This window comes from Onychomys torridus, chromosome 18 (genome assembly GCF_903995425.1).
Source record: "Onychomys torridus chromosome 18, mOncTor1.1, whole genome shotgun sequence".
NCBI lineage: Eukaryota > Metazoa > Chordata > Mammalia > Rodentia > Cricetidae > Onychomys > Onychomys torridus.
In genome coordinates, this window is record NC_050460.1 from 8615905 (window position 1) to 8752862 (window position 136958).

The 136958-nt window shown below is 51.5% G+C and overlaps 9 protein-coding genes across 17 annotated transcripts in view; 5 read left to right on the forward strand and 4 right to left on the reverse strand.

Moving 5' to 3' along the window:
* Nucleotides 1-6619, forward strand: part of Capn11 (calpain 11) — a 16124-nt gene extending 9505 nt beyond the window's left edge. Inside the window, exons 11-21 of the mRNA XM_036168182.1 lie at nt 3294-3305; nt 3612-3823; nt 4106-4145; nt 4234-4299; nt 4385-4442; nt 4550-4614; nt 4828-4896; nt 5239-5317; nt 5413-5529; nt 6403-6461; nt 6574-6619. Of these exons, the coding sequence (XP_036024075.1) occupies nt 3294-3305; nt 3612-3823; nt 4106-4145; nt 4234-4299; nt 4385-4442; nt 4550-4614; nt 4828-4896; nt 5239-5317; nt 5413-5529; nt 6403-6461; nt 6574-6600 (804 nt within the window). The 3' untranslated portion in view covers nt 6601-6619. The remainder of the gene's footprint in view (nt 1-3293; nt 3306-3611; nt 3824-4105; nt 4146-4233; nt 4300-4384; nt 4443-4549; nt 4615-4827; nt 4897-5238; nt 5318-5412; nt 5530-6402; nt 6462-6573) is intronic.
* Nucleotides 6620-33903: 27284 nt separating this feature from the next.
* Nucleotides 33904-34206, forward strand: Mymx (myomixer, myoblast fusion factor). Its single transcript, XM_036167236.1, has one exon. It carries the CDS (start codon nt 33904-33906, stop codon nt 34156-34158), a length of 255 nt encoding a protein of 84 aa, XP_036023129.1. The 3' UTR covers nt 34159-34206.
* Nucleotides 34207-39670: 5464 nt separating this feature from the next.
* Nucleotides 39671-49572, forward strand: Slc29a1 (solute carrier family 29 member 1 (Augustine blood group)). 7 transcript variants are annotated; one of them, XM_036168263.1, is made up of 14 exons: nt 39671-39807; nt 41793-41893; nt 42869-42951; nt 44656-44737; nt 44865-45067; nt 45154-45293; nt 45438-45572; nt 45670-45767; nt 45912-45990; nt 46581-46678; nt 47052-47160; nt 47371-47456; nt 48470-48669; nt 49003-49572. In XM_036168263.1, the coding sequence occupies exons 3-14, from the start codon at nt 42923-42925 to the stop codon at nt 49112-49114; spliced, it is 1371 nt and encodes a 456-aa protein (XP_036024156.1). In that variant the 5' UTR covers nt 39671-39807; nt 41793-41893; nt 42869-42922; the 3' UTR covers nt 49115-49572. The 7 variants fall into 7 exon arrangements, with proteins under 7 accessions (XP_036024156.1, XP_036024159.1, XP_036024157.1 ...); XM_036168264.1 differs by lacking the exon at nt 39671-39807 and adding an exon at nt 40297-40349; XM_036168265.1 differs by lacking the exon at nt 39671-39807 and adding an exon at nt 41343-41408.
* Nucleotides 49573-66743: 17171 nt separating this feature from the next.
* Hsp90ab1 (heat shock protein 90 alpha family class B member 1) lies at nt 66744-72373 on the forward strand. Of its 2 annotated transcripts, none has more exons than XM_036167612.1 (12): nt 66744-66834; nt 67964-68110; nt 68262-68468; nt 68721-68880; nt 69038-69171; nt 69280-69588; nt 69910-70075; nt 70274-70464; nt 70564-70711; nt 70824-71092; nt 71606-71939; nt 72029-72373. In XM_036167612.1, exons 2-12 carry the CDS (start codon nt 67964-67966, stop codon nt 72136-72138), a joined length of 2175 nt encoding a protein of 724 aa, XP_036023505.1. In that variant the 5' UTR covers nt 66744-66834; the 3' UTR covers nt 72139-72373. The 2 variants fall into 2 exon arrangements, with proteins under 2 accessions (XP_036023505.1, XP_036023506.1); XM_036167613.1 differs by lacking the exon at nt 66744-66834 and adding an exon at nt 67632-67701.
* On the reverse strand, nt 72303-76293 carry Slc35b2 (solute carrier family 35 member B2). 2 transcript variants are annotated; one of them, XM_036167615.1, is made up of 4 exons: nt 76133-76293; nt 75441-75634; nt 75119-75273; nt 72303-73858 (listed from the first exon to the last, which is right to left on the reverse strand). In XM_036167615.1, exons 1-4 carry the CDS (start codon nt 76141-76143, stop codon nt 72923-72925), a joined length of 1296 nt encoding a protein of 431 aa, XP_036023508.1. In that variant the 5' UTR covers nt 76144-76293; the 3' UTR covers nt 72303-72922. The 2 variants fall into 2 exon arrangements, with proteins under 2 accessions (XP_036023508.1, XP_036023509.1); XM_036167616.1 differs by lacking the exon at nt 76133-76293 and having other exon boundaries at nt 75119-75269; nt 75441-75958.
* Nucleotides 76294-76978: 685 nt separating this feature from the next.
* Nfkbie (NFKB inhibitor epsilon) lies at nt 76979-84467 on the reverse strand. The gene is made up of 6 exons (XM_036167757.1): nt 83858-84467; nt 81633-81735; nt 80763-80985; nt 79734-79822; nt 79373-79612; nt 76979-78139 (listed from the first exon to the last, which is right to left on the reverse strand). The coding sequence occupies exons 1-6, from the start codon at nt 84223-84225 to the stop codon at nt 78074-78076; spliced, it is 1089 nt and encodes a 362-aa protein (XP_036023650.1). The 5' UTR covers nt 84226-84467; the 3' UTR covers nt 76979-78073.
* A 6010-nt stretch (nt 84468-90477) lies between these two features.
* Tmem151b (transmembrane protein 151B) lies at nt 90478-97914 on the forward strand. Its single transcript, XM_036167777.1, has 3 exons — nt 90478-90766; nt 92844-93284; nt 93977-97914. The coding sequence occupies exons 1-3, from the start codon at nt 90650-90652 to the stop codon at nt 95105-95107; spliced, it is 1689 nt and encodes a 562-aa protein (XP_036023670.1). The 5' UTR covers nt 90478-90649; the 3' UTR covers nt 95108-97914.
* Nucleotides 97915-98106: 192 nt separating this feature from the next.
* Nucleotides 98107-112666, reverse strand: Tcte1 (t-complex-associated-testis-expressed 1). Its single transcript, XM_036167780.1, has 5 exons — nt 112611-112666; nt 106575-106951; nt 104638-105206; nt 99325-99774; nt 98107-98715 (listed from the first exon to the last, which is right to left on the reverse strand). The coding sequence occupies exons 2-5, from the start codon at nt 106840-106842 to the stop codon at nt 98506-98508; spliced, it is 1497 nt and encodes a 498-aa protein (XP_036023673.1). The 5' UTR covers nt 106843-106951; nt 112611-112666; the 3' UTR covers nt 98107-98505.
* A 6264-nt stretch (nt 112667-118930) lies between these two features.
* Nucleotides 118931-132745, reverse strand: Aars2 (alanyl-tRNA synthetase 2, mitochondrial). Its single transcript, XM_036168300.1, has 22 exons — nt 132490-132745; nt 131694-131885; nt 130777-130922; nt 130395-130562; nt 129820-129964; nt 125043-125188; nt 124768-124876; nt 124430-124468; nt 124220-124331; nt 123643-123776; nt 122977-123121; nt 122579-122751; nt 122349-122462; nt 122107-122247; nt 121744-121881; nt 121553-121662; nt 121314-121422; nt 120904-121026; nt 120602-120712; nt 119990-120073; nt 119757-119867; nt 118931-119356 (listed from the first exon to the last, which is right to left on the reverse strand). Exons 1-22 carry the CDS (start codon nt 132715-132717, stop codon nt 119192-119194), a joined length of 2943 nt encoding a protein of 980 aa, XP_036024193.1. The 5' UTR covers nt 132718-132745; the 3' UTR covers nt 118931-119191.
* Nucleotides 132746-136958: the final 4213 nt, after the last annotated feature.

Here is a 136958-nt window from a genome sequence, read left to right on the forward strand (position 1 = left end):
CCAAATGTGGCCCCAGCCACTCCCAAACTGCTCACTGCAGAGGCCAAAAGGCATCCCCAGTCTGTGTTTCTCAAGACTAGTCATGATTTGCAAGATCCCAGACATGCCCATTTAGTCATTCACTTACGTATTCAACAAGTATGGAATACTGTGCAATATCCTACTGTACACCAAGTCCCTGGCTAGTCTCTGGGCACTCGGCAGTGAACAGAAGTAATGCTCACTCACCAGCATGTGTGACAGCCGAGGCTCCGTCCCAAGGGGAGGCTAGGAAGGAGCTGGAGCCAGGGTTGCTTTTCCTCTGTGGTTAATGCACCCTTCCCAAGACAGGAAGCCCAAGGTTGGGGCCAGTAAGAAGGCTCAGCGAGGAAAGGCATTGGCCTCTAAGCCTGACATCCTGACCTTAGTCCCCCAGCCCCAGGGTGGAAGGAGAAATCCTGCTCCCTCAGGCTGTCACAGCAAGCACACAATCACAAAGTAAATAAAATGTTAAAAAAAAAAAAAAGTTGAGGTTGGGTGCTGAACACTTGTTGCTCTTCCGGAGGACCCAAATTCAGTTCCCAGCACCCGCAGGGTGGTTCACAACCTCAGGAACGTACATACAAACATGCAGGCAACACATATACAAAATAAATCTAAAAAATTTTTTTTTTCAAGACAGAATTTCTCAGTGAAACAGCCCAGGTTGTCCTGGATCTTGCTCTGCAGACCAGGCAGGCCTCAAACTCACAGAGATCCACCTGGCTCTAAAAAGAATTTTAAAAATCCAAGGTCAATGCTCACTTCAGCGGCACATAATGATACTAAGAAGCTTAGCATGGCCCCTGCACAAGGACAATGAGAAACCTCCTAAGCCGTCCTTATTTTCCCATATTGAGGAGCAGAAAGTTGTGAAATATTGAAGGCACCAGCACAGAGTCAGAAAGATAAATACATATGGACCTTTTTAAGTAATAAAAATCAAGCCTCGTTAAAAAAAAAAAAAAGTCCACCGTTAAGTAAGGTCAAGGGAGACTGTCCCCAGCCTGAGTGCCCTAGCACATCTGTTAGGATAAATGTGCTATTCGCCCATAAATTGTGTGCTGGCCTGTCTGTAATCTCAGCACTCAAGAGGCAGAGGCTAGAGGATGGTCAGGAGTTGCAGGCCAGCCTGCTCTATACAGCGAGACCCTGTCTCAAAATAAGATAAACAAAGGTGCTCACAAGCCCTGCAGTGGGGCCACATCCCTAATCTGTTTCTGTTGGTATAACTGCATACCACAGGCAAGCTAATTTATAAAGAAAAGAGATTGCTTAGCCAACTATCCCGTCAGTCTGAGAACACGGTGATGGCGTCTGCTTGGCGTCTGATGGGGGCTCTCCTCTGGGTTGTGACACACTAAAAAGCATCTTGAGAAAAGCCAGTGCTCTGTTTTGGCTTTTGGTTTGGGGGTTTTGTTTGTTTGTTTTTGAGACAGGGCCTCATGTAGCCTAGGCTGCCCCCGGTCCTCCTGCTTCTGCCAAGTGTTGGGATTATAAGCATGCACACCACATCTAGCCCCTCTCCCCTCCCTCCACCCTCTTCTGTCCCCTTCACCTAGGCATGTACGCAAGAGTCAGTTCTTACTTGCTACCTTCTTGGGTCAGGGTCTCTCTTTATTCCCGCTGCTACACAGGCTACTCCAGGCTGGCAGGTCTGTGTCAGTGTTCCTGTTGTCCCCACCTCCCATCTCACCACCCGAGTCCTAGGACTGCAAATGTGCACTAGACCATCTGACTCCCCAACGCGCGCATGCACACACAGGGTTTTCTCCTTGTAGCCCTTGCTGTCCTGGAACTCCCTCCGTAGACCAGGCTGTCCTGGAACTCCCTCCGTAGACCAGGCTGTCCTGGAACTCCCTCCATAGACCAGGCTGTCCTGGAACTCCCTCCGTAGACCAGGCTGTCCTGGAACTCCCTCCGTAGACCAGGCTGTCCTGGAACTCCCTCCATAGACCAGGCTGTCCTGGAACTCCCTCCGTAGACCAGGCTATCCTGGAACTCCCTCTGTTTAAAAGTGGGTTCCAGGAGTGCTTGCTTCAGCAGCACATATACTAAAATTGGGGGAACGTGGGTTCCAGGGATTGAACTCGGGTCGTTAGCCCTGAGTGGCAAGTGCTTTTGCCCACTAAGCCACCTTCCTGGTCCTTTCCTCCTCTTCTTACAGAGCCACTAATGCCATCACAGGCCCAGGCCATTACTCTCATGACCTCATCTAATCCAAAATCATCTCCAAATACCATTAACAGGAGATCTTGGTATTAAGTTTCCATGTAAGTTTTAGAATGACAGACACCCAAACCTTGGCAATCACCTGTTTTATTTGATCTGATTTAATTCATCTTGTGTGAACTTTTTTGAAAATACTTTTTTTTTTAATATAATTTTGTTGAGACAGAGTCTCTTTATGTAGCCCTAGATGGCCTGTAACTGTCTATGCAGACCTGGATGGCCTCAAACTCACAGAGATATGCCTGCCTCCACCTCTCATGTGAGGGGATCAAAGGTGTGCACCACCACACATGTAAGATCTTTAACTTTTAATTATGTGTATGTGTCTCTGTGTGGGTATGTGCACACAAATGAAGGTGCCTACAGAAGCCAGAAGAATCCAGAGTTCAAGGCCAGCTTAGGCTACATAGTTAGAGACCGGCCTGGGCTACACGATACCCTGTCTCCAAAAAAATCAGAACAAAACAAAAACTAGTGATGTAACTCAAATCCTGGGTCCTGTCCCCAGCAATGCATGACACTGGGCACTGTGGCACATGTCTGTCATCCCAGCACTTGGGGATGGAAGCAGGAGGACTGAAAGTTCAAAGTCATCGTCTGCTACATGGCAAATTCAAGGCCTGGGCTAGGGGAGGGGGGTGGCAAACATTCAAATGTATTTGCTCCTCAGTTTCAGTAGCCACCTACTCCATTCCTGTAGGTGACACTCCGTGAAGTAACATCCTAGGATTCCAACTCTGTTTGCCTTTTAGCAAATCATCCCTGCCTCTTCTAGGACTCTATCCCCTGTCCTTAACCCAGAGTGATAAAAATCTGCCTTTGTAAACTTTGTGCAAACTGTACTTTGAAATCCCAAATGGACCAATTCTTAATGCCAACAGCCTATGCCCTACCCACCACCATTGCTCCAGTGCCCTGACAACCCCAACCCAGGCTCACACTTGTGCTCACATGCTCATGCACACACACAGTGCACACTCACCTAGTTGAAGGCTACAGCCCCTTCACTGTCCTGAAGATATGACCCTCTCTTTTCTTTTCAGGTCCCAAAGGAGGTACAAAAGGCTTACTCCTGGGCAGGCGTCCCGCCCACCCCTGGCTGCATGTGGGTTGGCAAGGGGGTGATCTGAAGAATAGTTCTGGGGAACTCTGAATTAGGAGTCCAACCCCTATGACCCAACGGTGGGAGACAGGGAAGAGTGAGACCATGCTGGAGTTTTTGACCACATGGGAGAAGTCCAGGCCACAGCCGTGGTACTTATACCCACCACCAATCCTGCCCCCAAAATGGATCACCTTGGGAGATACACTCTCCTGGCTCTCCTGTGCTAGTCCTGTACCCACCTCCAAGGTACATACAGTTTCAGAACATCAAGGACATCCATCTGAAGAAAGAGTTCTTCCTGAAATATCAGGATCATGGCTTTTCAGAGGTCTTTACCAACTCACGAGAGGTGAACAGTCATCTCCGGCTGCCTCCAGGGGAATACATCATTATCCCTTCCACCTTTGAGCCCCATAAAGATGCTGATTTCCTGCTTCGGGTCTTTACAGAGAAACACAGTGAAACCTGGTGAGGACTGACCTCACTTTGGCGAGGTTCCCTGCCCAAGGGATGTAGGATGTCAGGTTCTGGCCCTCCTCCACATCAACCCTATTTTATACTCAGTTAAACCGAGGCATGAGGATGTGAAGTCTAAATTGGTAATAGAAACAGTAAAACTAGAGCCCAGATTTGATGGATTATTCAGTACTGCTCCATATACAATGACAGGACCTTCCCCAGATCAGTTCATTGAGAACCTCATCTCTCTGGCCCCCAGCTACACCTAACCCTTCACTCTCTTATGCCCAGGATGCTGGATGAAGTCAACTGGGCCGAGCATTTCCAAGAGGTAATATAAAGCTTTGGGACTGAGGGGTTAAGGGTATGAAGGATGTTTTTAAGACTGTCTCCCTCCCTCCCTGACTTCTTTTCCCCAGGAAACCATCTCTGAGAAGGATTTGGACCAGGACTCCATCCAGTTGTTTGAGATGGTGGCAGACAAGGTGAGAAGGGCCAGGGGCAGAGGCTGAAAGGAGGTGGCCACTGGGTAGAAGGGGCAGAAGAGATGATTGCAGTCTCTCCTCCTAGGACAAGGAAGTGGATATGTATGAGCTTCACAAGCTTCTCAACAAGCTGGTGAATAAATGTAAGCGGTCCACCCCACCCTCAGAGTCCATCCCTCTAAAGGCCACCCCATCTTGTCCCACACAGCATTCCTCCTTCTCTTCTTCCTCCACCTTGCCTCCCTCACAGTCAAGAACTTCAAGACCAGAGGCTTTAGCTTAGATGTCTGTCGCCGTATGATCAACCTCATGGATGTATCCTTCTGCCCTGTGGCGATCTTAACCAACATTTCCCATCTTCTCCGCTGCCCTCCAAGGCTGACTCAGAAGTGATAAGGGTTAGATCTGGGGGGTAGCTAAAGGTTCCATTTCTAGCTGTTAGTGCTCAGGAACCCCATGCCTGTGTCCAGGTCTGCTGCTTTACCCTTCGGAAGCCTCTTCACTCTTATCCTTGACTAGTCCTCCTAGAAAGATGGTACTGGCAAGCTAGGTCTTCTGGAGTTCCAGATCCTGTGGAAAAAGCTCAAGAAATGGACGGTAAAGAGCCCTAAAGAGACAGTCAAGAAGGGTGGGAACTACCAACGAAGCTGAAAACACACAGAGACACAACACAAACACACACACAAACTGGATAGTAGCCGTATAGCCTGGCATAGTCATGAAGGGCACCTGCAGAAAGCACTGGGCAGAGTACCAACATCCCCTTGCCAAGGGTTAACCCCTCAACCATGAGAAGACAGGAACATTAGAGATTCAAGTGGTTGCTCAGGGTGGTGGGGCCCCAGGGTCTTGGGCAGCTGTTGTAAGTCAGTCATACTGCAATGTTCTGTTATTTCAACCACCATGCTACACACATGGCCCGATGACATCTGTCTTCAGGACATCTTCAAAGACTGTGATGAAGACCGCTCCGGGACCTTGAACTCCTACGAGATGCGCTTGGCAATAGAGAAAGCAGGTGGCCAGGGAACATGAGGCTGTCCAGAGCCAGGGAGCTGGGAAATCAAGTCTGGGGGCCTGACTTACACCTCCCCCACCCCACCTGTCTCCTAGGCATTAAGATGACCAATAAGGTAACTGAGGTGGTGGTGGCTAGGTATGCGGATGATCACATGATCGTGGACTTTGACAGCTTCATCAACTGCTTCCTGAGGCTGAAGGCCATGTTTGGTGAGTGCGGCACCTGCCCCTCTCCAGCTTAGGCCAGGCAACCTGGCTTGCTCCCACACCCATTCACCCTGAGGTCTTTCTGTAGAACCACTCCCACAGAAAACACAGCAGACCCAAGCTCAAACCCACAACTTGCTGAGGCTGGGCCTATTGTCTGTGCCCCCATTCCTTTCTCTAGAAGACATGATAAGCAATGGTAACAGTTCTGCTCCAGGGGCAGGAAAATCAGGAGTTCAAGGTCATCCTCAGCTACAGAGTGGGCACAAGGTCAGCCTAGGTCAGCCAAAAGACCCTGACTCAAAAAATAAATAAATCAAAATAAATCTATTGTCCCAAGGATGGATCGGGTGGCCCATATTTATACTACTTGAAATTGGGAAGTTGAGACTGGAGGATCACAGGTTTGAGGCAACCCCAGTGGCTTAGTGAGATTTGATTTAAAACAAACAATATGGAGAGCAAGCTGGCTAAGTCTATAAAAGTGCTTGCTACCAAGACTGAAGACCTGAGTTCAATTCCCAGGGCCCACTCGGGGGAAGGAAAGAACCAATGACCACAAGTAGTCCTTTGACCTCCACAGGTGCAGGCTGTGACATGTGGTCCCCTGCATACCCCTCCCACACCCAATATATAAATAAGTGTAAAGCCAATAATGACAGGTCAGTACTGGCCCCATTTCCCTAATAGCATAAAGTAAATGAGTCTGGGGCAAGCACTCATAAATGGGCCTGACTCTTAACCAGTTGTGACATTTCATTCCTGATGGGCAAGGAATAACTTCCTACCTTCCCAAGTTTCTCCTTTTGAGGAGAGTGGATCATTTAGACCATCATCTCAGCGCAAACCCTTTACCCCGCCTTCTCCTTAAAACAGCATTCTTCCTATCCATGGACCCCCAAAGAACTGGTTCTATCTGCTTGAATATGGAGCAGGTACGAGGAAGGGGTGGGGAGGTTGGTCGGGGCCACAAACGGTCCCTTCCCTCTAGTCCTGTCCAGTCTCCATCCTCTGCAGAATGTCTTCTGTCCTCTGCTCTCTTTGCAGTGGCTGCAGATAACCATGTGGGGGTAGAGAGATTCAGAGCCTGGCCCCTCCTTCTGCCGGTGGTGCTCCAGCCAGGATGGTGGGTGCTCCTTGTCACCCTCACTCTCCAGTGCCCCAGACAGTGTTTACTTTGTGCCCAGGCTCCAGGCTCACTGGAGCTCTAACCCCCAACCTCACCCCACCCTCCCCTGAGCCCTCTCATGCTCTGAGTGTTTTGACTGAAAATTAGGTGGACTCCTCCCCAGTTTTCCCTGGGGAAGGCAGCCTTGCAGCCAGCTTAGTGTTCCCATATGCTATCAACTCATGCCTGTCTTCTTGCCCGGATTTCCATTGCTCCTCTCCCCCACCTCCACTCCCGCCACGGACATTATTCTAATAAACAGGACATGGTTTGCCACTTGAACACCAAAAAGGGGATCCACTGTATCTCTGGGAAGCATCTACAAATGTGTCTGTCACAATTACTAAGGGCGCTCCACCGTCCCAGGATGCTAAACGCACCCCAGTCCCACATCTATGAGAAAGTTAGGAACTATTAGGTGGGTTGAGCAATGTGGGGTGAGGAACACCACTGGACCAGCTGCCAGAGAGGCCTGAGCTTGGACTGGCAAAGACAGAGGCTACAAGGCTCTGAGCCAACTCTGGCCTCCTCTCCCTCAAACTGGAGCCCTTCCAAATACGACACTGCTGGGCAAGAGCCAGCCACCAACAAGCCACACAAGGAGGGGTCCCTTCTTGTGTGAGACTAGAGGTCTCTCTTGCTGCCGCTGCACAGGCTGCTGGCCTGGGAGCAGCTGCTGTTCCTGTTGTCTCCCGCCCCCCACCTCCCCACAAAAAGAGTACTTGGCTTGCAGATGTGCACCACCTTATCCGGCCTTTTGTTTGTTTGGTTGGTTGGTTTTTTGGTTTTTTTGTTTGAGACGGGGTTTCTCTGTAGTTTTGGTGCCTGTCCTGGATCGCTCTCTAGACCAGGCTGGCCTTGAACTCACAGAGATCCGACTGGCTCTGCCTTCCGGGTGTTGGGATTAAAGGCCTGTGCCACCTCCCAGCCTTATCAGGCTTTTGGAAGTGAGTTCCTGGGGTCAAACTCAGGTCATCACAGAGTGGCGAGATCTTTCACCCACTAAGCCATCTTCCTGGTCCTCTCTTCCTCTTTCAGAGCCAGAAAAGATGCCATGATAGAACTTTCCTCTCATGACCTCAGCCTCCTAGACAAGACTGCCCCACTTCCCTTAGATTAAATCTGTGTTCCACAGAACCACTGGAATCGGAATCCTCTCTGGTCCAAAGGAAACTCCATTTCCCCAAATTTTGGTGGATATACAAAAGCCAGCGTTCCTCAGGAACTTGTGAACCAAACGAGCCAGTTCCCTTTGTCACGGGCAGAAGGGACAAACATCTCTCTCTCCTCATCAGGCCCTGCTATTTTGGCTGTCTCTCTCTTGTCTTCCTCTTTTGCTCACCCTCTCTCCGTCCTCCTCTCAGAGCCTCCCTCTGTCCCTCTCTCCCATCTCCCTCCTCTGCCTCTCTCTGCTGGCCATGCTCAATCTACTGCTTTCTCTCTCTGCTCCGCACTGCTCAGATGCCTCTGGCTGCTCTCTCCCTTCTATCTACAATAAAAAAACGTCCCCTCAACCATACCATGGAGCAGCCATGTTGTCCATTTATAGTTTCCAGTTTCTGCCCACAGCAGGGCTGGGTACTTCCTACTGGTGTTGACCAGGCCCACCCTGGTAGGCTGTGGGGACAAGAGAAATTCCATCCTTTTAGAGCCCTCCTGGTTCTCCAGCCCCTCCCTTGCTCCCCTAGCAGCCTGCACAGGGCTTCCTCCATCTAGGTCACACCCAGTTGTCTCCTGAGGAACTGTTTCCTGTCCTGCCATTCCCTCGCCTTCCTCTCTGTCCCTTCCCAAGTGCTAGGTCACACTCTCGAGGGAGCCTCTGAAAGTGCTGTGCCTGCCTTCCCTTTAAGTGAGGCAGCCGCCTGTCCTCTGCAAAGCTCTCTTCCTAAAGAGCTTGTCTCCCTGGGGATGGCAGGACAGCAGGCAGCTCAGTGACATTCTAAAACTAGCAGGTCATTTGAACTGTCAAGAGGTCCCCACCAGAGCAGGGCATGGTGGCACACCATTTAATACCAGCACTTGGGAGGCAGAGACCAGCCTGGTCTACAAAGTGAGTTCCAGGACAGCCAGGGCTGTTACATAGAGAAACCCTGTCTCAAAAAAACAAACAAACAAACAAACAAAAAACAAAAACAAAAAAAACAAAACAAAACAAAACAAAAAACAAAAAAACAAACCAAAAAAAAAAAAAAAAAAAAAAAAACCCAGCCGGGTGGTGGTGGCACACACCTGTAACACTTGTAATCCCAGCACTCAACAGGCAGAGGCAGGTGGATCTCTGTGAGTTCAAGGCCAGCGTCTACAGAGCTAGTCCAGGACAGGCTCCAAAGCTACAGAGAAACACTGTCTCGAAAAAACAAACAAACAAACAAACAAAAAACAAAAACAAAACAAAAGCAAACATCACAACTGTCTCAGAACCCGGAAGAGCTGGCTCCCACCACCAGCTCTCTCCCTGGGGTGAAAAACTGTTTTAGGTTACAATGGAAGAGAAAGCAGAGAACCCCAGAAGTAGGACTCCACTAATGTGATGTTTTTGTTTTGTTTTTTATTTGTTTTTCAAGACTGGGCTTCCCTGTGTAGCCCTGGCTGTCCTTAAACTCACAAAGATCAATTGACTGCCTCCCAAAGTTCAAAGGCATGAGCCACCACTGCCCAGCACTTGTTTTTGTTTTTAAATTTGAAGGGTCTAGAAATGTAGCACATCTGGGAGAGTACTTGCCTAGCATGCACAAAACCTCGGGTTCCATCCCCAGCACCACATAAGCCAGGCATGGTGGGATACTACCACAAACCCGGCACTTGGGAGGCAGAATTAAAGGGCATCCCTGAACATAGCTGGTTGGAGGCCAGTCTGGGCTACTTGAGACCCTGTCTCAAAATAAATAAATAAAAACAACAACTTGTAGTGTGTGTGTGGGGGTGTGGGAGTGTGAACATGTTCTGGTATACACACTTGCGTGGGTGTGCTTATGCAGTGGTGCAAGTGTGCAGGACAGAGGCTAATCTGTGGAGGTAGTTCTTTCCTGCCCCCTGTTCTAGCCCCAGAACCGAGGTCATCAGGCTTGGCAACAACACCCACTGAGCCATTTTGATGGTCCTAATTATATTTTTTATTAACACAGTAATTGTACTGTTTCTGGATTACAGTGTGCATGTCAATATATGTGTACAACATTAAATTAGGATAACTGGTGTATTACTGTTTCCAACATTTACCACCTCTTTGTGCTGGAAACATTTCAAGTCTTTGCTACTAGCTGTTTTAAAAGATTCTATTAAATGTTGTCAACCAGGACTATCATGTCTGGCTTGTAACAAAACTGGATTGACTCAGAAGCATGCTGCAAATAAAGGCGCCCAGACGGTTAATCATGAATATCAGCTTGATGGGAGCCAGGGTCTCCATGGAAACAGACTTTTGAGTGTCTGTGAATTTCTAGATTAGGTTAGCTGAGGTGGGAAGACACACCCTAAATGTGAGCGGCACCATCCCCATGGGTCAAGATCCTGGATGGAATCAGAAGAGTTGAGCCCCAGCATGTGATGCTCCCTGACTGTGACTGCTCAGCTGCCTCTGCTCTCACTGTTAGGCCTTATCCATTCACCCTCCAACCCTGAGCCAAGGGAAACCTGTCCTAAAGCTGCTTCTGTCCCGTATGTCCTCCCAGACAGGCCACAGGGCAGCATCACTGCTGCTCTCAGGGTAGCCTTGGGCTTGAACTTCACAACGCTCACTGTCTCCCTTCAATTAGGAGTTGCAGTGTCTACCCTAAAAGAATGTTATAACAGCTGAAGCTATGAAAATGAAGCTCCTGGGCAGGTATGGAGCTGCACACCTATAAGCCCAGTACTAGGGAGGTAGAGGCAGGAGGATCAAGGCCAGTCTAGGCCATATGGTAGTTGGAGGCCAACTTGGGCTACATGAGACCCTGTTTTTTTGTTGTTGTTTTGTTTTTGGGTTTTGTTTTTTTTTGAGCTGGGGATTGAACCCTGGGCCTTGCCTAAGTCCCCACCCCCCTACCCTGTTTTTAAAAAACAAAAATCCCTTGTGTACATGACTTTTTCCTCACTTAAATATTATCTGTATATCTGTAACAGTAGGAAAATAAAAAACAGGAGGGAGGTGGCTCGAGAGATGAGTCTGTATTTAAGAGCCACATTGCTCTGGCAGAGGACCCAAATTCAGTTTCCAGTACCCACTTTCCACTTGTAACCCCAGCTCCAACACCAACACCCTTTTCTGACTTCTAGGGGCTTTACTGTCACACACACACACACACACACACACACACACACACACACACACACAATTGAAAATAAAATCTTTTACAAAGAAGAAAAACTGGGGCTTGAGAGATGGCTCAGCAGTTAGAAAGTGTACCACTCTCAAAAAGACCTGAGTTTGACTCCCAGCACCCATCCTGGTCAGCTCGCACAACCACCTGTAACTAGTTCCAGGGATTCTGTACAAAACTACACATAAACTGGGTGTAGCTCAGGAGACAGAGGCAGGCAGGTCCCTGTGAGTTTGAGGCCAGCTTGGTCTATATAGTGAATTCCAGGAAAACTAGAGCTACATAGTAGGACCCTGTCTCAAAAATATAAAGACACACACACACACACACACACACACACACACACACACACACACACAGACATATACAAGTAATTTTTGTTTGTTTTTGTTTTTTCAAGACAGGGTTTCTCTGTGTAGCTTTGGAGCCTATCCTGGATCTCACTCTGTAGACCAAAGACCAGGCTGTCCTCAAACTCACAGAGAGCCGCCTGGCTCTGCCTCACAGAGTACTGGGATTAAAGGCACGTGCCACCACCGCCTGGCCTGCTAAAATAAATCTTTTTAAAAAATGAAAACAAAACATTAGATTATAAATATAATATATATTACACATGAAAAAATACTAAGCCCTTGGACTCAACATCATAGACTGCATGAGGTCTATAATATAAGTTAAATAAGATGCTTATAAACTTAGAATACCCCTGACATCAGCAAGTGTTTGAGCAACAGCTCTATTCGATATATGTTAAAATATAGAAAATAACACACTGTTCTTCCAGCCCCTTTGACTCCATTCCCGTGGATTTCACACACCCCCATTAAGCACCTCACAGCCCACAGTGCCCTCCCAAGGATGTGTCCCCACAAATAGGTAGCCTAAATTTCTGCTCTTCCCCCTTAGTCCTGGGCACAGAAATGTCTGCTCACAGACTTGTAAGCTGGCTTCGACTGGGTCCCTGGTAATCTAGATTTCATCTCTTGATAAGCAACCGGTTTTCCACAGATGCTGACCCTCCCCACACCCTTTCTCTGCCGGCCAAGCCTTTGATGTCAGAGACAGTCCCCTATCTCTCATCTCAGGCAAAGGCTCTCCATTGATCTTTTGATCTCTGAGAAAGTAAGGTCTGGAATGTTCTGGAAAACCACATAACACTATGCAATAGTTAGAAGCAATGAACTAAAATGCCATCCAATGTAGAAACTACTCAGTATAAAGAAGCAAAGAGAACGGGCTCACTAAATTGAAATGTTATTTACTATTATTTTTTGTAATGTGGTAAAATACATAGAAGATAAAGTTTATTGTTTTATAGGCCATCAAGATGGGCTCAGCAGCAGGTTGAAGGCACTTCCTGCCAAGCCTGACAACCGAACTCTTATGGTGGAAGAAGACGATTGAGTCCCAAAAGTTGTCCTCTGATGTCCACCCCCGACTGCCTGATCCCAAATAACTGACTCAGAGGCTGAATATGAATTATAAAAGCTCAGTTGATAGCTCAGGCTTGTTACTAGCTAACTCTTACATTTAAATTGCTACATGGCTCATGGCTTTACCTGTCCTCTAGCATGTCTTGCTTCCTGGACAGCTGGCTGGCGCCTCTCTTAACTCGGCCCTCCTTCTTCCCAGCATTCTGAGTTTGGCTTTCCCGACTAACTTCTAGCCTGTCAGCTTTTTATTAACCAATGAGAGTAATACATGTTCATAGTGTAGAAAAGGATTGCTCCACAGCAGTGCACACACAAAAATACACAAATAAAGAAATGCAACCTAGGGGCTGGAGAGGTGGCTCAGTGGTTAAGAGCATTGGCTGCTGCATATCCACATGACAGCTCACAACTGTCTGTAACTCCAATTCACATGACACACTCCCACAGACACACATGCAGGCAAAACACCAACGTACATAAAAGAAAACAAACAAACAGAACTGCAATGCAAAAGTTTTGGTTGCCATCTTATGAAAAGAAAATTGGCACTTTAGCTTTAAACCTTTATTTATTTATTATAATTAAAATTATTATCTTAAGATTTTATTATGTGTACAGTGTTCTGTCTACATGCATGCCTGCAGGCCAGAAGAGGGCGCCAAATCTCATTACAGATGGTTGTGAGCTACCATGTGGTTCCTGGGAATTGAACTCAGGACCTCTGAAAGAGTAGTCAGTGCTCTTAAACACCAAGCCATCTCCAGTCCTAAACCTTTCTTTGTGTGTATATGTGTGTATACATGAGAGTCAAGAGTCAGTCTTGTATATGAGGTCCAGAGATTGAACTCAGGTCATCAGGCTTGGCAGCAAACCCTTTACCCCCTGAACCATCTCCTCAGCTGACCATTTCATATTTTAATACTTAAGTGTTGAATCAACCAACCAACCCACAGAATCCTAAGGCTCTAACTTCCCCCAAAGAGGCAAGCATGACACTCCCATGGCCATCTAGATGGTAGCAGAGAGTTCCCTCACAATTCTGTCTGATGTTTCCCTTTCCTTAAACCACTGGGCGCTGCAGCGTGGGCGCAGTCTCAGAATCCCCCCTTCTTCTGCAGCCGCATGCTACCCTGGCCTGGGGATGCTGCAGTGCTGCAAGGGCTGCTCACAAAGACCTGGAGGAGGGAAGTTGGTGAGATCGACTCCAAAGCTGTTTCAGCTTGGGAGGCAGGAGCAGAAGGAGCCAGCCTGGGCTACGGAACGAGACTGGCTCCAAGAGCTTCTTCAGTCCATCGTGGATCAGGGAGCACTTTTCCTTTTTTCTTGAACACTCTGCTGTCCTCAAATCAAAGCACTGGTGGGCCTCAAACTCACAATCACCAAGTTCTTTACTTCATGTCTTTCTTTCTCCCCCCCATGTCTGTCTGTCTGTCTGTCTGTCTCTCTCTGTGTGTGTGTGTGTGTGTGTGTGTGTGTGTGTGTGTGTTATAAGCAAGGGGAGGAGACCAGAAGGAACTACGTACGTTAGTAGGTTAGACTGGCGGTGTCTACATGAGCCCTTATTTAGCTTAGCACAGACACAAGTGATGTCAGAATTAGTTAGAGACCTGTGCATATCCACAGTAATGGTCACACCTACTTCCGTACTCTCTGGTGACTTGGAGCAACATTACACCAACAGAGACCAGCTTACCTTGTGACCAGTAATTGATTTTTTCTGTTTTGTTTTGTTTTTCCAGACAGGCTTTCTCTGTAGCCCTGGCTGTCCTGGATCTCGCTCTGTAGCCCAGGCTGGCCTCAAACTCACAGACATCCGCCTGCCTCTGCCTCCCAAGTGCTGGGGTTAATGGCATGTGCTACTACCACCTGGAAAAATAGCTTTTTTTTTAAAGTCTTTAAAATACATGCTTGTAGGTCCAAGATATGGCTCGGTGGGTAAAGGTGCTGGCCACCACACCTGACATTGTAGCCCCTGAAACCCAAATGATGGAAGGAGAAAACTGACTCTTGAAATTTGCCCTCTGACCTCCACGTGAGTTCCATGCCATGGGCATGCACACCCAATGCTTTTAAAAACTAAAACATTAGAACAGAGAAAATCCAGGACACAGAAGAAACTCAGACTCACTTTTGAGTCTGCCTCTCCAGGGAGCTACTTCCTGTCACGTGCTTTGTTGGTGTTTCTGCGAACCTCTCTATTATTTCCTTATATTTCTAAAGACTTTTATTTATGTGTGTGTACACTGTGTGAGTATGCCAAGTGTGTTGCAGGTACCCTCAGAGTCCAGAAGACAGTGTCGGGTCCCCTGGACTTAGAGTTACAGGCAGTTGTAAACTACCTGATGTGGGTGCTGGGATTGACCTCTGGTTGTCAGCTGGAGCAGGAAAGCAGGACTCGACCTTAACCTCTGCACCAGCTCTCCAGCTGCCAGTATTGGCTCATTGGCTTCCAACTCCTGGCAATCCTTGTGCCTGGGTGCTGGTATTACAGGCATGAGCAGCCATGCCCAGCCACTTAGGAGTTCTTTATTATAGGTGTTTCCAATCTCTTGACATTCTAAACAATGACGCAGCACACACAACACTGTACCCGTGTTATTTTATTCCAGTGCAAATATTTAGCTTTTCCTGTCTCTCTCCCTTTTTTCTTTTAAAGATTTCATCCAGCTGGAGCAGCCGTTGAGTTTACACAACAGTTCAGCATCGCAAGCCCTGGCAGAGTACCAAAAGAAGCCATAACAAAGGATGTTAGCATCCCTGAGTAGGTTCTCAGGAGTACCCGCCAATATGTGGTTGCTTTGGCTTCTCCTCAGGGTCCTTCCTCTGGTCTCCAAGGCTGGACTCAAGGGATGAACCTAGGACCCACTTCCAGCCACCGTAACAGCTACTGGAGTGACTGGACTCACTGTGTAAGGTCCTTCCCAGGTGGCTTCTAAGGTCCTGAAGTTCAATCACCCATTTTGCCCCTGAAGCAACTTCTTTAGGATCCCTCTGTGGCCATCACATGTCACCAGGAACTTTGGGGAGTCTCATCTGGGACTCCATTTGCTATCAGTGAAATTTGGGTCAGCTCTTGGGGGCTCTTAGTCTCAACAGTAAACAAATTTAAGAACCAAAGGAGAAGGAAACCCCAGGACAACTGTATTGACATGTAAAGGAAAGCCTGAGGGGGCAGTGGGGGGGGGGCGCTTAGAGAGGGAAGATGAAGAGGAGAAAGAGAGAAACCCACACCTTCGGAAGGAAGCAAGGGTTAGGGTGGGGGAAACTTCAGAGAATGGGTAAGGAAATCCAAAGTGCCTGGACCAGTATTCCAAAGAGAAGAAAAGCACACATGAGGCTTTGGGGGTCAGGACTCAGACAAGCTGGAGGGCCTAGGGAAGATGGTGGATCTGAAAAGGACTGCCCAGTGCCAAGGGTTCTATAGGTGAACTTCTAAGCATGAGACTGACGTGCTGGAGAGAAGACACAGCTGTGAGTATATGAGCATTACATTCCCTTCCTAGGGTAGTACCAACCGGTGCTCCACCAGCTATGATATGAGAGGCGGGCTGTTTCCCCAGAGCGTCATATGCAGAACCTGTGGTGAACTCTGCATGTCTTCAGCCTGCGAAGGGGATGATGGTAACTGAGACACATTTGGCTGTGGCTGGCGTTTCATTTTCTATGAGCTGTATCTATTTTTAGCCCATCTTTGTCCTTGACATTTTTTGTTTTCCTTGACGAAATTCTAGAAACACTTTCTTTGCTCTTCTTTTTTTCTTTTTTTTTTTTTTTTTTTTTTTGTTGTCTTTTGTTGTTATTGTTTTAGACAGGCTTTCTCTGTGTAACAGCTCTGGCTGTCCTAGAACTTGCTTTGTAGACCAGGCTGGCCTCGAACTCACAGAAATCTGGGATTAAAGGCGTGCACTGCCAGCCACCACCACCCAGCTCATCCATTTCTTTCTTACTTGCAAAATATTGTTGTGGGAATTTGTTCCACCAATGGCTTTGGGGTACAGGCCTTAGGGCGTGGCTTCTTGTCTGTGTACCTGACTGTTTACTGGGAGGGAGAAGGGGGTCACTCTCTCTTGGGAGGTCAGAGACCTGATGGCTGGTTCCCCTCACTCCTGGGCAGAATGGAGGACAATGATGGCTGTTTACTTGTTCTATATCCGTGAGTGTATTATCCCCTTTTTATATCTTAATCAATTCTTGATACCCTTTAACAGACTCCCGTGGGTTCTCATATATATACCTCTGAGGGCTCACATATCAAAATACAAATACTGTTTAATTAGTTTTAAATTTTATGTGTGAGTGTTTTATCTGTGTGCATGTGTGTATACCATATGCAAGTCTCTGTCTCTGGAGGTCAGAAGAGACATGTCAGATCTCCTGGGACTGAAGTTACCGACGGTTGCGAGCCCTGTGGTGACTATGAGCTGAACCTGGGTCCTCTGGAGGAGCTGCCAATGCTCTCAACCAATGAGCTGTGTGTTTTTTTTGAAATCCTGTTTTATTTAATGTGTAGGTGTGGGCATACCATGTTCATGAGAGTGGAGGCCAGAAACGGGCATTGGATCCTCTGGAGCTCAAGTTAGAAGTGGCTTGGAACTGCCTGACATGGAACCTTTGCAAGAGCAACAAGGGCTCTTCACCTCTGAGCCATCTCTCCATCCTCGTTTGTTTGCTTTTTAAACATTTTTTTTTTTAAGGTTTATTTATTTATTATGTATACAGTGTTATGCCTGCATGTGTCCTTGCAGGCCAGAAGAGGGCGCCAGATCTAATTGCAAGTGGTGTGAGCCACCATGTGGTTGCCAGAAATCGAACTCAGGACCTCTGGAAGAGCAGTCGGTGCTTTTAATCACTGAGCCATCTCTCCAGCCCCCTGTTTGCTTTTTTAAAAAGATGGAGGAGGAAAACATATTTTTAGAGGCTGGGAAGATGGCTCAGCATTTAAAAGGACCTGTTCCTCTTCCAGAGGTCCTGAGTTCAATTCCCAGCATCCACATGGCAGCTCACAACTGTCTGTAACTCCAATTCCAGGGGATCTGGCATCTTCACAGACATACATGCAGGCAAAACACCAAATGCACATAAAAATAAAACTCTTAATATATAGATCTTTAAAGTATATGTATATATAAAATCTTTACATTTTCTCAAAATGCAACTGGGCAGTGGTGACACACCCCCTTGATCCCAGCACTCAGGAGGCAGAGATGTGGATCTCAGTGAGTTCAAGGCCAACCTGGGCTACAGAGTGAGTTCCAGGAAAGGCTCTAAAGCTACACAGAGAAACCCTGTCTCAAAAAAACAAACAAAAAACAACAACAAAAACCCAAAAGAACAGTAACAACGAAATTTCTTAAAATGATTACATTTGCACACACATCCCTGAAAACAGAGGTAAGTTGTTTTCTTAACCCTTGAAACAAAGAGTTTAGGATCTCAGAAGAGGACCATGATCTGATAGGACAAAAATTGTGCCTGGAGCAGGAGTAACCGGCTCTCAAAGTTAATCCACACCCTCCAGCAGCAGGAACCATGTCATAGAGCCAGAATCGAGTCAAGGATCAAGAAGACAATATCTTGGCCAGAGCTGTAAAATTTTATAAATAGCTCACCTTTTTAGTAAAAAAATAAAAGATTTCCTTTAAAGTATAAATTTAGAAACTTGGGTTAATCCCCAACCATCTAAACCATCTAGATATCGCCACCTCTGTTTTACCAAAGGTGTCCTGTTAATTAAATACTCTTTTGTGTCCTCTGCCATTATTTTGTCCCTTTGACTGGCATAAGGCCAACCTTAGCCTGTAGAGGCCACAGAAGTTAGGAATTTTTCTCTTAAAATTTTAGTTTTACTGTGTACCAAAGAGAAGGTGGACCAGGTAACAACTTGAGTTTACAGGAGCGCTTACAAGTATATCTGGCCCGGAGTAAATGAGAAAAACATAAGCACATTCTACATGGTATACATACATGCTCACACACAAAGAGGGCTTTTTGGTTTTGTTTTGCTTTTTAAACCAAGATTGTCAATGTTACTGCTTGTTGAGATTATATCTTCTAGCTAGGAGAGGTGGCGCACGCCTTTAATCCCAGCACTCTGGAGGCAGAGGCAGGTGGATCTCTGTGTGTTCGAGGCCAGCCTGGTCTACAGAGCGAGATCCAGGACAACCAGGGCTACACAGAGAAACCCTGTTTTGAAGAAACAAAAAGGCTCAGGGTTAGAAAGTGCAGAGTTGGAGGTCCTAAAGTGGTGCTCTGGGGAAGCAGTTCTCCATTGTGCCTTGGGCCACTCACTGCAGGCAAGAGACTGGCTTTGGATTAGCTGTAGGACCATGCCTCCTCTCCTGAAAAAGCCATGTGTTATTCCATCTAACCCAGGAACCCAGTATAAATGAGTCTAGGAGATATGTAACAAACACAAAGTGGGTCCTGTGTTCACCTCCCCAGCACTGAGATTTCAGGCAAACACCGCCTGGCTTTTTGCGCTTTACCACCTGGCTGGATGAGCCACTCCTCAGCCCCTATGAACCATTTCCGTTTTAGGAAACTCAGACGTTTGTCAGCTACAACGGTCGAGTGTCTTTCCTCTTGACACTGTCTTTCCACTAGGCTGTTTATGTCCGCAGCATAGACTTCACTCTGGTCTGTTCTCTCCCACGCACCTGCCACAAAGTTCCGTCCTCTTCCTCGTGACGTTTGGCCTGTTGGTGTCTGGTGCCCTGGTGATTTCAGGAACTGCATATTATCATTAGAGGAGGGAGTGCTTTGTCTAATTAACACGGGGTTCCGATTCCCCAATCCTACACAAAGCAAAACACAGCTAGCATATTTCCAGTAGTAACCCAGAAAACTACCTTTAATACTGCCTCCCACGGAATCCACTTCCTGTTCCGATCTTCCGGGTGCTTCCTTGTGTCTGTGCACATATTTACGACTCGGGCCTCTGGAGGACCTGCAGCTCACTGGCCTCTCTTGGTGTGCTGGCTCTGCCTCCCAGGGCAGACCACAAGGCGGGAGTTTCCCGCCTGGCTCATGCCCACAACGGCTTCATTGTCTCCCATTGACACCTCTCCTGGAGCCTCAGAGTCACTTTCCGGTATCCGAGTCCATCTGCCACCTCCCTAGAGGGATGTCCGAGGCTCCCTCCGGCTTTGCTTCTGGCCCAGGCCTTGAGTCCATTAGGCACTTCTTGAACTCACTCTGTTCACTGCTTGGCTTCCCGTCTTTGTTCTGATTCTTTGTCCCTGAACTCCCTCTTAGAGCACGGGAGGGAGGCTTTTGTTTACATCCTAGCCACCCACCTCCGTTCCCAGGGCATTGCCCCACCTACTTCCTCCTGGAGACCCTCTCTGAGGCCGGCCTCCTCCTCTGGTCACGCCTCTTTTCCGCCCCAGCTTCCGCGCTCCGCCCTTCCTTCTCCGACCTTCTGCGTTTACCACCTACGTCTGTTCCCCTGTACAGTAACTTCCTGGGTCCCCTGGTGTCCCCCATCGTGGGTGTGTACTGAGAGCATGCTTTTCGTGGACGTTTGCACTTCTCTGGCATTTAGAGCCTGTGCCCAGGGAATCCTGAATGAATGAGTGGCCTAGAGGAATGAATGGCTTCGTAGTTTCGCATGACCTCACTCTCCAGCTGCCCCCCAACCCCCAGGATCCATCCAGGTTGCACAAACCTCTGTACCACATCTGCCTTGCTCCCAACCGCTTCTGTCGCCAAGGCTCTCTCTGAACCTCAGTTTCTTAATCCGTCAAAGAAGGAAGCCCAACACTGAGGGGAAGTTAAAAAGGCCAAGAGCACCCCGCACCTGCAGACAGTAATGTGGTAGACAGTCTGGAGGCACTTTTTTTCAATGCTTGCGCTTGCTTTTTTTGTTTTGTTTTGTTTGTTTGTTTGTTTTGTTTTTTTGTTGGTGGTGGTGATTTTGTTTTGTTTTTCAAGACAGGGTTTCTTTTCTTTTTTTTCTTTTTTTTTTTTTTTTTTTTTTGGTTTTTCGAGACAGGGTTTCTCTGTGTAGCTTTGGAGCCTGTCCTGGATCTCGCTCTGTAGACCAGGCTGGCCTCGAACTCACAGAGACCCACCTGCCTCTGCCTCCCGAGTGCTGGGATTAAAGGTGTGAACCACCACTGTCCGGCCAAGTGCATATTCTTGATTGATGATTGATTTGGAGGGTCCAGCACAGGGCAGGTGTGGTTAGTACCATCCTTGGTCAGGTGGTCTTCAGTGGTATAAGAAAGTGGGCTGAACAAGACATGGGGAATAAGCCAGTGAGCCACACTGAGTTTCACCTAGCCTTAATTCAGCTTTCATTTCTCAGTTACCTCTGCTTCTCTTGTTGCCCTCTACATGAATCTGGTCTGAGAGTTTCCCAAGGGTACAAAGCCTATGCAAAGCTTGTTTGGGAAAAATCTAGCCCACTCCGATAGTCCTTCATCGATTTGCATTAGGCAATGTCCCTTTGGAGACCCAGTCTGGTTGTTTTGAGGATATGGAAATCAACTGGCTTAAGTGTAAATTTGGAAAATAAAAATGCCCTAGGCTAAAGGAAGGTGTCTCAGTCCACGAAGATGCCTAGTCCCCTGCAGTTGAAAGGCTAGAGACATCCTTACGGTGCTCAGTGTCTTCTTCCCACAGACCTGCATGAACACACACCTGTACAACAACACAGCACTTTTCCATGGCCTCTGTTTCAGCTCCTGCCTCCAGGTTCTGTCCTTGAGTTCTTGCCCCGATTTCCTTCAGTGATGGACTGTGATGTAGAACTGTAAGCTGTAATAAACCCTCTCCTCCCCAAGTTGCTTTTGGTGATGGTGTTTATCACAACAGAAACCTAGGTAAGACTGGAGGGCAGCGGACAACTTGTGGGCTTGGTTCTCCTCCTACTCAGATCTTCAGGCTTGGTGGCAAGTGCCTTTGCCTGCTCTGCTATGTAGCCAAGGACATTTTCTGCATTCCGGAAATGGGGTCTCCTGTAACTGAGATGTGTAAGTGAGGATGACCTTGAACTCCTGCCTCTGCCTCCCAAATTCTGGCAGGGTAAGCATTACACCATCATAACTAGATCTCCATAACACATTTTTTATGGCCACCTTACTCAGATCCAGACAGAAAAGAAAACACAAGACATTCTTTGGTACTTGGCTAGAATTGCATCAACTTTTTTTTTTTTTTTTTTTTTAATGTGGCAGTGTTTTGTTTTGTTTTTTTTTCTTTTTTGTTTTTTGTTTTGCCTCTTGTGATTTTCATTTGAAAAAATGCCTTGAATGTCTAGATGAATCTGGAGGAGAGCAAACATCTTTGTAACATTTGTAAACTGGTACTTTTCTGGCCATTCCTGGGCACAGGCCCAGATATTTAAGCTCCTCTTTTGGTCTCTGTAGTAATGTATTTGCATTCCCCATTACCATTTTGCCCAATCATTCCTAATCCCCCCCCACAAGGCCTTGTGGTTTATGCTGTTTTCTCCCCCTTCATCAAATGTGTTCAGCACGTCTTTCCTTGTCTCTTCTTACAGACTGACCTCCCACCTTCTCCCTCCCACTGTGCTAGAAGCAGCTGTCTAGACTCAGCAGCTGATGTAGGGAGCAGGACTCCCACCTCATCCTTAGGCTGTCAGCTGAGTATGTGAGGATAACAGCCCGCTCTGTGGGCACAATGGCAGCATTCTCTACAGGACTCACTGGAGCCTCATCCTTCTGACCAGAGCAACTGTTCCTAGGGACAGTCCGGCCCCACCTGTCTGCTCTAGTCATCCCTTCCACAACCTCTGCCTCCTTTGGTCTCCTTTACTCATGGCTTACAGCACTTCTAGCCTGTTCTGCCAACTGCCTGTTGTTGGCTTGTTACTGTCTGAAATTAACTGGTGGGAGCCATCTCTCACCTCAGAGGAACCACAGTTTACTGAGCATCCACTCAGTTGTCATATTCAGACACAGGCTTCACTTAGGCAGATGGTTGCAGATCTATCAGTCTAAGCAGAAAACTGCTGTTTTAAGGGACAGAGCTTGTACTGTCTTGTGTCTGCCCACACTTCCTAGACTTGGCATAAAAGTCTCCATCCCTTCTCCTTATAAGGGTCTCCTTATCAAGGACAGCCCTTGATAAGGCTTCCCGGACTGTTTTTCAGAGCTTTTACTGTGAAGGTTGGAGATACTGCTCAGTGGGTAGATTGCTTGCCTACCATACAAGGAAACCCTGTGTTTGAGTCCCAGTATCACATAAACCAAGTGGTGGCACACGAGTATCATCTAGCACTCAGGAGGTAGAGGCAGGAGGATTGGAAGTTCAAGGTCATCATTCATCTGTATACTGAGTTTGAGGCTACAAGAGACCCTGTCTCAAAAATGAAAACAAAGCTGGACATGGGCCCTCCATTCAAGTGAAGTCCCATCCTTCGGCACGGCAGGAAGGATGCTCAGGATAAATCGGCGTGAAGCAAAGCACACGAGTTTGTTTATTCATTATTTTTGGTTTTTGAGATAGGGCCTCTCTACATAGCCCTGGCTGTTCTGGAACTCACAGAAATCTTCCTGCCTCTGCCTCCCAACTACTGGACTAATGGTGTGCAACAGCAGCATATGAGTTTATTATGTAGAGATTTAAGTACAGTCATCTAGAGAAAAAGACACAATATCCAAAATTTGGGTGCAGGCATCTCAAGAGAATCGTACTTGGATGTCTTTGCAGGGTCTACTGTTGTAAAATATCGTTTTAAGGTGTGTTACTTTTATGTTGCATTTGTTTAACTCTGTGAAGCTGTGTTACTGTGCCTGTCTAAAACACCTGATGGTCTAATAAAGACCTGAATGGCCATTTGTCCCTGTGTTTTTTCCAATCATGGTCTCTTACAGTCCCTCCTCTTTCTTGACAATTGGACTCCTGGAGCTCCACCTGGGGCCTGGCTGAGGATCTCTGCATCCACTTCCATCAGTCATTGGATGAGAGTTCTAGCACGACAGTTAGGGTGTTTGGCCATCTGATCACCAGACTAGGTCAGCTCAGGCATTCTCTCGACCATTGCCAGTAGTCTACAGTGGAGGTATCTTTGTGGATTCCTGGGGACCTCTCTAGCACTCTGCTTCTTCCTATTCCCATGGGGTCTTCATTTTTCATGGTATATCTTTCCTTGTTCTCCCACTCTGTTCCTGATCCAACTGGGATCTCCCACTCCCCTGAGCTCTCTTCCCCCACCACCCTTGCCCTCCATTACCCCCCTCTCCCCCAGTTTGCCCATGTAGATCTCATCCATTTCTCTGTCATTGAGTGATCCCTGTGTCTTTCTTAGGGTCCTCTTTACTAGGTAGCCTCCCTGGAGTTGTGAGTTGCAGTCTGGTTATCCTTTGCTTTATATCTAGTATCCACAGGGACAAATAGCCAAACTAGTGGAAACACATGAACTGTGAACCAATAGCTGAGGAGCCCCCATAGAACTGAACCAGGCCCTCTGATTAGTTTGAACTGTTTGGGAGGCCCCCAGGCAGTGGGACCCGGATCTGTCCTTGGTGCATTAGCTGTCTTTTTGGAGCCTGGGGCCTATGCTGAAACACTTTGCTCAGCCTTGGTGTAGGAAGGAGGGGACTGGATCTGCTTCAGCTGAATCTACCAGGCTGAGCTGAATCCCCAGGGGAGAGCTTGCCTTGGAGGAAGTGGGAGTGGGGGGTGGATTGGGGGGAAAGGCTGAGGGGGTGGGAGGAGGGAGGACTGGGGAATCTGTGGCTGATATGTAAAATTTAATTATAAAATAAAAATATTTATAAAAAACTGAACAGCCAATAGCAAGGCAGGAGAGAGAATAAATAGAAAGAGAAATCTGGGAGGAGTAGAAGGAGGAGCCAGAGGAGGAGGAGGACTCCAGGGGCCAGCCACCCAGCTACACAGCCAGCCGGAGAGTAAGAATAAGATTTACAGAAGATAACAGGAAAAGCCCAGAGGCAAAAGGTAAACAGAATAAGTTAAGGAAAACTGGCAAGAAAGAAGCCAAGCTAAGGCTTGGCATTCTTAATTAAGAATAAGCCTCCATGTGTGATTTATTTGGGAGCTGGGTAGTGGGCCCCCAAAAGAGCCAAAGAGCAACAACATCCAACAACAGTCTACATCTGTGATTCTCAACATTCTGTGTGACATTGCTCAATGAACATCATTTACAGCAGGTGTGAAGACTGACTGTTTTGTTTTGAGGCAGGGTTTCTTTGTGTAGCCTGAACTCACTCTGTAGACCAGACTGGCATCGAACTCACAGAGATCTGCCTGTCTCTGCCTCCCGAGTGTGGGAACTAAAAGTGTGTGTCACCACTGCCAGCAAGATTAAGTAACGTTTAAAGATTAAGTTTAACATATCTTCTCCCCTCTTTCTTTAGACAAGTTCCATGTAGCCTAGGCTGGCCTCCAATTTGATCGTCCTGCTTCTACCTCATGACAGTGGATATTATAGGAGTGTACCACACTGGGTTTACGAAGTGCTAGGGAATAAACCCAGAGCTTCACACATGGTCAATAAGCATTCTGCTAGCTAGGTCCCAGCACCAGCCCCTGATTATTTTTCTTCTCTTAAAGAATTTCTTTCTCTGCACATAAAACTGTAAGGTGCTTTTTCTGGAGTATCTTGTTTAAGGGCAAGAGAAGAGTGCTTAGGCAGTAACATTCAAGGTCAGAAGCATCACAGGTAAGCATCATTCATTTGCAGCCTTTATTTTTATTTACTTACTTTGGTTTTTTCAAGACAGGGTTTCTGTGTAGCTCTGCCTGTCCTGGAAATCACTCTGTAGACCAGGCTGGCCTCAAACTCACAGAGATCCACCTGCCTCTGCCTCCCAAGTGCTGGGATTAAAGGGTGAGTTGTGACCCCTTTGGGGGTTGTAAGGCCCTTTCACAAGGGGTCACATATCAGATATTTACATTCATAAAAGTAGCAAAATTACAGCTATAAAGCAGCAAGGAAATAATTTCATGGTTGAGGGTCACTACAACATGAGGAACTGTATTAAAAGGTCACAGCATTAGGAAGGTTGAGGACCACTGAGCTACAACCCAGCCCCTAGATCGATTTTTTTTTTTTTTTCCGAGACAGGGTTTCTCTGTGTAGCTTTGCACCTTTCCTGGAACTCACTTTGGAGAACAGGCTGGCCTCAAACTCAGAGATCCGACTGCCTCTGCCTCCTGAGTGCTGGGATTAAAGGCATGCGCCACCACTGCCCGGCGTCCTAGATCGATTTTTAATTGCAGGTCCTAGTAGATGTAGTGGTCATGCTCTGGAGTGCTCTGGAGGCCCTGGGTGGAGAGAGACAAACGTAATGAGGAGACTTGGTGCTCCCACATCTGGCCAGAACCCATTAGCTCTATTAAACTCTCCCCAAGGCGTCCTCACCTGGCCTGTACAATGCCCATGACCCTGCCGGACCCTCAGTGCATCCAGCCTCTTCACCATCTCTTGCAGCACCTTGCATGTAACTGGCATGCAATAAACACACAAATGCTTGTTTGCAACACAATGGCCTGATTAACTTGATGTTTTGTGTATGGAAGGCTTTGAGGGTTTCCAAAATGCTGAGACACAGACTTTTTTAAGATTGACTAACAGATTTTCTGTACTCCAATAATAGGTTTTTCCACCACCACAGTAAGCCAGGTCAAGCTGAATTTAAAAAATAAAAGGCCAGGTTTATTCTGACCAAAGCAGCTCATGGATGACTTCTCCAGCCCCCAGAGATTGAGGCAGGGAAAGGAGCTAGAAAAAAAAATCACTTGGCCAATCTAAAGGTGGGAACTTAAATACCTTATAGGCGCAGGGTGATAAGTATCTTCCACAAGCTGGGTTTGTGCCCAATTGTGGTGCTTTAGGCTGCTGGCAACTCCAGGGAAGAACGGCCACTATTGAGCACTTTTTCTGAGAGGGTGGGATTTGGAGAGGCAGGAGTGGAGCTTTTTTCAGCAGAAAGTTCCAGAGGACCTTGAGGAAACAAAAGGTCAGATTAGTCTCCTCAAGGTAGCCTGCTCTCCTTGTCCCCTCCACCCCATTGAAATTATGGGAAACACAGGTCAGGAAGTACAGGCTAGATCGACTGTTAATGTTGTTAGGGTGAAAGACTGTGCCCTGGGAGCCCCAACAAGCTAGCCTCAGCCACCAGTAAAGACATGATTGATTAACAAGGAAAGGCTGGGTAAAGAAGAGATGTAGTCACTGTGGCCGCATACTGAAGGACAGGGGAGTGGGGGGGTGAGTGGGGGGGTGGGTGGGTGGGACGACGGTGGGGGGGGGGGGGACGGACGACACACAGAGGTCCATGGTTATGTTATAGTCTTGGCGTGAATTTAGGTTTAAATAGAAAGTATGTTAGTTCGGTTTCTACAGCTGTGATAAACACCATGACCAAAAGTCACCTATGGAGGAGTTAATTTCTCTTACAGCTTCTAGTCCACTGAGAAGGGAAGTCAGGTCAGGACCCGGAGGCAGAAATCGAAGGCCGTGGAGGAACGCTGCTTACTGGCTCCTTCTTCAAGTTCAACAGCAGCCATGTTGCCCAGGAGTGGTACCACCCACAGTGAGCTGGGCCCTCCCATCAATCAAGAAAATGCCCCATAGACTTGCCTACAGGTTAATGTGATGGAGGCAGTTTCTTAATCGAGGTTCCCTCTTCCCAGCTATGTCTACATCTGTTTCGTTATCAAAAACCAGTCAGCACAGAAGAGCAGAGATATGCACAAGGAAGCGGCCCTGGATAAGGTGTACCATCAACCTACCATTGTCTCAGCTCCTTTCTTTTGTTCTGGGTGGTCTGAGGAATTATCAGAACTGGGTGAAACTTCTTGTGAGGGAGACAAGCCCCTCCTTTGGATAGCATCATTGATTCCTGGGGAAATTTCAGTTGCTTGGGGTTCATTGTCTCAGTATAGCCAAAGGGTGGGCCTCTTTAGAATATCTTCTCTCCTGCCAGGAAGATTACACCATTGTGCGAGGCTCAGCCAGGAACTGGAAGCACGCCTCTGGCAGCATTGTTTCCAGCAGGGAAAATGCTCGAGGCAGGCTAAGGGGGTTCAGCAGAGAGGGTTATTCCAGGACAGGATGGGAAGGAGGCTGATAGAGGATTAATGCCAGGATGGGGTGGAGAGAGACCGAGGTTGAAGATTCTAGGCATTCCTCAGACACTGCTGGATTTCCTCATTGTCACTGACACAATAGCCTGTTTCCTCTCTGGGTCTCCCTAGTTCAGGTACTTTGGCTGCTTGAGACAGGCACAGGGAAGGAATATATCTGAAGCCAGCTGGAGAAGACGCAGTGTGACATAAGGTGGTTTCGGGTGGCTATGGGCATGGGGCGGTATCACAACAATCATAGATGTGAAGCTAGCCCTTGGTGGGGACTTCAGGGCTCTTCAAGGTTTGGATGGTTTCCAGAGGAAACCCTTTGCCCTGCTGTGGTTATTAACTGACCAGGCAGAAATGAAGATATTCTAAAGAGACACTTGAGTCTCTCAGTCTGTCAGACGACTAAAGCAGCAGGCCGTAAAGCAACAACAGTCTCCCCTGCGATCTGTGAGCCTCCATGTCCGGCTTATAGCTTTCTAACTTTCCTGCCTTTCTGCCTTGCATCACCCAACCCAGGAACTTCTCTCCCAGAAGTTCTGCAAGATGAAGCTGGTGGACTTGGGAGCAATGCTGAAGAAATAACAAAGCCCATGTCGTTGAGCCTTGGTACCATGTGATTCACAAAGCTCTCACCAGAGACAATTTGGGAAAAGCACTTTGAGTCTGACAACCAGAATCTTCTCAGCTGGTTGTGCCTCCTAGACTTAGAAACTAGCTCATGGTGATTTCCAGTGTGTGCGTTTGTTTTGGGGAATGGGGGTGGTGTTATTGTTTGTGGACCTTTTTAAATTTTAATTTAAATTTTATTTTATTATCCAGGCTGGTCTTGAACTTATGAACTCACTACTTAGCATCAGAAGGCCTTAAAGTCTGATCCTACTGCCTTCACCTCTGGAATGCTGAAATTAGAGGTTTGCATTGCTAACCCCTGGTTCTAGCTTTTCTTTGCACAGATAGAAATGCTTTGTCTGGGGGTTGGGGATTTAGCTCAGTGGTAGAGCGCTTGCCTAGCAAGCTCAAGGCCCTGGGTTCGATCCTCAGCTCCAGAAAAAAAAAAAAAAGAAAAAAGGAAAAAAAAAAAAAAGAAAGAAAGAAATGCTTTGTCTGTAGGTTGTGGCACAATCTCCAGACCCAGTTTCTGGAATATGAAACTTTTAAGAAAATGTCATTTTTTCAAATTCATACATGTATACAGTGTAACTTGATCATCTGTATCTCCAACAACTCCCTCCCACTCTCCCAGACACCCCTCAACACATCCACCTTCATGTCACCCCATGTGGAGCGCTGCCTGCTATAGGGTTGGCTGATCTGTCAGCTTGGATTTGTGGGGGTCTTTCACAATATGTGAGTTTCGATGCATGCCATGTCCAGAGACAGCATTTCACAGCTCTCCTCCTCATCCTACAGCTCTAACATTCTTTCTGCCTCCTCTTCTGTGACAGACAGTCCCTGAGTTTTGAAGGGGGTAAATGTAACTGTCCCGTATTCTCAACATTTGATGAGTTGTGAGTCTCTGTGTTAACTGTTGCCCACTGTGGGGGAAAAAGCTTCGTTGACTAGGGTTGAGAGCTGCACTAACCTATGGGTATAAGCATAAGTATTATAAGGTGATTTGAGAGCATGTCCATTTAGCAAATTAACGACAGTAAATTTCCCACTAGAGCCTATGACCTTCAGAAGTATGGGCTTTTGACCAAGTTTGAAGGACCAAGCATGAATTTCCTCTTGTGGAGCAATCCTCAAATCCAATGAGAAAGTGGTTGGTTGTTCGTGTAACACTCATACCACGAGCGCACCAATGGGCACATCCTGCCTGGCAGGTGAGGATGCAGTGTCCACTCTGGAATAAGACAGTTGATGACTTTCCTTCCTCAGCAGCCTGCACAGTCTTCCATTCCTGTGACAGCGAGCCAGCAGGGAAGAAGTGGGAATGTGAAAACATCTGGGGAAAGGTTCAGTTGGGGCTCAGGAGGCCTGGCTATGCTACCCCAAAACTTACCTCTTTGGCATGTTGATTATTTCAACTGGCTGTTTGGAGAAACTGTGGGCACGGAGGTCTCTCTCAAAAGCTGCCCTCTTGTGAACGAAACTTCCACAAAGGAAATGATCACTTGTAAAGTCTTCCATAGCAGGAAGACAGCTGTTCTAAAATAACTTTTACCACCAAGGTTTCTTTCTTCCCTGTTTTGCAGTGAGAGAAGTCCACTGCAAGGTCAGCAGTCCTCCACAGAGCTGCATTCCCAGCCCTCCTCCTGAGACCATCCTCCACTCTCAGCCTCCCCAGCTTGTCACCCCAGGAGCCTCGCCCGCCAAGCACTTTTTTTTTTTTTAAATCCATAGAACTCCCATTAGTACATACATAATTCAAATTGGTTTTCACCTATCAATCTGTTTTCAGGTCAATTTAATTCATACACTAGTCAAAAACTTAGAAACTTCCAGGGACACAGCAACACGTTTTCTTCCCCTCGGTGCAAAGCCTTAGGCAGAATTTACTGTTCTCTGAGGCACAGTTCAGGAATAGCAAGGAGGCCAGTGCTGCCTGGAATAGAGTAAAAGAGGCAAGAATCAGAGGCTAGGGGCTGGAAAGATGGCTCAGTGGTTCAGAGCACTTACTGCTCTTGCAGAGGAGCCAGAGTCCAGAGACTTCCACTCAGGGAAAGCCTTTGACACAGAAGAGAGTTTCAGGACAAATCCGTGTGAAGCAGAGCTGGAGTTTATCAAAGGGCATTTTCAGCAGATTGAAGAACAGCGAAAAAGTGAGACATAAGTGTGGGTATGGCTTTCCCAAAGGAGGTCTCTCTCTCTCTCACGCACGTGCGCCTGCACTTTTGGTGGGTTTTAAAGCTATTACATTTAAATTCTTTAAGAATTTAAATGAAATCACAGGACAGTTCCTGAAATATGCAGGAAAGATCAGATAGGATAAAACCCTGGATCAGAATTGGGGATGTAGCTTACTTGGTAGGAGTGAATCCCTGGGTTTGATCTCAACCTCCACATAAACCAGGGATGCTGGCCCACCCCTGTGATCCCAGCACATTGGAGGTAGACACAGGAGGATAAGAAGTTCAGAGCCATTCAAGACTGTGGTGGTTTGAATAGGAATATCCCCATAGACTCACATGTTTGAATGCTTGGCTTATAGAAAGCAGCACAGTTAGGAAGTGTAGCTTTGATGAAGTGGGTGTGGCTTTGTTGGAGGAAGTGTGTCACTGTGGAGGCAGGCTTTGAGGTCTCAATATGCTCAGGCCACGCCCAATGTGACAGTACACTTCCTGTTGTCTGTGGATCCAGATGTACAACTCTCAGCTCCTTCTCCAGCACCACATCTGCCTGCACACTGTCAAGCTTCTCACCATGACGATAATGGATTAAACCTCTGAAACCATAAAACACCCCAGTTAATTGTTTCCCTTTATAAGAGTTGCTGGGGTCATGTCGTCTCTTCACAGCAATAGAAACCCTGACTAAGACAGAGATCAACCTGGACTATGTAAGATCCTGTCTGGAAAACTACACAAAAATCCCACTAGCACACAGGGTGTAGGAGGTTAGGATAGCTTTGCTGTGAACAAATGTGAATAGTTTTGTTTGTGAGATCCCCCACAAAATATCTCAGAAGCCGGGCGGTGGTGGCGCACGCCTTTAATCCCAGCACTCGGGAGGCAGAGGCAGGTGGATCCTGTGAGTTCAAGGCCAGCCTGGTCTACAAAGCAAGTTCCAGGACCGACTCCAAAGCTACAGAGAAACCCTGTCTCAAAAAACCACACAAAAAAGGGGGGTCCTTTCTAGCCTTGTGTTCCCATAATTTTCCCTGTCTTTTTATCCCACCTCAAACTCTCTACCATTGAGCTACATCCTCAGCCCCAGATTTTTTTTTTCTTTTCTTTCTTTTTTTTGAGACAGGATTTCATAAAGTCCAGACTGACCTCAAACTCTATGGAGCCAAGGATAGCCTTGAACTGTACATGCTCCTGTCTCCACCTCCCAAAGGCTGGGATTCTAAGTAGAAGCCACCATGCCTTACTCACTTACTCCATTTTTTTAAAGATCTAATTTGATTCACTCCCCCCATCCCCCAAGACAGGGTTTCTCTGTGTAGCACTGGCTGGCTGTCCTAGAACCCAGTCTGTAGACCAGACTGGCTTTGAATTTAGACATTGGCCTGCCTCTGCCTCCCAGGTGCTGGGATTAAAGGCATGCGCCATCATGAGTCAGTCTGGTCTACATAGTGAGTTCCAGGTCAGCTAGGGCTATGTAGAGATTTTTATTTTTATTTTTTTACACAAACGTATGTGTGTGTGTGTGTGTGTGTGTGTGTGTGTGTCTGATTGCAATGCCAGTGGAGGCCAGCAGATGTTGGATCTCCTGAAGCTGGAGTTATGATGGTTACAAGAGCCAAACTTAGGTCCTCTGGAGGAGCTGCATGTGCTTTTAACTGCTGAACTGCCCGCCATCCTCCGCAGTTCCATTCTGAAAGTAAAGTCATGTAGATTTACTAATGAGTAGAAACAGCATCAGGAATCAAGGAATCTAGGAAAACTCCCCAAATCACAGGAAAAATGCAAATTCCAGTTAAAGAAGATAGGAAAATCTAAGGAAAGGGCAAGCCTGTTCATTTATCCAGTGTGACGGAGCAGGGTGCTCTGATCCTTGACCTCAGGGCCCTCACTTTTGAAGTAGCTGTGACTGTTGCTTCCCTGCAACAGGTGGAGGTGAGAAATTGAGCAGGATCATGAACTCACGACTCACCTGCTTTTGCTGGGTAACCAACCACCCAGTGGCAGGCTTAGGGGTGGGATACGAGGGAGGTGAGGGCTTCGGAAGGTGTGAGAGGTGGGTAGGGTGGGACAAGCTTGTGACTACTGAACCTGATCACAGTTACAGCTGCTTTCTGAAGAAGGAAGGGTTTTTTTTTTCATTCATTCTTTCTTTTTTTTTTTTTTTTTTTTGCTTTTCGAGACCAGGTTTCTCTGTAGCTTTGCACCTTTCCTGGAACTCACTTTGTAGCCCAGGCTGACCCGAACTCACAGAGATCCACCTGTCTCTGCCTCCTGAGTGCTGGGATTAAAGTTATGTGCCACCACCACCTGGCTGAATGAAATTCTTTTTTTGGGGGGGGGGTTTAGACAGGGTTTCTCTGTGTAGCTTTGCGCCTTACTTGGATCTCGCTTGGTAGACCAGGCTGGCCTCGAACTCACAAAGATCCGCCTGCCTCTGCCTCCAGAGTGCTGGGATTAAAGGCATGAGCTACCATCGCCTGGCTGAAATTCTTAAAAACAAAAAATACAAAACCAAATAAAACTTGGGCCACACATCCAGCCAGATATTTAGATATAGTTGGAACTGTGTGTGTGTGTGTGTGTGTGTGTATGGAACCTCGTTTAGTCTAAGGCAGTGGGATGACTGGAGACAGTCTTGAACTACATGTTCCTCCTTCTGTCCTTTGGCGGGCATGCCACCCAGCTGTCCAGAACAGTGCTCAGCTGTGACAGAAGCCGTGTGTCCCATCCTCTGCCCCCCGCCCCCCAAGATGGCCTATTGGAGACCCTGCAAGCCCTTGCTGGCTTAGCTACTACAGTAGCATAGACGGGAGTTAGGACGCATGTCTGCACACAGCTTTACTGCATCTGAGTTATCATCCACATGCCGTCCTTTTCTCTGATTCCTCCAGGTCTTCCACTTCCAGAGGCAACACACGAAGTGACTGGAGCCCAGAAGAGTCTGCTTGCTTCAGGTCACACGGTCCAACTCTGAGGTGTCCTCCCGAGGGGAATGCCTGCCTGTGTTCCTTTCTTTTCAGACTAGAAGAGGGAGCAGCTGGGCTCAATATGCCAGGTGCCAGCACACAGCTGTTGCCTCACTGTACCCCTCCACACCCAAGTGAGCTGAGCTGGGTGGAGGCTGAGGGGGTGGGGCTACTTTGTGTTCTCCAGTGATGCCGTATCCACAGCCACAGCAGGCAAATGCATCCTGAAATCGACTCCAAGCAGCAGTTCTGACTGGTGAGAGCCGCCACTGACTGGTTAGAGGTGGTAGATGGGAGGGCAAAGGAGTGCAGGCCTCGGGTCAGAGTATGCAGAGGGGGAGAGTGAGTAAAGGAAGTAAGTGGGTACTGGACAGTAGCAGTGCCAGAGGAGGCCAGAACAGCAATCTGTAGTCTCAGCTCCCCCCACTCCTGGGCTCAGTTCCCATCTGGGCTAACTAACAGTGAGTGAACCCCCTGAGCCAGCTGTCTTGTAGGAGAAAGGCCTGCACCAAAGCAAAGCTAACCCATGAGTCGGGGGCTAGGGAACCAGAGGTGTAAGCGGGAGGGAGGACTCCGTCCAGCCGTGGGCTTTGCTAGGTGAGGTGGGTGGAGTCTGGACCCTGGGCTCCCTTCGCAGGTCCAGGCTCTGCCATGCCCGCTCCGCTTCTCCCGATGCTGCTCCGATCGCTGCTGTCCCGCTTGTTGCTGCCCATTGCCCGCCTGGCCCGCCAGCGCCTCCTGCCCCTGCTGCGCCGACTGGCCCGTCGACTGAGCTCCCAAGACCTGAGAGAGGCTTTGCTGGGCTGTCTGCTGTTAGTCCTCAGCCAGCAACAGCCACCGGATGCTAGAGAGGCCTCCAGAGTGGACCACTCCCAGAGGAAGGAGAGAGTGGGCCCCCAGAAGTGAGGCGGTGGGTCGCGGAAGCAGCACTGTCCATCAAAGTACTTTCTTGTGGAGTGGGCTAGTCCAGGCATCTGCACTGACTGCAGAATGCCCGATGGGAGAAGACCAACCGACAGCTACCACTTCCCTAGGATCCAGCAGACCACAGATAGGGTGTTCTTCCCTCCTCTCTGCAGCTCCCGCCAACGACCTCTGGCCTCCAGGGTAGACCTGCTTCAAGGTCAGTTAAGAGACAACGTTTAACTTAGACAAAAGACAATTGAGCTAAGAGGTGGTATTTAAATCCAAACCGTCCAGTCTTCCAGACTTAAAATTTACCTTAAAATAACAGGACATTGGCTCCCTTTTGAGACAGATGTATTCTCAAAGCTCAGCAGGCAGCACAGAGTCAATAAACAATGGTGTATTATGTTGCTGTTGTTTGTGAGATTGGATTTGATGTCTACCAGGCTGGCCTCAGACCGCTGAGGATGATCTTGCCTTACCTCATTACAGGCACACACCATCATCCAAGTCCAGCTTATGCGGTACTGGGGATTGAACCCAGAACTTTGCATGCTAGGAAAACGCTCTACCGTGTGAACTCCACCCCCAGCCCTGTGCTGGATGACTGGGGTGCTTCTGAAAATCTCCCCATCCCTGCTATCGACCACGGCTTATCTGTGAGAAGCTGGGGAGGGAGTGGGAGGGAAGCCACTGGCAAGACTTCCTCTGGATAACGTGTTCCATCTGGCTCTCAGTCTTCACAAGCACAAGTTGTCTGTAGCTGTGTAACTCAGATCGTCCCACCGAGGCCCAGCAGTGGCTTAGATCTGTGTTGTAGGAAGGCTGGCTGGCTGGTGGGGGGGGGGGGGGGGGGGGGGGGGGGAGTGGGAGGTTGATCCAGGGCAAGCTTTGTAGACAGCTCAGCTAGAGGTGGTGGGAAAAGGAAGACTGGCCAGTGCAGGGTGGGCAGGGAAGTAGGGACATGCATGCCTTTGACCCAGGTCATACCACCCTCCAAGAAACAGGAAGTCCCCTAAAAATTTCATGTCATAGGACTGGAGAGAGGACTCAGCAGTTAAGAGCCCTGGCTGCTCTTCCAGAGGACCTGAGTTCAATTCCCAGCACCCGTGTGGCCCCTCACAACTCTCTATAACCTTAGTTCCACACTCTCTTCTGGCCTCCAAGGACAACAGACACGGACCTGGTGTACAGATACACACTCGGGCAAAACATCTGTAAACATAAAATAACAATTTTTAAAATCTTACTTTATTTCTCACTCCCCAGTAAAGGCCCTGAGAACCTGTGCGTGTGTGTGTGTGTGTGTGTGTGTGTGTGCATGCGTGGGTGAGCATTGTGTAGTACGGTCCTCTGGATAATTCGATTATGAGATTCCCACACCAATGGTCCTTCTAGGAATGTCTTGGGCTGTAGGTTATAGTGAGGAATACAGACCTCTGTCCGATCCCCAATCAAGTTGGGGATGCCCCTACAGGTTCCTATAGAAACTTGAGGCTGGGAAAGGAGTGACATCTGAGCTGATCAGCAACTCCCCCTCCCATCCTACCTCCCAGGCCCTGCCGAGCTTTTCTTTCCTCCTAGGGCCCAGCTGCTTCCTACAGAGTCCTCAGAAACTAGAGCACGTGCTGTGGGGACAAACCGACTAAAGGCAGTCCCACCTTCCCTAACGCGTCCCTTCTCAACCCCGCGGCCCCTCCCACTGGACCTCCTCCCGGACACCTCCTCCCGGCCACCTGGTGTCGTCGGATCTCCACACCTCCATTGGCAGGGGCGGGGCAGGCGGAGCGGAGGCTGTCCGGCTCAAGTCGGTGGCTGCTCCTCTCGAGCCAGAGACGGCCAGTTCCGGCCGTGGCAGCTGCCCCCACCCCGAGGTGAGGAGGTCGGGAGGAGGCTGGGGTCCCCACGGCCTGGGAATTTTCGTTCTGCCCCGCCCCCGCCCCCACCCCGTCCGGATGTGGGTGCCCTAGTCTCCGCAGGTGCGTTGTGGCTGGCGGGGCGCGGGAGGAGGGGAGCTGACCCCGGCTGCACGGCGGGCGGTTCGGTCGGTGTCGCCTCCAGCAGGCCCTTGAGGAGGAGGTGGCTCAGCAGAATCCAAATCTGCCACCTCTTGGGGAAGGATTTCCCACCCCCTGGGAATTTGTAGGCCCACAATTAGATGATTGTTTAAGCTCCGGACCACTTAAAATTGTCCCCTGCCTACCTGCCAACCCAGAGGGTTAAGATTCATCTGAGAATTCGGCCATAAGCCCAGGCTCAGAGCAAAGGCACAGTCACTTCTTGAACCCTGACCCAGTATCCACTCTGTGTACACTTCTGTCTGTATTTGAAAACTTGATTTGGGGTGTTGGGGAGACTTGCTTTGTTAGTTCAATTCTCAGAACCTAAGTTAAAAGAAAAACTGTTCGAGGCAAGACAGGGGACCAATGGTTAGAAATCCTGTATCAGAAAACAAGGTGGGCCCGGCTGGTGGCACACAGCACTCCTAAGGCAGAGGTGGGCAGATCTCTCCGAGTTCTAGGCCAGCCAGAGCTACTTAGTGAGACCTTGTCCAAAAAACTAAACACGCGGAGGCTAGAGAAATAGCTCAGTGGTTAAGGAGTGATTACTGTCTCTGTAGAGGACCTGGCTTTAGTTCCCAGCACCCATATCAGGTGCTCACACTGTACCTCCAGTTCCCAGAGATCCGGAGCCCTCAGGCCTCTGAACGCACTTGTGCCCAGGTGGTGTACACACAAATGCATACTCTTGAAAAAACAAAGCAGTGTGGATGGTCCCTGGGGCACAGCAGCCACACTGCAGTTTGATATTGTATTCGTCACGGACTTTGCCCACTAACTTTTTTTCCGACAGTGGCATTAGGGCTGAGGAGCTAGCCCAGTGGCAGAGCATGTCACTAGTGTCATTTTAGGTCCTGAACTTGGCCCCTCTCCCCAGCATCACAAAACAAAACAACAAAACCCACATTGCCTTAAAATTCCTCTCCATTGTTGAATCTTCCAGTATGCCCTTACGTTGAGCGCGTTGGGCACATGTTTCTCTGGGCCTTCCATAGTTCCTTTCCTGCCACCAGGTCACAGAGATTTAATCACAGACAGAGGACTTGAGCTGTAGCTTGTGACAACCCCCCAGGCCCATGCAAACACTGTTGCAGCAAACACAGATGGTTGTTGCTAACAGCTGAGAGAACACAGGCCTGGGGAGAGCGGGCTGGGAGCGTGGTATGAAGCAAAGCTACCTTCTAAAGGGGGAGGGGAGAAGCGTCAAGCCAGCCACAGTCCCAACTGGGGTGGTGAACAGGACACAAAGGTGAACATCAGGCCAGGTGGACAAGCCCTCCTAACCCAACCTTAGGGGCAGAGAGGAGAGAACCGTGAAGTGAGGATGGTGCCTCAGAACCTGGCGAGACCCAGGCCTGTGGGAGCTGGGTTCCTGGGGCTGTCCAGCAGAGGGCCCTGGCACCAGTGACCATCTGAGGCTGCCTGGGGTGTGGGTGCTGGATGGAACCCAGGCAAAGGAGCTTGCCAGATGGGCAGTTCTCCAACAATAACAGGCCTGGCTGTGGCCATCTGCATAGATGGCCAGGTCCCTGTGGGCGTGAGGAGAGGACCCAGCCTTCCTCAGTCTGGCCAGGACCCTTACCACCTCTCCTTTCCTCTCACTTCCAGCCCACTTTGTACACAAGGGCAGGCTCCTGGCCCCCAGCCTGGCCATGCAGAGTGGATCTTTCTGACAGATGTGCCAGCTACTTGGCTGGGAAAGGAAAGTGGGTGTGAGGCGCAGGACCAAGGAAGAAGGGAGGCAAAGACAGGGGAGACAGAGACCGGATAAACAGAGGGCAGGAATCTGAGGTTGTGGACGGACATGAGGCTGCTCTCAAGCCATGGCATAGTGCCCAGAAAAATACCACCCAAGCCCGACTTCCTGCCCTGTTTACTTAGTGCTAGTGGGGTGATGTGTCATCTCTGAAAGGCTGGATATACCCCACCAGAGTAGCTTGGGAGAGCCCACTGTCCTCAGTAGAGTCAGCCACCTCCTCAGGGCCCAGGCTTTCTCTAGAGAGAATAACTGCACCTTTCCCCCAGTAATGTTTAGTACTGGTAATTGTTAATTAGTTCCAATGGCTTCTCTGGGGGACAGGTTCCTTGGGAAGGTAGGTGAGGCAGGCAGCCTGGATGGAATGATCTCTCCTCAGGACCCTCCCCAGCCTCTGGGTCACCCTACAGTAGAGAGTGCTACTGTAGGGACAGAGAATAAGTCCTTCCCTCCTTGCTGCCCACAGGAAAGAAGGAATAATGAATCCTTGCCGGTCCCCAGAGGCACGTGATGATGGCCTACCCCGCCGCCCCCGCCCCTTACACCCCAGCCATCGGAGGATATGGATGACATGAGGCTCAGCAAGGCTTCTAGCTCTAACGGTTATCATCTTGGGTTGGGGCAGTGAGGTGTCGGCTAGGACAAAGGGATGTGCAGGATGTGAGGCTTTTCCTGGCTCCCCCTTCTCCGGTCTCCAGCTGTGTTTCAGTTTTCCTAGAGACCTCAGGACTGTCCCCTAAACAAATAGCCTTCAAGGCAAAGTCGGTGGGGGTGAGGGGAAATGTTGTTTGTGATGTATGTGCGCCTGTCTGTGAAGGGTGGAGAGAAAACAATACACACCCCTGCATCCGGGTTCCAGAACAATTAAGTCTGAGGTATCCCACCAGGGTAGGGGCGGAAAGTCTTCTCGAAGGGAAAAGGAGGGATAGAAAGGAAGAAGGCTGCTTTAGAAGGACGTGTGTGAGGGGGTGCTAAAAAGTAAAGCGGTGTAAATGATGGTGTGGGCGGGGTTCGGTGAGGGATAACGGAACACCTGAGGTGGAGTGTGGCTGTGGGGGCGTCTGGGCCTGTGTGAGCAGAGGGCCTGTCTGTGCAAGAGTCTCTCCGTGGAATGTGTAGGAGCACAGGCTCGGCGCGGAAATTAGGGGTGTGGGACCGAGCTCCCAGGCTCCTGTGCACTAGGGGTACCCAGTGTGGGACCGAGCCCCCTCTCCGGCTCCTGTGCACTAGGGGTACCCAGTGTGGGACCGAGCCCCCTCCCCGGCTCCTGTGCACTAGGGGTACCCAGTGTGGGACCGAGCCCCCTCCCCGGCTCCTGTGCACTAGGGGTACCCAGTGTGGGACCGAGCTCCCAGGCTCCTGTACACTAGGGGTACCCAGTGTGGGACTGAGCCCCCTCCCCGGCTCCTGTGCACTAGGGGTACCCAGTGTGGGACCGAGCTCCCAGGCTCCTGTGCACTAGGGGTACCCAGTGTGGGACCGAGCCCCCTCCCCGGCTCCTGTGCACTAGGGGTACCCAGTGTGGGACCGAGCCCCCTCCCAGGTGCGTGTACGAGTGACGGTTGGGAAGGGTCCCAAATGTGCTCGCCCCCGGAGCAAGCCGCCCAGGCGGCCCTCGGCGCTGGGTCCCTGGGGCAGGGAGCCCAGAACTGCTGAGGGGGGCGGCGGGGGAGCCCGGGGGCGGGGCCAGGGCGGCGGCTGTCGCGGGAGGAGGTGGCCCGCACGGGCCCGAGGCGGGCCCAGCAGAGGGCGAGTTTGAAAGCGCTCGGGCGGGCGCGGGAAGCGCGGGTCGAGCGCGCAGATTTCGGCGCGGGAGGTGTCCTTCTCCATCAGGTGCTCGTAGGGCCCGGGTCGGGCGTGCCGGGGACTCCGGGGCAGAGAGTGGCGTGTCCGGCCTGCCACGAGGGGAAGGGAGGCCTGGCCTGCCAGCTCCTCGGCCGCGACGGGGACTCGGGGTGTGGCCCCCAAGCGGCGCGTGCGGAGCAGCGCAGCACGTGGCGCGCATGGGCCTGGCGCTGGGTTGGGGGTGGTCCTTCGGTGGGGACCCCGGGGGAGCGGGGGCCGGGGCAGCCTGGCTTCTGGGCCTGAAAGCCACTGTCGCGATACTGACCTCATCTGAGGGTCGGCAAGTGAGCGGTTCAATGTCACCGCTCCCGTCTGAACCGGAGAGAGGCCGCGTTGTTCCTGCCCGGAGGCAGGAGGATGGGGATTCGGGTATTCAAATGAAGGCGGGGGTGCTGCTCCTTTACCCGCTAAACTGTCCTTGGCCTCCCTTTCCTGGGAGAGTGAATGAGTGACAAAGCCGAGGGCGCGCACACCCAGGCTCCCGGTGGATGAAGGCTCAGCCACCCGACTCAGGCCCTCTTTCCAACCTGGTGCGGATAGTCAGCCCCCTCTTCTTGATTAACCCCCATGCTGTTCGTTTTGTCCTGTGTGACCTTTGCATGCGATAATGTATGTGGCATGGCATGGCTGTGCAGTGCCTTCAACCTGAAACGAATGTTATGTGGGGCCGAGAATGACCTGAATCGCCCAGCTTGTTGTAATTCCCCTCGTCGAAGTCTACAGGGCTAGCTGGGAAGCCGTTTTAGCTTCTCCTCCCCCACCCCAGAAGAAATCTAGAATGATCTGCACATTGAGTAGATTCTGCAGCTTTTGTCAAGTGACCTCTCTGAACCTCAGTTGGCCCTGTCTGTTTAGTAGAAACTGCCTGGAACTAGTTCTGGGCCGCTGGAAGAGGGGTCATCTGCATATTGCAACTACAGACTCTGAGGATGTAGCACAAGCTTCGTGGAGAAACAGATACATGAGTCAGGTGTTGGGACCCTGGGACACAGAAGGGCTCAGATTGGTGGTTGCTCTCAGGGCTCCATCTCTACAGGTCAAGGCATGGCTGAAATGACACCAGAATCCCTGAACTGCTATCAGATGGCTGGACAGACAAAAACAAAGCACCTGGACAGTGAATGGAATGTTAGGATGTGGGCTGGACCCAAAGGCTGCCCAGGGCTTTAACTGGTGCCCAGGAGTGGGATGGGGGTTGCTGCAAAGGAGGTGTGTGTGTGTGTGTGTGTGTGTGTGTGTGTGTGTGTGTGTGCATGCATGCACAGAAATAAATACTTCTCCAAGCATAGGCCAGTTTTCTGAAGGAAGAGTGTTAACGTCTCCTGTCTGGCTTGAGGCTACATTCACTCTGCTGTGTATGGGAGAGGTGAAGTGCTGTGGTGAGGACTGGCTGTGTGTGATGGGGGTCCCTTCCCTACTAGCTAATAGAAGTCCTCAGGCTCTCCCCAGTCCCAGCAGAGCCTTCTAGACCTAGAAAAAAAATAGTAATACTATTGTTTACCACTCTGTTCCTAGTACCTAGAAGGTTACCTGGCTGACACACGGGGACCTTCAGGAAATTGGAAGGAGCCTTCTGCCTCTATTAGGAGGTGTGTGGGTTTGCTACCCAGGACTGAGAAGATCTTTGTACAGTCTAGGGTTTACCAATAGAAGGGTAGAAAAAGCCATTGCAGGGCCTCGGGGTGATCAGCTGTGACTCTTTGTCTGGGTGGGCGGGGCCCGGAGTTCTGGCAGCACCTGCGAGCTGACCTGGCTGCCACATGCTTAGCTCCCTTGCTGAGTTGTGGGGACCTCTGCCGTCTTGTCTTATCTCCCAGCTACAGGGTGGCCCTTTATCTCCCGCAGCCTGGCTGGTGCTTCCAGCTTCTGTGGCAAGTTAGCTTATGAGACTGTGCTGAATGGGGCCCCTGGAGGCCTGAGGGAGTCTCTCCTGATAAGCCCTTACCACCTTTTTCATCTGGACCCTCACTCAGGACCCAGCCTTCTGCCTGAGCCTGAGCTAGGACCCCCTCCTAGGGAGCACCCAGGTTCCTTTGACTCCAACCCTTCTGCCAAAGACGACTATACAAATCTGGTGAGTGATGAAGCACGGGCAGGAGCAGTCTGCCCTAGGCAAGAAATGGTAGTCTGAGCTGGGTCCATGTGAGGGCTGCCTTGTTGATTCTGGTCCTGCTTCTCTGCGGCAGCAGAACTGTTTAGCCTGCTGGTGCTGGGTGTCTCCCCTGTGTGAGTGGGGCGTGAGGAGGGATGGTGAGGCAGGTGGCTAGGAGCTTGAGAACATCCTGTTAGGGCCTGTGCGCCACTTTTCCAATTTTCCCTTCAAGGCCACTGTCAGAAAGGAGAAGAGCATAGTGCCCTGGGCCCTGAGAAAGGAACTGAGCGCAGGGATCGGATGGCCCTGGGGTCAAAGGCAGGAACATGCTAGGCTGTGGAGAAGGCTACATCCCCTCCCATCATTATGAAATATATTCTTGGAAAACTGGTCGAAAACTCAGGAGGCCCCTGGGCAGTGGTTGGGAAGAAAGACTTAGATGCTACCAGCAGGCCCTGAGCGACCTGAGTTCCTGCAGATCTGTTTGCTGTTTCACACCTTCCTTCCTTGCTTTCCCCTTCTGCTCTGCCTCCTCCCCAGCCTCCTCTCCGTCCTCTCTCTCCGTCCACTGTCATCACTGTCCCTGACCTTTCACCTCTTTCCTGTCTTCTTTGACTCTCTCCCCGTCTCTTGATCATGCATCCTCCTCTCCTGATCCCCACCCTTCGGTTTCCAAGCTTACAAACTGCTTCTGCTGCTGGATAAAAATAGCGGTGGCAGCGGCCAGGCCGGCAGCCAGGTGCAGCCCAATCTGGCAGAGAGACGACAGAGCTGGCTTACTTACTGGGGCCAAAGGCCAGATGGGGCCGGGTTGAGTGGTCCTGAGCCTGCCGAGGCTCCTAGGGGACCTTCCCTTGCCTGCTCTGTGTGCCCAGCCCTACCCACAAGAGTCTGAGAAGGGTCCAGGACAGTGTGGAAGCCGAGCCAGACAGAGCCTCAATATTCCTTTACCCCTAGCAAGAGCCAGAGGGAGGGAGCTGCCAGCCAGGCACAGCCGAGAACACTGGAACCATGACAACCAGTCACCAGCCTCAGGACAGGTACTGGGGAGGGGAACTGGGCTGGGAATCTAGGGAATGGATCTCTAGGGAAGGGGTTGGGGTAGGTTTAATATTTGGGACTAACTGCTCCCGGGCTGGTGGTTCTGAGTCAGGTCTATATCTGGATGGGGTAGGGAAGGTGCGGACCTTGGCCAGGAGCTTTCTAGTGTGCCTGCAGGGCTAGGTGGGCAGCAGTCCCCTGCTGGATTGTGTCAGTGTGTCCACTGTTGCCCTGCAGCTAGACAGTAGCTTCTGGCTCCTCCCACGGCTGAGGGGAGACACTGGCTGCCTCCCTCATTCCAGAACACATCTGGCAGAACTGCCCTGTCCCTGGGGGTTGCCCTGGGGCCTCTGCCTTGTATGACCTCAGCCCACCCTGCTCTTTGGCCTGACCCTTCTATCCTCCCATCTCTGGAGCCTGTGAACTTCCTCAAGCTAGTTAAGGTCGGGAATGTGTGTTATGATAGAAGAGGTTCTAGTTCTCAGAGGGGCTGAGGCTTGTGAGAGTTGATGAAGCTGCCGCTCCTTCCAGATGCCCGCTTTGTCCTTTGGGTTCTGAACCCCTCCCAGCTCCTCTGCCCACCATTTCCCTCCTGGGCCAAACAGGCTATGTAACTAGGCCCATTCTGACTGGAAGATTAGTTTCATCTTTCTGGGACCATTTCCCCTTACTGTAACATCTTCTGTGACTGTTTTCCAGGGGGCAGGTGGGGGTTGTAAGTGTGGGTTTGAGCTTCCTGCCCCCTTTCCTTCCCAGGCTGCCTGGTGCCCCCGCCGGCCCAGCCCCTTCACATTCCACCCCCTCAATTACACACTGCCTGGCCCCCTCCTCCCTCTGTCTTTCTGTCCTGTGTGGCCTTCCCTTGGAATTTTGCCTTCCTCTGAACCTCTGGACCATGCCTTGAACATCTTGATCTCAAGGGGAAAGTTTGAGGGCTGTGGTGGTCATGGCTCAGACCTGCCTGTCTGGCAGTCCCATTTAAGATTTGCAAAGAGCTAAACTCCTGTTTCCCTGGCCAGACCTGTCTCTCTGTGTTAGGCCTCTTCCACACCATCTCTGAAGTACCTGGGTGCTGGCTAAGGGGAGGGACCAGGGTTGCCAAGCTTATAGACAAGGACTATCCAGAGTCACTGGCTCTGTGCCCTCATGCTCAGGACCATATGGCATCCATAGGCCCTAATCTACCTGCCCTGCCCTAGGTAGTTTGGCCTACAAAACTGGTTCTGTCTGGTTAGGTGGGGGGGGGGGGGGAGTCTGTAGCTCCTTACTTCCCAGCCCCCTCAGGCACCCAGACCATCTGTTCCACTGGATCCAGAATGGTCTGGGTGTTTCTTGACCTCAGAGTCCTTCAGGGAACTACTGAATTCCTGCTTAGACAGCCTAATTACTTCTAGCCTATGTGGTGGGGTGGGAGAGGCTTGTGTTTACTCTTTTATCTACCCACCCAGCGCTTTAGCGAAGTTCTAAAGCCATGGCTGGATGTGTGGGTCACACTGCTTTCCAGCCTGAAGGACTTCTGGGACTTAAGAGCAAAGGCTCTGTCACCCATGTCATTCAGAACTGTGCCGATGGCCTTCTCCCTTGACCCGTCTTACATCCTGCTGTGTACCTTAGGACCCCCACATCACCACACACAGCTAGGACAGCTGGGAAGCTGGGGAGGGAGGGGGTCTGGTAGGTTACTTTGCCTCTTTCCTACCCAGGTATAAGGCAGTATGGCTTATCTTCTTTGTGCTGGGCCTGGGAACATTGCTCCCCTGGAATTTCTTCATGACAGCAACTCTGGTGAGGCTGGGGGCAGGGGAGGCACCAGGTTCCAGAGGACGTGACCCCGAGGCTTTCAAGGCCTGATTCTGTGCCTCTGGGCACAGAGGGGAACAGAGGTCCAACATTCAACCTTTGAAAACCACAGTATTTCACAAACCGCCTGGACCTGTCCCAAAATACATCCTCAGTCACTGACAGATGGAGCGAGGACACGGAGGCCTCACCTGCCCCCACAGTGCCCTTGCCAGAGCGGAGTTCGCTCAGTGCCATCTTCAACAATGTCATGACCTTGTGTGCCATGTTGCCCCTGCTGCTCTTCACCTGCCTCAACTCTTTTCTGCATCAGAGGTAAGCCTCCCCATCCCGGATGCCCCTGGCCACCCTCCCTTGCTCAGTCCCTTGCTGACTCCCACCCCACCCTGCCTCTCCCACAGGATCCCTCAGTCTGTTCGGGTCCTGGGCAGCCTGGTGGCTATCCTGCTGGTGTTCCTGATCACTGCCATCTTGGTGAAGGTGGAGATGAGTGCTCTGTCCTTCTTCATCGTCACCATGGTCAAGATTGTGCTCATTAATTGTAATCAAGGGACAGAGCTCGGGCAGCTCTGGGCCTGGGTTGGGAGTTGGGGCCCAGATAAGGGCAGTTGGGGTTAAGGCTCTCTGGGAGCCCCAACTGCCAGCCCCTTATCCTTGCTGACATGCTGTCCATACTATTCCTCAGCATTTGGTGCCATTTTGCAAGCCAGCCTCTTTGGTCTGGCTGGTGTGCTGCCGGCCAACTACACCGCCCCCATCATGAGTGGCCAAGGTCTGGCTGGCTTCTTCACCTCTGTGGCCATGATCTGCGCCATCGCCAGTGAGTCGTACTGCCCCCACTGGCCGGTTGTGGGGAGGCAGGGCAGGATGATTAGGAGTGATGGAGTGTGTCTGATCCTGTCCACTGTCTGCCCCAGGTGGCTCCGAGCTGTCAGAAAGTGCCTTTGGGTACTTTATCACAGCCTGTGCCGTTGTCGTTTTGGCCATAGTGTGTTACCTGGCTCTGCCTCAGCTGGTAAGCAAATGGAGGAAGCTGGCTTGGGTGGGTGTTTGGGAGGGCCCAGGGTTTCAAAGCAGGGGTGTCCTGAAGTTGAAACACGGCAAGTTGGAGTTCTGGAGATGCCTCTGACTCTACTTCCCCATCTCCCTTGCTGAACAGGAATTCTATCGCTATTACCTGCAGCTCAACCTTGAGGGGCCCTCTGAGCAGGAGACCAAGTTGGATCTTATAAGTAAAGGTCTTAATTACTAAAGGAAGTCTGGTGGGTGGCATGGAGTAGGGGGGAGGGCGAGGGTACATTGTATGAACTGGCAGCTTTGAGTCAAAGGAGGACAGTGACCATGAGTAAGGTGAGGTTAACATGGTGACCCTAAGGGACTTGGAGTTTTGCTGAGTTGGTTAGTGTTTGCACAAAGCCCTGAGTTGATTCCTGCACTGGGCAAGGTGGTGCACATGTAACCCCCACATTTGGGAAGTAGAGGCAGGAGGATCAGAAATTCAAGGTCATCCTTGGCTATACAGTGAGTTCAAGGCCAGTCAGAACTACACAAAACCTTGTCTCAATAAGGAAAATTGGAGGACTTGGATTACCCTGAATGTCTCAGGCATTTGTACTGAGATAGAAGTTTCAGAGAAAACAAAGTAACATGAGCTCCTTGGGGAAGGGTAGCCCCCAGGGACTTGAGTCAAGGGCGTCTAGGTGTATGGGGTATTAGGGTATAACTGTGGACCAACCAGTTAAGGAAGGTGTTCACCTCCAGCTTAATTTTCCAATTGCTCTGCCCTCCCCAAAAGTTAAAGATCCTTCTATAACCTCTCACCCAACAGGAGAGGAACCAAGAGGAGGAAGAGAGGAATCTGGGGTACCAGCTCCCAGCTCTCCACCCATCAGCAAAAACCACTCTATCAAGGCCATACTTAAGAGTGTATGTGGGGTTGGGGGTGTCCTGCCTTCCTTTCCTTCTGCTGTGTCCATCTGTACACCACCTCCCTCTCTGACCTAAGATTGAGCTTTAGTGTGTGTGTGTGTGTGTGTGTGTGTGTGTGTGTGTGTGTGTGTGTTGGGAATTATTTGATCTTTTGGGGGGCGGGTTTTGAGACAGGGTTTCACTGTGTATCCCTGGCTGTCCTGGAACTCATTCTGTAGCAGACCATGCTGGCCTTGAACTCAGAGATCCACCTGCTTCTGCCTCCTGAGAGCTGGGATTAAAGGCTACTACTGTCCAGCTGTTCGGTCTTTTGTACTGCACAGCCGACATGACAACCAGGAACCTGGATGAATCTCTTTTCTCTCTCCAGATCTCAGTCCTGGCTCTGTCTGTCTGCTTCATCTTCACGGTCACCATTGGGCTGTTCCCTGCTGTGACAGCTGAGGTGAAATCCAGCATTGCTGGCACCAGTGCCTGGAGTAAGGGCCCCGGTTTCCCGGACAGATTTAGCCAGAGTCAAGGGCGGGACCAAGGGTGGAGCGTGGGCAACCCGGGCCCCTCCACCCAGCTGGATCTTCATGGGCCTGTTCGCCCTTCCGTCGGCTGGAAACATCTCTTTGGTTGTACAGTGAGGAGGCCATGACTCAGAGAGGGCCAGGGGTTGTGTTCAATTGTCTCTTCTCTTCCAGATAGCTACTTCATTCCTGTGGCTTGTTTCTTGAATTTCAATGTCTTTGACTGGCTAGGCCGGAGCCTCACAGCTGTTTGCATGTGGGTAAGTAGAATATGGGCTGTGGGACCCATTGGATCAAAGTGTCCAATTGAGGCCAAGAGGGACCCCAAGAAAGTACAATGGTGGGACTGGGAGTGTGGCTCTATGGTAGAAGGCATGCCTTCCATGCATGACCTCTGGGTTCCATCTGTAAACCCTCAAGAAGGGAAAAACACAGTGGGAAGGGAGCTGTCTCTTTCAAATCTACATGTAATTTATGTGTAATTACGTGGATAATTCCTTTTTTATTTTTAGATTTGTAAATTACTATTATCATTATTATTATTTTTGAGACAGGGTCTCATTAGGTAGCCCTGGTTGTCCTTGAACTTGCTATTGTAGATCAGGTTGTCCTCAAACATCCATCTGCTTCCCAAGAGCATGTGCCACCATGGTCCAGCTAAGAGTGTGTATGTGGGGAGGGTGTGTGAATGTGAGTGCAGGTACCACAGAGGCCAGAAGAGGGAGTCAGATCACTTGGAGCTGCTTGGTATGGGTGCTGGGAACTGAACACTGGTCATCTGTAAGAGCAGCATACACCCTTAATTGCTGAGCCATCTCTCCAGCCCACATGTACAGTTCTTAGATGTGTAACCTGGCAGGGTCACGTGTGTGCATGTACACGTATCTCTGTAGATCAAAAGATACATTCCAGTATTTAGGAATGGGGATATTGCTCAGTTGATAAGACTGTTTGCCAGAATACCTCATAAGTCAAGTATGGTAGTGCATACCTGAAATCTTGGGAACTAGAAACAGGAGGATCAAGGTTATTCTTGGCTACATACATGGTGAGCTTTTGGCCAGCCTGGAATAAGTGAGAACTTGTCTAAAAAAAAAAAAAAGAAAAGAAAAACCGGAAAGGGGGAAAACATCAGTATCCCATGGGCTCTACTGTACCTCTGGCAATCAGCACCCCCAACAGTAACCAGGCCTAGAGGTTTTACCCAAGTCTCTAGGCCCCTGAGTAGACAGTGAGTACTGCCATGGGCTGAAGCATTGCCTGTTCCTTGCAGCCGGATAAGGATAGCTGCTGGTTGCCGGTTTTGGTGGTCGCCAGGATCGTGTTTATTCCTCTGCTGTTGCTATGCAACGTGAAAAAGCACTACTACCTGCCTGCGATCTTTAAACACGATGCCTGGTTCATCATCTTCATGGCTGCCTTTGCCTTCTCCAACGGCTACCTTGCCAGCCTCTGCATGTGCTTCGGGCCCAAGTGAGTCGGGCCAGGAGGGAATTTGGTGACATCAAGCAGGATTTAATTAAGAGTTCCGGGGATGTTCCTCAGTGGAGGGAGATGGCAACAATCTTTCATCTCAAAGCTGCAAGGAGCTGGTTGTGGCAAAATGCCCAGCTTGGGGGGTTGTGAGAGACAGTGGAGGTAAGGGCTCCCAAGTGTGCTCATGCTGAGTTTGAGAGAGGTGGAGGACGGGCCCCAAGACACATTTCCCCAAGAAGTGGGCTGAGATTGGGAATTAAGGATGGTATGCGTGGGGGGTGGGGCAGGGCTGAGCTTGGCTCTCCTAAGATCACCCTGCCTTCCTTTTAGGAAAGTCAAACCAGCTGAGGCGGAGACCGCAGGAAACATCATGTCCTTCTTTCTTTGTCTGGGCCTGGCTCTGGGAGCTGTATTGTCCTTCTTGTTAAGGGCACTTGTGTGACAACATGGGGACAGACGGACTGCACTGCCTGCCTGCTTCCTGCTCATTTTCTTCCCTGCCTGGGAGGAGCAGGGGTCCAGAGGTTTGCTCTTCTAGCTAACCTTGCCTTTCTTCTGGCCTGTGCTAGGCCCAGATGTCCAGGCCCCAGGGAGGAGCCTCCTCGGATGGACTTGAGATTGAGGGGTCAGAATGTCAAGGGAGCACAGTCTCTTATGGAGAGCTCTGACTGCCCCTGCTTAAACCAAGCACACGCAGCTCCTAGGCTGAGAGAGCTCCGTCTATCTGCCTATCAGGAGGATGGGTGGAGGTGGAAGGCTGACTGGTGGGTCATGTGATCTGTTGATGTTCCTTCTCCTTCCTCCTTGTCCCTGTTCCTTGTCATTTTGCTGCCTTTTTATACTGACAGAAACCAGGAGCCTCTGGGTCCCTGAGATTAAATAAACGTTTTGTTTTGTTTTGTTTTTTTCTTTCCTTCACAGCATCCCGTGTCCTCCCGAGGCGGGCAGCCTGCATCTAGGGTTTGAGGACAACCCAAGCTGGGGATACCGGGAGGGTCGGAGCCCTTTCGCCTCAGAGGCTGCAGTGCCCCCTACTGGGGTCACGGAGAAGGACAGGCCTGGAGCCAGGGCAGCCAGACTGGCCCAGATCTAGAAAGACATGTTTTTCTTTTCGGCTCATTTTTTCTTGAGACAAGATGCAGCTCAAGCTGACCTCACATTCCATATGTCCCCAAGGATGACCTTGAGCTGTTCTTCCTGCCTTCACCTCTTAAGTGCTAGTCTTGCGGGCCTGTACCCCACCATGTCCTGAACCCATGGACTGAATCCAGGGCTTTGTGCATGCTAGGCAAGCACTCTGTTAACTGAGCCACACCCAGCCCCTCTTTCTTATTTCAAAAGACTGGAGATGGAGGCAGCTTTAGGTCTTTCCCCTCCCCCCCAAATGCTGTCCTCAGCCCCTGGAATGAACTCTGCCAAGCTGGCCAGCACCACCCCCAGCTTCTGGCCATACTCCCACATCCCTGGGCAGGAAAAGGCTGAGGCCTGAGTTCTCCCTTACCTTGGCTCCAGGCCCTGACACCAAAGCCAGGCTGCCAGACTTCCTGGAGAACAAGGGACCTATGTGTCCTCATGTTGGAGTTGGACCTTCTTGGCTTTTTCCAACCGCACTGTGGTCTAAGGGAGGGTGGGTTGGTATGGGATGTGAGATTGCCTCGGTGGAGGGGACATCACCACTGGTACTTGAGCTGAGGATTGTCTGTGTGATTGGAGATGAGAGAAGAGGTCTGGCCACACGTACCCCCATCCCTGGGAGGTGGCCCTGGCTTCTCCCAGACTTGCAGGAGCTTTGGCCTCCCAGCCCAGGCTGTTTGCTTGCTGGCCCTTGACTGCTGATAACTAGAGTTGCCCCTACCTTTGGGACTTCCTTTTTCATGGAAATTTCATTTATACCAGTGGTTCTCAAACCTCCTAATGCTTTGACCCTTTAATACAGTTCCTCATGTTGTGGTGACCCCCAAACCTTAAAATTATTTTCATTGCTACTTCATAACTGTAGTTTTGCTACTATTATGAATCAGAATGTAAACATTTGTGTTTTCCAATGGTCTTAGGCTACCCCTGTGAAAGGGTTATTTGATCTCCAAAGGGGTCACGACCCACAGGCTGAGAACATTGATTTAAAAAAGGTTTCAGGCCTTCATGGGTAGTAGTGATGTGTTTCTTCTCTCTCTCTCTCTCTCTCTCTCTCTCTCTCTCTCTCTGAGACAGGATTTCTCTGTATAATCCTGGCTGTCTTGGAACTTTGCAGACCAGGCTGGCCTCTAATACAGATAGCCACCTGCTTCTGCTGGTATTAAAGGCCTGTACCACCACCCTTTGGGCTTCACTTGTTTGCAATCCTCCCTACCCACACCAGACAGAGTTTCTCTGTGTAGCAGCCCTGGCTGTCCTAGAATTCGCTCTGTAGACCAGGCTGGCCTCGAACTCACAGAGATCTACCTGCCTCTGCCTGCCAAGTGCTGGGATTACAGGTGTGTGCCACCACCACCCGGCCCTCAATTTTTTTTAAAGATTTATTTATGTATATGAATACTCTGTCTGCATGTACACCTTTATGCCAGAAGAGGGCATCAGATCCCACTATAGATGGTTGTGAGCCACTATGTGGCTGCTGGGAATTGAACTGGGGAGAACAGCCAGTGCTCTAAACCACTGAGCCATCTCTCCAGCCCCCAGCTTTCAATTCTTAATAAGGTCAAGCTTGATGGTGGGTTGGGGGGTAAATGTATCATTGTACTGGGTACTGAAGTCCATGATTAGTATGACAAAACATATGCAAAGGCCGGCGGTGGTGGCGCATGCCTATAATCCCAGCACTCAGGAGGCAGAGGTAGGTGGAACTCTGTATGTTTGAGGCCAGCCTGGTCTACAGAGCAAGATCCAGGACAGGCTCCAAAGCTACAGAAAAACCCTGTCTTCAAAAAACAAAACAAAAAACAACAACAAAAACCAGCATATGCCTGAGCTGGTAGAAATGGCCTCCCTTTGCTCTGGTTCAAACTGCCTGTTCCCTGCTACGAGGCCAGCTAAAAATGCAAGCTGAAGTCTCTTCTGCCTTCCCTTAGCTCCCCTGACTTCCTCCTTGCCCTGAAACGGGGGGAGGGGGGGCTTTCAGCTTTCTGCAGCACTGGCAGCACCCAGGGAACCTGCATTTCTTCCCAACCCCTTTTCACCTCCTGCCCATAGGCTAGCTCCTGGACTTCTTCCAGTCCATCCCAGTGTGGCCACAAGAAGCTAGTGTAGGGGTGAAAATGTAACTACTTGTTTTTTACTGGGAGAGGAGGCCTCAGCTTCTCAGAAGAGTGTTCGGGATTCACTAAGATGGTCCTTGTTATGAATTCCTTGCCAGCCTGGGATGTTTCCATGGCTAGCCTCAGACTTGTGGCTATCCTGCTCCAGACTCCCGAGGGCTAGGATTGTAGGCATGGTGTCCTTACAAGGAGACTTCTGTGCAGTAATTACTGGTCTTCTCCCTGGACCGTGGACCTACATGTGAAAAAGTTTCCTGATGTTTGACCAGCCACCATCAGCTTGTGCAATTTTCTTCCCCTTCTACACCCCAGGATGTGTGTAATGTGGCCAATCTTGCAGACTCTACCAGTCATGGGGCTGACCTGGTTTGGGGGTTAGGGTTTGCATTTTACTCAGGTTTTGCCTTTTTGAGCTGGGAGTGTTGTGCCTGGCTCCTGGGGGTTCTCTGAAGATGTCCCCTTCATTAGCTCACAACCATGTGACACCTGCCCCTTACACCCTTTCATGCCTTACCCAGCTATGTGATGGTATTTATTGCCCATGCCCTTGCCCCAGCATTGACCTGAAGCAGTGGTGGGGGGACCATTTATGATTCAGTCACTTTATTATTTTCTGTATCTGAATCAGTGTTGAAGAAAATGGCTGGGATATAATCTCTTCCCCAAAGTCTTCTGATGCAGTCTTCTTCCTGAGTAAGGACAGTAACGGCTTCTGACCACATGCAGGCTGGGGGGGGGGGGGGGGGGGGGGCGGGTGGTTAAGCGCATCAGGAGTTGCTGCTGGTTACTTCTGCTTTCTATGAGGGAGGGAGAGTTGATCAAGGGACTGCCAGGTATCCTTCCCGCCACAGTGCTGGACACCACTTCCTGACATTTCTGTGCAAAGCAGCCTATTCAGTTTCTGCCCTCCTGAGTGGCTGCCACTGCACAAACGATCCTCCACTGTGCTGGCTAAGGTGGCAATGACTTCAGTGCGCCCACTTGTGGTCATAATCTACTGCAGCTGAGCAGACTGCAGGGCCCTGGTTGGTTTTCTGCTGTTTATGTGAGAAGACTGGTAAATTCTACCTTTACAGGAAAGCTAATTCAGCCGGACGGTGGTGGTGCACGCCTTTAATCCCAGCACTTGGGAGGCAGAGGCAGGTGGATCTCCAGGCTTCAGGCCAGCCTGGTCTACAGAGTTCTTGGACAATCAGAGCTAGACAGGAACCCAGCCTCGGAAATAAAAGAACAAAAAGCTGATTTAGGTACAGGAAAGAAATGTGAAAATGGGGATAAATGGGAAGTGGAGTGACAGGAACCCCAGTCCTCAAAAACTAAGTTCTTAGAATTAAGTTGATCTCAAATCAAAATGGATGTGAGCGGAGACGTGCAGGGTCACTAAAGGACTGTGCTGTGTGGCCAGTGCAGACACACACACGGGAAGGGTGACTCCAGGAGGCTGGCCAGAAGATCTGGTGCCGAGGCCAGGCCGGACGTGTCTGTGTAGGTCTCTGGGGACCATCTGTTTCCTAGGGTGGGAGTGGGCAGAGTCCTGGTCCCCTTAACCCATCAATGGCTCTGTGTCCTAGCCAGATCTAAAAGCCTAGCAATCTGCTAGGCTCCCTGTGTATTTTCTGGTTTTGTCCTCTACAGCTGGGGCAGTCCTGAGTGCCCCCCAGATAACCAGCTGCTTTCTGGCTCCAAGCTGTGGGGAAGTGCTAAGTGTGGATCCGCAGTGCCCTGTGAAGGCCTCTGCCCCAGACAACAGCAACCTCTTCCTTGGCTTTTTCTGGGGGCAGGGCCAGTTGCCTTGAATTCCGTATGGGCGCCAGCTGTTCAAACCCAGACAAGCCTCTCATCCTCAAGCTCTGGTTCCTCACCAGGGAATGGCACTATCAGCAATAACTTGCTGAGGGAATTACAGCCATCTGTCCGGAGATGGTACAGGGTAAGAAGATAAGAGCCTTAGAACCTCAAGGTCCCCTGGTAACCAGGATGAGTCTGTGTGTCCTGGAGCAGTCTACCTAGGCTATTTGCTCCCCTCCCCCACACCTGGCTGGAACCAAGCCTTACTGCGTGTATTACTACACAGTGTATAATATTTTACTTCCTGATGCATTCAGTCAGCAGCTAGTTATCAAGACAGTGGGGGTGGGGGGACAGGATGCATGCTGGAGTCGGGGGAGGGGCTGCTGGAGCTGAGAAAGGTAGATGATGTCACAGGTCCCTTGGTGGGAGCACCTTCCCCACTTGCTTGTGAACTCAGGCATGTGGGGAAGTCAGACTGTGGGGCCTACTCCAGTTCACCTTGTGTCCAGGTCACCTGGAACCAGGCAATCTCTGTGAAGCAGGGAGGGGACCCCTGGAAAGCCACTGAGATCCTGAAGGAGCAACGGCTTGTCCCTCTGTCCAGCGCTTAGGAACACTGTCTCCAGCCCGCCAACAGCTGCAGACTGGGACTACTTCCTGTTATACCTGTTTTACTCCTGAACATGAAAGCAGCCGGTTCAAGGATGAAAAGGCTTCTGTAAACTGCGAGGTGCTAAATCCCTTAATCCTCTGTTCATCTACCCCCCCCCCACACACACACACCAGGCAGCAAAGTTCTCAGGAAAAGGGACAAAGGGACAAGGCATTGCTGATCTATCTTCCATCCTGCTAGAACACTACAAACATCCACCCATGTGCCCAGGGACCCCAGGCTGGCATGCTAAACTCTCAGTCAGCATGCCAGGCAAATGCTTAAATGTTTGACATGTATCTGTGCCACCCAAGATCACTGGAGCAGCCCTCCCAGTCCCATATCTGAGTAGAGGCAGGCCAGGCAGACACAGAACACAGCGCATGGCTCAGAAACCCAGTCAGCTAAGACCTGGGCGCTGAGAAGGAATTACCAGTGCTTGGGGCAAGATGGGTGGCAGGCAGAACCTTAAGTAGGTTGTGTGTGTGGTGCCATCCGGTCCCTGCCCAGACCAGTCAGCTCCAGAATAAACTCCATTCAAGGTACCTTTTACTGTCCCTTGAAGGGGTTGGGAGCACTAGAGGTCAAGTCTGAGAGGTAGGAGAGGGCAGGATGACAGATATTTTGACCTAGTTAGTCACACACCTTTGGGATATGGGTCCTTGGAACAGGGAAGGACAGTCATGGTGTGATAAAAGGGCAGGTTAACGAGGTTTCCCTTTACATTTTGAGAAGGGGGTAGATCACCAACCCTGTCCCTTCTGTCACTGAACCACCCGGAACTATCAGCTTGACGAGGCCTGGGTCTTCCATCCAAGTGAGTCCAGGCCTTTCCCACATATCCCTCCACCTGCTGGACAGCTGGTCTTGGTGCCCACAGTTGCCTAAAACTGGTATCTACCTCCCTCCAACCCAGGAGCACCCACTCCCCGACCCCACAAGGTCTCACTGTGTGGTTTAGTCTAGCTTTGAACTGACGACTGTAGCTTAGGGTATGGCTTCACTGTTGTCGATTGCGCTGGCCTCCAACTCACTATGTAGCCCAGGCTGCTTTGGAACTCTGATCCTCCAGCTTCCACTTCTGAGTACTGGGATTACAAGCATGTGCCGTGCTAAGCTTTTAGCTCCTACCCTGTTGTCTCTTAGAAAGGACTCAGCCTCTTCCCTCTTGCTGGCTGACCTTCCTGCCTATAGCCTTGACCTTCTACAAGACTTCCCCCTGTGAAAGCTCCAGGCTGGGTTTTGTGTGTTCTTGTGTTCACTATCTCACCTCCCTTCTTTTGTTTTTGTTTTTGTTTTTGTTTGTTTGTTTGTTTTTTCGAGACAGGGTTTCCCTGTGTAGCTTCACGCTTTTTTCTGGAGCTCACTTGGTAGACTCACAGAGATCCGCCTGCCTCTGCCCCCCCCCCCCAATGCTTGGATTAAAGGAGTGTGCCACCGCCACCGGGCTTTTGCCTCTGGCTCCTCCTTCTTCCTTTCTGTCCTTGAGACAGTGTCTTGGGAAGCCCAAACTTCCTCCATAGATCAGGCAGGCTTTGTATGCTGCATCTACTTCCTCAATTCTAGAATTGGACACCTAGCCATAGTCACTAGTTTTTCTTTGTTATTTGAGACAAGGTCTCACTATGTAGCCCTGGCTGTCCTAGAACTAGCGATGTAGACCAGGCTGGCTTCAAACTTAGAGAGATCCACCGGCTTCTGCCTCCCGAGTTCTGGGATTACAGGTTTGTGCCAGCACGCCTGGATTCATATTCACTAATTTTAGTCTTCTAAATGTGTTGTTAGTTTCCTTGACTACACCAGTAATTAAGACTCATTTTTAATATAAAAGAAAACTTAGTGACACCAGTTTTCCCCCATTTTTTCTTTTTAGTGGGTATATGTGTACACATGTATGTGTTCATGTCGGGGTGGTATGCATGCAGAGGTCAAAGGACAACCTGGAATGTATCCTCAGAAAAACTGTCTACTTCCTTTGGGATAGCATCTCCCCATAGCCAGGAGCTCACCAGTTAGGCTAGACGGACAGGCCAGACAAAGGGTCCTTTGTCTTCCCTTCCTCAGTGCTGGGGTTATAGGCAGACAACCTTGCTCCACACTTATGTGGGTTCTGGGGGCCTAACTAAGGTCCTCATGTTTGCAAGACAGTGCTTCACTGACTAAGCAGCCCCCAGTTCTGTGTATTTCCTAACCCTGCCTTTTTTTTTTTTTTTTTTTTGGAAACAGTCTCATGTAGCCCAAGCTGTCCTTGAAGTCACTGTGTAGCTGACAGTGATCTTGAATTTCTGCTTCCTGAGTGCTGGGATTATGGGCTTGTGCAACCATGCTAGTTTATGCAGTACTGGGGTAGAACCTGGGGTTTTGTTCATGCACTTGGTCTCTCTCTCTCTCTCTCTCTCTCTCTCTCTCACACACACACACACACACACACACACACACACAGTATGTAAGTACACTAGGTACTAACCTGGTGCCTAGAGAGGCCAGAAGAGGTTGTCATCAGTTCCCTGGAACTGGAATTACAAATGGTCCTGAGCCCCTTGTGGGTGGTATGGATTGAACCCATGTCCACTGAAAGAGCAGCAGTGTTCTTAACCAGTGAGCCATCCCTCCAGCCCCGCAGTATTGCTTTTATTTTGTTCCTAATTGTGTCTCTGTCTATGTATGTGCACGTGTTGTCAAAGGGGTCAGATGCCCTGGAGCCACCTGATGTGGGTGCTGGGAACTGAACTTTGGGTCCTTTGCAAGAGCAGAGGTGATTTTAACTGCTGAAGTATCTCTTCACCTCTGTGTTGTTTGCTGTCTTTAGTAAGGCATCTCTCCACCTCTATGTTTGCTGTCTTTAGTAAGGCATTTAGCAGCCTTGACTGAATAGACTTCACCCAATGACTAGATGGTTTATTTTTTCAGGCTTATCTGGGAAATTTACAAATATTAACAATCTCATTTTGGTTTAGTGACTCATGCTTATTTTCCCAGAACTTAGAATCTGGTTGTCTTGGGAAGGAGCATTGCCACAAGTTTCATACCAGCCCAGGCTACATAGTGTTTTTAAAAAGCAATTATTTATTTATTTGTTTATTTATTTATTTATTTATCTATTTATTTATTATTTCAGGTGCATTGGTGTTTTGCCTGCATGTATGTCTGTGTGAGGCTGTCAGATCCCCTGGAACTAGAGTTACAGGTAGTTATGAGCTGCCATGTGGGTGCTGGGAATTTAATTCAGGTCCTTTGGAAGAGCAGCAGGTGCTCTTAACGCTGAACCATCTCTCCAGCCCCCACTACACAGTGTTTTGCAGGCCAATTCCAGTTACAGAGTGAGACCCTGCCTCAAAACAATGATGATGGGCCTAGAGAGATGGGTCAATGGTGAAGATCACTGGCTGCCCTTCCTGGTATATACGTGGCACACACACAGACATACACAGAAGCAAACATCATATACAGGCCCAGTGTGGTGGTGCACCCCATTGATCCCAGCACTTGGAAGGCAGAGGAAGATGGATCTGTGTGAGTTCAAGGTCAGCCTGGTCTGCACAGCAAGTTCCAGGACAAAGAGGACTATATAGAAAGATCCTGTCTCAAAAACAAACAAACAAATCCCCTCCCTATATACATTAAAACACACACACACACACACACACACACACACACACACACACACGAGAAAATTCATACCACACTGAAAAGGAAAAACAAAATGCTTTCAATTAGTTTTTATTATTAGTGTTATGTACGGGTACCAGGGAACCTATGGAAATTAGAGGATAATTCCGGGGCTTTGGTTCTCTCCTCCCTTTGTGTGTTCTGGGATTGAATTCTGGTTATGTAGCTTGCTCAGCAAGCAAGCACTTTATCCACTGAGCTGCGTAATGGGTATTAAACACTTTTGGTGAAGAAAAGCCCGGCCTGGTGTGGCACACCTGTCTTCTGGGCTCTCAGGAGGCAGTGTACGAGGACCAGGAGTTCCAAGTTCTGTGCGGTCTGCTGAAGTTCCTGGGACATATCAAATAGTCTTGAAAACTGTGTAGCCTTAAGTCTGCATGTGGGGAAAGGCTAAATTTAATGGGCTAAATATTAAAGTTAGGGAAGAGGGGCCTGGAGAGATGGCTCAGCAGTTAAGAGCACTGGCTGCTCTTCCAGAGGACCTGAGTTCAATTCCCAGCCACCACATGGTACTTCACATCCATCTCTAGTGGGATCTGACGCACTCTCTGGCATAAAGGGGTACATGCACTCATACATAAAATAAATAAATCTTTACATTTTTTTTAAAGTTAGGAAATAGAAAACAAAGAAAGAAAAGAAAAGGGCTGGAGGGTGGCTCAGGAGTAAGTCTCGATGCTCTGTTGGTGCCCAGAACCCCCAGTGGTTAACGGACAGCCACCTGTAACTCCAGCTTGAAGAATCTAGTGATGTCACAGAGGGCATCAGAGTGCCTCTGGAGCTGGAGTTGTAGGTGGGTAGGAGCCACCCAACATGGATGCTGGGAATTGAACTTGAACTCGGTCCTCTACCTTTTGATTCTGTGGAGGAGCAGCAAGTAGTCCTTACTGCTGAGTCATCTCCCCAGCCCGTGTCCTCCTGCCTCGGCTTCTGGAGTGCTGGGATAATGTTTCAGTTGGTGTACCCATTGGAAACTTGATTTATTTTATTTTTGTTTTTTGAGCAGGGTTTCTCTATGTAGCCCTGGATGTCCTGGAACTTGCTCTGTAGACCAGGCTGGGCTTGAACTCAGAGATCTGCCTGCCTCCAGAGTCCTGAGATTAAAGATGTGCCTGGCTGAGACTTAATTTATAACCTAAAATATGATTAAGACTTATAAATGCCCCAACTATTTTTTTGGGGGGTGGTGGTGAACAGGATCTCACAACATAACCTTATAGAGCTGGCTAGCTTGGAACTTGCTCTGTAGACCAGGCTGGCCTCAAACTCTCAAAGATCACCCTGCCTCCGCCTCCTGAGTGCTGGGATTAAAGGCGTGCGCCAGCATTCCCAGGCAAATGCTCCAACTTTCTAGATGACCCTGGGGAGATGGCTCAGCTGTTAAGATCGGCTACTGCACAACCATGAGGACCAGACTTTGGATACCAGCACCCATGTAATCACCCGGGGGACTCCAGCTCTGAGGGCTCCAACCACTTTTGGGCAGGAACAGATTTGAGTAGCCACACACACAGGGACGCACACGCACAACTTTCAAAAGGGCCAGGGTCTGAAGGCCAGTGATAGACCTCTGGTTTAGCATTTGAGAGAGACCCTGGTTTCGTCCCTAGGTCGGCAAAGAAATACAGGGAAAAGATTTGATTTGACTTCTTAGGTGTCAGATCTCTTGATATGTGAGTGACAGGAATCTGTACGCTACTCAGCATGGGTATTGGGATCCAAACTGAGTTCCTCTGGAAGAACAGCAAGATCTCTTAACTGCTGAATCATCTCCCCAGCCTGAGACTCCTTTACACACACACACACACACACACACACACACACACACACACACACACCAGGCAAACTACTATGTAGTGCAAGGATGGCCATAAACTGATTTCCTTTGTGGTGTGATTGAGCATTCCTTGGGTATATGCCCAAGAGTAGTATGCCTGGGTCTTGAGGTAGGTCGATTCCCAATTTTCTGAGAAACCGCCATACTGATTTCCACAGTGGTTGTACAAGTTTGCATTCCCACCAACAGTGGAGGAGTGTTCCCTTTGCTCCACATCCTCTCCGACATTGTCATTATTGTTTTTGATCTTAGCCATTCTGACAGGTGTAAGGTGGTATCTCAGAGTCGTTTTGATTTGCATTTCTCTGATGACTAATGATGTTGAGTATTTCCTTAAATGCCTTTCAGCCATTTGAGATTCTTCTTTTGAGAATCCTCTGTAGCCCATTTTTTCATTGGATTGTTTAGTATTTTGATGTCTAGTTTCTTGAGTTCTTTATATACTTTGGAGATCAGTCCTCTGTCAGATGTGGGGTTGGTGAAGATCTTTTCCCATTCTGTACATATACACAATGGAGTACCACTCAGCAGAGAAAAGCAATGACAGCATGAAATTTGCAGGAAAACGGATGGAACTAGAAAATATCCTGAGTGAGGTAACCCAGACTCAGAAGGACCAACATGGTATGTACTCACTCATAAGAGGATACTAGATATAAAGCAAAGGACAATCAGACTGCAACCCACAGATCCAGGAAGGCTACCTAGCAGGGAGGGCCCTAGGATGACTGTGGCTTATAAGTTTTGGTTTTGCCCAATCACTGGGCACGCTTTAGTGAAACATTTCACTATTAAGAATTTGTACCAGATCAAGCTGATGAAAGAAAATGCTGGCCAAACTTTCAGGAGGGGAGGCTAAAATCTTTTTCGATTATGGGTTAGCCTATAGAAAAATGTCTGCCATACAGTGAAGGGGAAGATGAATAGGAATCTCACTTACACAACTTAAGTAAAACATAGCTCTCTGAACAGATGGAGATAGGTTTCTTCTGTATCCCAGAATCTAATCAATATGTATAATTCAGTCATCATTTGGCTTAACAGGCTTATTGGGAAATGTTCTCATTTTTACTATTTTCTCTTTCTTCCTTTTAAAGATTCATTTATTTATTTATTACATATACAGTGTTCTGCCTGCATGTATCTCTGCAGGCCAGAAGAGGGCACCAGATCTCATTACAGATGGTTTTCAGCCACCATGCGGTTTCTTTTGAACTCAGTACCTTTGGAAGAATAGCCAGTGCTCTTAACCTCTGAGCCATCTCTCCAGCCCTTAATTTTTACTATTTTCTACAGAAAAAAAAATTCCTGTTTAAAATAACCCTGGACTTAACTTGTTCAGTCAGTGCTGGGACTCCAACCTAGGTTTTCCTGCAGGCCAGCCAAACACTCTACCAGCTGAGCTACATTCCAGCCTTAAAGTATTTCCATTTGGGGAGTTGGAGGCAAGGCTCGGCAGTTAAGAACACTGCTCTTGCAGAAAAGAAAATGGTTAATTCCCAGAGCCCAGGGTATGGCTCACAAGTATCTGTAACTTCAGTTCTAGGGAAACAGTGCCCTCTTATGGCCCCAAGGGGTACTGTGTGCACACAGTGTACATAGAGACAGGCTGGCAAAGCACCCCATACAACATAAAATAAGATTAAAAATGAGCCGGGTGATGGCGGCGGCGGTGGCGGCAGTGGCGCACGCCTTTAATCCCAGCACTAAGGAGGCAGAGCCAGGCGGATCTCTGTGAGTTCGAGCCCAGCCTGTTCTACAGAGCGAGATCCAAGACAGGCACCAAAACTACACAGAGAAACCCTGTCTTGAAAAACCAAATAAATAAATAATAAATAAATAAAAATTAAATTAAATTTAAAAATAAATGCGTAAATAGAAAAATACTTTAAAAGATGCTCAAAATTTTCTAGAGACTAAAATTAAAATTTCCTATCATTTTCACTTATCAAAATACCATCTTTAACTCAGGCATGGTGGCATTTGCTGGTCTCAGCCTTCGGGAAGCTGAAGCAGAGCCTAGACAACACTGGAAAACCAGTCAAGGTGAAAGGAAAAGACAGCCAGGGAGAGCGAAGGCAAAGAGGGTGTGTGTGTGTGTGTGTTGGGGGTGGGGTGATCTATTCCTGAATTTTTTTTCACCTCACTAGCAATTGTAAAAAGAAGTCTTTGCCTACAGGTCACAGAAAAACAAGCATGGGGCCCAGCAAGCAGCAGGTAGTGGCCTGTTACTCCCTGTTTTAGCTGGCTGCCTTCCAACAGCCTCTGAGACCTGGCCAGGAATAAATACCACGTGGGAACAATGGTGGCTGCAGCTGCCGCCGGCTGGGAACGAGGGTCTCGGCGGCTAAGGGGCTTTAAGGCTGTCTCTGACGGCCTTCCTCACCCCCCGGGTTAGGGCAGCACGGCCCCTGTGGCCTGTTGTAACCTGGCCTGCTCTTCCCCAGGGTTCTGGAAGGAATTCCTGAGCTATGGCTCCCCTCCAGTCACTGGGTGTCTCCTGGCTTTTCCTCTTCTGGAAGCGGACTTCTGCACTGCTCTGGCTCCACAGGCCCTAAGCACGCCCTCCTCTCAGGCCACCCTGGTTCACCCACGCCCCCTCTCCTGCCCCTCCATGTGCACACACCTCTTTGCATCCTCAGGCAAGGCTTTCAGGGGAACCTAGGTGTGTCAGTTAGTGAAGGAGGGTGGGGCTACCGGACACAGACAGGTCTCCCAGACGGCTTCCTCAGAGGGAAATGAAATTTTTATTTGTATTGGTGTTCCATGCTAAGCAAGCATCATGCTATGAGCCGTCACACTGGCCCTCCTCCCCTCCTTTTAAAAAGTGTTACTTTGGAGGCTGGGGATTTAGTTCAGTGGTAGAGCACTTGCCTAGCAAGCACAAGGCCCTGGGTTCGATCCTCAGCTCCAAAAAAAAGTGTTATTTTTTTAAACAGTGTCTTACTATGTCTGTCTGGTCTGCAGACCAAGCTGGTCTCATACTCACAGAGATAGAACCTGCCTCTGCCTCCTAAGTGCCTCTGGGTCCCCCCCCCCTTTCTTTTTATTTTAGGGGGCTAGAGAGAAAAATGGCTCAGCAGTTAAGAGTACTTACCCATGTTCCACAGGCCCTGAGTTTGACTTCCAGCTCCCAAATCAGACAGTTCACAACTGACTCTAATTCCAGTTCCAGGGGATCCAACGCCCTTTGGCTTTTCAGTATACCCACACATGGTTCATAAAATTTTTTTCTTTTTTGAAACTGGGTTTCATTTTGTAGCCCTGGTTGTCCTGGAACTTGCTCTGTAGACCAGGCTGACCTTGAACTCAAGATCCGCCTGCCTCTGCCTCCTGAGTGCTAGGATTAAAAGTGTGCGCCACCACTGCTCAGCACTTTTTTTTTTTTAAGTAAATTTAAAAAGTAATTTTCTTTTTCAGAGCTGAGGACCGAACCCAGGGCCTTGCGCTTGCTAGGCAAGTGCTCTACCACTGAGCTAAATCCCAAATTCCTTTAAAAAGTAATTTTATCATTATGTGTGCGATGTGTGGGTGGGTGCATGTCACGGCACACTGAAGGCTAGGTGACAACTTTGGGAAGTCAGTTCTTTCCTTCTGTGGGTCCTGGGACTCAGACTCAGGTCATCCTATTATACTGCAAACACCTTTACTTACTGAGCTAGCTCACCTTTAAAAAGAATTTGTGGGGCCAGGCAGTGGTGGCACACGCCTTTAATCCCAGCACTCGAGAGACAGAGGCAGGTGGATCTCTGAGTTCCAGGCCAGCCTGGTTTAGAGAGTGAGTTCCAAGACAGCTAAGACTGTTACACCAAGAAACCCTGTCTCGGGAAAAAAAAAAAAAAAAAAACCAAAAAACCCAAACTGTTGGGGCTGGAGAGATGGCTTACAGGTTAAGAGAATTGGCTGTCAGAGGACCTGGGTTCAATTCCCAGCACCCACATGGCAGCTCACAACTGTCTGTAACTCCATTCTAGGGGATCTGGCTCCCTTGCAAGGACATACCTGCAGGCAAAACACCAACGCACATAAAATAATAACTAAAAGTTATTATTAAATTGTGTGTGTGTGTGTGTGTGTGTGTGTGTGTGTGTGTGTACACTTGAATGCAGATGCCCGTGGAGTCAGGCTTTGTACCTCCTGGAGCTGGAGTTACTGGTGGTTGTGAGCCATCTAACATGAATGCTGGAGTTGGAAGTTGGGGCCTATGGAAGAGCAGCAAGTACTCTTAATTGTTGAGCTGTCTCTTTAGCCCCCAGACTATTTTGTTTGTTTGGTTTGGTTTTAAAAGAGAATTTATCAGCTGGGCGTGGTGGTGCAGTCCTTCAATCCCAGAACTCAGGAGGCAATTGGATCTCAGAGTTTGAGGCCCTCCTGGTCTACAAATTGAGTTCCTACAAAGCTACACAGAGAGATACTATTTTTTGACATCCCCCATCCCAAGAAAAAGAGAATTTATCATGTGTATAAGATATATGGGGGGCTGAAGAGATGGCTCAGCAGTTAAGAGCACTGGCTTTTCTTCCAGAGGTCCTGAGTTCAATTCCCAGAAACCATATGGTGGCTCACAAACATCTACAATTAGATCTGGTGCCCTCTTCTGGCCTGCAAGCATGCATGTAGGTAGAACACTGTATACATAATAAATAAATAAATCTTTAAAAAAAAAGATATATGAGCCAGGCAGGGCAGTGGTGGTACAAGCCTTTAATCCCAGCACTCAGGGAGGCATAGGCGGGTGGATCTCTGAGAGTTCCAGGACAGCCAAAGCTACACAAAATAAACAAACAAAACAACAAACAAACAAAAGATAGAGCACACGGGCATCTCTGAGCACATACAGAGGTCAGAAGACAACTTCAGGATAAACTCTCTCCTTTCACCATGGCATCTGAGGATCAAATCCAGGCCTGTGAGGCTTGCAGGCCTAGGACACATGTTTTTAGCCACTGAGTCATCATGTTTCCTGAGCAACCCTCCTCCCCCTGGGTGTTTGAGACAGAATCTCCTACATAACCCTTAACTGGTCTGGTACTGTGTAATTCAGACTGGCCTTGGAATTACAGGCATCCTCCTGCCTCAACCACCATAATCCTGAGACAGACATGTGCCACCAGACTCTGCAAGGTGAAAGGAATCCCTATGTTGGTGCAAAATGACTTCCTGGTTTTTATTTAACTATTAATGCAACAGGATCTCACTGTTAGCCTATAATTTGTAATCTTGCTGCCCCTGGGCTGGAATTGGGGTGTACCACCATGCCCAGTGAACCTTTCCCAACTGAGGAAGTCCCAGGAAGCCGCTGAGGAGCCTTGGTCCTGACATTGCTGGGGGACATGCCTAGGGGACCAGACTTCTGGTCTGCTTCAGGTGTGGGTCGTGGGAAGAGAGACCACGCCCTGTCCCCATTCCACTTTCCAAACTGCAAGGATCCAGGGTTAGTGACCCTGCTATTCATGGAACCCTTCATTTTCCTCTACAGGCTTCTCACACGCTACAATTAAGGAGAGAATGAAGACAGGGCAGCATGGGTGGTAACAGATCAAAGTGGACAGAGGGACAAAGGAAGGCCAGAGCACGTGAGGGAAGCCGGGCTGCTGCATGCACGCACTGGGGACCCTGGCCAGAGTGGGCTAAGTAAGGAGAGGAACATTTACAGAGCACGGGGTGGCCATTGTCCCTCGGAGGCTTATCAGCCCAACAAGCTTCCAACGCGGCCTTGGAAGATGGCCAGGCTAGATGGCCAGCTGCAGGCCAGGCGAGGCATGGAGGGCCGGCCCAGTGGGGAGGGCAGGGCGGCGGAGGAACTAGCCAACTTGGGGTTTTGGCACCTGGAACCAACCCGTGACCAGCATCTTCATGCAGCTGCCTAGGGCAGCCGCTCGCCTGAAAAGATGGGGTCTCCTCCCTAGGCCGAAGAGCTGCAGCGGGGAGAGGGCTCGGGAAAAAGGGAGACGTGGCGACCTGCGGCCGAGCGGTCCCGGCTGTGCGCAGCAAGGTGTGCGCAGCCCGCAGCCCTGACCCAGGTCAGCCATGCCCGGCTCGGGGCCCGCGCTGCACGCCCCCGCGCTGCACCCCCCCCCCGGGGCCCGCACCCGCCCCGCCCCCCCCCCGGGCCCGCACCCCGCCCCGCACCCCCCCCCCCGGGCCCGCACACCCCGCCCCGCCCCCACCCACCCCCGGGCCCGCACCCCCCCAACCCCCCACCCCGCACCCCACAGCCCTGGGGCCCTTGGGCCGTGCGTAGACGGTCGTCCGAGCGCAGCCCACACTGGCAGGGCTGCGGAGGGCATGCCGGCCCTAAGACGCCGGCGACAGGCAGCGACCGGCCAGCAGGGCTGCGGCCCGCGCCGCAGCGGGGGAGGCGGGGCCTCGGGGGGAGGGGTTGCGGCCGCCCAGACAGCCCTAGAAACTGCTGGAAGAGCCGCAGTACCGCCGCCGCCGCCGCTCCTTCCGCCGCGAGCCGCCAAAGAGTCCCTGCCAGCCCAGGCCCGCGCCCCTCCCCCGGAGGAGCTGCTCCCCGCCGGCCACTGCTCCCGGGTCTGGAGCCTGGGACCCGGGACTCCCTCGTGTCGGACCACGGGCTTCTCGTGGCCCTGTGCTCTCCATGTGCCATCCGTGGCGGACACTAGGGAGAGCGGGGCCGGGCACGGCCGCCGAGTGCGCCATCCCTCGTAACCTCACCTCGGGGCCGGCGCCCGGGCCCCGCTGCTCCCGCCCCCTCCCCATCTGCTGCCATGACGTCAAGGGGGGCGGGCGGTGGCAGGTGCGCGGCTGCTAGCCACGCCCCCGAGGCGGAGGGATCCCAGGGAGGAGCCCGGGCGGTGCTTCGCCTTATATAGGGCGGCCGGGGGCGTCTGCGAGCTCTCTTGAGTCACCCCCGCGCAGCCCAGGCTTGGCGTGCGAGTCGGACGCGCTCCGTGCCCACCGTGCTCTGTGCTCCCGCTTGCTTTCCCGTCAAGGTAAGGCCGCGCGCGGCCTCCCGCCCTGCGGCTCCCTCCCGCGCCGCCTCCCGGTTCGCGGCTGTCCTCGAGGCCCCCGCCAGGCCGGGCGGCCTGGAGGTGGCGGGCCCGGAGTGCCTCGAACTGCCTGTGGTTGGCCCCGGGCGGGTCCTGGCGCGCTGGGCGGGGGCGCGGTCCGGCCGGGTGGCAGGGAGCCCCACGTGGTGGCGGCCGGCCCGGGACGCTGCCATGTCTGCCCTGCACTTCCGGGCGCGGCTGCAGGGTCGGCGGGGTCCGCGCGGTGGCGGGCTCCCGGGCGTGACTCAGCACGGCCCGGCGAGCTTGGCCTGGCCGCCCTCCCCGGTTGGCGGGGACGCCGAACCCTGCGCCTTCGCCCTCTAGAGCCTCCCCTGCCCGCCGGGGGAGGAGGGGGTGGGGCGGGAGGGGCTGGCACGGGAAGATGCGCAGGTCCCTCCCCTTCTCCCCTCCCCGGAGCGCAGATGGTTCTGGAAGCTTCTGGTGCCCCGCCCCAGGGCCCGGATGCTGGGGCAGGGCTACGGTGGCGCCCCCTCCCCTTGGCTCCTGCCGACGCACGTCCGGCAGTGACGAGGGTCGCAGCACGGCGTGGGCCACCATTTTACGTCTGCTGAGTCCCGTGCAAGGCTGCGCAGTGGTGGTGGAGCCTTGCCTCTTTGTCCTGATTTAGTCGCCCTTCCAGCGCCTCCACGGCTGCAGCCTCGGGTTCTCCTGCCCTGCTGGGAGGAGGGAGCAGCACGTAGAAGCAGCCGCTGTTTCTTTCTGTTAGGGTTTCTTCGCCCCAAAGGGTTGTGTAGTTAAGGGATTTCCTCTTATTGTGCGCACGAATTTACATTGTGGCATTTAAACACGGTATGTCGGCAGGTGTTGAGATTGAGAACCTGATGGGTGAGCTGTAGTATGCCGTTCAGAAAGTGACTTGGCTTTGGCTTGGGTTGGCGTTGTGGTTTTTTTCCACTCTGGATTTGCCTTCTCACTGTACCTTCAAGGTCTTTTTAAAAATGGCGGTTCTCATCCCTTGGGAATGGATACTGCCTAGTCTAAAGCAGTTTGAACTGAATTTTAAACTGCAGCCCTCATGGTCCTTGGTGATGTGTGATCCTTTCGATCTTAGATGCCTGAGGAAGTGCACCATGGAGAGGAAGAGGTGGAGACCTTTGCCTTTCAGGCAGAAATCGCTCAGCTCATGTCCCTCATCATCAATACTTTCTATTCCAACAAGGAAATTTTCCTCCGAGAGTTAATCTCTAATGCTTCAGATGTGAGTATTCTGGTGTATTCTAAAGCTTTATGGAGTGTAGTGGGAGTGACTGAGGAAGACTCCAGCAGCTGATGCCCAAGTCTGCCACAGGTTAAAGAGAAGAGACTGTTTGGGTAAATGGAATAATGTGGCTATGTATATGTATTTACAGGCCTTGGACAAAATCCGCTATGAGAGCCTGACAGACCCTTCCAAGTTGGACAGTGGTAAAGAGCTGAAAATTGACATCATCCCCAACCCTCAAGAGCGAACACTGACTTTGGTGGACACAGGCATTGGCATGACCAAGGCTGATCTCATAAATAACTTGGGAACCATTGCTAAGTCTGGCACAAAGGCATTCATGGAGGCGCTCCAGGTGTGTGGCCTATCATCCAATCCACAACATTCTCAATTCATTATTGCTTTTGACTTGTTAATTTTTAAAAACCTGTTTCACTAGTGTATGTGGTAGGTTTAAAAATAAGTACATGTGGAGGTCAGGATAATTTTGATCACTAGGCCAGGGCGGGGGTGGGGGGGGGGGGGGTTGAACTTGATTGTTATACTTGCTCAGCAAGTACTTGTGCAGAAAGATAAGCTTCCCTCTCAACTGTGAAACCTTTGGCAGGCTGGTGCAGACATCTCCATGATTGGGCAGTTTGGTGTTGGATTCTACTCTGCCTATCTCGTGGCAGAGAAAGTGGTCGTGATCACAAAGCACAATGATGACGAGCAGTATGCCTGGGAGTCCTCTGCTGGCGGGTCCTTCACAGTTCGTGCAGACCACGGTGAGCTGCTGTCAGAAGGCTCAGTCATTGTAGATCCCTTGAATCCCACACTTGGGAGACAGGCAAGGCGAGGCAGGTGGATTCTAGGACAGCCAGGGCTACACAGAAAAATTGAGTATTTCTGTGTTTTTCACATGGTTCAATTTTTTTTTCATAGGTGAGCCCATTGGCCGGGGTACCAAAGTGATCCTTCATCTCAAAGAAGACCAGACAGAATACTTGGAGGAGAGGAGGGTCAAGGAAGTGGTGAAGAAACACTCACAGTTCATAGGCTATCCCATCACCCTCTACGTGAGTATGGGCTTGACAGTCCTTGAGCAGACTATGGTGTTGGCTCATGGCTTCTGGCTTGGCTGGTATTGAGTTCCCGACAACTCATTATTCAATTTGCTGGTTTAGTTGGAGAAGGAACGAGAGAAGGAGATCAGTGATGATGAGGCAGAGGAAGAGAAGGGTGAGAAAGAGGAAGAAGATAAGGATGACGAGGAGAAGCCTAAGATTGAAGATGTGGGATCAGATGAGGAGGACGACAGTGGCAAAGATAAGAAGAAGAAAACAAAGAAGATCAAGGAGAAGTACATCGATCAGGAGGAGCTGAATAAGACGAAGCCCATCTGGACCAGGAACCCCGATGACATCACTCAAGAGGAATATGGGGAGTTCTACAAGAGCCTCACCAATGATTGGGAGGACCACTTGGCCGTCAAGGTGAGCCACCTTACAAGTGGAGCACATAGACAGTGCCCAGCCACTTGCTCAACTGGTTGGTACTGAAGAAGGGAAGCCACGGAACCTCGTGGCTGTCACTGGGAACTACTGTGCTTGGTAGTGGTTTCACTTCACCCTTCTGGTGGGTGGGGCCATGACAGCATGGCTCTGATGGGAAGGAGACTTCGTATTCTAGGTTTACTTGGTATTGGGCTGGTTTCTTGTCCTAGGTTTCAGGAGTGTGCATGATTTCAGTGTTAGATGTCCGATACTGGAACGGGAGGCCATCTTGTCCTGAAATACACTACGGGTTTCTTTCAGCACTTCTCTGTCGAAGGTCAGTTGGAATTCAGAGCACTGCTCTTCATTCCACGGCGAGCTCCCTTTGACCTTTTTGAGAACAAGAAGAAGAAGAACAACATCAAACTCTATGTGCGTCGTGTGTTCATCATGGACAGCTGCGATGAGCTGATACCGGAGTACCTCAGTGAGTATCTCCTGAGCTAGGTTATAGAGCACAAACTCTCTCTTAATAGATCTTCAGCATACATCCTGGGACTGTCTTTAACCCTGATAATTATGGTCCTTGGCTTCCCAAACCTTCATTTGGCTGGGGTGTTTAAATCTGATAACCAGATCAGGTCTGATCCGGCTGTTCCCTGTGCTCTGCTCTGGTTGACTGTAGACTTCATCCGTGGTGTGGTTGACTCTGAGGACCTGCCCCTGAACATCTCCCGAGAAATGCTCCAGCAGAGCAAGATCCTGAAAGTCATCCGCAAAAACATTGTGAAGAAGTGCCTTGAGCTCTTCTCTGAGTTGGCTGAAGACAAAGAGAACTACAAGAAATTTTATGAGGCCTTCTCCAAGAATCTAAAAGTAAGATTAGCAAGAGTTTCCTCTCCTGGTGACTTTTTTGTGTTTAGGGCAATATTTTTTCCAGCTCATTATTGGACTTTTCTCTCCCTCCCCTCACAGCTTGGAATCCATGAAGACTCCACAAACCGTCGGCGCCTCTCTGAGCTGCTCCGCTACCACACCTCTCAGTCTGGAGACGAGATGACTTCCCTGGCAGAGTATGTGTCTCGCATGAAGGAGACACAGAAATCCATCTACTACATCACTGGTATGTTGGCAGCTTTGGTCATAACAAAGCTGCCTGTGGGTGTGTGTGGGAAACTGGGGACAAGTGGCAGTATGAAGGCCATTAAGTCACTCAAATCACATTTAATGTGTAGGTGAGAGCAAAGAGCAGGTGGCCAACTCTGCCTTTGTGGAGCGTGTGCGGAAGCGGGGCTTTGAGGTGGTGTACATGACAGAGCCTATTGACGAGTACTGCGTGCAGCAGCTCAAGGAGTTTGATGGGAAGAGCCTGGTCTCCGTGACTAAGGAAGGCCTAGAGCTACCAGAGGATGAGGAAGAGAAGAAGAAAATGGAGGAGAGCAAGGCAAAGTTCGAAAATCTCTGCAAGCTCATGAAGGAGATCCTGGACAAGAAGGTTGAGAAGGTGAGTTTGTGTTGGAAGGTTAGAAATGTTATGCTAGTGGTATGTGACACCATCCAGGCCCTGACTCCCATCAATATTGGGATTTAGCTCATCAGTGGTAGAGCACTTGCTTGAAGGATCCTCAGCTCCACATACAAAAAAAATATTGTCAGTCTCTTGGTGAAGTAGTTTGCTTTTTTTTTTTCATATTTATAACTGATTATTGTCTAATTCATGTGAGAAAAGGCCTTGCTGTGTTGCAGATTATCCTGGAATTCCTGTATTCAAGCCACTTTGAGCCTCCTGAGTAGCTAGAGCTTCCTCAGCTTCCACTTTTGCCTCTGTCTGTCAGATCCTCTGAAAATGGAGGGACAGTTGTGAGCTGCCATGTGGGTGCTGGGATTTGAACCTGGTCTTCTGGAGGAGCAGCCAGTGCTCCTGATTGAGTCATCTCCCACTCTAAACCAAGAATTTTCCCCAGCAGTTTCAGGACAGACAAGGCTACATCTTGTGACTGTATTTGATTGTCTGCAGGTGACAATCTCCAACAGGCTTGTGTCCTCACCCTGCTGCATTGTAACAAGCACCTATGGCTGGACAGCCAACATGGAGCGGATCATGAAGGCCCAGGCACTTCGCGACAACTCTACAATGGGCTACATGATGGCCAAAAAGCACCTGGAGATCAACCCTGACCACCCCATCGTGGAGACCCTGAGGCAGAAGGCTGAGGCAGACAAAAATGACAAGGCTGTCAAGGACCTGGTGGTGCTGCTGTTCGAAACTGCTCTCCTCTCCTCTGGCTTCTCACTTGAGGATCCCCAAACCCACTCCAACCGCATCTACCGCATGATCAAACTAGGCCTGGGTGAGTTGGGCTACAAGGTTGCAAGCTGTTGAACTGGCTGGGTCCCTGGACAGAAGGAATCTAGTTCAAACCTTGCCTTTCTTTCTCAGGTATTGATGAAGATGAAGTAACAGCGGAGGAGCCCAGTGCTGCTGTTCCTGATGAGATCCCCCCACTCGAGGGTGATGAGGATGCCTCCCGCATGGAAGAAGTAGATTAGAGACCCCTGGGAAGCCCATGTCCTCTGTATAGTTTCCCTGTGGCTCCCCCAGCAGCCCTGACCTACCTGGCTCTCTGCTCATGCTAGAGGATCTCTTTTGTCCTGTCCTTGTGCCTTAAGGCAGGAAAATCCCTTCCCACAGAATAGCAGGGTTGGGTATTGTGTATTGTGGTTTTTGTTTGTTTTATTTTGTTCTGAAATTAAAAGTATGCAAAATAAAGAAGATGCCGTTTTACACAGTCCTGTTCTCCTTGTACAGTAACACTCAAGACACCCGTGAGCCTGAGTGGTTTGGTAGGTCCTCTGAACACTACTTCCCTTGAGTCCCTTTCAGCCAACCAAAACACATGGCCAAGTCACTGTTGCAGTTTAATCAAATAAGAGCTGAGGGGACCCCAAGTACCAGAACTTGAGCAGGGAACACAAGGGCCCCAAGGGGGTGGGCAGGGCTCTGTTCCCTTTGGCACAGCACCGTTTTCACAGCCCCCGGGAAACCACATTGGTAGGACCTGTAAACTTTTGTGCTGCTCTTGCCCAGTGTCTGCTGGCTTACAGGTCTACCAGCTAAAACCAAGACCTCAGGTTGGGGGAGCAGCTCCCTCTGGATCACCACTAACTCACCCTCACCCACAACTGCCACTTCAGGAAAGTAGGGAGGGCTTTTAAGGCAAGGCAAGAGGCCGCCCCCAGGGTTCCAATCCTGCTGTATACTGAAATACTGAGAAAATAGTCTGCCCTTGAGCCGGCGCCTCTGAGAAGCTACCAAGTGAGGGTCCTTAACTCCTCATACCTTCTGCACTGGGGGCTCAGTTGGCACAGCCTTCTTTCCCCGCTGCTTACGGCCCCGGGCATAGACTCTAAGTAGGAGGGCAGTGAAGACCACAGCCACTCCCAGGCCCCCCACCACAGTGACAGTGTGGCCGTAGAGGAGGCAGGAGAGAAGGATGGCGATAGCCTGGCGGAGAGTCATGATAATGGTGAAGACGGCGGCTCCGAACTGTCCAATGGTGTAGAAGATGAAGAGCTGACCCAAGGCAGAGCAGATGGAGAGGAGGAGGGCATGCAGTGCAAACTCACTGTGTCGCCCCATGAAACGGGCTCCCTCCAGCAGGGCGCCCTGCTCCAGGAGGGAGCCCACTGTGAAGAGACAGGAGAACAGATTGACCCCAAACATCATCTGCACTGAGGACATCTTATAGGCAAACAGGGCATCCTGCCAGTTTGAGGTGAAGCTGTCAAAAGCGATGTAGCCGGCCAGGAGGACCAAGCCTGAGAGCGTGGTGGCTGGAGAGCTTCGGGGCTCTGGTCCGCTGGACAGCAGAAACATGCTAACCCCAATGGAGATGAGGCCTGCAGTCAGGTATTCCCAGTGCTCATAGCTTCGCCTGGACACCAGCTTTCCCATCATCATGACAGGAATCACCTTGGAGGCCTTGGCCAGCACCTGGGTAGGGAAGCTGACGAACTTAAGCGCTTCATACTGGCACCAGCTGCTAAGCACGTTTGACAGACTGGCAAAAGAGTACCGGTACATGGGAGCACCATGACGGGGTTGCTTGCGTAGGACACAGTAGAGACCTGCCACAATCAGTGCCAGCACGCGGTTCATTAGCACCAGGAACTGTGAGTCTGTGAAATGCTCGCCTGGTGATGTGGCTGTGGCCCCATAGCTGCCAGTCATCACTCTCTCCTGCAGTACACCCCAAGTCAGATAGGACACCTGGGGGGTGGGGTGGGGGAGAATGGAAACAGTGAACAAGAAAAGGAGAAGGGAGAAGTCTGTTTTCTCTCTTCCTCAGGATGCTTGCCTATGATGTAACTGACACCATCTTTTTTGGTTCCTCTGGAGTAGAGGCTTCTTTCCTAAGCTTTAATTCACCACCTGCTTTAGGACCAGACCCTGTCCATTTCATGGTACAAGTCCATTAGAGTTGGCTCCACATACCATATAAAGTTTTATTGATTTTGAACCAACTCAAAATAAACTGGAATGTTTGGAAGCCTCAGAGAGGGCTGACCACTTTCAGTTCAAATATATAGAAGGTGGGTTGGAACCCACTCCAAACTATGGCCTGTGAGAGCATCCTACTCAAAAGGCGGAATGGCTGGCCAAAACTTCTTTGTGTGGTCCTGGGGAATGACTGAGGTTTGTGCATGGTAGGCAAGTGCTCTTTTGGGTTATATGCCCAGAGCCCCTCTCACATTATTACTTTATTATTTGAGACAGCGTTTCACTCTGCAGCCCTAGCTATCCTGGAACTGGACATGCACACCAGGCTGGTCTCCAACTCAGATCGACCTGCTCTGCCTCTCACATGCTGGGACAAATGCACCACAATGCTTGGTTTATTTATGTTTTGACAGAATCGCACACTAAATTACTCGAGTAGGCCTTCAGGCTTCTCTCTTTTCTTATTCTTGACTTTTAAGACAGGGTTTCTCTGTGTGGCTCTGGCTGTCCTGGGACTTGCTCAGTAGACCAGGCTGGCCTCCAACTCAGAAAGATCCTCCTGCCTCTGCCTCCAGAGTGCTGTAATTAAAGGCATGCGCCACCATCACCACAACCACTAAGCTCAGGCCTTGAACTTTCCGGTCCTTCTACTTCAGCTTCCAAATAGCTGGGATGACAGCTTGGGCTCCCATGCACTCCCCAAAATTTTGTCAGTGAGATTATATATTAGACACAGTACCCAGAGCAGAAAAAGAGCACAGAAAGAAAGAATACGGACTAGACAGGCCGTCTTCCACACTAGACATCATTACATATGTGTATGGTGAACTGTCGGGACAGGTGTTGGAGGAATAAAGGCTAATAGGAAGAAAATACTTCCAACACTGTCAGGGTGGGGCTGCATCCTGCAAGGACATAAACCATACCTAAATCAACAAACCTTTAGTGTGGGCAGGACAACTCTAGTTTCATTAAGTCCCTGACTGTCTGTACCCAACCTGGGAAGAGAAAGGGAGCCTGTCTACTTACCTGGAGCCCCGAGGCACAGAAGATCAGCTTCAGGACCTGCCAAGAGGGCGGAGTATCCGCTGCTTCTGTCCGGGGAGCCAGTGGAACCTCATCAGAGGCCTTGGGCTCATTGCCAAACACACAGGCTTTCACCAGGGGAAAGCAGAGACCCCTGCCTGAAGAAGACACACAAAGTCAAGCTCCATACCTTCTCCAGAGCAGCCAGGCAGCCCCCTCTCTGACCTCCTGCCTCCCCTCCCTTCCCACGCCACGTTCCACTTTGAATGTCCGCCAGCACCTACAACTGTACCTAGCTCATTTCCCAACCCTTAGACCACATTACCTGTCTCCAGGTAGTTCTTCCGTCTTAAATATTGCACCAGGAGGTAGCCAGGTACCATAAAGCTGGCATAACCAGCAGCATTCAAGAAAAAGCGGAAGAACCACAGCTGTGTCCAGGACTGCGGAGGGGCTTCGGGTGACTCTCCACCTGCTCCCAAAGAAGGGAGCGCGGCGAGCACCACCACTGCCCACCATCTGCTGGGACAGCCAAAGCAGCGATTAGGGTTGCGGCTCTCCGGCCCCTCGGCCCTCCGGAGGGGACTGTACCAGGGAAGTGCCCAGCGGCGTCCCCGCCCCCTCCGCTGCAGTCCAGCGGGACGGACAAAGAGCTTCTCTCTCCCTCTCTCTCGGGGGGTCCGACGCGGGCCAGGCAGCACCTCCTCCCTTCCCGGGGGCGGCCCCGCCTGCCCAGCCACACAGGTCGCCTCTGTTCCCTCCAGCGCGCGGGCAGCTCAGGCCACGGGCGGCCCCCTCCCCGCTCCGGAGCGCCAAGTCCCACATCCCCTCCGGGAGACATCCCCGAGGCCCCCCAGGAACACGGGCCACAGCCGCGCCCCCGTCTACACCGGCTCCTGACAGCGCTCGGCGGGTCTGCAGCCGGAGGACCCCACCCCGCCTCCCGAGCCCCGGGGTCTCGGTCACGTGGCCCCGGGGTCTCGGTCACGTGGGCCATGGCTGCCCGAGCCCCCCCACCTGGCGTCCATGGCCCAGCCGCGTGGGGCGGAGGGGGACCGGGGAATGCGAGTCCCCGGGCCGCACGCTCCCTCCGCTCCCTTCGCCGCCCGCTCCAGCAGCCAGCCAGCCAGCCAGCGGAAGTGCCGCGCTCTTCCCGCCTCCTCCCCGCCGGAGCCCCTCGGCGGCGGCCCGGCCACAGCGCCCCCTCGCGGCCCGGAGGCAGACCAGGCCCGGTCCTCGCGGGGAACCCCATTGGGACTCCCTCCCAGCTCCTCAGCCGTCAACCCCTGCCATCCCAGACACAGGGACGACTATTGCCACCTAGTGGACGGGACTTGAGTATCTGAGACCCACGCACTTCCCCTTAGGTCAGTTTTCCAACAATGTCTCCTTCCTTTTTTGGCTGGAGGTCAGTGATTCCCCCCACACCCCCCAGTACCTATGACCGTGACCTTCGAGACTCCGCATGACCACGTGCGTCCTCCTCTCGCCCAACCCTGTAGAATCCTGCTGACCTGTTTGCAGTTCCTTAAACTCCTGGGAGGCCTTCCCCTAATGCTCTGTCCCTTTCTTTGCTCATCCTACGTCACAGTTTTCCTTCTTTCTTTTTTTTTTTTTTTTCCTGGAACTTGCTTTGTAGACCAGGCTGGCCTTGAACTCACAGCAATCTGTGTGCCTCTGTCGCCCCGAGAGTGTTGGGATTAAAGGTGTGTGACCACCACCAGGCTCTATGTTCCAGTTTTTGTTAACATCCATCTGAAGCTTCCCCTCAGCCCCCCCAGAGGAAGATTCTCCACCCACTCCACTGTACCCGTTCTTGCTAGTTTTTCCTTCCCAGCACCCGTTGCAACTTATGACCATGTGTTTAGTTGTTTATAATTTTAATAGCTGTCTCACTCACAGGATGCACTTGCTTAGAGTTTATAAGCGCTAAGCATTAGAAACTATGTTGGCTTATTTCCTCTTGCTCTTCATGGCAGTCATGGGCCTGACCTAGCAGGACCCTCAGTGTGTGGAATCTAAGGGAAGAAGTAGAGCTGCAGTTCTCTTGTCCTCCACATCCCTAGGCTTCTTCAGGGACACACCTCCATATTCCTCCTTCTCACTCTCCATCCCTGGGCAGTTCCACATGAAGGAGATGTGTCTGTGCTGGCAGGAAACAGGCCTGAGAACTCTCAGTTCTCCTACCCTACTCAGCAAGGCTCTGGTCCCCTTGCTCAGGGGCCAGTTTCCTTCTTGCTGCCTTGACCTCAGGATGACAGGTCAGGTCTGCCTATGCATGCAAGTGTAGAAGGAAAATATTTTCTTTAAAGTCTCTCTCTCTTAGTGTCATGTTACAGAATTATCCCTTCCCAAAGGCTCCGTTTGGAGCCTCATGTATGAAGTCTTTAGATAAGTGTGTTTTCTCAGGCCCACTGCCACCAAACCTATAGCCCCAGCTACTCAGGAGGCTGAGACAGAAGGATCCTAGTTCAAGGATTGCTTGCTGAAGAGTGAGTTCCAGACCATCTCAGGCCACTCAGTGAGACCCTGTCACAAAATTCAAAGTAAAGAGAGGATTGGGGATAGAGCTACATCCATAGTAAGCTTGCCTACCATTTGGAGGCGCTAGGTTCAACCCCCGGTCCCAAGCACACTCACAAAGGGGTTTTAGGTAAGACCCCTCAGGGTCTTGTTTGCTCATCCCTGTTTTCCTGATGGTTGGCAGTTTCAATCCATGCCATCTTCCACAGGAGCAAGCAGGCTTCACTCAGGATGCCTGGGGCTTGGAGGGTCTTTCAAGAATCTCCATCTTGACCACTTGGGAAGCTCTTCCTTCCAGAGTGGCTCTTCCTCATTTGCAATCCTTCCTCTCATTTTAGGACTACACTAGCCCCAGGCTCTGGCCTCAGCAGAGGGGCGGCAGCTGTGTCTCCAGCTTCCTGGCGTGAAGAGGTGGAACCCTCGACCAGGCTTCAGTCAGTTAGTACACAGCAGTGGCTTCCCGGAGATCTTCAGGTCATCAAAGGGCAAATAAGAAAGGAGCTGAGAAAGGTAATGGAGGGAGACAGAGTTAATGTCAGGAGAGCTGCAGTAGGGAGCTGGGAGGGACTTTGTCAGTACTAACTTCCCCGACGGTGAATGACCTGGGCATGGCAGAGGCCCAAAGCTTTAGACAAGCTCTGAAATAAATCATGCAGAATATCAGAGCCAGGAGTGGCTTAGAGCTGACCCGGTCCATTGGACTATCCTTTGTTGGAGTTGTTGGGGGGTGGGGAAGGGTAAGCAATATATATTTTGAATATTTTTGTTTGTTTCTTTGTTTTTGATACAGGGTTTCTCTGTGTAGTTTTGGTGCCTGTCCTGAAACTCACTTTATAGACCAGGCTGGCCTCTACTCACAGATTTCTGTCTGCCTCTCAAGTGCTGAGATTAAAGGCCTGTGCCAGCATACCTGGCTGAATTTTTTTTTTCAAGACAGGGTTTCTCTGTGTAGTTTTAGTGCCTCTGTAAACCAGGCTGGCCTCGAACTCACAGAGATCCACCTGGCTCTGTCTCCCCAGTGCTGGGACTAGAGGTGTGTGTCACCACCACCAGGCTCTGAATATTGTTTTATGTATAGAAAATGTGAGTTTTGCGGGGTGGTGGCAGTGCATGCCTTTAATCCCAGCACTCAGGAGGCAGAGGCAGGTGGATCTCTGTGAGTTCGAGGCCAGCCTGGTCTACAAAGCCAGTTCCAGGACAGCCAGGGATACACAGAGAAACCCTGTCTTGAAAAGCAAAAAAAAAAAAAAAAAAAGTCTAAGACCTGGGGCAGGTATAGATCTGTTGTGTGCTGCAGACATGTGCTGAAGTTGAGTGCAGACACGTGCTGAGGCTGCTCTTTGGGCTTGACCAGTTTAGAGAACTGGCTGAGGGGTAAATGCAGCCCCAAACGTCACAGTTGTTAAGCAGCAGTCCTGTTTTGCCTTGGAAGTTTCAGGGAGGGGAGGGATTGAGGTAGGCACTCATGCAGCTTAGGCTGGCCTTGAAGTTGCTATATAGATGAAGACCTTCAGCATGTGATCCTCCCACCCCCATTTCCCAAGTGCTGCAATTGCAGATATATGCCACTGTATGTGGTGCTGGGCCTCTGACATGCTAAGCCAGCACTCTGTCAACTGGTACATCCCCGACCCGACCCCAGCACTGTTACCTGGCTGGAGTCCTCCGCCTAAGGAAAGAGCCTAACTCTGTTATGGGTGGGAGACCCTGCAAGGCAGAGCATATGTGTCTTACATCCTCAGCCAGGTCCTGGGGTGTCTCATCTTCTACATTCAGCAGCAGGGAGTCGGCACCAGCCTCACAAAGAGTGGACGAGATACTGTTGAGGCCCCGGCCAGCTGCCAGGTGCAAAGGTGTGCACCCATTGAGCATGCGGGCATCTACCCGGGCACCAGCCCGGAGCAGGAACTGTACCAGGCTGCGCTCCTGGGTTTCCACAGCCAGGTGCAGGGCAGTCTTTCCACTGGTGGCCTCCTGGAGAGGAACAGGGGTGTCAGTTGGAATGTCAAGAGGTAATATGCTGAGCCTGAGCTCTGGAGATGGGGGGTCGACATATTTAACACTAACAGGGTGGCACCCTGAATGGCAGCCTCACCTGTGCATCAATGTCAGCTCCGTTCTGAAGCAGCAGTTCCATGAGTGGTTGGTTCCTCTGCAATGTGGCAATGTGGAGACAGGCCAGACCTGAGGTGGGTAGGTGGAGATGCTGTTTGGTGTCTACGGCTCCTCTTCGCCAGGGACTGCCCAACCCTTCAGCCTCATGGGACTCTGCCTACTCAATGCCTCTAATCACAGGACTGTTAAAATACAACCTCCCCAAAACCCCCTCAGAAGTCTGAGAGGAAAGGAACTCAAAGTTTCCATTTTTTCAGTCATGTTATTGAAACTTTCATGCTTCAAGGATCAGGCTGCTGAGTGACACCAAATGCACACATCCTTCCAATAGATAACCCACCCCCGCTAACTCTAGACTTTGACCTGCCTGGGGATCCTCAGAGGCCCAGTCTCTACCTAGGGATCATTTCTTCCTATATGCCCCATGGCTTTTATTTTACTTGATTTCACTATTTCCCTTCTGGTCTGGAACCTCGTTCCTTTCTCTAAGCCTGCCTGTAATAGAGACCTAGATTGAAACTTACATCCTCTATCACTTTCAAGTCTGTTCTGTTCCAAGATTCCTGACTCTGAGGACTTCCCTGACCGCCCTACTTAAAAAAAAAAAACAAAAAACAAAACAAAACAAAAAAACACCCCAACCCCGCCACCTCCCAGCCCTCACCTCCCAGCCCTCCCCTCTGCTCCTCTACAACGCCCACATATAACCACTTTCCTTGGTTTTCCTCACAGATGTAGGCTCTGCTCCTAGGACCATGGGTGGCACACAGAAAGGGAGTTCCTTTGTTCATCTAATTGCTAGTAAATTAAATATCTTTAGGGCAAGATTTAGATGTCTGCTCATCACACAGCAGGCATGGGGTAAATTCTCAAACCATTCCCTCAGTCCTTTAGTAAGGCTGAACTGAGTGCTTGTGTCCTTGACAGGAGGAGCAACAGGCAGGGTAGGAATTTCCCTTTCCTGTCACTTGGGCCCGTTTACCCCTTGGGTACCCCTCAGGCCCTGCACCTTGCCAGTTCTTCAGTTGGAGGTCCAGGGGGTGAGATGGCTCCCTTCCTGGCTCTGGCTGCTCCTTCAGCAGGCAGCATGCACAGGCCAGGTTCTGCCGCTGGCAGGCTACATGCAGGGCTGTATCACCGTGTTGGTCCTGTAGTATTCGGCTGGCTCCCTTCAGCACTAGCGCCCGGACGATATTGGGCTGGTCCAGGTGCACAGCTAGATGGAGTGCTGTCTGTAGGCACAGAGGGTCACAGGGTCACAGGGTCACTGCGGCAGGCTCCTATCTCTGAGAACATGTCTGAGGACCGGGTACAACCATCTTTAAGTCCTAGTGTCTTCTCTGAAAGTAGCTGTAAAAGCCAGAGTTGGATTTTCCATGAAATTACTCCCAACCCCCCAACCCCACCCCAAGTGCTTGGGACTCCAGTTCTGGTGGCAGGATAAGGGAAACAAAGCCCCCCCCCTTCTAAGTCCTACATCCTCTGGAGACATCCGTGTTATCCTCAAGGGCTCGTCTGCAGGGGCTGGGTGAGGACAGGAAAGACAGAACAGTCAGGACGGTCTCTCTCACCGCCCGCTCCCTCCTTTAAGGCTCAATTAAGATGTCATCTTTTATTTGGCTTTCTTTGCCTGTCCCTCAAAGACACCAGACCCCACTGAGGCTGCTCTGATCTTCAGTACAATTGTTATCATGCTGTATAATTAGGTGCTGGTGATGAGGCTGCAGGCACCTCTTGCGTGGGCAGAGGCTGCATCTTACTCATCTGTCTTTGTGATGCAGCTGCCGGCTGTGTCTGGCACATGGCTTACTATTGGCTGCTGGATTTGGCAAACAGGTTACGGACAGGTATCTGGACACAGCTTTCTCTCTCTACTCACCTGGTAAAGGTTGTTCTGGATGTCCAGGACTTCCTGGGGAAGGAAAGCCAGGCAACAGAACAGCACGGCTGGGGCTTCGTGGATTACTGCTAAGTGGAGCAGCCTGGAGCAGGAGAGGGTCAGGGTCAAGGCCCTGGCCAGAGAGGGTATGCCAGGGGCTTGGGGTTAGAGTGAATGTATCAACCTCTAACTAGCCACCCACAACCAAGTCAGGGCAGGAAGTGAGAGTTTGGGCCAGGAAGTAAGGGGTTGGCACAGGAAGCCAGGATTCTGGATGTGGGAGCATCAAGATCTGATGGCTAGACCTGTGGAGGACCTTGGCTGGGTGGGCATGTGGGCAGGGTGCTGACAGGGTAACAGCCTTCCTGGCCAGCTTGCCCACACCTAGCTCCCTTCTGCCCCCAGGGCCTTGCCAGGCCGGCTGCAGCTCTAAGCTAAACTGAAAGGAACTCAGGGGGTTTCCAGGGCTGCGTTACCCACCTCCCCACAACAGGAGTACCGGAGGAGGAGGCAGATGTGGGGTTCCCCCCAGCAACTCAATGTCACACATTCCCAGGGAGGGAAGAGAGCAAGCACGGCATCTTGATCTGCTGCTCTCTCCCTGAGTCCAGAGGGCCATTCCTCATCCGGCACAGGCCAGCGGGGCCTGGTCAGAAACCCTCTCCTAAGTACAGCTCTGAGGGGAGTTGGGTGCAGTGCAGGGAATGTGTTTGATGGGGAGGGGGTGACAAGAGTAACTGGGGGCTGGGATGGGAAGTTCCAGTCTTGGGGTTTCCCCACAGCAGGTGGGGAGAATGAAAGCCAGGGTTCAACGGTCCAGACCTGGGCAGCTGCCTGGGGGCAACTTGGCGAAAGGCCTGTCTGGGCTAGGGAGGGGGTACTCAGGCAGGAGAGGGGCAAGCTTTTGCTGTGGGCAGGCGGTAGAGAAGGCCAGGAGAGTGACGGAGGGGGAGGAACCGCTCTGGAAATCCCCTCGGCCAGGGCCTGCTCTCTGGGTCACATTCCTGCAGCCACCTCCCTCTCCCCCTCAGGCTCCCCCTCCCCCTTCCTTTCCCACTTCCACACTTCCCACAGTCCAGCCACCTCCACACACACACACACACACACCACCTGTCTCTAACCAGATGGTCAAGGCTGGAGCCCAGAGGCTCACAAAGGAGGGCAGGAGAAGTTGTGCATGGAGATCCCCAAACTCTGAGGTTCTGGACTAAGGGTTTGGGACCTAGGGACAAAGTACGAAAACCTAACTCCCTCTCTCCCACCCACAGGGTGGAGACTATCTTTGCCAATACCCACCCAAGACCCCCACATCTCGCAGGTCAGGACAGGTACCTCCTGGATTCCAGCATCTCTCATCTGGGACTCCAACTGCCCCTATTCTGTCTGTCAGCCAGTCACCCTCCACTAGCACGTTCTTCTACCTGAGGCCATCCTCACACTGGCTACTCAGTTCTACACACTTGATTGCCCCAGTCCAACTACACCTGCCCCAGCTGGGCCCAGGGGAGGGAATGGAAAGTGAAGAGGTAAGGCAGGACAGTGACAGGAATTTGGGGAGCTCAGGAGGTGCAGGGTGTTGGGGAGGCTGACACCAAGCCATCACTTCCCTGTTCTCAGAGGAGGAGGAAGTGAGCTGGGTCAGCCAGCTGCCTATCCTGTTTGTTGGGGTAAGAATTCTCAGTCTACTCACCCGTATTTTGGAACCAATTCCAAAACAGGCAACCTGGGAGCACCCTTAACTCAACTTCCTGGGTTCAAATGGCACCTGTAACCTGGTGTTGTCTTTTGTTCCTTGGGATAGGGCGTTCTGAAGTCAGGCACTAGGATCTCAAATATTGAGCAAACAGGGACATCCCCTCTCCCAAGAAGAAAAACAAAAACTGAATTGGTTGTGGGGAATTTCTCTTCCCAGGGGTGGGTCACTGGTAGATTTTTAAGATTCTGGCTGGCGTTCTAGGTTCCTAGGGCCTTGCTAGCTCTGCCCAATCCCAAAAAAGGGAGATGGTGTCTGGTCTTTTGGGCTGAACCTGACTACAGCTTAAAAAGTAGGCTACGAGTTAAGTTTGGAGTTTGGAGAAGAGGGTTGGCCCTTCCAGGGAGGGTACTTTGAGGGTCTATCCTCGGGTGATGATGGTGGTGGGATGCCCAGCCAGTTGCAGTTCCTGGGGAGGCTCTGACTGTGAGCATCTCGTCTCAGCCTATCCAGTTTACTCCAGTTTACTCACGTGTCTCCATCCTCAGAGATGTATGTGAGCGCTTCGAGTTGCTGAGGGGTCAGTACCTCCGTGTGGGGCAGCGGTGAGTCTGGGGCCGGGTCCTCCACTTCAGGTCTCCCCAGCAAGGGCAAGGTCTCAGTGAGAGAGGAGGAAGCATAGGTGGAGTCCGCCCGCTCTCCATCTGCATCTTCTTTCTCCCCTGGTTCCTTGTGGGTCTCTGGAGGATGGCTCCAGGGCTGTGGGCAGCCTCTGTGGGATGGTCCGGAGCCTGGGGACGCAGTGGGCTCGGGCAAGGAGCGTAGAGAGCGCAGCGACTCTATGCCGGAGTCGCACTGGCCGTCGTCCGCCTCGTCCGGCCCCTTCCGCGCATCCGACATGCCGGCCGCGCCAGCCCGGGCTCGGGGGGTCCAGCGGGATCTAACTCTGAGATGCGCTGCGCGCTTTTCCGGGTTTGTGGGTCCGCCTAGCAGAACCAGAGTCCCTCTCCGAGCGGTCTTATTACCCGCTGTGCAGGCGCCAGGAACGGAGAAGAAGCGCGAGAGGCCCGGGGCTCTGCCAGGTCCACCGCAGCGGATGCTTTGGGCAGCCGAACGGTCCCTAGTCCAGTCTTCTCTCTTGCCCCGCCCCCGTCCCCAAGAAGAGGCGGCCAGCCACCACCACGCCCACAGCCCCGCCCCTCAAAGGCGCTTCCGGGTAGAGCCCCGCCCCTCCGGAATCCCCCTGCTGCTTGCGTAGGCTGGGAGTCTCTGGTTACCAAGTCTTGACTCACTCCTGCGTTGATTGTTTAGCCCATTCATTCATTCGTTCGTTCGTCATTCATTTCACTCTTCCCCTTCCTTTTTATTTCATTCATTAATTCCATGCATTCTTTCCTTCCTTCTTTCAGTTCTGTGTCTTATTTGTTCATCGTTTAAAAAGTGTATTTCTTGGTTTTCTGCACAAACTCACTGCTTTGTGGGGAGACTGCATAGGTTGCTGGGATAGTGTCTTATAGTTTCTGTTGCTCTGAGGAAACACCATGATCAAAAACCAAGTTGGAGAGGAAAGGGTTTATTCAGCTTACACTTCCACATCACTGTTCATCATTGAAGGAAGTCGGGACAGGAACTCAAACACGGCAGGATCCTGGAGACAGGAGCTGTTGCAGATGCCATGCACGGGTGCTGCTTACCGGCTTGCTCTGCCTGCTTTCTTATAGAACCCAGGACCACCAGAATGGGCTAGGCCCTCCCCATCAGTCACTAATTAAGAAAATGCCGGGTTGGGGATTTAGCTCAGTGGTAGAGCGCTCGCCTAGCAAGCACAAGGCCCTGGGTTTGATCCTCAGCTCAAAAAAAATGCCCTACAGTTGATCTTTTTAAAAACATTTATTTATTTATTTATTATGCATACAGTGTTCTTCCTGCATCCCTGCAGTACTAATTAAGAAAATGCCCTACAGTTGATCTTTTTTTAAAATTAATTAATTAATCTTTTAATTAATTAATTAATTATGCATACAGTGTTCTGCCTGCATCCCTGCAGGCTGGAAGAGGGCACCAGATTTCATTACAAATGGTTGTGAACTTTATTTATTTATTTATCTATTTATTTATTATGCATAAAGTGTTCTGCCTGAATTCCTGCAGGGTGGAAGAGAGCACCAGATTTCACTACAGATGGTTATGAATCATCATGTGGTTACTGGGAATTGAACTCAGGATCTCTGGAAGAACAGCCAGTGCTCTTAACCTTTGAGCCATCTCTCCAGCCACCCTACAGTTGATCTTATGTAGACATTTTAATTGAGGTTCCCTCCTTTCAGACAATTATGTCCTGTGAAGTGGACATAAGACCAGCCAGCTTTGCTTCCTACCCTCTGCCTGTTTTTCTCAATCTTTCTTGCCTCTCCATCTTCTCCTATCAGCGCCCAAGGGTATGGGTAGGAAGGGGTACACTTCATTATCTTTAGGAAAGCAGCTTTTCCCTGGGAATCTTTATAGACAGTCTCCTGTGTCAGCTCCCCAGATCACAGATTTGGCAGGAGGATGTGATTTGGAGAAGTGGGTTTTCTGGGGCAGACTTGTCTAACAAGTCATGGTGGTCATGTGGTTTCTTCTTCCTCACAGGATGGTGCACTGGCCTTTGGTGGGTACTGTATCTGACTACCCCAGTAGTCACCGAAGTTTACTTCCTCACAGTGGGGCTAGGATGGGGAGGCCCCTGACACTGTTGAGGTCTTCACCCCAGTCATGAGACATCTTTCTCTCCCTGTCCTGCTTTTCCTAGACATAGCTGGGTTGGAGCACCCCCCCAGGGGAGCCCTCAGCTGGAGCTTCCTGCTGCTCTTTCCTTGGGCTAGCAATACCCTTAGAAGGTCCTCACCAACCAAGAGAGCAGCTTCCTAGCCCTGGGGAAGGGAAGCTGGGGTAGACAGCTACTGAGCCGTTCTCTTCTGCCCTTTTCCTGGGAACCTCACTTAGTCATCCAACCATTCACTCATTTGCAAACATATGTGAAGCTGTTGATATGTCCCATCATCTCTAATCTGAGAGATAGATCAATAACCACAGTAACAGTAATAACCAACAGCCATAATCATTTCCACCATTTCCACCATCATCACCACAAGAAAAAAAATATCCAGCCTTCCAAAAGTTTCTGGCAGGGGCTGGAGACATGCTCGAGCAGTTAAGAACATTGGCTGCTCTTGAAAAGGGCCCAGGTTCAGTTCCCAGCACCCACAGGGGAGCTAACAACCACCGGCAATCTGATATCTCATCCCATGCCCTCTTCTGACCTCCATGGTCATGCACTTGGCATGAACACGGTGCACACACACTCGTGCAGGCAAAACACTCATACACATAACATAAAAATACACAAATCTTTTCAAGTTTCTGGCAGTTACAACTTAGAATGTTTGTTGGGCTGGAGAGATGGCTCAGTGGTTAAGAGCACTGACTGCTCTTCCAGAGGTCCTGAGTTCAATTCCCAGCAACCAAATGGTGGCTCAAAACCATCCGTAGTGAGATCTGATGCTCTCTTCTGTCATGTAAGCATTCATGCAAATAAAGCACTCATCTACATAAAATACATGAATAAATAAATCTTAAAAAAAAAAGAATGTTTGTCATCCAGTAGGGCCAACTACTTACTAAGTGCGGCGAGGGGCAAAGATGGTTCAATTTGAGCTGGAGATGGGGTGGGGGAAGAGTTGAGAAGAGAGGCGCCTCTTCTGACCCACTGTTCTCCATTCAACTGGAGGACTAGAAAGAGGGCATGCTAAGCATAAGGCAGATTGCAATCCTGCCAGGAAAGCCCAGGAACTGAGGTATCTATTAGGAATGTAGACTGCTTCCCTGGTAAATGCAATGCCTTGGGTTTATCCTTAGCATGATACCCCAAAACAAACACCCCAATCAAACAAAACAGCAACACATTAGGGTCAGAAGTTTTCAACCTCTTTCCCATTCTCAAAATTTAAGCAACTATATTAGCTACAGTTTAAAAAAAAAAAACAAAAAACAACACCTGAGGCCCAGAAAGGTCAGCTGACTTGCCCAAGAAACCCATAGTCAGAAAAATACAGAACTGGCTTCTTTTGATCTAATCCTGTGTTTTATACGTTTTCTTCAATGAAATTCTTACCAAGATCTAAGTCTCGCAAGGGCACAGGACTCAGGAGCATGCAGGGACCACCTTTCTAATTCACAATTTGAAGATAACTATTCCAACCCAACCCCGTGTCTGGTCCTGAGCCCTAACAGACGTGGCAACCCCCTTATTGACCACATGAGGGCAGCATCGAACCACCCACAGCCCTAGCCCCACTGGCTATCCTCTGACAGCCTTTCAGAGTGGGGAGAAAGATAACCCCAGTGGCAGTGTTATCTGAAAGGGTGGCCTTGGCCTTTGACTCAGGCTGCAGTGTGGTCAGATCCTGCCTTTCCTTAAGAACAGTCCTCTCCTAGGTGTGGCCACTCAGACCCTCCCTCTCTGCTGGTGTCCTCTGGTTCCCTTTGGATGGTTCTACTCTACCTCCATCCACTGAGCTAGACTTATCTTCAGAGAAACAGGCCCAGTTTCTATGGTAACCAGGCGGTCAGCTCCTTCCACTACCCCCTCCTTTCAACCCCTATTTCCTGGAGCTTCCAGGAAAGGATATTGGCTATGAAGATGGGGGGGGGGGTGTTTCTTGGGAGTTCTGGAGTTGACTAAAGTTGACACTGTCTCTCTTCCAGTGTCCCCTGAGGTAGAGACAGTGGATGGGTATCAGGAAGATCATTACTAAATTGAAAGAATGGTGAATCCATGTAGGTTAGGAAAGGCCAGTGTCTGTGTGGGAGGTCTGAATATGGCGAGACAGGCTGAAGCCAGAGTGAGGGGCTGGAGTTGGCCGTGAGGTGGGTGGGAGCCACTGACTGGAAGGAGCCACCAAGAGATTCCTCTTGTGTCATGGGTGTGGATGGGAGGCTCTCCCTTTTGGAGACTACATCCTGTTTGGGGAAAAGAATGGACTTTTTGACCTGAGGAGGATCATTCAGGCTGATACTTCAAAGCAGTAGGGGGTCAGAAAGTTGCTCACTTGGGAAGGGAGGGATAGGAAAACTGAGACAGAGGCAGGGTAGGGATGCAGGGAGTGGCTCTACTGATCCAGAGGAGGCAGGAGTATGCTTCCTTCCTGTCCCCAAAGACCAGCTATCAAAACTGCTTAAGGCTACTTCCTGCTCTAAAGGGACTCCAGTACTGGGGATTAAACTAGGACTTCACACATGTTAGACAAGTGTTGTACCCCTAAACTACAGCCCCAACCTACTACCCCCTCACCTTGCGTTCTTTTTGGTGTTTTCTTTTTTTTTTTTTTTGTTTTTTGAGACAGGGTTTCTCTGTAGCTTTGGAGCCTGTCCTGGACTAGCTCTGTAGACCAGGCTGGCCTTGAACTCACAGAAATCCACCTGCCTCTGCCTCCCGAGTGCTGAGATTACAGGCGTACACCACCACCGCTGGGCTTTTTGGTGTTTTCGAGACAGGTTTTCTCTGTGTAACAGTCTTGACTGCCCTGGAATTCGCTTTGTAGACCAGGCTGAGATCTGCCTGCCTCTGCCTCTGCTAGGATTAAAGGTGTGTGCCACCACCGCCTGGCCAACCTACCTGCTTTTTTGGACAGTGTTTTGTTATGTAGTCCAGGCTGTCCTCAAAATATTGATCCTCCTGCTTCAGATGTATGTCACCTCCCTTCATGAACTTTTTTTTTTTTTTTCCAAGAAAGATCTGAATTCTAGGAGTAATTCTGTGGGTGTGGGCAGGTGACTCCATAAGCACTCTCTTGCTCTCCATATGCCTTGGTTCCCTATGGGTAAGAAAGAACAGTTATTATTGTGTGTCTAAGACCCTAGTCAGAGTAGGATGGTACAGTGACCACACACATAGAGTGACCAAGCATGCTTGACCTTCATTCACACTATTATAAAGATTGGATTGCATGTTCCCAGTTAGAAATGTTTCCTTTGTTTGTTTGTTTGTTTGTTTATCTGTGTAACAGCTCTGGCTGTCCTGGACCTCACTCTGTAGCCCAGGCTGGCCTCGAACTTACAGAGATCCACCTGGCTCTGCCTCCCAGGTGCTGGGATTAAAGACATGCGCCACCACTGCCTGGCCTAGACTGTGTTTCTTGAAGGTAGGAAATTACATTTTATTTCTAAACATGGCACACAGTAGGTGCTGAGTACTTGTTCATTTATGGATGGATGGACCCAGGAACACATGCCTGAAAAAGTATCAGTCTTGTGTCCCAGGCAATGCGGAGAAGAACAGCAGTGGGTGGGTGGCACAAAGGGCTGGCTTCCTGCAGTCACTCAGCTTGCCTGTGGTCTGTGACTTTGCCTCCCTACCCTGGCAGCCTAGTGGGGAGGCAATAGGGGCGGAGAGAGACGGTGCTTCTCTAAGGTCGCGGAGCCAGAACGAAGAGTTAGAACTCAGGTGATCTTGACCCCTAGCTTAGGGCACTGGACACACTTCACTGCTTTCCTGGGGCTACCCTTGTCAGGGGCTTCCAGCGTCTCCAGTCTCTGCCCTCTAGTAGTCCTTTCTGGAGCCTAGCTTCGACGTTTTCCCTCCACCCTATTCCATCCCTCTGGAGTCCGGGTCCCGGTGTAACCCTTTACCACGCAGTTAGGACTAAGGGTCTTCCCTAGAATGCCCAGACTCTGTCCTCTCCTCAGCCTTCATCCTCAAGGACTGAGGATGGGAGAGGAATGCTGGTTGACTCCCCAGGGGCCTTCTAGCGAGGGCAGCTGGAGAGGCGCTGAGGCTGCGATCTTCCCAGAATGGGCAGGCAGGAGGAAGATGCGGTGAGCAGGGCTGAGAGCAGGGGCGCGGGGAGCCCCTGTTGCTTCACCCCTTTGGCGGTGTGGCGGTGGTGGTTATTAGGAAGGCTCGGTGAAGGCGGAGTTTGGGGGGCCGGGGGCGGGGCGCTGCTGCGCTGGGAGGAAGAGGGGGGGCGCGCTGGCTCCAGCTCGGCTCAGACAAAAGGCGGCGGCGGGAGCGGGCGGGAGGCGGAGCGGCGCCGCGAGGGCCTCAAGGTGACACCCGCCCCCGGCCCCGGCCCCCCCAGCCCGGCCCCTCCAGCCCGCCCTCCCACCCACCCCCCTATCTCCAGCCCCCCGCTCCGTGCCCTTTCCAGGCCCCCTCCCCCCGGCGGGGGGTGGGGAGCAGAGAGGGCCCCGCCCCTCGCGCCCCCTCCCCAGGGCCGGCGCAGGATGCCCCCGGCCCCTGGCAGCCCCCCGGGAGGTCCTGAGCTCGACGCGCCCCGTCTACGCCATGTCCCCCCCTGGCTCGGCCGCGGGAGAGAGCGCCGGCGGCGGCGGCGGCGGTGGCGGCTCCGGGGTCCCGGAGGAGCCCATGGCAGCGGCGGACGAGGGCCCCGCCCGAGAGGAGGTGAGAGCCGGCGGCCCTCGGTGCCCCCCACCCGTCCCCGCACGGCCGCGACCCGGCCCCCATCCCCCGCGCCTCGCACGGTCCCCGCCGGTTCCGCCGCAGAGCGGCCGGCGCCCCGCACCCCGAGACGGCCGCTGCAGCCGCAGTCCGGCGCCAGTGCCCCGACCTGGCGGCCCGCTCCGTCCGCGGTGGCGAGCCAGGGGCCGCGCCGGGGGCGGGGCTCAGGGGGGTCCCGGGCAGGGGGAGGGGCCCGGGGCGGAGCCTCGCAGACCCCGGGCTGGGCGGAGAGGGGAGAACGGTGGGCAGCATCCCACCTTGAAGGCCGGGAAGGAAGGGGGACTGGAGGGGTTAGGAACCAAGAAGGGTGCCTCGGGGAAGCGATGGTGTCACCCGAGCCGGCACCGAAGGAAGGTCAGACACGTAGAGAGGCCATTCCCCCTGGGGTCACTGGGAGCGTGAGAGTGTGTGAATGTGTGTGTGTGTGTGTGTGTGTGTGTGTGTAAGGGGGCTGTTCACCTCTCTCTCTTACTGCCGGATGCTCCCCCTAGGGGGCACTAAGCTTAAGGATTTTTGAGTCAGTATTAAGCATGTACCTAGTTAGGGTCCTATTTCAGTCTTTTGAAAACTGGAGATAAAACAAGGGAAGTACTATAAGGCCTCCGCCTCAGCCTCACATGCACACTTGTGCACATCGTGCACACTGCACAGAGGCAGGAGGAGAGTGGGCATAGACTTGTGGGCAGCCCCTTTCAGTGGGCTCACACTGGGGCAGGCACATAACCAGGTGGGCACACAGGTGCACACCTGCACCCAGCTTCCAAGGACACAGCTCCCTCCCTTGCAGGCACATGCTGGGTGCTGTTTCCTGCTCCTCCTACCTAGCCACAGAAATCCAGGGCCTGCTGCTTGTTAACTGTACACTTCGTTTCCACAGCTTTCTGTCTCTCTAGTTGGCCCGAAGGCCAGGCATGAAGAATTAAAGGGGCCAGTCAGCACTGCAGCAGAAGGGTGTGTGTGTGTGTGTGTGTGTGTGTGTGTGTGTGTGTACATATGCATGGGTGTGCAACAATGTAGGAGGGGTGGGAACAGGCTGTTTGAGCAGTCAGACTCAGCCCTCATTGATTATGTGCCTGTGCCTGTTGGGTGTCACTTAGGAAGCAAAGAGAACGAGACACGGGCCCTGCCCTCAGGAGCACTCCATCTGGTGGAGAACTAGACATGTAAACAACTCCGAATGTGCCAAGTGCTTTTAACAGACAGGCCCTAGGAGAGTATCAGAAATTAGTGACAAATGGCTGGGCTTCCAACGCCTTCCTCACTCCCATCCCCTCCTCTCCTCAGCCACAGGCCTCTGCCCTGTTGGACTGCCTTGTGTGAAGAGGCCCAGCCCTTCTTTCCCATCCCAGGACAGAGGGGAAGAATGTGTGTTTGTTGGGAGGCGGGTGTGAACCGTGGGAAGACTCACAGAAGAACACAGGGGAGGAGGGAGGCATGAGGTTGGCCTGGGTTAAGCCCCTTCTCCAAAGGAAGCATTAGACTGTCCATGGGGGCTGGGGAGAGGTGGGTGAGCCCAAGGAGAATGGCTTCTCTAGAACCCAGGACTGACAGTGTCCGCAAGAAGTCAGGGCCCCACCTGTTAAGAGAGGAGGTGATGTCAGAGGGTCCTCCCCTACTTCCCTGGGTCACCTGGAGGAGGTCTGGGCTGGGGACCTACCTTCGCTAATGCCTATTTGTCTGTCCCTTCTCCCCATCCACACCTCTGTTTCACTGCTGTCTTGTGTCTGTCTTTCTGGATTCCATCCTCTCCATCTCTCTGTTGTGTCTCCTGGCCTCCACTTCCGCCTCTTGGGGTATCTCTCTTTGCACTTTCCTGTACTGGCATTCTGGCCCTTTTTTCTGTCCTCACGGTTCCGTCTGGGTCACGTCTGTGTTTATCTGTGGTCACTGGCTCCCATCTCCTCATCTTCCTATTACATTCCTGTGTCTCTCAATCTGTGTTCATCATCTCTGTGCTGGGTCCTGCCATTCCGTCTCACCTCTTCCTCACCTTGGCACCCCTCCCTGCCCATCTAAGCAGCAACGACCCATCCAGCCCTCTTTCACCAAATCTCTCTGCCGTGAGTCCCACTGGAAGTGCCTCCTGCTCTCGCTGCTCATGTACGGCTGCCTGGGGGCAGTGGCCTGGTGCCATGTCACCACAGTGACCCGCCTCACCTTCAGCAGCGCCTACCAGGGCAATAGCCTCATGTACCATGACAGCCCCTGCTCCAATGGCTACGTCTACATCCCCCTGGCCTTCCTGCTCATGTTGTACGCGGTCTACCTGGTGGAGTGTTGGCACTGCCAGGCCCGCCACGAGCTGCAGCACCGAGTGGACGTGAGCAGTGTTCGGGAGCGTGTGGGCCGGATGCAGCAGGCCACCCCCTGCATCTGGTGGAAGGCCATCAGCTACCACTACGTGCGGCGAACTCGGCAGGTCACCCGGTACCGCAACGGAGACGCTTACACTACCACCCAGGTGAGAGGCTGGAGGTGAGTGCAGGCTGTTCAAGATGAGAGAGGCTGCTTGGATTGCCTGCGCTAGGCTTGTGAGGGAGCAGGAGACAGCAGTGAGCCCCCGTGGGCACCCAGTAATAACAGCGAACACCAGCAGAGCCGAGCTCTGGGCACTTACCGACTTTAAACTTTATTTAATCCTTACAGCAAACCTATGAAGTAGGCACATCCATTTTAAAAAGGAGCAAAGGGGTGTGTAGTGGTTAAAACGAGCAAACCAACCAGCCAACCTGTCCAAGGTCACACAGTAAGTGAGGAGATGGGCCGTACACTCAAGCTGGCTGGCTCCATGTTCAGGCTTTACGTGGATATGCTTATCTGTCAGTGACATAATTATTACTGAATACTCATTCACAGCTAGGGAGACCTCGGCTCAGACTCGCCTGAGGTTGCTTCTACTTGGCAGTGCTAGACTTAAACCCAGGTCTCTGGATCCCAGCCCAAGACTCTTAGAGGAGGTGGGTGTGCGTGGTACAGAGTTTTCAGGGCAACCACCACTTACCGAATTAAACCCCTCGGGGTTGGGAGAGGGAGGGGGAGGCGATGATGGTGGAGATGATCCCAGGTATAGTGACTTCCGGCTCAGTATGGGGATGGGTAGACAAGCCGAGGTACGCTCCCCGTACGACTCCAGCCTCCTTCTGCGCGCTGCAGGTCTACCACGAGCGTGTCAACACACACGTGGCGGAGGCCGAGTTCGACTACGCACGCTGTGGCGTCCGGGACGTGTCCAAGGCGCTAGTGGGGCTGGAGGGTGCGCCGGCCACGCGGCTGCGCTTCACCAAGTGCTTCAGCTTCGCCAGCGTGGAGGCGGAGAACGCGTACCTGTGCCAGCGCGCACGCTTCTTCGCCGAGAACGAGGGCTTGGATGACTACATGGAGGCTCGAGAGGGCATGCATCTCAAGAACGTGGACTTCCGCGAGTTCATGGTGGCCTTCCCGGACCCGGCCCGACCACCCTGGTACGCCTGCTCGTCGGCTTTCTGGGCCGCGGCGCTGCTCACGCTGTCGTGGCCGCTGCGCGTGCTGGCCGAGTACCGCACGGCGTACGCGCACTACCACGTGGAGAAGCTCTTCGGCCTGGAGGGGCCGGGCTCGGCCAGCAGCGCGGGCGGCGGCCTGAGTCCCAGCGACGAGCTGCTGCCCCCGCTCACTCATCGCCTGCCGCGGGTCAACACGGTGGACAGCACCGAGCTCGAGTGGCACATCCGTTCCAATCAGCAGCTGGTCCCCAGCTACTCGGAAGCGGTGCTCATGGACCTGGCTGGGCTGGGCGGGCGCTGCGGCGGGGCAGGGGGCGGTGGCTACGCGCCCACGTGTCGCTACGGCGGGGTGGGTGGCCCGGGCGCGGCGGGCGTGGCCCCGTACCGGCGAAGCTGCGAGCACTGTCAGCGAGCGGTCAGCAGCTCGTCCATCTTCTCGCGCAGTGCGCTGAGCATCTGCGCCAGCCCGCGGGCCGGCCAGGGGCCCGGAGCCAGTGCGGGATGCGGGGGCAGCCGCTTCTCGCTCGGTCGCCTCTACGGCTCCCGGCGCAGCTGCCTGTGGCGCAGCCGGAGCGGGAGTGTCAACGAGGCGAGCTGCCCCACGGAGCAGACGCGTCTGTCCAGCCAGGCCAGCATGCGGGACGACGAGGACGAGGACGACGAGGAGGAGGCCGGGCCACCGCCGCCCTACCACGATGCCCTCTACTTCCCAGTCCTCATCGTCCATCGCCAGGAGGGGTGTCTGGGCCACAGTCACCGGCCACTGCACCGCCATGGCTCCTGCGTGGAGACCTCACTGTGACCTCCTGCCCTTGGAGGGAGCCTGCGCCGTTCCCCCTCCTGCCCCTTGAAATATTGTGCTCCCTGTCTGTAGCAGGGGAAGGCAGGATGGTGACTGAGGCCAGGCAGGTATGCGTGAAGGCGGGAGGTGAGGGGCACGCCCAGAGAAGACCTCAGTGGTCCTGAGACTGCTTCCCTGTACACAGACAGAGGGTGGAGGAGGTCGGCAGCTCTCTGAGAATCCCACCCACGGGGCAGAGGTGGCTCTCTTCTAGTCCCCACCGAGTTCCTACGGGGACACTTCCTTTTCCACGCACACTCGAGGTTTCCCGCCCAGACTTTCATCAAGTCCTGACTGTTACTAGGCAACTATGATGTGGGACCCGTTTTTTGGCCTCCCCACCAAGGGAGCCACATGACAAGCCGCAGGAAGGGCATTTAGGGCTTCTTCTTCTTCTTCTTCTTTGTTTTTGTTTTTACCGGGCCCCTGAAGAGGGGGCGGTGGTTTGGTGAAAAGCAGGGCTGGTTTCCAGCCAGCTGAGTTCACCGGGTCTGAAAGTGGGGCGGCTGGCAGCCCGGTATTCCTCTCCGCACCTGGAAACAGTTCTGGCCTCTTGGCGCTGGCAGGGAATCCTGGGCGGTTCCTGTCTGCCACTCCCACCGCGGTTGTTTATTTCACTGGGCCCCAGAGGTCCCGTCCTGGAGGGACTTTTCATCACACCAATGACGTCACTCACCTCCGAGCTTACCGGCTCTGAAGAGCTGTTGTCAGGGTGCAGGGGGCGAGAGGGGAAGCTGGGGAGGGCATGCCCAGGCCTCCCATCAATCAAAAGCTTCCTCCCCTGGGTTCTGGGTAGGTGCTTCCGTTAGGGAGGCTAAGGTGCCATCCTGGAGGCCCTCATTAGAGCTGGCCAGGGTGAGTGACCAAGTGGACCAGAGCTTGAGACACACCTTGGTGTCTAGAGAACTCAGGAGGCAGGTAGGAGAAAGAGCAGAGTTGGTAATGGTGGGCGGAGTGAAACCAGCCCTGAGTGAGTGGATGGCAGCGGTGCAGCTTTTCCTCTTGGAGACGCTTAAGGAGTAGTATGTCCCTCACCCATGCCTGGGTGGATCTGAGTCCATCACAAGCCCTCACTGAAGAGCTACTCAATTCCAGTGGCAGGAGCGCAATTCTTGCCAGACCCTCCACATCCTCTTATCCTGTGAGCTCAAGTTCTGTCTTCAGGGGGGCTTCACGCCACAGCCCCAGGGCACCAGCCCCTGTCCTGTCCCTTCAAAGCTTTGACACCAACTTTGCTCTCCCGCTCCCTGTACTCCCCCCTCCCCCATCATTGTGCATGTCTGTGTTTGGCCCCTTGCTCTCCCAGCCGCCCTGGCTGAAGTTTTCCCAGCACACTTAGCACGCAGGGATCGGGCTCCCATCTGTCCAGTCTTGCTCCCTCGGCTTCTTGCTTTGCCCCCCCCAGAACTCCACCTTCTCGGCCTCCCCTCTTCCTCCTGGTTGTGCCAGTCTCACACCAATGGGAGTGCCCACCTATGCAACATCTCCTCTGCCTCCCTGTCCCTTCTTCCCAGGGGGATGTGGGAAGCCCAGATTGTGGGGATGCCATATGGCTCAGATGGGGCTTGTGCTTTCTAGCCATACAGAGATGGTTGGGTGGGAGAGAGGTGTCAGAGGGGGAGAGGTTTGAGCAGATGGGATCAGCATAGCTGCCCACCAGGGTTCCTGAGCACCAGTGTCCACTGGCCTGTAGGCACTGAACCCCCAAGGACCCTGAGTTTGAGTTTGTCTGGGGAGGGGCAGGTAGATTGGCTGTTGGAGCACCCTGCTTTCCCTTGAGCAGACATCTGTTGAAGCACAGGTGGTGGTGGAGCTGTGGCCTCGGGCCCCAGTTCTTGGCCAGCTGGTATCTGGATGTCTTGTCTCATTAGGGGCAGCCTGGCCACCTCACAGCTCCAAAGAGAGAAGGGCTTGGCTCATTCTCATCATGCTGGGTCCAGAGATGGAGCTTGGCCTTGGGAGAGGAGGAGGGGAAGCCCTGTTATTATTTTTGTCTGACCATTTCTGCCTAGGTCTTTTCATACAGACAGCCTCACCTCCCACACACGCACAGACTTAGAGAGAAAGCAATTCTTTGGTCTCTTTTCTTGGTAGCTTTATTGATTGCCAGGGAAAATGAAAACCAGAAAATTAATTAATCTCTAAAATTTAAACTTTACACTGAATGTTCTTGTTTCTCTAATTAGAACCTCTGCTAGCAGCTGTGGCTACACACAGACACACACACCCTCACACCTACATGTTTGCACTCTGGAACTGTCAGAGGATGTCAGGCACAGATGTCTCTAGGTTGCCCGGACAGGCACACACGTAGTCACTCCCAAGCCCCCTCTGGTGCTCTGCTCAGCGCCTGCTTGTTGCAAAGAGTCCCTGGAGTGCAGGCCCTCCTGGATTACTGCTGCAGTTCAGTCTCCCATCTTTTGGATAGGTGGGCTCTGGGCCACTCAGCTCAAGAAGGGTTGGGAGATAAGGGGCTTGGCCTGAATTGGTCAGTCAGGTCCTCTCATGGATCCACAGGCTGATGTGATTCCTATGGGTGTAGCCCCAGGGTGGGCAGTCACAGAGTGACAGGGACTCATGGAGGGTACCAGGAAGACTGTATGTCCTGAGGATAAGGGCTTGTGGGGTGGGCTGGGCCTGGCTCGGGAGAAGACAGATCACTGTCAAATTGGGTGCATCACACTGTGGCCTTTTTGTCATGGAATTCCAAGCGCAAAGATTGTACAAATCACACTGGTGGATAATAAAAGTGTGGATGACTCACCGACTCCCTTCCTCAGAGTGACACTTATTCCCTGCCCTTGGCAGGAGGTCTCTGTGTCTGAGCCCCTCTGCTCCTTGGTACTCCTTCCCAGCTTGAGAATTAGTGATGGTACAATGTGTAGATATGGAGCACACCAAGATCATGACAGGCAGGGTGGGAGGGCAGAGAGACCAGCATAGCCTTGGTGTGTGTGTGTGTGTGTGTGTGTGTGTGTGTGTGTGTGTGTGTGTGTAGATCAGAGCTCCAGGGTCTGCTTAGTAGAAAGGGAAAGGGGTGTGGTGAATCAAGAGGTAGATGGTGCTCATGAAGGGTTTGGGCAGGGACACTCTTCAGAGTCCTTTGCCTTCCTGTTCCTGGAAGCTGACCATTTATACAGGTCGAGAAATGGCCATTTTCCAGGTTCAGGAGTTGCCTTACCAGTTCTTCATCCTTAGGCCCCCTTCAGCATCTTCATGCATACAGACTCATTCTGAGGAGGTTTGTGACCTCTTCTCCCTTCTTCCTCAGAACCAGGGACAGGCACAGGAAGGGTGTGAAATGAAGGGATGCCTGCCACAGTGACCAATCAGATCACTGTTTTAGCCCTGCCCCCATCTTAGCCCACTGAATCCTCAGGGCAGTTGTTAGTGATGGGTGACATGAAGTGGCCAGGATTCAGGGCCCGCTGGCGGTTGGCCTCTCGGTTGGCATGCAGAGCCTGGCCGATGAGGTACTCGCTCTCCTGGGATACATCTGACAGGCGCAGGTCAAACTCCAGAATGGTCTTGTTGTCTGACATGCCGTCCAGGAGCTGCTTCCCACCATCCTGGGGAGGGGTGAGGCAGAGGGTCATTTTCTATTTTACGTCCCAAGATCACAGGTACACACACTTCCACACAGATGGGATACCTTTTGCGAAGCCACATGTAACCTATCTGTTCGGGATGTGGATCTGGGAGGTTGGCTAAGTGGGGAAAACACTCATGAGCAAGCATGAGGACCGGAATTAGGATCCCCAGAATCCATGGAAATGCCTAGTGGGCATGGCAGCCCACTTGTAATTTCAGGAAGAGATAGAGGATATTCAGAGCAAGCTATCAAGCAAAACCAGCCATTTCCGAGAGCTCTGGGTTTGCCTGAGAGACCCTGCCTCAGTGAACAGGGTGGAAGAGAATTGGAGGATGATTCCTGACATCAGCTTTGAGTTTCCACATGCACGCACACATGAGCACAGGCTCATACAGTGCAAAAACATGTGTGCGTGCATGGATACCACAGACACATGGAGATGAAAGGAAAAAGAAAGGACCCTGGAGTGCACACAACAGACGAGAACATGGTCTCCCTGCAGTACACCGCACAGTCCAGCGCTTCGCCGCAAGTGTGGTAGTTGGATTCTGCCCCATGCCCGCCTGCCCCAGGAGCCATGGCTCACCAGCCCAATATGGTTGCAGGAGAGGTTGAGGCTGATGAGTGTGGTGTTGACCGGGAGCACCTGGGATAGGAGTGTGGCTGTGGGCTCGGACAGCTCGTTGCCACCAAGGTGCAGGGTGGTGAGGCACTTGTTGGTCTCCAGGGCATGGGCAATCGCTTGGCCACCCTCATCCTCGATGCAGTTGAGGCGGAGGTTCAGGGAGACGAGGTTGGTGTTGTGGGCCAGGGCGTGAGCCAGCGACTGTGCCCCGGGCGCCCGCACTTGGTTATTGGCCAGGTTGAGCACCCTCAGGCGACTGTGGCTCAGCAGCTTGGCTGCCGCTCGGGCACCACGGTCTCCAATGAGGTTGTGGGACAGGTCCAGCTCCTCAAGGGCCGGGTGGTCCAGCAGGCTTCGGATCAGGATGCGTGCCTTGTCATCATCCACTTTACTTCGGGTCAGCCTGAAGATCTGCAGGCGGGTAGGAGTTTTATAGCATCTGCCAGTCTGGGATAGCCTGCACTACCTAGCTGCCCTGCTGGTGAGAAGGAAGATACAAAGTGGCTGGAGGCTCAACCCTTGGTCTTGGCCACCTGCCTGGCTTTTAAATGGGAGGATGATCTGCCCCGTGATACAGAATTGGTGGTAGGTGGCAGTGGCAAGGGTATCGCCATGTCCAGTCCAGTCCATGTTTTCTGCACTCTTTTGACCAAGCAACTGACAGGAGAAAAGCTCACCTTTGTCACTGGCTGGTATCACAGAACCTTCCAGCGCAGTGTGCCAATCCAACCGTATTTCTCTGGACAACACATTTTCTCATAATCTGTGACAATTTCAACCTTTCCAGTCTCCACATGCACCAGCATTCCAAAAGCCCCCTTTCCACTGGTGGCCTCTCTTCTGTTTTCCAGGCCACTAAACAGATGCAGACCTCCACAGCAATTCACCACAAGCCAACTGCCTCACTTCCCGTCTGAGCCCCAGCAAGAGCTGTCCCTGATCCACGAGCTGCTCTCCTATATATAACTAATGATTTTCTGGCCGACAGATCCAGCACGAAATACGTGCAATTTCTTATCCAGAGACCCAGCTCCCTCCTCTATTCCAGCTCTGCTCCCCACTTCACAGTCAAGCTCTTGACAAAACTGATCACAGCCACCTTCTTCCTCACTTCCCACTCTCTCCATCTCCACAGCTGCCCAGCTTCTGCTCCTGGTACCCACTGAAGAGCCCCACTTCAGTGGGGCTCTAGGCCAGCCCTGGGTTCCATCCTCCCCTCTGGCTCTCTCCTTCTGTTGGAAGCATGCCCCTCTCTGGGATCTGTGACACAATGCCCTCTTCCCCGCCTCCCCCTCTTTCCTCACATACCAGGCTTCTGCCTCCCTTTTGGCTCTTTCTTGTAAGACTCCATCCAAATGCAAGGTCACACATAAGACACAGTTTTCAAAGCTCAACTTAGACTTCTCCTCGCAGCATCGGGTTCTCTAGCCAGCTATCAAGATGCTCTCTGCTGTGGCCCACTTGAGCTGGAACTCATGCTTCCCCGCTCAGAACGGTCCTCCTATTCTGTCCCCTGTCTGCCAACGATTCCCAAAGCATCTGGTCTCATGAGAAGGGGCCTTGCCACCTCTGCCTCTTCCTTCCTGTCTCCATCCTCCTTACGTCATGGTGGAGGTGATCTGTCTGTGAATCTCTCCAGATTCTTTGCTTCATCCATTTTTTTCAGATATGGCTGTGGTTCTAACTACTCTCATTTTTGGGGGGACAGGGACACAGCGTAGTGTCATCTGAGAAGAGAGAATCACTTGAAGACCTAGATCAGATTGACTGGGAGAACGTCTGTGTGGGACTGTCTTGATAGTTAATTAATGTAGGAGGGCCCAGCCCACTGTGGGCAGTGCCATCCCTAGGCAGATGGTCTTGAACTGTATGAGAACGCTAGCTGAGGGGCGGGGAGCTAGCTCCAGCAGGTCATAGCTGGTACTGCTCTTGTAGAGAACCAGAGTTCAGTTTCTAGTACCCACATCAGGTGGCTGAAAGCTCCAGCTCCAGGGGATCTGATGCCCTTCTATCAGTCTCAGTGGACATCTGAACTCCTGTGAATGTACTCTCTCATACATATAATTTATAATAATAAAAATAAGCCTAAAAAAGAAAGAAATTGGAGGCTGGAGAGATGGCTCAGAGGGTAAGAGCACTGGCTGCTCTTCCAGAGGACCCGGGTTCAATTCCCAGCACCCACATGGTGCTCACAACCATCTGTAATGAGATCTGGAGCCCTCTTCTGTGTACATAATAAATAAATAAATCTTAAAAAAAAAGAAAGGAAGGAAGAAAGAAAACTAGCTGAGTGAAAGCTGGTGTATGAGCCAGCTCGCAAGCAGGATCCCTCCATCACTTCATGCTGGACTTCTTCAGCTGTGAAGTGAGTTCCTTGGTTGGAGGCAATGCTGTGTAGAATGGCAAACGGGCCTTCCTTCGAGCTCCTGCCTTGACTTCCTTCAGTGATGGACTGTGGCCTGGAAGTGCAAGCCAGATCCCTTCCCCCTCCCCCCAAGTTGTTTTTATCACAGCAATAGAAAGCACAGTGGAATAGTCTTACGTAGCCCAGGCTGGCCTTGAACCTGATATGTAGCCAAGGATAACCCTTTACCTTCTGATCCTCCTCCTTCTGCCTCCCAAGTGCTAGGATCAAGGTGTGTGCTACCACACCTGGCTTATGAGGTTCGTGATAGACAAGTATCCTGCCAGCAGAGCTACATTCTCAGCCCCAACCCTCAACTTTATCTGCACTTGCAATGGCCTCCTAGGTGACCAACCATGTCTACTGTGGCTCTATCCAGGCCAGTCTCTTTCATAAGCCCAGTGGCCTTTTCCCTACGTACAGTCCAATACCCCCGGCTGGCACTTTACTTCGGATGAGGTCAACAGCCCCCTCACCCAGCTCCACAAAGATTCTTGTGCTAAAGCTTGGTCCCCTATGTGATGATGAGAGATGGTGGGACCCTTAAGAGGTGGGGCCTGCTGGAATGCAGCTGGGTCACTGGGGACACTGCTCTTGGAAGAGACTGGTGAGGCTTTCTTGGGACCCAAGTTCTTGCAAGAGTGGTTTGCTTGTTTTCTTCTACACACTGGAGGGGGAATACTAGTCCTGGCCCCGTGTGGCCTGGAGTCCCTCCATCCGCCAGAATTAAGCCAACTCTGCTTCCCTCTCTCTCCCCCCTTCATCCTCCCTTCATGTTTTCTGTTTTACTAAAAAAAGGTTTTTGTTTTTGTTTTTTTTTCAAGACAGGGTTTCTCTGTGTAGCTTTGGAGCCTGTCCTGGACTAGCTCTGTAGACCAGGCTGGCCTCGAACTCACAGAGATCCGCCTGCCTCTGCCTCCCGAGTGCTGGGATTACAGGCGTGCACCACCACCGCCCGGCTTTAAAAAAGATTTTTAAGTATGCTATGCATGTGTGTTTGTGTGTGGGTGTGTGGGAAGCTAGAAGAGAGTCAGATCCCTTGGAGCTGGAGTCATGGGCAGGTGTGAGCTGACGTAGGTGCTGGGACCTGAACTAGTGTCTTCTGCTAGAGCAGTGTGTTCTTAACCACTAAGCCACCACTTGAGTTTTTTTGGGACAGGGTTTCCTGTAGTCCAGGATGACCTCCACTCACCATGCAGCCAGGGAGAGCCCTGACCTTTCAACTCTCCTGTCGCTAATTCCAGAGTGCTGGTATTACAGACAGGTAACTCCACACTCGGTTTCATGCAGTGCCAGTGATCCCACCCAGGGCTTCATGCATGTGAGGCAAACACTCTATCAACTGAGTGCCCCCCATCCCATTTTTTTATATTTGTATTTTGGTGACAGGAGTTGAGTCCCCAGACTCATGCCTGCTGAGCATAGGCTCTGACTTCCAGCCCCAGACTGGGCATGTTACATGTGCTCAGCATCTTGTCGCTGTGATAGAATACCTAACCAAAGCAAGTTAAGGGAGGATGTGGTCATTTGGCTCTCAGTTTTGAAGGCTGGCTCATCATGGCGGGGATGTGGCATCAAGATACTAGCTAGACTCTGTGAAAATAGGAAGAAGTGCTGTGACCTCAGCTCACCAGCTCCACAGCCCTCAACAGACAGTATCAGGCCCTGTCCCAGGTGCTGAAGACGCAGAAAAAAGCAGAATTGCACCATTTGTGCCCTGTGGAGTGAGCAGTCTGGTGGGATGAAAGGCACTAATGAGCAGCGATATAAATGTAAAATTGCAGCTAGGCTGCGGCTGCCAGATTTCACAAATAGAAACATGGGACGTCCAGTTCAATTTGAATTTTAGATAAAAACCACAATGTTTGGATGTATAGCCCAACTATCACATGGGACATACCTGTTTGTCTGAATTTTTCAGTGTCATCAGTGTGTTGGTTAGTACTGTCAACTTGACAGGATTTAGACTAACCTAGAGATGAGCCTCTGGGCATGTCTTTGGGGGATTGTCTAGTTAAAAAGCTAGCTAAATTTCCTAATTAAACTTTTTATTTTCATTTCCTCCTTGAGACAGGGTTTCTCTGTGTAGCCCTGGCTGTCCTGGAACTCACTCTGCAGACGAGGCTGGCCTCGAACTCAGAGCTCTGCCTGCCTCTGCCTTTCTAGTGGCGCAATCAAAAGCGTGTGCCACCAGGGCCCAGTTTATCTCGTTGAACTTTAACTGCAGATAGAGTCCTGGCCTGAATAAAAAGGAGAAAGCTGAGTACCACTACTCCATACTCTCTGCCCAACCAGCTCCTCAAGCCCCTGCCACCACGGCCTCCCTGCCATGATGAACATGCCCTCGAAACTGTAGCCAAATAACCGCTTCCCTCTTTAAGCTGCATCCACCATGCATGTTAATCACAGCAGCAAGACCAGTGAGTGATACAACTAGCTATCCTGTGGCAGAGGCTAGACCTAGGGCCTCACACGTACCCGTAACACTCCTTGCCTCTGAGCTGCACCCTCAACCCGGGCAGTTTTCATTTGGATTGGTGTGGTGTACGCCTGTAAGCCCAGCACTCGGGTGTGTTTGTGTGTGCTAGTGTGCACGCCTATGTGTGTGTACAGTGGAGGCAGAGGGTAAGAAATTCAAGGTCATTTTCAGCTACCACTGAGTTCCAGGCCAACCTGAGTCCTATGAGACCCTGTCTCCAAAAAAAAAAAAAAAAAAAAGCTTCCAAAAACCCAAACATCTAAACAATCACCTTCTCTACTGATGAATGGAAAGGAAATGGGAGGAGATGATGGAAGCAGAGGAAGAGGTGGGGAGAAGCAGTCCTAGAGGCACTGAGAAGGGAGGAAGGTGAGTGTGTGGGGAGTGTTACCTTGAGGGTGTGGCAAGCTTTGATGGTGGTCGCCAGAGACTGGCAGTCTCGAAAGGTGAAGAGGAAGAGGTTCCACTCGAAGTTCATGCCACAGTCCTTGACACCGTACACCAGGTCCAGCTCCTCCAGGTGCTTGAGGCCAGCCACCAGATCCTCCAGCTGGTAGTGGTCCTTCTCAGGCTGGTTCCCTTCTCCCTCACTGCCCGAGTCGGACTGGTCGTCGGCGTGGGGCGGGGTTGGCAGCCGCACGGGCGGGAGGAACTGATCCACTTGGATTCGGCGCACATAGTTCTTGCAGAGGGGTAGCAGGTCCAGGATCACACTGGGGTCCGTGGTACCTGGGATGAAGAGCTTCAGCAGGCTCTCCAGGTGTCTCTCAAAGAACATTCGCTTCCAGCTGCCACCGTGCTTGGCCACGTGGCACACAGGCCAGCGCTTGACGCAGCAGCGGTGCCAGAAGCTCTCGTCTTGGATCAAGTTGGCGGTCACCGTCAGCGGCAGGTCAGGGGGCAGGTGGCTCAGGACCTTCTGCTGGTGCTCCGGGAGCAGCTGCTTCAGGATAGGGTTGTCTTCGGGAACGGAGGAAGCAAAACAGGGCTCAGCCACGAGGCTGGGGATACCACAACATGGCGCCCTGGGACGTGCTGCCTAGGGACACGGAGGGAAGGGAAGGCCCTTTGCGGTATTGGGAGCTTTGCTCTGAGAGGAGAAAGTCTCTTAAACAGACACTCTTCAGGGCTCTCTCGCCCGCTGGTCATTGCACCAGGCAGTGTCTGGTCCCAAGCTGACCCACCTGGGGAAGAATGGACAGACACACAGAGCCAGCCCCCAGTGTATTATCTAGTCTGCTGGAGAGACAGCCGACCTCTGAGACTCCCAGTCAGACTTCAACAATTCATTTCAGAATAACTCCATGTACTTTAACACCTACTATGTGCCAGATGCTGCTGGGAAAAAAATGAAGGAAACGTGGGGCCAGAAAGATGGGCCAGTGAGTAAATAATGCTTACTGAGCAGAACTGGTGGCCTGAATTGCATCCCAGAACTCATGCAGAGGTAGAAGAGAGCTGACTACATGAGGTTCTCTTCTGATCACCACATGTGTTCTGTGTTGTGTACCCCGATCCCCGCCTCTCTCTCTGTCTCTCTCTCTCTGTCTCTGTCTCTCTCTATCTCTCTGTTTCTGTCTCTCTCCCCGTCTCTGTCTCTCTTTCACACACACACACACACACACACACACACACACACACCAATACATTTAAAAAATAGCCAGGCAGTGGTGGCGCACACCTTTAATCCCAGAACTCAGGAGGCAGAGGCAGGTGAATCTCTGTGAGTTCAGAGCCAGCCTGGTCTACAAAGCAAGTTCTAGGACAACCAGAGCTATTACACAGAGAAACCCTGTCTTGAGAAACCTAAAACCCTAAAAAAAAAAAAAAAAAAAAGGAAACAGCCAGGGTCTTGGACTCTTGGAGTTCATACTTAGCTTGCTGGAGCACATGGCCAAAAAACAGCAGAGGAACTGGCTATGTTAGGTGGCCAGTCCTCAGGAAGCCCTTGTCTCAGAGAGTAGGAAAGACCCACAACTTTTCTCTGGAAAGGACTAGAGTTCAGAGGACACCAGGAACCCATTTGCATTCTGGAAGACTCTGTCAGATGGAAGACAAGAACCAGAGACTTTCCTGGAGGAGGAAAAGGAGAATGTGGCCAAGACCAAACTTACTGGAAAGAGCAGATGTGAGGAGAAAAGGGCAAAAGCATGGAGGGCACAGTGCGTGTGCGTGCGTGCGTGCGTGCGTGCGTGCGTGCGTGTGTGTGCGTGTGTGTCTGGGGTGGGGACAGCAGGAGACACCAGTGGTGCTGGATGGGATTTAAGAATGCTTCCAGGCCTAGGCATGGTGGTCCCCCCTCCTCCAGCCCAGGGCAGATGAACTCACTCTGGAAGTTCTTGACGATATGTTGAATGCAGAGTTCTGTAAGGAGTGGTACAATGGCCAGCGTCCACTCTGCGTCCTCAGAGATGATCCGGCGCATGCGCCGGACATTTGGGATCTTGGGCTTCAGGTGGACTGGGGCAGGGCTTGGGCCAGTCTTGGGTGGAAGCCCTGAGCTGGCACCACTTACGGCGGACGCCTGGCGCTGGATGTTGAACCCTGATTGTCTTCGAGACCCAGGGCCGGGTGATGTTCCTGGGATGTCCTGCATGTTGGCTGTGGGCGAGGCGAGGGCAGGAAGCCCTTTAGCAGCTTGCAACAGGAAACTTCTTAAACTGGAAGATCCTCAACACAGGCAGGAGGCGGGATAGGGGTCGCAGCTTGAGCAAAAGGGGGACAGTGTTACTGGGGGGATGTAAGTGGCACAGAGTGGTGTTTGAGGGTCTGTTTCTAGAGGGGCGTAGACCCAAATGAGAATCTCAGAGACCACTGGGTGGCTTTGGGAAAGTGACCAGATGTTTCTGAATTTCAGACAATATCCCTCTGTGAAGTGAGACCATGTAGACCAGGCTGGCCTCGAACTCACAGAGATCCACCTGCCTCTGCCTCCCGAGTGCTGGGATTAAAGGTGTGTGCCACCACTGCCCGGCCTTATTTTTATTTTTTAAAGACTTTGTGTGTGTCTGTGTGTGTATGCACATGTATGCACAGAGGCCAGAAGAGGGCATTGTTTTCCCCTGGCACCGAAGTTACAGGCAGTTGTGAGCAGCCTGACGAGGGTGCAGGGAACTGAATTCAATTCCTCTTCGGGAGCAGAACAGTAAGTGCTCTTAACCACGGAGCCACCTCTCAGTCCCCATAAGAATGGATTGACTCAGTTTCTGCGGTCATATTCTGGGTTGCTCCTGTACTGCCCCTCTGAGGGTGAGTGGGAGGATAGGGGACATGGAAGGAGAGAGCTGTAGTGAACAACTATTTAACTCAAAGCTCCCTGCTCCCGATGGTCCTGGTGGCGTGACCGAGGACACTGGCGAACAGAAGCTGACGCAAGCCTCATAGACCGCTTTGTCTTTATATTTATTTATTTTGAGACAAGGTCTCAGGCTGCTCAGGCTGGCCTCCAAGCTGCTATGTAGTAGGGATGGCCTTGAACAGCTGATTCTTCAGTCTGTACCTCCCCAATGCTATGGTTATGTCATGGAACGCCTAGTGCTGTGAAGAAAAGCCAGGGCTCCATGCTCACGTCAGGTAAGCACTCAACCAGTTCAACCCTATCTCCAGTCCCTGTTTTTTTGTTTTTTTGTTTGTTGTTGTTTGTTTTTCGGGACAGGGTTTCTCTGTAGCTTTGCGCCTTTCCTGGAACTCACAGAGATCCTCCTGGCTCTGCCTCCCAAGTGCTGGGATTACAGGCATGTGCCACCACTGGCTGGCTCCAGTCCCTGTTTTTAATCTTTCTAGCATCTACATTTAAAGAGACAGCAGAGGGGCTGGAGAGATGGCTCAGCAGTTCAGAGCACTGGCTGCTCTTCCAGGAGACCTGAGTTTGAGTCCCAGCACCTACAGGGTGGGTCAGAACCTTCCATAACTCCAGAACTAAGGCTTTTGACCCTTTTCCTGGCCTTCAAGGGTTCTTCATGAAGGTGGTGCAGGGACAACATGCAGGTAACATACATATGAAACAGGGGTTTTGCCAGGCGGTGGTGGCGCACGCCTGTAATCCCAGCACTTGGGAGGCAGAGGCAGGTGGATCTCTGTGAGTTCGAGGCCAGCCTGGACTACAGAGCTAGTCCAGGACAGGCTCCAAAGCTACAGAGAAACCCTGTTTCGAAAAACAAACAAACAAACAAACAAACAAAAAAACTGTTCTGTTTTTTTTGAGACAGGCTTTCTCTATGTAGCCCTGGCTGTCCTAGAACTCACTTTGTAGCCCAGGCTGACCTTGAACTCACAGAGATCCACCTGCCTCTGCCTCCCGAGTGCTGGGATTAAAGGCTTGAGTCACCTCCACCAGCCAAAAAATTTTAAATATGGAGAAAAAGGCTTAAGTAAAGCTGGGGTGGGGGGAGCTCAGTAGCGAGCTTACCTAGCACCCCTAGCTAAAAACAAAACAAAACAAAACCTCAAACAAACAAAAAGCCTACAGGAAAAGCAAAACAAACAAAACAAAACCCCAAAACAGCTGAAATTAATTTTATAATTAACCCAATGTGCCCCAGATATTACCATTTAAGTGAGTAATTTGTATACAGTTTTTTGTTTGTTTGTTTGTTTTTCTCCGAGACAAGATTTCCCTGTGTAGCTTTGCGCCTTCCCTGGAACTTACTTGGTAGCCCAGGCTGGCCTCGAACTCACAGAGATCCGCCTGGCTCTGCCTCCCGAATGCTGAGATTAAAGGCGTGTGCCACCACCACCCGGCATATACAGTTTTTTAAAGTTAAAATAAAAAAATGATAAAACCTAAGTAAGTGAAATTTACAGTTAATGTAGTGTGCTCAAAACATCATTTAAATGTGTAATCTGTATACAGTTTTTTTTTATATTTTAATTTATTATTTAAGTGCACATATGTGTCTACACACAAGTGCATTTGGATGTCCATGAAGCCAGAGAGGGTGTCAGATCCCCTGGAACTGGAGGTTAAGTGAGTGTGAGCCACCAGAGGTGGATGCAGTGAGCGGGACATGTGTCCTCTGGAAGACCAAGCAATAAGCACTCTTAACTGCTGAGCTGTCTCTTCAAACCTCTGTGGGAAGGTTTTCAATGGGAAGAACAGGTGCATTTGTGTTCTCGTCATATCTCAGCCTGTGGCCTCCACTTGGGGTGGGGCAGTTGGGAGGGACAGAAGGGGACCAGAAGACACAAGCCTGACCAGAGTGCCAATGCCTCTCCTCACACCCTTCACTCCTACCTGGCTCCCGCTTCAGTCTCCCCTCATACCAGACGGTGGCAGGCAGGCGTGGGAGGCGAGAAGGCAGCTAAATATGGGGCTGAAGATAGAGGAACAGAGGAGAATGAATGATGTCTGGATCTGGGGGACCTTCTGAATGTGGCCACCCGTCTACCCTCCTGCTGCAGGGACCCTGCCAGTGAGTTGGAGGCAGAACAGGGGTGTCTGGGCCCCCTGCCCTTCCTTGCTGGGGAAATTCCCTTTGTGCTGAGGCCACTGAGAGGGAGCACCCTGCTCTAGCAAAGGCATCCTTGGCAGAGGGAGGGACCAGATGGTACTCCCTAGCCTGCCAGGCAGCTCAAGGAGGAAAAGCCTGGGGAGAGCAGCAATGTAGGAAGATATTTATGTATTGTGTCACCCTGTACTCAAATCGAATGTAAATTCACATTGTGTGTCCATCTTTAACTAAAGACTTTAATCCCAGCACTTGGAAGGCAGAGGCAGGTGGATCTCTGTAAGTTCGAGGCCAGCATGGTCTACATGGTGAGTTCCAGGACTTCCAGAGCAACATAGTGATGGTCTCAAAAAAAAAAAAAAAAAAAAGGACAGAGCTAAAGGTGAGTAAGGTAAGTAGTACTATTTACATAGAGGCATCAGCTGGTTTTCATTTCTGACTCGCTGTGTGACCTTAGCCAACTTGCATAACCTCCCTGGACTTCAATGTCTTCCCTCCACTTATCTGTAAAATGGGATAGCAACGTTTTCCTATGTAGACCTTTGTCTAGTGTGCTGAGCTGTGTCATCAAGTGGATGACAGGTTTCTGAGACTTGTCCCTGACTCTAGAGAAGAGGTGAAGGGCAAGGGGTTAGTGGTGACTTGAGGACCAGAAATTCAAGGTCATCCTTGGTTACATAATGAGTTTGAGGCAGCCTGGGCTACATGTCTCAAATAAACCAACAATAAAAAAAAATCTATTTTGAAAAACTAATAATGAGGGATGGAGAAATGGCTCAGCAGCTGAGAACATATGCTGCTCTTGCAGAGGGGGCTTGAATTTAGCTCCCAGCACCCACAGAGGCAGCTTACAGCCAACTCCAGCTCCAGGGGGATACAACACATCCAGCTTCAGAGGGTACCTGCACTCAAGGGTACATACCCACATAAAGATGCACAATTAAAAATAAAACAAAGGGCTGGAGAGATGGCTCAGCGGTTAAGAACATTGGCTGTGCCAGGCAATGGTGGTGCACACCTGTAATCCCAGCACTCGGGGGGGGGGGGGGGGGCAGAAGCAGGCAGATCTCTGTGAGTTTGAGGCCAGCCTGGTCTCCAGAGTGAGATCCAGGAAAGGCGCAAAGCTACTCAGAGAAACCCTGTCTCAAAAAAAAAAAAAAAAAAAGAACATTGGCTGCTCTTCCAGAGGACCGGGGTCCAATTCCCAGCATCCAGATGGCAGCTTACACCTGTCAGTAACTCCAGTTCCAGGGGATCTGACACCCTTACACAAACATATATGCAGGCAAAACACCAATGTAAGCAAAATAAAAATAAATTAATAAAATTAAACTTAAAAATCTACTGGTAACATATCAAAGTACACTTAATAAGACAGTGAGTAAAACAAATTTCTTGGCCCTGTCACTCCTGGCTCTTCCTCAGCCTCTCTTGCCAATTTTATTTTTTAATTTTTAATTTTATGTGTATGAGTGTTTGCCTAAATGTTTGTGCACCACGTGCATGCCTGGTTTCTGAGAAGGCCAGAAGAGGACATTGGCTCTCCTGGAAATGGGTTCCAAACCCAAGTCCTCTGGAGGAGCAGCCAGTGCTCTTAACCTCTGAGCCATCTCTCCAGCCCCTCTGGCCACTGTTTTTCAGATGTCTGCATGGCAGGCCTCAGGCACTCTGTCCACGCTCACGCTCTGCCCACCTTGCTCCTGTTACTGGACACAGCTCCCCAATCTCCTTCCCGTTTCACACCCAGGTCCTGAGGCTTCCATCTAAGTCCCTCAGACTCAGCCTACACAGAACGTAGAGCTGAAAGCAAGGGCGGGGGGGCAGCCTTTCCTACAGGCCACACAGGCACCGCCTGTCCCCTCTCTGCTCTGTTTTCTCACGGCTACGCCTCAGTGTAGGGACTCTGTGTCTGTCACACAGAGCTTCAGCTGCTTGGCACCTGGCCCTGGCATCCAGTCTGGTCCTCTCACGGTCAGCCCTGCACAGCCACGGTGGCAGGCCTTTTCAGTGGCTCATCACTACCGGAGGGCAAAAGCCGGCTCCCTCAGCCCCTCAGAGAACAAGGGCCTTCTGCCATGACCAGTGGCTTTCTGAAGTCTGCTCTCACCCAGGACACCGAAAGCTAGTTGGGGGCCTTTGTTCAGGCCACTCCTTAAACTTGGGATGCCTTTCTTACCATCTCCTCCTAGGAAAGAGACAGACTTCCACCCGGGGTAGTTCAATCACTACTTCTTCACCCCCCAAACCACCCCTCTGCTGGAGCCCCAGCTCTCCAGGACCTGTGCCCCTCACCCTGAGCCCAAATCCAGAGCAGACAGAGCTCTGCATCTTGTATCTGCATCCCCAAGGCCAGTGCCAGGTCTGCCTTAGGGTCTGCCCTATTTGCTTCTAAGAATAGATTCTGAAGAGTATCCTATTGGCTAGAGCAATTGATGGGCATGGCTTCCTAACATCAGCCAATCAGAGGCTTCCTTAGGATTTGTCCAAGTAGAGGCTGACTGAAGGAAGGATGCTGTGTGTCCTTGAGGGAGCAGGAGCCCCACTGCTGGGAGTCACTGCCCCTGACTTAGACAGAGCTTATCTGCCGCAGCAGAGAGTGAAGCCAGGTGGGGACTGTCGGCCATGAAAACCAGGCCAGAAGCCCCAGAACTGCTGGCACTCAGGTCTCAACCTGCAGCCTCCTTGCATGGCCCTCTCTTTCTCCATTGGGACCAAAGGGTCCTGAGCATTGCTAGGCTCACTTTTGGTGAATGAAACGGAGAACCCCTAAGTCAGAAGTTCAAGGTCATCTTCTACATAGGAAGGTTGAAGTCCATCTGGCCTTACACAAAACCTTGTTGAAAGAAAAAGGAAGAAAGGAGACCACCCCACTGTGAGAAGACACCAGAGGAAAGGGGGAGACAGGCATAGTGCTTACATCATTCACTGGTTGGCCTTAGTCTGGCTGGCTGTCGCCAGGCTTCTCTGAGGTGGTATTGAGTGACATCTTCTTCCCTGGGACTCTGCAGGAATGGATAGAAACCCATTAGCTGGGGATCCATGGAGCAACCAGACACTCCCAAAGGCTCACAGAAGGGAGACAGTTCCAGAAGAGGCAGAGAAGCCAGCCTCCCCTAGAGCAGTGGCTCTCAACCTTCCTAATGCGGCGATCCTCTAAACAGTTCCTCAGGTTGTGGTGACCCCCACCTATACAAGTATTTTTGTTGTTACTTCGTAACTAATTTTGCTACTGTTATGAATTGTAATGTAAATATCTGATATGCAGATGGGCGTAGGTGACCCCTGTGAAAGGATCATTCGGCCCTTTCAGGTTGAGAACTGCTGTTCTAGGGTCTGTCTCCCTGGGAGCCTGTGGGGTGGAGGAGAGCATTGAGGTTAGTACTACGAGCCTGTTCAAGATCCCATTCCCTGTTCTATGGCAGGAATCTCTTTGGCATTCCAGAGAAGTTGGGGCCACCAGAGAAGTGTGTGTCTTGTGTGTTTGCTACGTGATGTCTCTGCCCTTGGAGTGGGGGAGGAGTGGGGGATGTGCATAGTTGACTTCCATCTTGGGACCTATCTCATGGGCCTGTGAACTTTACATGGCTGTCTTCAGCACCAAGTGCAGCCAACCAGGATAACTACTGGCAGGGAAAGGCCATTCTTTCTCCAAGTCCATCTCTATGTCCTCAGGGCCAGGACAGGGGTGTGAAATCATGGAAGGTGACATCCATACAAGGTCAGAACTCTAAGGGCTGGGGACTTCCAGGCCTCAGTACAGGCAATAAAAATGGCGTCCCACTTTGGCTGGGGTGGTCCTCATTTTGGATGGCTTGTATGTGGTGGGCAGGTGATCTGGGCTCACACACAGCCTTGGCTTTGTACAGTTATGATTTATTGCACTACAGGCGTGCAATAATAGGTGCCCACAGGAGGCCCTACAGTGGCCGGCTGCATGCTCGGGCCTTGGACTGCCATATCCTCACTCTGCCGCTCACACCACCAAAACCTTGGGCAAGGACTACCCTCCCCAAGTTTCAGCGGCCTCGTCTGTCAGATGGGGTCAGTAATTAATATTTCCTTCATCACCCGCCACTCATGTAGACGGTTAATGGCTGAAATTCGTGGCATTTCACACAAGCTTGGCCTAGAGCCAGCACTCAAGACATGGACATTAGAAGAAGCTAGCAGCTCACTGTGTGAAACTCAGCAAGCTCTCAGAGTCCCGGGTGAGGCTTGTCATTATGACACCACTGTCCCCTTTACATGGGGGGAAACCGAGGCTTAGAAAACAGAAGGGACTTCCTGCCACCGAGACGGCTCTTCCGGTCCGTGTCTGTCCAATGGGCCCTTCTCTGAGGGGCAGCTCACTTTTCTTTTCTTTCTTTTTTCTTTTTCTTTTTGAGATAGAGTTTTACTGTGTAGTTCTGGCTGTCGCAGAACTTGCTCTGTAGACCAGGCTGGCCTCAAACTCACAGAGATCCACCTGCCTCTGCCTCCCGAGTGCTGGGATTAAAGGTGTGTGCCACCTCGGCAGTGGCCTAGCTCACTTTTCTAGTGATCCTTCTGTGACTTTCTCCCACTCATGAGCGTCACCATGGTGGAGTCCAGCCTTTACCCCCAAAGCCCAGCACTCTTATTCCAATTCACTGCTGGCACCAGAAGCTTCCATAAGGCTGGATCATTGCTAACATCCTCTGGCTTGAGGACTCCACAGGGGCCCAAGAGAAGAGTGTGGTTTTGCTTTTCCACACTACTCATGCTGGGGTGGGCCATTCATGCTGCTCACAGACCTGAGCAAGCCTTGATCTCCAGTATATTCCCTCCATTGTTATCCTTCTCAAATCCCGGTAAAATTTGGCCATGTCAGGGAAGTTCCTGCCACCTGCCCAAATGGGATAGTGAAGGATCCTGTCATGCCCCATGTTCTTCCCGAAGTGTAGCTATGGTGGTCTGTTGGGGACTTTGGGGTCCCCACTCACCTCTCTGCCTCTGCTTCCTATGCCTTCTCAGTCAGCTTCCCACCCCTGCTTACCCCAGGGTCTCCCCAAAGAGAGCCCTCCTCAGGCCCCAGGTTCCTGTTTTCATGGCCCTGGACTATCGTTTACATCTTCTTTTTTGTTTTGTTTTGTTTTGTTTTGTTTTGTTTTGTTTTTCAAGACAGGGTCTCTCTGTAGCTTTGGAGGCTGTCCTGGAATTCACTTTGTAGACCAGGCTGTCCTCGAACTCACAGAGATCCACCTGCCTCTGCCTCCCAAGTGCTGAGATTACAGGCGTGTGCCACCACCACCCGACTGTTTACATCTTCTTTAACCTCTCTTTTCTTCTTGCCCAAATTCCTGTTGTGAATTCCCAGTGTCTGGGACTAAAGGAAGTGTGTGTGTGTGTGTGTGTGTGTGTGTGTGTGTGTGTGTGTGTGTAAGTTTTTCTGAGAGCCTGGTCTTGGTTTCTGGCCTAGAGAGATCGCTTGTCCATAATCCCTAGGCTGTCCCCCTCCGGCTCAGGCTCCCCAGGACTCCAGCCACCTTCCCCTCAGCAGGAAAAGCAGCTTCAAAGGTCAGCAAGCCCCTCCTCCTCCCCTTGGTAACCCTGAGAGACCAGGTCCATGGGGGGCTTGAGGGAGGTGCGGAAGCCACCGGGCCTGCAGCACTGACCTCAGCTGAGAACTGGAGGCCCTCCTCTTCCTAGGTCCCCCACTTTCTCTACTTGAACACTAGGCCTCTGGACCAATTTACAGAGAGTCGCTTGTGTGGGATGCAGAGCCGTGGTCCCACCTTTTCAAGACTGGAATGATCTGTGGGCCTCAAGTAACCGCAGAACAGGTTCTCCCATTCATTACAGAAAACAGGAAGCTTAAGATGATGGCTGTATGGCCACAGCCCCGCGTGGGTGGCAGGAGCTGGTGGGGCTTTGGAGCTAGACCAGTATGAGTGGGGTCTGAATGGGAAGAGCAGAGTTGGGCATCCCCTCGCCCAGAGATCGCCTCACCTGCTCCGGGGACCCAGGAGATTGCTCACCTGCGGTTGGCGCAGTTGGTCGTTAGGGACGCTTGAGTCGCCAGGGGGCGGGGCCGTGAGCCCTCCTCCCTGGGAGTTGGCTGGCTCCTCCTCAACTTCCCCTACAACCTCCCCTCCACTCCCACCCCCGCGTGCTCAATGCACGACCCTGTGGCCTCGGGCTCTGCTTTCGGGATGCATAAGCTTTTCGCAAGGAGAGGAAGTACTTCTGGTTAGGAGTGGGGGAGGGGAGAAGGCCCAAGCTAAACAAAGGAGGCGGGGCAGGCACAGGTACTCAAGTCACTGGAATTGCCCTGTGGCCGAGCGGTGGAGGCCAACTCTGCCTGGCAGCCCCTTCACCTTTCTCCAACAAGGCAGAAAGGGCCAGGGCCTCCACAGCGCCCCTTCACTCAGCCCAAAGCCTGGCGCCTGCAAAGCTGTCTCGACTCCAGGGATCTGGCTATGTGTAGGAAGAGAAATCGCTCTCCGGAGCAGAGGGACTGGCTCCAGGGAGGCAAAGCTTAGCTTCTCTGGTCTGGTGTCTCTGCTGGCTCCCCGGTTTGGTGGCCCTGGAGGAGCTGGGCCTGTGGTAAGCACTATGAACTGGCCTACCACAAAGCTTCAGAGGTCAAGCCATGAGTGAGGAGCCAGGCTTCTGTTCCCAAGTCCCTTTGAGCCCTGACAAGTGACTTACAAAGGATCACTTGTGTAGTCCTGGGTGACCTTGAACTTCTGCCGTTCCTGTCTCACCTCCCCAGTGCTGGGATTACAGGGGCGTCATTTGGTTTGCTGGGTTTACGTGGTGCAGGGGATCTGGCCCTGGAGTTAGTACATGTTAGGTACCCTGCCATCTGAGCCACTTCCTCAGCCCGTGATCACACATTAGTCACCGTGTGGCACTATGGTACCATGTAGGCCTACTCTGCCTTTTGTTTGATTTTTTTAGACAACGTCAAGGTTGCTTTGAAGAAGTGTACCCCACTCCCATACCCACCTCTCACACTTCCTGTATCTAGGTAGCAAGCACACTGGCTGGGTGGCTTTGTTATGTAGGGGGCCTCCCTACATTCTGTGGCTTCATCCTGCTTCAAATGCCACGTTTCAGCTTCAGCTGCTTTATTTGTGCATGTACCCATGTGTGGATAGGTGCACATGTGTGTCCGTGTGTAGATAGGTGCACATGTGTCCATGTGTGGATAGGTGCACGTGTCCGTGTGTAGATCATAGATGCACTTGTGTCCCTGTGTAGATAGGTGCACATGTGTCCATGTGTGGATAGGTGCACATGTGTCCATGTGTGGATAGGTGCACATGTGTGTCCATGTGTGGACAGGTGCACATGTGTCCATGTGTGGATAGGTGCACATGTGTCCATGTGTGGATAGGTGCACGTGTGTCCGTGTGTAGATAGGTACACATGTGTGTCCATGTGTGGATAGGTGCACATGTGTGTCCATGTGTGGATAGGTGCACGTGTGTCCATGTGTAGACAGGTGCACATGTGTGTCCGTGTGTAGATAGGTGCATGTGTGTCTGTGTGTAGATAGGTGCACATGTGTGTCCATGCATATGGGTTTAGAAGGCCAACCTCAGGGGTTATTGTCCACCTTGAGAAAGTCCTCCACTGTTCTGGAGCTCAGTAAGTAGTCTAGGCTAGACAGCTCATGGAACCCAGGGCTCTGCCTGCCTGTGTACTCCCTGCACTGCACAGCTGGGATTATAAGGGCACCCCACCACAGCTAGCTTGAACTTGGGTCCCCACACTTGCAAAGCAGGCCGTTTACTGAGACCTCCTCAGCCCCAGCTTGTCTTCTGCTTCAGCTCCGCCTTGGGGCAGGCACTGTGTTAACCTTTAAAAAGCCTATCACTGGCTGGACGTGGTGGTGTATGCTTCCAATCTTGGTACTTGGGAGGCAGAGGTCTCTGTCAGAGGCCAGCCTGGGCATGCAGGGAGTTCCAGGCCAACCACCAGCTATATATGGAGACCCTATCTCAGGTAAAAAGTCCACCACTGGTCTGAACACCCATGGCTTCCCCAAATCCTTCCTCACAGCCTGGGCATTCCCTGGCTGTTCCTTCACCTCAAACACCTCTCAAGATTTCCTCAAGGCTTGCACCCTTACCTTCCAGCTCAGTCACCTGGTCACAGTGATGCAGTAAGGCCACACTCCCGTCCTCCTGTGCCTCTCTCTTTCCTTTTTCACTGACACCCCCTGGCCACCCCCACCCCGTTTCTGCCCTCTCCCTGGAAGCAGGTCCCACAAGGGGAGAAGCTGTTCTGCCTGGTGCCTGTTGCTGCCAGTTGACCACACCCTGCTGCTGCTCAAAGTATCAGCAAGCCATCCTGGCCTCACTTCAGGCAATGACACAGGGGTGTGGACCCCACTCTTCTGATTTTCACAAGACATTCTGGAGACCTTCCTGGTACCCCGCCAATGCTGGCCCACAGGCCCCATCTCAACACTCTGGTGGCTGGGTGGTCTGGATTTAGGTACCAGATGCCTTTCCACTAGGGTGGGTGGTCAGCTTAGTGATGGGGTACCCGTCATGCTGAGGAAGGCCACTCTCACGTTGCGTCTGGGCATGTGTACATCATATATTTGCAAGGGCCCACAGAATGCAGGAAAGGGATTTGGGTGTGCTGATGCTGAAGTTACAGGTGACTGTGAGCCCTGGAAGAGCAGTGAGCTCTCTTAATAGCTGAGCACTTTTTTGTGTTTGTTTGTTTTTTTTGTTTTGTTTTTTGTTTTTTTGTTTTTTCAAGACAGCGTTTCTCTGGGTAGCCCTGGATGTCCTAGAACTCACTCTGTAGACAAAGATGGTCTTGAACTCAGAGATCCACCTGCCTCTATCTTCTGAGGCATGTGCTACTACTGTGAGACCAGGTCACTCTTTTTTAAACAACAAAATCCTCCAGAACTTACAATCTTCTGTAAAATACTTAAAAAAAATTTTTTTTTAAATCATTTTGTGTGTATGCGTGCTTTGCCTGCATGTATGTCTGTGTATTATATGCATGCCCGGTGCCTGAGGAGGTGGGAGCCTCCATGTGGATGCTGGGAATCGAACCCAGGTCCTTTCCAGGAACAAGTGCTTTTTGCTGTTTGTTTTTTGAGACAGGGTTTCTCTGTGTAATCCTGGCTGTCCTGGAACTCTCTCTGTAGACCAGACTGGCCTGGAACTCACGTAGATCTGCCTGCTTCTGTCTCCCAAGTGCTGGGACTAAAGGTGTGCCACCACCACTCAGTTGGAAAAAGAGCTCTTAACCACTGAGCCAACTCTCCAGCCCATGAAATACCTTTAATAGGTACCCTCAGCTACAACAGCCCAGGTCGTCACATTTGTTGGGGAGGTTGCTTCTCAGTCCATTTCTGTTTCCTCTAGTCTCCTGCTGTCAAGTGGCCCAGGTGTCCCTCTGCGGCTCAGATACCTTGTCCTCTGCCCCAGCCTCCAGAAAGGCCACGTGGCTCCATGAGGGCTCCAGATGCTCGCCTCTGATTCCTTCGGGTCCTGGTGGACCTAGTCAGAGCTGGCTGAGTGCGTAAGCTCGGGCTGTCCCGAGGGCAGCCTCCAGGTCAGCAGTGTGTCCGGTACCCTGGGCTATCACTCGAGAGCCCCAAGCCTTGCCTCCCATGTGGCTGCACACAGCCAGTGCCCAGGCTTCTGCTGTGAAGGTGGGCGTGGCACCCTGGGGAGAGAATCAGGAGGGGAGCCATATGGAGCAGTTCTCATGCCACCAGCCATTCAGCAGACCCTGGGGATGCAGTCACCAGCAATGAGCACCCTCTCCTGGGCTGAGCACAGGGTGGGGCATCTGGTGAGGCAACAGGAACGGGCTGGACTGGGAATATGGATGAAAGTGGTGAACACCAGAGACTTCTTTGCAAGGAACTGAGGCCTAAGAGGCAGGTGACTAAGAAATCTCATCATGCCTCCTGGGAAGCGGTTAGGGTATCTTCAGGGACAAGGAGAGATTACTCTATTCCTGCCATAGGTTATCTCCCTTACACTATATCTCCTGCTTATAAGGGATAAGAGGTGGTCCGGAGCTGGGCAGGGGCATTTAGGATGGGCTCTTGGGACCTCACCTGGGCCACCTGGCAGGCACACAGTACACCACCAGTGGGCTGGGGGCTGAGCAGCAGCACAGATATGCTGGGGGCCTTTTCGCATAACTGCCGCACTACCTTTACCAGCACCTGCATGGGGACGGCACAGTGATTTTCCACTCCCCAGCTGCCCAGGACCTCCCAGTCAGGCCCTAGGCAGCCCCCCATCCTTCCCCTGCCCCCCCCATCCCTCCCCGCTTCACAGCACTCACTGAGAGGGACTCAACAGAGACAGTGTCCACAATCAGAGGCCCCTCTGAATGCCGTTTCAACAGCTCCTGGGATTTTTCTGCAGCCTGTGGGGCAGGAAGAGCAGCAGAGGGGTCAGGCATGGATATTCGGACTCTGAACTGAGCTCTGGTCTGACAGCACCCCCCCCCACCACCACCGCTTCCCTGCCCTCCCTCAACAGAGGCCAGGAGTTCTGAGGAGGGCTGGCAGGGACTTGGGCTGGCATGGCCTGCTTTCTCGGGTTCCATCTGTGACCTCTTGAGACTGCCTCACCTCTTCTAGTCTGTCATAGGGCCCTACAAAAGCTGCTGAAGGTGAGAGAAGAGGCCTGAGGGCACAGACGGACTGCGGGGGGGGGGGGGGGAGCCCAGGGGAGTCAAGGGGCAATTTCAGCTGCCTGGCATTCGAGTCGGGAGGCTGCCCAGTGGGAAGGGCTGGGGGAGAGCTACAGCCAGGTAGAGGTCAATGGCTTGGTGATGCGGCGCCTGGTGGCAGATCAAGGAGGAAGCTGCCTCCTCAGTCAGTTCTGGAAGCTCCCTAGGGCGGGTGCGGTGATATCCAGGAGTACCAGGCAAGGCTGTGCCTTCTCTCACCTGGCCCTTCTCCAGTTTCCGGATGGCGGTGTTGGCACGGCGCTGCAGCATCTTCAGCGTGGCCTGGAGCTCCTGCCGCTGCCACTGAGGCACTACAGCGGAGTCTATGACCTGTGGGAGAGCCGAGTATCACCCTTGCCACAGCCTCAGAGAAAGGATGACGGAGCCGGGCAGACGCCGGACCCACCCTGGGGACAAGCGTGGGCCAGCTGGAAGGCTGGGACAGGAAGGGTCCAAAAGAGTACGGGGAAGGAACGGGGCCAGTGGAAGGCAGGGAGTCCAGTGGTGAGGGTGGCCCTGACCTCAGTGAGACGTCCTATGTCCTTAGACAGCTGATGAGCCTTTGGCAGGTCCCGGGTGCCCTGATTTAGTCGCTCCCTGGCTGCCTCCACTTCCTGAGAGAGGCTCTGGCCCACCTCCCGGGCCTACAGGAGGAGCAAGACAGTGAAGGCCCCCAGACTTACACTCGCCCTCTCCCAGGACAGGGTGTCGTCTCTCACTGCAATCGGGGCCATGCTAGAAATGGTTACCAGTTGGGGCCAGTCAAGGTACCAGTCGTAAATCAACTGCAGCTAGCTGCCAGCAGCTGCCACAGCCACAGCCGTGTGTGGATGGGGATGCTGGCTACACCACTGGGTAGCTCTGAGCCTGGGTGTCAGCTCTGTGTCCCCTCACTCCCCACGGTCAAGTCTCTAGCTTCTAGTGTTCTGACCTGTTGGGCCTGCTCCCCAGTGACGGCCAGTAGGCGGGTGATGCCCTTGACCAGCTGCCGATCCCCAATGATCACCAGGTCCCCCACGGCCCCGGTACGTAGCAGGTGCCTATAAGGAAGGTGAAGAAATGGGTGGTGATGGAGAGAAGGGACAAGTCTGAGCCCAAAGTGAGGACTGGTGGCTGCAGTGATTAGGGGTGAGGATAGGGCCCAGGGCCAGGGTGGCAGGAGCGACTCACGTGCCACAGCAGAGCTCCACCGACGTCTGCAGTGCAGCCTGGGAGGCTGGTGCCAGTGCCTGGGCCACAGGAACGCCCACTGACACTACCCGCACGGGGTCTGGGTACACCTGAGGGGAAGGTGGGACAGGGCCTCTTAGCTGCCTGTGAAGGACGGGGAAGCCCTCCGGGGTCACCCTCCTACCACTCACCTCATCCAGTGAGCGGAGTCCAGGGATACGAGCGGTGTGTGCCAGGGGCACCTCCTCCATATACACGGCCTTATCCTGCCCCACAGCCTCCTGCACGTGGCTCTCTACCGTCCGGAGCTGCTCTGCGGTCAGTGGGGCCTGGGGTGGGGCAGGGAGACAAAGCGATAGGAACCGGTTTGGAAACTGCTGTCCATGAGAGGGGAGGTGATGTTCCCACGGGGAACAGGAAGGTGAGGCGTGGTGAGGTCTCAGGTAGTGTCCCGAGTAGAGGGGACTTGCTGAGGTGAGGTTCTACAATCCATCTCCTGTTTGTCTTGCAGTATGCCATTTCCCATAATGACCATCTCTCTGTGCCCAGCTCACCTGGGTGGCCACATCGAAGCGTAGCCGCTCAGGGTTGAGATGGGAGCCCCGCTGCTCAGCGGTGGGTCCGAGGGTCTGCCGAAGTGCCCAGCTCAGCAGGTGGGTGGCCGTGTGCTTCACCATGCATCCCATTCGCCAGGCCTGGAACACTTTTGTCACCCAGGGTCCTGGGTGAGGGTAGGAGTGGCCAGGGAGAGGGGATGCAGGCTATGTAGAGCAGCTAGGCTAGGAAAGGGCCTTACCTTGTCCACATACAGCTGCACTCGATCCCCCACCTCTAAGCACTCGGGGGCCACTGCCTCATGCAGGATGAAGCCCCCACAGACCTGCGCCCGGGCCACAGGGAACAGTACATCCTAGGGGAGAACATGGCCAAGGTGCCACAATGACTCTCTGCGGCCATCCCTCTACTTGGCTGCCTTCAGCCTCACTTTTCTCTCCCAGAGGTCAGCCTGAGGTGCCGGATGCTTACCTGCTGCCCTGCGCGAACAAGGTAGCCACGATCTGAAGCCTGACCCCCTTGCTCAGCATAGAAGTTGGTTCTGTCTAACAGGAGGCCACAGCGCTGGCCTGCCCCCACGGAGGTCACAGCAGTCCCATCCTCTGAATACAGCTGTAGTACTTGGGCCTCACAGAGGCCAAATTCTGCCAGAGGCATAAGGATGATCAGTGTTGGGGATGTGATGGGTTTGGGATTGGAGGCAAAGGCATCTGACTTCAGAAGGAGGGAAGGCATTTCTAGGTGAAAGAAGCAGTGACCCCTGCTGGGTAGTCTGGGGAATGCAAGAAGCTGGTGGCTACCATTTCTCTCCTTCCCAGTCAAGGTCAGGTAAGCGTGGACTGACTACCAGCCTGGGTCTAGGCTCTCACCATAATCCCCGTTGGGTCGAAGAGAGTAGTTATATTTGGGGCTGTCATCAGTTGGGGGCACCCCAAGACGGTGCAGCTCCTCCAGTGCGTGGACATCAAGACACAGTCCTTCCTCCAGAACTGGCTCTGTCTGCTGGGCCCGGTGCTGCAGGACAAGTGTGTGTGTGTGTGTGTGTGTGTGTGTGTGTGTGTGTGTGTGTGTGTGTGTGTAGGGGTGGGGGGCAGGTGCACAGACCTGGCTCTGTCTGTTGGGCCCGGTGCTGCAGGACAAGTGTGTGTGTGGGGGGGGGGGGGGCAGGTGCACAGAAAACACCACTGGATAGGAACTGGCTCTCTGTGGACCCTGCAGCCTTCGTGGAATGAGACCTAAGTAAGGGGCTTTGCTGGCTTCTAGAAGGCCATCTTAGGTAGCTGGTAACCAGACATCACAGGCATCCTGGGGTCGGGCCTCCTTGCCTATAACCACCCCTGGGGACCCTCTCTCCGGGACACTGTGTCGGCTCCTCTCTTCCGCTCCTGTTTGGCCCCTGGGGCTAAGGTTCTGTCCCCTCTCCCATGGAGATGGTGGGATAGACCCCACCTCAGCTTCCAATTCTATGACTAACTCTTGTCCCAGGCTGGGGCTGAGAGAGGGCTGCTGGGTCACTAGAGTCCAGCAGCCTGTACCTGAGCCTCCTTCTGGGCTAGTTCTTCCAGTCCCACAGCATCCAGCTGCACCCCCTTTTCCTCCAGCATTAACTCCACCAGGTCCAGGGGAATCCCCAGGTTTCCAGACATTGACAATGACCAGGCCACCTCAGCTGAGGAGAGAGAACAGAGTGCTGAGAAGGGGGTGGGAGGTGGGGGTTGGGGGTTGGGGGGCAGATCAAAGCAGAGGAAGGAAGCTCAGGCTTTCTCAGCCACACAAATCCACCAGTGTCCCCACCCCCAGACTAGGTCCTCCCAGGTGAGGAGCCATCTAGCTTCAGGCTCCAAGGTCAGGCAAGGGCAGCCTGACACACTCCCAAGACACATGGCATTCTGATGGTCTCAGTTTAAGTTTGAAGCTGACCTTGGAAACAAGGGATGGGAGAGGGGTGGCAGGGCAGGGCTTCTGTGTGGTCAGGTCAAGCACCTGTGAGAAACTTGTGGCAGAAGTTGGGGGTGGGATGAGTATGAGGTCCCTGGCAGGCTGAAGGCTGCTGCCTTTGCTCACTCTGGTGTGCCTGGGAGTCTCTTTGCTTTGGCTAGGCTCCCAGCTTACCAGGGAACAAATCAGAAGGCCCCAAGCGCTTAATGGTGCGGTCGATGATCCGGCGGCCTCGCTGCAGGGAGGCCAGGAAGGCTGCCTCGTCCTCTGACACCAGGCTGGCTATCTGAACCAAGGCAGGGCGGAGTGGAGCTGTGTTTCCTTGGAAACAGGCTTCTCCCTACAGCTCTGGGGCAGCCTCCGCCTCCCCATGTGAATCAGTACCTGGACTGAGTTCTTCTCAAGTTCTGGATAAGCGGCTCCCTAGGGGTGGAGGGATGTGGAGAAGGTAAATGGCCCACCCAGGAGGCTAAGATGTTCTGAGAACTGGGAGGGCCTCAGACGGGTAAGTGGTTCCCCATCGGGGCAGGCATATAAGTGGAAGGGAACCCCAAGGTCAAAGGTCTAGTAGCCTGAGGTCTCCCTGCTTCTTGTGAGCAAGACCAGCTTTCTCAGCCTCCTTGATGGAGTGCAGGGCTGGGCAGTGAGGGGGAAACACTGTTGGGCTCAGTGGTAGGCTCCCAGGGCCCAGCAGGCATGCAGAAAGGAGGCTCGGTGCTTACCAATGTCTCCACCACCACTGGCACCAGGCTGCCTAGAAAGCCAGGCGGTGCCCGCAAGACCTCTGTGGAGAAGCGTACAGCTCGACGGAGGATCCGGCGGAGAACTAGCCTGGAGGGGTTCACAGCCCAGGCATGAACCCCTAGCATCATGTGACCCGCAATATGGGGAGTGGGGTGCTTCCTCCATCCCTTCTGAGCCCTTGACTTCATTTCACCTCCCCGTGCCCTGCCCACTAGCCGGGACACTCCCGCAGCACCTGCCCTTCCAGACTCACGGGGCACCTGACATCCCTGGGTAGACACCATCAGCAATGCAGACACTGAGCGTGCGGATGTGATCGGCGAGGACTCGGTATGCCGTGTCTATGCGTCCCTCATCTGCTGCCCCTACCCGGCCAGAGTAAGGGGGTGCGCCGCAGCCCTGAAAAGCAGGAAGACAGATGCCTGACTCTGCCCTAAAACAGACCACATCCTGTCAGAACACAGTCCAAGGATGGAGACGTGTGAGAATTCTGAGTGCTTTTGAGAAAACTCCAGGAAAACAAGAGTCTTGTGACCTCCGTTTCTTCAAAACAGAATTGTTCTTGGAATGTGGTTTCCTGCTCCTCCCCAGTGTGGCAGACAGGAGTGAGTTTACCTCAGCTGTTGTTATTTATGTGTCTCTGTGGAAAAACATGTTTTTGCCATGTGTGGCTTGTCCTTGTGATTGTATACCTTACACAGCGTGACTCTTCCTAACCCTACAAATATAAATTGTCTGATGCTCTGAATAAAGTTGGCTATTGCATGAGACTTCAGTCGGCCAGATTTATGCCACCAACTAGAATGGTAACAACATCCAGAATGACCTTCCCAGCACTCGGGAGGCAGAGGCAGGTGGATCTCTGTGAGTTTGAGGCCAGCCTGATCCACAGAGCTAGTTTCAGGACAGCCAGGGCTACACAGAGAAAAGTCCTGTCTCAAAAACCAAAAACCAAGCCGGGCAGTGGTGGTGAATACCTTTTAATCCCAGCACTCAGGAGGCAGAGGCAGGGAGTTCAAGGCCAGTCTGGTCTACAGAGCAAGTTCCAGGATAGGCACCAAAACTACACGGAGAAACCCTGTCTCGAAAAATCCAAGTAAATAAATAAATAAGAATAAAGCTATATGAGACCACTAGCTCCTTAGGTGCAGATTTGAAGTCTGGACCAGGCTACTATGACTCCATGCTTGTCCCTCCAATCATCCTAGAGGTGGGGTCAGGGGCCAGGGTGTGGAGTGGGGTAAGCTGGTATACACTTACTTAAATGTGCCGTGGCGGGCCACTTAATCGGCACAGCTCCAAACGTGCTCTGGTACAGGCTTGTATTAGATGTCCAGCCCACTCACTATGCTGCTTAAGCCACGCCCCCAAACCACCCGCTGACCTTTGTGGGTCTTTTCCTTTGACCTCTGTGAGGTATCTCATCTATCTGTCTATGTCTAGTCTCCGGCCACCACCTCAGCTGCATCCCTGGGTGCTTTTGCCTGGATTGATAACAGGCAGTATTTGGGCTCTCAGTGTCATCTGGCGCCAGCTCATCCTCCACACAGCACCAGAACTGCCCTGTGGGAGTGCACGGCGGATCCCACATCTCCTCCACCCGAGCCTTTCTCCTCAGGCACAGAATAGAGGCCTGTCTTTGGACTTCAAGACCCCACAAGATGGGACCCCTGCTACCTTCTTTGCCACAAAATATCTGTAAAAATGTCCTTTCCCTGAGCACAGGCCACTTTGCCATAGGACGCTAAAGCTGCTTCCCATCAACAGATAGCATCAACTTCCCCATCTCTTGAGCCTGAAGCTGGCCAGTGACTTTCTCTGGTCAACAGAACATAGGAGGGAATCTGGTGTAGAGGTGCACACCTGTAATTCCAGCACTTAGGAGGGAGAAGCAAAAACATCAGGAGTTCAAGGTCATCTCTGGCTACACGGCAAGTCTGAGGCCAGCCGGAATGCAAGAGGCCCTGCCTCAAAAAGAAAAATACAAGGAAGGAAATCTTCTACCTCTGTCCTCCTTCTTAGAACCTTGCTGGGATGAGAACAAGCCTGCACTAGAGCCAGCCAGCTGGATGATAACAGTCACATGGCTTAGCCACTCCTACTGCCCCAAACTGACAGTCAACCAATGCCTAGAAGTAGAGAGGCTTCATACCCAACCATAGATGTTTGGATGAGCTCATGCCAGACCAAAATGACCCAGAAAAGGTGGCCCGGCCTGTGCCAGTGCCCAGACTTGCTACCTTACTGGTGTGTCACACAGCTACCTGGCTGTCCTTCATGCCTTTCCCAGAAGGCAGAAACTATTAAAAGGACCTGGAAGGGAGAAGGCGGCCCTGGCCAGGGATCTTGTCTGTATTTCCTGTCGGCTGAGAGTCAAGACACTTTAGTACAACTGATAAAACTGAAGCACTGTCCACCTGGAGATAGGGTTGCCTTCCTAAAACTTTCCAAACAAGGCTGTTAAAAGCCATATGCTGTGTGATGTTCTGTATGTCAAATGTGTTGCTCTGATTGGGTAAAATAAAGTGCTGATTGGCCAGTAGCCAGGCAGGAAGGATAGGGTAGGCGGGACAAGGAGGAGGAGAATTATGGGAGTGGAAGGCTGGGAGAGACACTGCCAGCCGCCGCCATGAGAAGCAACATGTAAAGACACTGGTAAGCCACAAGTCATGTGGCAAAGTATAGACTAACAGAAATGGGTTAATTTAAGAGAGAAGAAGTAGATAACAAGAAGCCTGCTGGCTGGAGAGATGGCTCAGTGGTTAAGAGCACTGAGTGTTCTTCCAGAGGTCCTGAGTTCAATTCCCAGCAACCACGCGGGTGAGAGAGATTTGTCCTGACTGTGGGCCAGGCAGGAAAACTCTAACTGCAGCCTTACACTAAGGGCCGGGGAGATGGAGTACTTGCTGCTTTTCCTGAGGATCTGTTTGGTTTCCAGCACTCACACTAGGTGGCTCACAACCACCTGTGACTCCAGTTCCCTGTGATCTGATGCTCTGCCTTCTTCTGGTCTCTGTAGGTACCTACACACAGACACACACACAGACACACAGACACACACAGACACACACACTTAAAACAAAACAAAACAAAACAAAACAAAACAAAACAACAAAGTACCACAACAAACTATGCTCATTTGGGGCTGGAATATTTGTGGCTGTAAATTTTACTTTATTAGAACACTTATCTCATCCCCAAATGTAAACAAGGCACTTCAGAAAAACACCTTACAATTTGCAAATTCAAATTTGCAAAAGGAATTCTTGGAGAAAAACAAATAAACCAGTTTATATCTTTAAATCCAATAAATCTTTAAGCCTTGTTGCAAATGCCATCCTTTGAGAACTGTATCTTAGAAAGCCACAGGACCACACATGCAGCCACCGTGAAGACATCCTAACACAGCTCTGTAGGAAGGCTGCACCCATGTTCTGGGTGTCTTTTTCCTCTAGGTCTCCTTCTAAATTCTTAATAAACTCACTCTCTGCTTCATGCTAACCTTCTGTAATGCAGCCAAGGGCCCTGCTTTATCTGGACAGAGGTCCTGAGGGGGTGCTGGACTGCATCTTCTTGCCATCGCTGACTATGACATATGGCAAGTCTTTCTTGCCATGGTACCCACTGTCGTCTGGCTGGGATAAGCTTTCTCTGCTGACTCTCCTTTCAGGTTTTAGATCAAAGGTCATCTCCCTGGCCAGTCTTCTCCACACAAGTGTTCTAAGATTCCTCTGTAACACCCCCATCAGCAACTATCTGCCAGGCTGGTTACCTGCCCAGAACCTGTGAGCTACGATTTTGTTCTCTCACCCACTGCTTTACTGTCTGTTGCTCATGCTTGAAGTGATCTCCGCATCTCTTCTGTTCTGAGCCTCTGTACCAAGCATAACGGTGTTGGCTGAGAGGGCTAGTCAAGCCACACCCACTTGTGGCAGCTTCTCTCTCAGAACCACTTTCAAGAAAATGGCAAGTCCCCTCCCAAGAGCCTGTCTCCAACTCCTCACACGCTTAGATTCCAGGAGAATGGTGGCGCCATTCTTATTTATTTATTTATTTATTTATTTATTTATTTATTTATTTCCCCAAGGCAGTCTTTAGGCACAGGACACCAGACTCCAGGCACCAGAGGGCTAATGGTGTAGTGGGCTAACTCAAGTAGATGCACTCTCTCTATTAACTCCCCCACAGTCCAGAGAAGCACAGTCCTTCTCAGGAATACAGGCCCACGCTGTGGACTATGTATCAATTATGTGGCCCGAACACCTTCCCCTTCCTCTAAGACCTCTAAGAAAGGACACCGCTCAGCTTCAGAGACCTGAACCCTCTTCAGGTCCCCACCATGCTGTCTGGCTATGGTGTTGGGGCCTGAACTCTCTTCAGAGCCCTGGCACACTGTGCTATCTGTCTGTCCATGAAGTTAATAACTCTTTCAATAAATCTCTTACTCAAAAGGACAGTTTGTCTCAGTGTCCCCTTGAGCCCCAAGCCCAGAATCTTTCATAAAGGACTCAATACACATTTTGAATGGCTGAGGGAGGAGTTAGGAGGAACATTAGGTAGCATCGAATCTTAGCTGCATACTTGACACCCTGGGATCCTTGGTCTGTACTCATGCTGGCAATACTCTGAGATCTCAACAGATAAATAAGCACTATGGGGTAGGGGTGGGGTGCTGGGGAGATGGTGTGGTTGGGGGTGCAGGGGAGATGGTGTAGTTGGGGGTGCAGGGGAGATGGTGTGGTTGGGAAAGTGTTTGCTCCACAAGCATGAGGATCTGCGTTTGATTTCTACAACCCATGTACAATTGCTGGCACAGTGGCATAGGCTTGTAATCCCAAAGCTGGGGAGCAGAGACAGGAGGATCCCTGAGGCTTGATGGCCAACAGGGTTGCCTAATTGGTGAGCTACAAGTCAATAACACATCCTATCTCAAAAAAGGTAGACATCGTTCCTGAAGATGACATCCAAGGTTGTCATCTGGGCACACACACATGCACATGGCAATGGGGCTGAGGCAGAGGTGGGCTCACCTGGTGTATGGCGTTGAGCAGTGGAGAGAAGAGGTCAGTGTCATAGGTGGAACATTTGCCCTGCAGCACAGCCACCAGCCTTTCCAGGCCCATTCCTGTGTCCACGTGTCTCTGGGGCAGCGGCTGCAGGCTTCCATTTGCCTCTCTGGCCAGGGAAAATGTGCAAGGTGAGGCCAGGTGAGTCTGACAGGTTTGAGGCCGGTGCTCAAGGTCAGCAGAAACATGAGGACCTAGGGCCCGAGAGTCTCAGGAACCTGCAGGACAATGTCCCCTTCCCCTCCCCACGTAAGTGAAGATGAGTCCTATCCTTTCTCAAAAAGGTGAACTCCATTCTTCCTCTTGCTTGGGCCCTTGTCTGGACCCAGACATACCCACTAAGCCAGACTCATTGTTTTCAGCCATGTCAAGACACGTTACAAGAAAATCTTAGTGACCACTAAATTCAACTCCATTATATGCTAAGAGGCCAGAGAGCAGCAGCTAGTTGAAATTGTCCTGGACCCTTGATATTTGATCAGTTTCTACTTTTAAAAGGCATGTGAGCTCAGCTCGGGACTAATGTTAGCTGCCATTACCTGCTGTGTTGCATGAAGACCAGATTCCAGAGCTCTACCAGCTGGGGGGCTCCCTCTCCCCCAGCCAGATCATAGTGGATCTCAGTACAAGGTCCACAAGGCCCGGTGTCTCCCATCTCCCAGAAGTTCTCCTGCAGTCCGAAGGAAAGCATGCGGCTGGCAGGCACTCTGAGGAGAGGATCAGGAAAGGGGTGGAAAATGGGCAGATTTAGAAGCTGGCACCTCCTCTGCCACGACAGCCCTCCTACCCAAGCCCAGCTCAGGAAGAGGGGTCTTAGGGCTGACCCACACATGCTCATACCCGCTGAACTCTGAGCATTTGTCCTGATAGTCTGCTTTCCTCCTATTGCCTGGGGTAGACAGAAGGAAGGGGCCAACTTACCCCAAGCCAAGCCAGATGTCTCTGGTCTCCAAGTCTGGGTCCAGCCCTGTCTTGGAGTCACCACCAAAGTAGGAGACCCATAACCTGTCCTCAGGGATGCCATAGACCTGAGTCAGCAGTTCCCAGGCCATGCTGCAAGCCTCTTCCTGTAGGGCAAACCAGGGTGGAGAGATTCTGCAGTCAGGCCATGGGAGTTTATGATCCCAAGACAAAACCATTCTCACTACCCACCCTATGTTCAGACCAAGTCATGTCCATTTCTGCCTTGAGTTCTTCCTGCCCAGAAAGTGTCTCCATTCATATAAAGCCCTCCTCCTTTCTGTCCCAGGTGAATTTTATCTTCGCCACAGACTCCTCGACCCACCCACCTGACCTGGGGACTTTATGTCCAGTGACCATCCCAGCATTGCTGTCTGGCCATCTGTTCATCTAACTTTTCAGCAGCCTTTAGGCAGGAGACACAGCCCTTCCTTCACTCAGGGAAGTGAGCCACATTACCTATGTCTGTGAGTGTGTGTGTGTGTGTGTGTGTGTGTGTTGGGGAGTCAGATGGGCTAGTGCACATTTGCACACACATTAGGTGTGGGTATGCACGTGTGAAAACAAAGGACAACTATGGGTGACTATACTCAGGTGCTTTCCACTTTTTGTTTGAAACAGGGTCTCTCATTCGCTTGGAACTTTGAATGTAGGCCAGACTAGCTCGCCTGTGAACTTCCAAGGATCCTCTTGTCTTCATCTCTCATCGGGAAGCTCCAGAATGATAGCTCACACTATTGGCCTTCACTGGTTATGTGAGTTCTGGGGGATCCACAAGCACTTTTCCTTCCCCCCATCACACACCTTGTCTAGCACTTGGCCACAGTCTCCAGCATGAGAGTTCAAAGAATTAACTCTACAGCTCCCTGGAAACTCACCTTAAAATATTCACCCCCAAAAGCCCAACTGCCAAGCATCTCAAAGAAGGTATGATGGGAGAGATCTCGGCCCACGTCCTCCAGGTCATTATGGCGCCCTCCGGCCCTCACACATTTCTGGCTATTAGCAACACGTCGGAAGCCTGCCATCTCACTTCGTGGGTCCACTGTGCCCAGGAAGATGGGCTTGAACTGGAAGCACATACAAATGGGGGAGTTCTTTAGATCCTTAGTAGAAGGTTAAACTGGGGCGTGATGAAGATGGATGTTTAAACTCGAGGCTATTTGTGACCCCAAGAGTGCAGTGAGGTCTTGGCCCGGGGCACCCCAGGATCTCAGGGAGGCTTCTCTGGTGTATGTGAAGCAGAGGAGAGGCGAATAAATCGAAACCAAAGACCTCTGCCTAGTAAAAGTAGCAAAATTTACAGATAAGAAGCGGTTGGAGAGAGTCAAAGAACGTAGCAGGCGCGCAATAAACATCTGCTTAATGGATGAGTTATATTTATTTAGTCTTCCACTCGGAGCCTGACCCTCAGGGCTCCACACTTGCTGTCCAGGGATAATAAACTTAATTTCTCCCCTCAAGTCTCCAAACTAATTCCCCAAGACCTAACCAGGCCCCCAATCATTTTACCCAGCGCCTCTTCCACAAGAGCTCTGAGTTCCGCCCCTGGCTGGTCTGGCCCAATCCGGACGCTCCTTTCTCAGGCAAAGTCCCGAGCCCCGCCCCCGACCGGCGAGGCCCCGCCCCCGACCGGCGAGCCCCCGCCCCCGACCGGCGAGGCCCCGCCCCCACCTGGTTCATGCCGGCGTTGACGAAAAGCAGGCTGTGGTCGCCGCGCGGCCTCACGGAAGCGGAGGGCACCAGCCGGTGGCCGTGGCGATCCCGGAAGAAGCTCAAGAATGCGTCCCGCACGGCCGCTCCGCGGGGCGGACTGGACTCGGTTGAGAACTGCTGCCATGGGCACGACCTCCCCATAGCTCGCCGCAGCCTCCCGGCGGCAGCAGCCACCGCCGCTGCCATCTTAGCTCCGGGCAATGGCTTCGCAGGGTCCAAGAGTGACGCGTGAAAGGAAGCCTAGTGTTTCCTACAGCGGCCCCTGGCGGATGGAAGACTTAGGGCGAGCCTCAGCTTCTGGTGGAAGTGATTCTGCAAGAACATTCCCCTCCCCCGGCGAGTGAGCGGTCTAGCATAGCACGTTGCACACAGTAGCCCCTTAATTCATCCAGCATTAAACCGATATTCATAAAAAGATCATTATGTGGCTTTATTTTGAATGTTAGTAACAAGATAAACACAAAGCCTCAGCTCCCAAAATCTATATTCTGGTAGTAATGGTTGTTATGTTATTGATTTTGTTGGGTTGCTATGAACAGGTGTGGATGCAATTCCGTGCGTGGGTCGTGTGGTTTGTGCTGTTCCAGGCCGAAGAGTGCCAAGGGATCATGAGTATTCAAGAGGCGGTCAATAAGAATAGAATCCTGCCTAAGTGCCAAGCACGGCTCTGGACCTGGCCATTTCCTCCTCTGCCCTCGGTTTTGGAGAGAGCCACTTTGTCCTTAGGGACTTCGGAGCAGGAGTCTGGTGGAGACCCAGAAGCCAGACTACATCTGCCCCATTATCAATTACTTAACGACATTTGGTCTTTTAATTTGCCTGGGGATGAGAAAATTCAGGCCGCCAGGTCAGGACAAAGCTGTTGGCGGAAAGCTGCAGCGATGGCCTTCCCAGAAGCCTCCCAAGGTCCTAAGGTTTTGTGTGTTTTGCTGAGGGTAAGGGATACCTGTCCCCCAGGCCCAGTGCCCTTGACTTCCTTTCCTTGCTGACAGCAGTAACTGAGATGCCCACAGACTTTGCTGGTGCAGCTAGACAGCTCAGGGGCTTCTCATGACCTTGGCCTTTAGTCTGGGAAATGAAGCAGATCTGGAAAGAGAAAAGAATTTGCCAAGTTTCAGAGTCGATAGAGGTAGCAGAACTGAGGCTGCTGTGGTCAGAAAGACGGCCTTGGTCACCCAGGGGGCTCTTTTGGCCCTCAGTCTTTCCGTGTTACTCGCGGGGAAAGCACAGTCTATTTTGGACTTGAGTTTCTATAGCCATAGTGAATTCTGACGAGCCTGGCTTATCTACCACATGCTCCTTCCTCTGGTTTTCTCCCTGTTCCATGTAGGTTAAAGGCATGGCTTTGGTTTCCCCCAGTGTTTGTGGAACAGATGGGGATTTCTGAGATTGGTGACCTTCAAAAAGACTGAACTCCTTTCCTGAGACTGTTTTCCTGATAGAGTAGCTCCTCAGTCCAGCTCTGATTTTACCCACAGTCACTGTGTTATGGAAGGGAAGCTACTTTAGACTAACCTGGATCTAGTGTGGCACTAGAATTCTAAAAAATTAGCTTTATTGAGCTGGCATAGTGGCTCACTCCTTTAATCCCAGCACTGGAAAGGCAGAGATATGTGGATTTCTGTGAGTTCAAGGCCAGCCTAGTCTAGATAAAGAGTTCCAGGACATCCAGAGCTACACAGAGAGACCCTGTCTCAAATTAAAAAAATAACTTTATTAGTGAATGAAAAAAAGAAGTAAAAAGGAAGAGAAGGTTTATTGAAGGTATGAGGGAGAGCATAGCCAGAGGCAGAGACATCTGGGAGAGGCCAGAGAGAACGCGACCCTGTGCCAGACTATGAGAGGAGAGGGGAGAGAGGAGAGCCAGGGGACCAGGAGACCAAGAGGCCAAGAGTGGGCTGGAGAGGTGGCTCAGAAGTTAAGAGCACTAGCTGCTCTTCCAGAGGTCCAGAGTTCAATTCCCAGCAACTGCATGGTGGCTCACAACCATCTGTAATGAGATCTGGTGCCCTCTTCTGGCCTGCAGGCAGAATACTGTATACATAATAAATAAATAAATCTTAAAAAAAAAAAAAAAAAAAAAGAGGCTAGGAGAGTAAAGTGTAAACAAAAAAGACCAGATAACCAAAATGCCTGGATTATATAGTGAAGGGCAGCTGGGGGAAGGCAGCCTAGGCCCTGGGCTGGAGCAGTTTAGGATAGGGGGTGGGGTATGCCAGCCACACCCTGTAACAGGTAGGGATGGAGGATGCTGGGAGCTATGTTAAATAGACACCCCAGTTAGCCATTTGTCCCAGGCTTGAGACCTAATAACTGGGGCTTTGCCTAGCATCTAATGAAGCCCTGGGTTCATCCACAAGCACTACATAAACTGGGCACTGTGAAGCACATTTGTAATCCCAGCATTCCAGAGGCAGATGCAGAAGGATGGGAGGTTCAAGGTTATCCTCAGCTACACAGACAGTTTGAGGTCAGCCTGGGAGAAATATCCTATCTCAACATGAAAAAAATTTTTCCCCCAAGACAAGGTTTCTTTGTGTTGCCCAGGCTGTTCTAGAAACTCTCTCTGTAGATCAGGCTGGCCTTGAACTCACAAGGATCTGACTGCCTCTGCCTCCTGAGTGCTGGGATCAAAGGCGTGCACCACCACTGCCTGGCCAAAGGGGGGAAACTTCTATTGAAATAAAACTCAAGACTAGACTGACGGCTCAGTGGGCAAAGTGCTTGCCACACAAATGTGAAGATGTGAGTTCAAATCCTCAGAACCCATGTAAGGCCAGGCAGATGTGCACATCTTCCCAGTGTTTCTCCATTGAGGTGGGAGGCAGACACAGGCTTCCCAGAAGCTCATGGGCCAGCCAGAGTAACACTGCAGTATGGTCAGCAAAGACACCCTACCTCAGAGGTGGAAGGCAAGGACCAGCACCCTAGGTTGTCCTCACACCTCTACACTTGTGTATGCACAGACACATGTGCATACTCATCACATACTCAAGAAAATCCCCACACCACACATACAGTTCACCCACGTAGAGAGAACAAAGCTTTTAGCATGTCCATTGCTTTAGAAACCAGTCTTGAATTCTTTAACCAGAACCCTCTGGTCCTTTCTTCCCTCCTTGCTCCAGGCAGCCATCAGTCAGTCAGTTTTCTGTCTTTTTATAGATTTGCCTGCTGTGGACATTTCTATCAATAGCTTCATTTATATGTGGCCTTTTGTGGATGGTTTCTTTTTAAAAAGATTTATTGTTTTAAAAATTACATGTGCATTCATGCAAGTGTGTGTGTGTGTGTGTGTGTGTGTGTGTGTGTGTGTGTGTGTACATGTGAGTGCCGGTGCCTGTAGAAGTCAGAGGCTTTCAATTCCCATGGAGCTGGAGGCGTTACAGGCAGTAGTGAGCCACCTGGCTGGGTTCTGGGAACCAAATTCTGGTCCTCTGGAAGAAGCACATGTGAGGGCTACAGTTAATTTGTAGGTCCCACTTGCCCAAGGACAGACAACTTCCTGGAATGCTGGGGGCTGTTGTTCTTGTAAGATGACAAGTCTTGTGATTTCCCTTCAGTAAACAAGGTGGCTTGCCCCCGCTGCACAGGAAGTGCTTGATCACTTATAGGCAAGAGGTATGAAGGCAGGAGGTATGGCAGGAAGTTTGCTTGCCCCCCAATAGGATGAAGGTGGGAAGTCCTGTAGCCTTGTGAGTTTGGACCTTGGCCGACCTAATTCAGCACCATGTCTCTGGGAATCCCGGGTATGGACTCTGCCAGTGTCCACCTTTCTGGCCAGTATTTAATAGGCTTGCTTTCACTGGATAATTGTGGAACTGGTCTTTCTCCTTGCAATTCCCAGGTTTAGCACACATTCCTAATCGCTGAGCCCTTCTCTCAGCCCTCGTCACTGGCCTCTTTCATTTAATGTTTTGAGGATCATTCATGGGAAGCATGTATCGTGGATCTTAGAAATGCATTTTTTTTTTTTTTTTTGTGGTTTCTAATTGAAGTCGGCTCTCCCCGCTTCCTATTTTGTGCTTGCTGTTAAACGGCGATCATTTTCTTTTCTTTGAATGTGGTATTTCCTGGTGAAGCAGAGGTTGGTCTGGAGACACTGTTGTTTTGAGTTGCCACTATCACCTGATGAGGAAGTTAAACCAAAGGTCTGTACCTTCCCGAGATAGCTGGAGATGGAGAGAGTTCGTCAGATAGGAAGTTACCAACCTGGGGATGTCTCTTGGGAGAACCGCTTCACTGTCTCAGTATTTGGAGGAATTTCACTTTGTGATTTAAAATGCAAATGTAGACTGTTTTCTGGTCATCCCCCAGCCGGAGTTCTTCGAGCACTGCACTGAGTGCTGCCTACATGGTTGGTAAAGAAAGCGGGGCTTTTTCTTCTCAAGGGCTTTCTCTTTCGCTGCTACCTGACCTACTTATCG

Excerpts from the sequence above, each read along its gene's own strand:
- Mymx (XM_036167236.1), top strand. The coding sequence starts at position 33,904 with ATGCCCGCTCCGCTTCTCCCGATGCTGCTCCGATCGCTGCTGTCCCGC.
- Slc29a1 (XM_036168263.1), top strand. The coding sequence starts at position 42,923 with ATGACAACCAGTCACCAGCCTCAGGACAG. Across the intron at positions 45,991-46,580 it reads GTTGGATCTTATAAGTAAAG|GAGAGGAACCAAGAGGAGGA; the intron begins GTCTTAATTACT and ends CTCACCCAACAG. Across the intron at positions 48,670-49,002 it reads TGCATGTGCTTCGGGCCCAA|GAAAGTCAAACCAGCTGAGG; the intron begins GTGAGTCGGGCC and ends CCTTCCTTTTAG.
- Hsp90ab1 (XM_036167612.1), top strand. The coding sequence starts at position 67,964 with ATGCCTGAGGAAGTGCACCATGGAGAGGAAGAGGTGGAGACCTTTGCC. Across the intron at positions 69,172-69,279 it reads GCTATCCCATCACCCTCTAC|TTGGAGAAGGAACGAGAGAA; the intron begins GTGAGTATGGGC and ends TTGCTGGTTTAG. Across the intron at positions 70,076-70,273 it reads GCTGATACCGGAGTACCTCA|ACTTCATCCGTGGTGTGGTT; the intron begins GTGAGTATCTCC and ends GGTTGACTGTAG.
- Slc35b2 (XM_036167615.1), bottom strand. Across the intron at positions 75,274-75,440 it reads GAAGAACTACCTGGAGACAG|GCAGGGGTCTCTGCTTTCCC; the intron begins GTAATGTGGTCT and ends TGTCTTCTTCAG. Across the intron at positions 73,859-75,118 it reads TCTGTGCCTCGGGGCTCCAG|GTGTCCTATCTGACTTGGGG; the intron begins GTAAGTAGACAG and ends CCCACCCCCCAG.
- Nfkbie (XM_036167757.1), bottom strand. The coding sequence starts at position 84,225 with ATGTCGGATGCGCGGAAGGGGCCGGACGAGGCGGACGACGGCCAGTGC. Across the intron at positions 79,613-79,733 it reads GAGCTGACATTGATGCACAG|GAGGCCACCAGTGGAAAGAC; the intron begins GTGAGGCTGCCA and ends GTTCCTCTCCAG. Across the intron at positions 78,140-79,372 it reads CCCAGGACCTGGCTGAGGAT|CTCCTTTCTTATTTGCCCTT; the intron begins GTAAGACACATA and ends TACCTTTCTCAG.
- Tmem151b (XM_036167777.1), top strand. The coding sequence starts at position 90,650 with ATGTCCCCCCCTGGCTCGGCCGCGGGAGAGAGCGCCGGCGGCGGCGGC. Across the intron at positions 90,767-92,843 it reads AGGGCCCCGCCCGAGAGGAG|CAACGACCCATCCAGCCCTC; the intron begins GTGAGAGCCGGC and ends CCATCTAAGCAG. Across the intron at positions 93,285-93,976 it reads ACGCTTACACTACCACCCAG|GTCTACCACGAGCGTGTCAA; the intron begins GTGAGAGGCTGG and ends TGCGCGCTGCAG.
- Tcte1 (XM_036167780.1), bottom strand. The coding sequence starts at position 106,842 with ATGCAGGACATCCCAGGAACATCACCCGGCCCTGGGTCTCGAAGACAA. Across the intron at positions 105,207-106,574 it reads TATCGTCAAGAACTTCCAGA|ACAACCCTATCCTGAAGCAG; the intron begins GTGAGTTCATCT and ends CCGTTCCCGAAG. Across the intron at positions 98,716-99,324 it reads CCTGCAACCATATTGGGCTG|GATGGTGGGAAGCAGCTCCT; the intron begins GTGAGCCATGGC and ends ACCCCTCCCCAG.
- Aars2 (XM_036168300.1), bottom strand. The coding sequence starts at position 132,717 with ATGGCAGCGGCGGTGGCTGCTGCCGCCGGGAGGCTGCGGCGAGCTATG. Across the intron at positions 129,965-130,394 it reads GTCTTCATGCAACACAGCAG|AGAGGCAAATGGAAGCCTGC; the intron begins GTAATGGCAGCT and ends TTCCCTGGCCAG. Across the intron at positions 121,663-121,743 it reads GACTCCGCTCACTGGATGAG|GTGTACCCAGACCCCGTGCG; the intron begins GTGAGTGGTAGG and ends CCTTCCCCTCAG.